At 33.1% G+C, this 144,179-nt stretch overlaps 7 protein-coding genes across 10 annotated transcripts in view; 2 read left to right on the forward strand and 5 right to left on the reverse strand.

Annotated features, from left to right (window-relative positions):
• The first annotated feature begins 15,499 nt into the window (after window positions 1-15,499).
• On the forward strand, window positions 15,500-43,501 carry LOC131844759 (V-type proton ATPase 116 kDa subunit a 1-like). Its single transcript, XM_059193720.1, has 15 exons — window positions 15,500-15,615; window positions 19,350-19,482; window positions 27,576-27,743; window positions 28,239-28,565; window positions 32,540-32,716; window positions 33,673-33,776; window positions 34,199-34,205; window positions 34,706-34,856; window positions 35,525-35,898; window positions 37,559-37,668; window positions 37,761-37,888; window positions 39,956-40,173; window positions 40,932-41,106; window positions 41,649-41,820; window positions 42,629-43,501. The coding sequence occupies exons 2-15, from the start codon at window positions 19,366-19,368 to the stop codon at window positions 42,753-42,755; spliced, it is 2,355 nt and encodes a 784-aa protein (XP_059049703.1). The 5' UTR covers window positions 15,500-15,615; window positions 19,350-19,365; the 3' UTR covers window positions 42,756-43,501.
• Window positions 43,502-46,453: 2,952 nt separating this feature from the next.
• Window positions 46,454-61,822, reverse strand: LOC131844747 (katanin p60 ATPase-containing subunit A1-like). 3 transcript variants are annotated; one of them, XM_059193707.1, is made up of 8 exons: window positions 61,611-61,822; window positions 51,317-51,528; window positions 50,054-50,532; window positions 49,187-49,366; window positions 48,618-48,760; window positions 48,263-48,372; window positions 47,477-47,603; window positions 46,454-47,020 (listed from the first exon to the last, which is right to left on the reverse strand). In XM_059193707.1, the coding sequence occupies exons 1-8, from the start codon at window positions 61,775-61,777 to the stop codon at window positions 46,822-46,824; spliced, it is 1,617 nt and encodes a 538-aa protein (XP_059049690.1). In that variant the 5' UTR covers window positions 61,778-61,822; the 3' UTR covers window positions 46,454-46,821. The 3 variants fall into 3 exon arrangements, with proteins under 3 accessions (XP_059049690.1, XP_059049689.1, XP_059049691.1); XM_059193706.1 differs by having other exon boundaries at window positions 51,293-51,528; window positions 61,611-61,821; XM_059193708.1 differs by lacking the exon at window positions 61,611-61,822 and adding an exon at window positions 52,071-52,321 and having other exon boundaries at window positions 51,293-51,528.
• A 1,621-nt stretch (window positions 61,823-63,443) lies between these two features.
• On the reverse strand, window positions 63,444-70,568 carry LOC131844761 (uncharacterized). Its single transcript, XM_059193721.1, is given in 12 exon segments — window positions 63,444-63,460; window positions 63,794-64,058; window positions 64,480-64,559; window positions 64,757-65,005; window positions 65,089-65,205; window positions 65,277-65,702; window positions 66,522-66,684; window positions 67,339-67,429; window positions 67,981-68,110; window positions 68,524-68,620; window positions 69,642-69,794; window positions 70,358-70,568. Coding segments are annotated over 12 exon segments (1,914 nt in total). The 5' UTR covers window positions 70,484-70,568.
• Window positions 70,569-73,306: 2,738 nt separating this feature from the next.
• On the reverse strand, window positions 73,307-82,541 carry LOC131844774 (sphingosine-1-phosphate lyase). The gene is made up of 11 exons (XM_059193735.1): window positions 82,230-82,541; window positions 81,469-81,606; window positions 80,124-80,339; window positions 79,283-79,491; window positions 77,204-77,437; window positions 76,133-76,342; window positions 75,860-75,980; window positions 74,922-75,039; window positions 74,463-74,609; window positions 73,966-74,086; window positions 73,307-73,529 (listed from the first exon to the last, which is right to left on the reverse strand). The coding sequence occupies exons 2-11, from the start codon at window positions 81,602-81,604 to the stop codon at window positions 73,410-73,412; spliced, it is 1,632 nt and encodes a 543-aa protein (XP_059049718.1). The 5' UTR covers window positions 81,605-81,606; window positions 82,230-82,541; the 3' UTR covers window positions 73,307-73,409.
• A 567-nt stretch (window positions 82,542-83,108) lies between these two features.
• Window positions 83,109-87,386, forward strand: LOC131844736 (ras suppressor protein 1). The gene is made up of 6 exons (XM_059193690.1): window positions 83,109-83,304; window positions 83,500-83,790; window positions 84,096-84,178; window positions 84,819-84,933; window positions 85,889-86,021; window positions 86,802-87,386. Exons 1-6 carry the CDS (start codon window positions 83,145-83,147, stop codon window positions 86,887-86,889), a joined length of 870 nt encoding a protein of 289 aa, XP_059049673.1. The 5' UTR covers window positions 83,109-83,144; the 3' UTR covers window positions 86,890-87,386.
• Window positions 87,387-89,233: 1,847 nt separating this feature from the next.
• On the reverse strand, window positions 89,234-94,779 carry LOC131844737 (nuclear envelope integral membrane protein). 2 transcript variants are annotated; one of them, XM_059193692.1, is made up of 8 exons: window positions 94,493-94,779; window positions 94,110-94,231; window positions 92,992-93,205; window positions 92,343-92,509; window positions 91,660-91,875; window positions 90,798-90,922; window positions 90,153-90,314; window positions 89,234-89,584 (listed from the first exon to the last, which is right to left on the reverse strand). In XM_059193692.1, exons 1-8 carry the CDS (start codon window positions 94,596-94,598, stop codon window positions 89,416-89,418), a joined length of 1,281 nt encoding a protein of 426 aa, XP_059049675.1. In that variant the 5' UTR covers window positions 94,599-94,779; the 3' UTR covers window positions 89,234-89,415. The 2 variants fall into 2 exon arrangements, with proteins under 2 accessions (XP_059049675.1, XP_059049674.1); XM_059193691.1 differs by having other exon boundaries at window positions 90,129-90,314.
• A 983-nt stretch (window positions 94,780-95,762) lies between these two features.
• LOC131844812 (myosin heavy chain 95F) overlaps window positions 95,763-144,179 on the reverse strand; it is a 61,630-nt gene continuing 13,213 nt past the window's right edge. Inside the window, exons 2-26 of the mRNA XM_059193780.1 lie at window positions 123,759-123,951; window positions 122,506-122,579; window positions 121,361-121,490; window positions 119,291-119,455; window positions 117,246-117,508; window positions 116,447-116,596; window positions 115,102-115,355; window positions 114,054-114,211; window positions 113,367-113,531; window positions 112,295-112,418; window positions 111,607-111,709; window positions 111,132-111,329; window positions 110,130-110,354; window positions 108,878-109,085; window positions 107,982-108,223; window positions 106,474-106,586; window positions 105,308-105,415; window positions 104,788-104,925; window positions 104,219-104,311; window positions 102,961-103,005; window positions 100,291-100,411; window positions 99,312-99,429; window positions 98,424-98,630; window positions 97,624-97,787; window positions 95,763-97,272 (exon numbers count right to left, since the gene is read on the reverse strand). Of these exons, the coding sequence (XP_059049763.1) occupies window positions 97,636-97,787; window positions 98,424-98,630; window positions 99,312-99,429; window positions 100,291-100,411; window positions 102,961-103,005; window positions 104,219-104,311; window positions 104,788-104,925; window positions 105,308-105,415; window positions 106,474-106,586; window positions 107,982-108,223; window positions 108,878-109,085; window positions 110,130-110,354; window positions 111,132-111,329; window positions 111,607-111,709; window positions 112,295-112,418; window positions 113,367-113,531; window positions 114,054-114,211; window positions 115,102-115,355; window positions 116,447-116,596; window positions 117,246-117,508; window positions 119,291-119,455; window positions 121,361-121,490; window positions 122,506-122,579; window positions 123,759-123,945 (3,741 nt within the window). The 5' untranslated portion in view covers window positions 123,946-123,951 and the 3' untranslated portion in view covers window positions 95,763-97,272; window positions 97,624-97,635. The remainder of the gene's footprint in view (window positions 97,273-97,623; window positions 97,788-98,423; window positions 98,631-99,311; window positions 99,430-100,290; window positions 100,412-102,960; window positions 103,006-104,218; window positions 104,312-104,787; window positions 104,926-105,307; window positions 105,416-106,473; window positions 106,587-107,981; window positions 108,224-108,877; window positions 109,086-110,129; window positions 110,355-111,131; window positions 111,330-111,606; window positions 111,710-112,294; window positions 112,419-113,366; window positions 113,532-114,053; window positions 114,212-115,101; window positions 115,356-116,446; window positions 116,597-117,245; window positions 117,509-119,290; window positions 119,456-121,360; window positions 121,491-122,505; window positions 122,580-123,758; window positions 123,952-144,179) is intronic.

Below are 144,179 nucleotides of genomic sequence, written 5' to 3' on the forward strand. Positions count from 1 at the left end.
AGATTAAGAGCCGATTTTCTTGTCAGTTCTTTTTAGTTCGAATGCACTACGACCTTATGTTAGGTTGAACTATATAATATTATCTGCAGTTCAACTATTTTAATAAGACTTTGTAATAGACCTACAGACCGTCATGAATAACGACATTTTGATTTGATTTCATAAAATAGAATAGAAATAATCTTCAGTCAAAATAACCGCTAACATTTAGATTTATGACTCTACTAGCCATACTACAACTTCATCCGCGTGGAATAATGATCTTGACCAAATAAAGAAAAAATATTTAAATATTATAACACAAAAAGCCAAAGAAAAAGGTTTCATCGTTCTAGCTTCAATAATGACATTTGATACAATCAATATAAACTTTCAGACAGACAGAGATTTTTTTTTGTATGATAATAACGCTGGCGGGGCATCATGGAAATGATAAGATGAATATGAATTCAGTTAGCACATCATGAATAAGCATGTTTGTTTTAAATAGATGGTTTCCAGGGGGAACCGCGTGGAGGTCAACCTGACATGGTGCATTGCTAGTACTGGGGTAATTAGTCCACATTATTATTATTATTAACAATCCCCTTTCCCTCAGACAGACAAAGTTACTTTCGTATTGATAGTATTATAAATGCGAAAATAACTTTTAGTATTGATAGATAAATAAATGATTGTACGGTGCTCAGCATAAAAAATAGAGAAAACTACAGATCTGTGTGCTTTTTTTTTATAACACAGGGGACAAACGAACATGCGGCTCACCTGATGGTAAGTGATTACCGTCGCCCATGAGCATCCGCATATAATTGTAAAATATAGGTTTAATTTGAACTGGTACGTTGTCGTGTTTTAGAATTAATTAAATGATTATTGAAGGTTTCAATATCGTATTCGGTTCGGAAATACCAGCTGGAAGGTCTTTTCCATAATCTGGTTGTTCAACTATTTTAAAAGACTTTGTAGATAGACCTACAGACCGTCATTCATCCAATGACATTTGGTATTTCAGTTTAATAAAATAGACGGTGGTGAATATCACTAGTCAAATTAATCCGAACAATTCCTCAGAACACTCCCCGTGATATATGCGGCAGAAAATGCACAAAGATGCAATATCTCTTAAATTATTAAGTGTGAGTTAAGGCTGTCTGTCAATTTAATCACTTAAGAGTGATTAAATTTATTTAAAATAGGGTGTATGCATTTATTAATCTCATGGCTATGTTATAATAGTTCGAGGTTAACGAACAAGTCATGTGATGCAAATTGCGCTCGATGCGTCTACACATGAAATGCGATAGCGTTTACAGACCTCAAAACGACCTGTTTAATAAGGATATAGTCAGTGGAGACCGTTTGCGTCACCCCACATTCGTCTCTGATTCAAATACAATAACTTGCTTTTTAGGTCGGTCATCTATTTTTTTTTATTCGGTTGTTTGGGCTTTGTCAGGTGCTCGGACCTGTACACTGCGACCTACATAGATCTTTGTGCTCGCCCTATTTCAGAGTTCCCTAGTCCCATCAGGGACAAGAATTGAGGGATATTCTCAGGAGCGATGGTTTTTATTTCTTTTGGATAGAGTGTAAACTTTCCAATGGCGATATTACGTTAATACATGAGTGGGCAACCACATAGACGTGTAGTGGTGTTTCCTCTTCAGAAACTGTCATCTACGGTCATCTATACTAACACTTATTTATTTATATAGGAATCTTGTGAGAAGCCTATATCCAATAAATTTATTGTACATAGTATAAAAATAACAGTAGGTACGTTTGTTGGACTTAACATCTTGCAGTATTTTCTACTAGTAAAATAAAGGTAGACTCTAGTCAGGTCAAAATATTAATTAACACACTTTTTTGTGTCGGTCAGATTTGAACTCACGACCTTTATTAGTTTAGTCGAAGTATAATAGTAAACTACTAGTATATGATGCTCTAGCTGTTTGAAAATGAATAGAACAAATTTATAAACAATTGAAATTAAGAAACGTACCTATACTGCTATATTTTTTTTATTTTTTTACGTAACTACTTTGGCAGTAGTAATATTCATAAATTTAAAAAAAGAATAACAAGCAAAGGAATTACATTTATAAATCATATATACGCATTCAGCCGCTGACACGGATGACCCGACCTACTTATCATCCATTCTATGTAGACCCCGACATTATATCAAAAGGCTATAATCAGAAGAGCTGTTGATATAATGTCAGGGGTCAATTTATGGTAGACAAGGTGTGTAGACAATGCGTAGGTTTGCCACTACAGATATGATCCCCCTACTCTAGTTATAAGGAAACAGGTATTCACAGTGAGGTTATAATAATACTCAGACATACAAATGCAGTATCATTTCATATTAACAGTTTGAATACATATGAAAGTATGCATGTTGCGTACCTACATAATAAAAAATCTAATTTAAAAATCTACCTAGGGAACCAACTGTACAATGCACACACATAATTCTAGTACAAAACAAATAAATAAAATGAATGTATCTGTTTGTAATTTCAAATTAACAGCTTTCCACTAAATGCATATGAAAATATACACGGTATTTACATCAAAACATTTTTTCTGTCTGTCTGTTTGTTGTTGTGAATCTCTGATACGGTTAAACCGATTTTAAAGGGACTTTCTCTCGCAAATAGCTAATGTTATAAATAGTAACTTAGGCTACGTTTATTTTAGAAATTTTATTTACATAAAAAAAATACAAATTCCACGCCTATCAATGATCGCGGGTTCGATTCCTCGCGCCATACAACATTATTATGACAATTATAGCTTAAAATAGAATTTATCGTGATTATAATTATTTATATTTTAAAAATATTAGAGCATAATAAACCGTTTTAAACCAAAATTATCCAAAACATTGTCCCTAGTTATTTTAGCGTTGAATTTCAGCTCCATTAGTTAACAAATGCCTATATATAAGTAACACTAAAAATAGCGATACTGAATATACTAAATTATGAGAAAGTACGTCTTTCATCCTTTAAAACTTACTTTTCATTAAAATCCGTCCATTAGTTTAGAAATAGAAATAATCTTTATACAAAATAAACTTAATATGAGCACTTTTGAATAGTCATATTTTTTTTAGTAGGTAGGCAAAAAATTAATTAAAATATAAAAAAATTGACGTTCATAAGCGGCTAAAATGTCCTAGGTACATGATTAATGGTTTTTGAATTTGAATTTGAATTTATTCTACCACTCATTCGGAACGCAGACTCGTCTCGATACAAAACTTTTGACGTTCATAAGCGGCTAAAATGTCGTAAATTAATAAATAATTTTGATTTGATCACATGAAGAACGAACAAGAAACTACCGTATTATTCTGTAAAAAAAATTGTGAATTACTTTTTTAACAATATTGTATGAATACAAACTGCCAAATAGCAAAGTTGACAATAATAAGTGAATTACTTGAGTAACAAAATAAATCAGTTATAGTTATCAGAGCGATCCAGTCGTTACAAGAAGCATCCATTGACGAGTATGACGAGTGAGACAGCCAATACTGCACTTTTGTTTTAGAGAGCTCAGTAACCCGTCCCACCACGCCACCGCACCATCTGTCTGGACATTTAAGTGAGCATGACTGACTCATAACCACTAGACCCCGTCACAACTAAGTTTAGTCCTGAAAAAGCAACAATCAAACAGTAATAAATATACATCTATACATATAAATAAAATTGGAGTCTATAAAATTGAAATAACCATTTTTTACTACATGCATATGAATATAAATACGGCACATACACCAAACTGACATTTTATACTTATTTTTTTCTGTCTGTTTGTTCCTGTTAATCTGAAATGCCAATTCTGACGGGACTTTTTTTAACAGGTAGCTGATGTAATAAGGAGTAACTTAGGTTACTATTATATAAAATAAAATATTTTATTTTAAAAAAATAAAGTTATATCCACGCAGATGATGTCGCGAGTGCAGATAGTTCGTACATATAATATTAGCATGGATATGTATATAATACAAAAGTATACAAATATGTGTCAAATAGAGCAATCTGGATTGGAATTAGGTTTTAGAGTAAACAGACTGAATAGCTGAGAACAATTATTTGTATACAATTAATAGAAATAAAACAATTACAAATCAATCCACTCATAATTATGTCTCGTGAATTTCTAAATAATGCAAAGACGGCTTTAGACTCCAATCTGAATTGGAATTAAATTTTAGAATAAACCGAACGAATAATTAAGAACAAATATTTATACACAGTTCTTAGAAATAAAAGAATTACTAATCAATCAATATATCCAATTATGTATCCTGGATTTTTAAATAATGCAAAGATGGTATTGGACAGTTATCTGGATTGGAATTAGATTGTAATCTGGATTGGAATTAAATTTTAGAGTAGACCGACTGAATAATTAAATAAGTTCTTAGAAATAAGAATCAAATGGATTTTTAAATAATGCAACGAGAGTTCAATCTAGATTGGAATTACCTAAGTTTTAGAGTAAACCGGCTGAATAATTAAGAACAAATATTGTATTGTTGTATTTTTGGCAATAAATGAATGAATTCCAATCCAGATAACACTCGAACTGTTATAATCAATCTGGAATAAATTTTAGAGTAGACCGACTGAATAATTAAGAACAAATATTTATACACAGTTCTTAGAAATAAAAGAATTACTAATCAATCAATATACCCACTTATGTCTCGTGGATTTTTAAATAATGCAACGAGACGACTTTTGACTCCAATCTAGATTGGAATTCCCTAAGTTTTAGAGTAGACCGGCTGAATAATTAAGAACAAATATTGTATTGTTGTATTTTTGCCAATAAATGAATGACAAATAAAACCAATATATACCCACCGTATTTTTTTAAATAATGAAAGGCGACTTTAGACATTTTTTTTCTCAATACTAACTGAGGTTTGTTAAGGTCATGACCTGTGACCTCATAATTTTTGCGTTGCTGTTGGCAACATAAACAGTAGGTAGCCACGCGACACGCACTAGGGATGGGACATTCTGTGTAAAAAATGGATTATGTTTGGTATAATAATAATCGATTTTTAATTAAAAATAAATCTTTTCATAGTCGATTATTTTCCTACAGCTCTAATTTTTGGACGACATTATATCTGGCTTCTTTGTATCTTGACTCTCTTTTTGAAGGTAACCAGTTGGGTTTTTTTAGGCCAATCGGATGAAAACATCAAAGTCCGTTCAATCAGACAGACAAACAAACACAGCTTTATAATATTACTATAGATGTCATTGATGGCCTCGGTTGTCTGGCGGTTTATCCTACCGCCTTACATACGAAGTTTGATTCCTCGGACAGTGTAAACAATTGTATTCATGAGTATAATTGTTTGTATTGTTCTAGGTGTTTCTATGCAATTACATAAAAAATGTTGTCTGAATTATCTTGAGGTATTATTTTATATATGTGTGAGAGAGTTAACGACACAAAAGAAATGTGTCGACTTGTAAAATGTAAGTTAAACTTACGTGAATTCACACAAGGTTATTAACCTTTGAACCAAACATCTGTTTGACATTTTACTAAGTAAGGGAGTGATCAATTTGTATAATAATAGATTAAAAACCGGCCAAATACAGTTCGGGTCGCGTCTCCATTAGAGTTTAGTAGCTTCAGTTCTTTCTTCATCCTATTTTATATTGCTCTATATTATTGGACAATATTAACCCACATTAACATAATATAGTAGTCTTAGGACAATTTAAAATGTTTACATAGATTTGGCCATCCAAAAGTATATTTAAATCTACAGTAGACGTAAAAGTAAGCCGGGCGAGGCTACCGCCGTCTCTCTGTTTGTTATAGGTGTTGATATTAACCGAGAAGCAGTCAGAATATTACATAATTTAACATCTATAGAATGAGATAAAGGTTTTAATTCGTATAATATTAATAACATATTAAAAACCGGTCAAGCATGTTTCGAATGCGTCTCTATCAAAATTCAGAAGTTTAATTTTTTCTTCATCACTTCAACTTCAGAAATAAACCAAATGACCTCTACGCGGTTCCCTATGGAAACTATCGTAACACATTCCTAATGAATTTGCCACATCTTACTGTGCACTGACCTAACCTAATCTTTTTACCACCTTTTTGAGTAAAAATAGGTGAATTGTTACTCAATACCACCTATATATACCACGTGTATTGTTAGTAAAGTGGGCTGTTGCAGCCACATCAGATTGCCCTCCACGCGGTTCCCTATGGAAACCATCGTGATACATTTCTAGTGAATTTGCCACAACTATGTGTGCATTGACCTAACCTCTTTTTACCACCTCTTTTCACCTATTTTAATCAGTACCACCTATACCACTGTTCTGGGTTGATTGAAGAGATCTCTTCTCCATACATAAGTCCATCTTTGCTCACATTGTCTCTAAATCAACATTTCTCAATGTGAGGGCCACGCACCACAGGAGGCAATTTGACTCTTAAGGGGATTATTTCAAAAATAGATAGAGATAGAGATAGAATATTTATTAAAATTATTAGAAATGTGAATTTAAATTGTTCATAATATGTTTTGAGAATTTACAATTACTATTTCATTAACAGTTTCCTAGTGATTTCTTCCTGAGATCTATTATTTAAGTTTCTTAAATGAAGTAACATTATTGTTGTATTATCTGTGTAATAAAGAATATTATATAGTCTACAATGTACATCAAACATGTATAGAAGGCATCGGCGGTTACCACTCACAACCAGGTGGACCGTTTGTTTTCCGTTTCAATTACATAAAAAAAATTCATTCACGTTCCAGTGCTATGAAAATACGGGAATAGATTACGAAATTACACTAATTGCACGTGTCCGTACATTTGGCACCTGCGTGCCCACTGTTTCCTGTGAATTAGTTTTTTTTTAATTTACTGGGAATTACAAATAAGCCCGCGGCCCACCTCATGAAAACTTCTAATTTTAGGTTACAAACGTTAATAGTACGGATATCTGCCGATTTTTATACTATGTGTTGTATTTTAGATGTTTTGGAACAGTGTTTTTTAATCTTTTTGATATCGCAACCCCTTTACAGATTAAAGTATTCTGGCGACCCCCTTGTGTTATAGAAAACCACGAAATAATTTAATTAAAAGCCTACATACGTTAGATAGGTAAAAATTTGTTTTTACACTATTTTATAAGACTTATTTACAAACAAAATACATATTCCGTTCCTGAAAGAGATGCTCTTCAGTTATTAGTGCTACTCGCCATTTCAAACTTGACGTTTTCTTCAATGGTGTATATTAAAACTAAAAAGAGAAATAGACTGCAATTAGAAAATAATTTGATTATTAACGTTACAAAAATATCACCGAAATTTGATAAACTTTTAAAAAAATAAACAGGCACTATCCTTCCCCCCAAAATTGTGATTTTGTTGTATATGAACCTCGACTTTTTTTCAGCCGACGACCCCTCGAGTAAGGCTTCTCGACCCCCTTAGGGTTTGCGACCTACAGATTGAAAAACACTTTTAGAGTATTTACTAAGACAATAGAAAGAAAGAAAATTCTAATAAACAGTTTGCTGAAGATTGTCACGAAAACAAGAAACAAAAATACAAAGAACAAAACCAAATAATAAAACTGTAATCCCCATTAAATAAAATATTTAATCCTTATTTATATAAAATTTATATTAAAAAGGTTGACTTGTTTTTTTTATTAAATTATATTCATAAATGTATCCTTATAATTTGTTAAATGAAATTAATATATATTGACGGCCTTAATCGTCTGGTGGTTTAATACACCGGTTTACTTCCGATGGTCGCGGGTTCGATTCCCCGCTGCAAACATTTGAATTCATGAGTATGATTATTTGTATCAGGTCTAGACTGTGTACCAAAAATAATTTAAATAATTATTAATTCTAATTAAATAACTATTAAGGTAGTTTTGGAGTGAAAGCGCGATAGACAGACAGACAGAGTTACTTTCGCGTTAATAAGAATTAATATGGCATCGCAACACTGAAATAAATAATAGGTATTGTTTTAATAATGCATTATCTTCTTGCTATTTTCTATTCTCTGTAGTAATACCGTAAAAAAATTTAATATATGTTACCTACCTACTCATTATTTAAATATATTCGAGTCAACGTGGTTTTGCATATATTGAAATAAAAATGTGTTCATCGTTTTTTTCATAAACGTTACGTTATTTTACACAATGTTATTGTTTATAACATTGTGTAAAATAATGTAACGTTTATGAAAAAATGATAAACACATTTTTCCATTCCGGTCCAGTTCGATATTTAAATACCAAATGAAGAGAATAACATTTTTTTTCTATATTTTTCAGGTCAATTCACTGAGCGCCATCTAGTCCCAAGTTAAGCTATATAACGCTTGTGTTATGGGTACTAGATAACTGATAAAAATACATAGTTATATATTTTTTTCGTAAATACATACATATTATACATAGAAAACACCCAGACCGATACAAACAATCATACTCATGAATACAAATGTTTGTGCAGTGCGAGGAATCGAACCCGCGACCATTGGAAGTAAGATGGTGTGTTAAACCACAAGACCACAGAGGGCGTCAATTATTCCTAGCTACATTTTTTAGCAAAATTTTTTGACGTTATGTTTCTCTTTCGTATCTAATTAACTTCCATTCAAAGTTTCGTTGTCTCTATCTATCAAAATAGGGGACATACGAAACGGTTATATGTATGCTACATACATAACAACTACCCAGACCTACAATAATCTCGAGAGGGAACACTACATGATAAAAGTGAGGCCGCAAAGCTAGCCTTAATATAATTAATTCAACCATGGATGCATTGTATAGAAAATCATACATATTCTGACTACTTGTCAAAATCATAATATTATTTTTATTGCGTAGCAAAATAAAAAATATATTAATATTTTTAATTATTTATAAATAAATAAAAGGGATAATATAGGCTCGATAACTTTAATTAAAAATTATGACCACTAATTTATCAACACCACACCACAATACCAGCTCCTTCCATTTGACCGCATCAGAATCGAGCAGAATCATTGGTAATCAACGTCTATGTGACAGACTCGACCCATTGACCTTGCGGCGAGATATTGCATCACTGTGTATTTTCTACCGCATATGTCACGGGGAGTGTTCTGAGGAATTGTTCGGATTAATACCAGCTGCTGAGTTTCACCACCGTACCACCGGTACTGATCATCTGGATGAATAGCGGTCCTCCACAGTGCGGTTTTCTAGAAACTTTTTGCCACACACAACCACATTGTGGAATCACCTTCCAGCATTGGTATTTCCGAACTGATACGATATTGAAACCTTCAAAAAGAGAGCTTATTCCTTTTTAAAAGGCCAACTACGTACTTGCAATTCCCCTGGTGTTGCGGGTGCTCATGGGCGGCTGTAATCGCTTACCATCAGGTGAGCCGCATGCACGTTTGTCCCCTATGTTATAAAAAAAAACTAGCGTAATTTCAATTAAATTATGACCAGTCATTTATAATTGCGAAATATGACATGTTTAATATAAAACAATCGCCTTTCTGTTTTGCAATGTTCCGTCTTGGCTATTTTGTTGCTCTCTAACTGCGTAAACTTCACTCCTAACAACCGGACAACCTGAACCAAACTGTGACGTCATGAAAGTTACGCAGAAATACATTTTGCGTAAAATTGTCTATTCGCGTAGGAAGTTCAAGTTATTTACTATGCTAAAAAAGCTATCAGAATTCAGTTGTGGCCTTGTGACTATTAGGTTACGGACCTTATAGATGGTGACTTTAAATCCGGCGGTCACAAAATTACACGTGACAGTTTATATTCCTGTTTACTCTCTGTTGATGGAAGCATTCATAACAAACCAAGTTTGTGTACACATCAATCACGTATAAGAACGTCACATTGGCGGGAAGATATTAAATGAAATGTAGGTATACAGGGTATACTTAAGCGACAAGACCGCCGTTTGTTTCGTACATTTAAATAAAGTTCCTTTTTTGTAAATATTTTTATATGCACAGTAAAGAGTCATACTATTATATTCACGATGTCGTGAATTTTACTAAATTAACAATGTCTCTAATTACCCCTTGTGAGGTAAGCGTGAAGATATAATTCTTTTTTTTTTCAACAGGCGATGATTCTATTCACTACTTTATGTTGAAAATTCGTGTTACGACACTAGTACTTGACACCCACTATCGTACATCACTATCAATTAATATCTGACTTTTGTACCGTGTGACACACAGACACCGCAATAATTCGATAACATCCTCAGTTATTTAATCATAATGTAGTTGCTAATAATTCTCGATTGTAACCGTTTACAATCAATGGATTTATGATCGAACGAATCGATAGATTATGGTTGCAGTTATAAGCTACGATTAAGTTGTACCGATTTCAATTTCAACTAGCGAAGTCAGATTCCTTTTAATCAAACCATTTTAGTAAAAAAACGCGCGATTTTTTATTCGAAAGCGAGATATATCAAAATATGTACCTTACATACCTACATTTTTTTTTACCTCTTGTCCTGCAATTTCACTGCCTAATCTGACCCTAAAACCGAAACATAGGTTATATCAAGCTTGGTGGCTGAAATAGATGAGACTAGAGTATATGCAAACTTTATATCTTTTTAATTCCTGTACCGCGATGTTTAACACCTCACCATTATAGCATTATATACATATGATGTCAGGATGTAGGTGTCAAAAACATATACAATTTAGTAAAGGGAGATTACCAAGATTAGAATAGAATAGAAAATCCTTTATAAAAATGAACTTAATTTAAGCACTTTAAATTTTTATCTCAAAATGCGTGAATTCAAACTAACAACTAGCATTCATGTATTTGTGGGGTCGGTAGTAATTATAATGTAAATAAAATAGACCCTCAGCAAATGATAAAATGTATATTAAGGAAAATTATATAAATCGATACTAGAAAATATTATTTCAATTATAGTTGTATGTAGCGAGTGACGGATGACGTGAGAATATTTTATAGGTGAAAATATGGAACGTGTCTGTCTTGTCTGTAAGCGGCCAGTTGTCATGAAAAGAGGTAATGATGTGAAATGATTATAATACAAATATATACAGTACACCTCACTCCCTTGCCGAGACCGTGTCACGATAAACTGTCCTGCCGCTGCGTGTAGTACGTGGTCTCTCAGGTGCGGGTTGTGATCGCTGTTGCGTTGACGTAGAGTGCGGACTGGAGTCGTTGTCGCTGCGTGCCATATAAGCTGGTTTCAACCGATCTATGGTGACGGTAAGGTCCTTGCCTTGAACGTCGATCTTGTACGTCTTAGCTTCTCTTGAGATAACTCTATGCGGCCCCGTATAGGGTGGTTCGAAGCTTTCTTGATAGACCTCTGCGTAAGAATACATATTCTGCACTGGAGAGATCTTTTGGAAGGCAAAATACTGTGACACGAAGTTGGTGTAAGCTTGGCCATATGTCTGCGCAAGCGAGCGACGAAATCCGTGGGATCGGATGTGGTGTTAGCAGCTGGAGTGAAGAACTTCGGAGTGTCTCGCCGTAGACAAGTTCAGCTGCTGAAGATTTCAGGTCTTCCTTCCAGGCGCTGCGGATACCCAATAAAACCAGTGGCAGTACTTCGGTCCACTGTTTATTGTGGCACATAATCGCTGCCTTGACTATTACTATGCCGTTACTGCGGATGATAAGCAGTTATACCGAGTTGTGAAATTGACTGAAACTGTTGCCCCCTGTCCGTGGTTATGGAGTGCGGTCACAAGCGGGCAATCCAGCCGGAAATGAAGGCGCTTTATGATGTCCACCAGTGGGTAAGCTTTAAACTCGATGGCGGTGCAGTACCTGTAACCAGAAGAATGTGGCAAAGGGCCAATTATGTCGAGATGAACATGAGAAAAGCGTTCGGATGGTATGGGAAATGTAGTTGAGAATGAATGACGTGTGACTTTGCTGCGTTGGCAATCTGTGCAATGATTTGCAGTCACGTCGTATACCAGGCCATACATATTTCTGTGCAATTAGTTTGGCATTGCTGCTCCGGGGTGACTTAAATTGTGCATGTTCTCGAATGCTTTCGACGGATAGTGTCAAGTATGGTCGAGGATATGCCGTTGAGTGGTCACAGTATACATTCTCATCGGTCTGTCTTAAATCTAGTGCTGATCCTTTTCTGAGAAGATCTTGCAGTTCAGGGTCTTGAGCCTGATCGCGTGCGAGATCATCATAATTTATCTCATGCCCGATTTCTTCTATGCGAGAAAGTGCATCGGCCACAACGTTGTCGCTACCAGCAATGTGACGTAAATCTGTTGTAAATTGGGATATGAAGTCTAAATATCTGAATTGACGAGGTGAGCATTTATCTCGTTTTGTTTTGAATGCAAAGGTAATGGGTTTGTGATCAGTAAATATGACGAAATTCGAGCCTCTAGCATGAATCGTGTATTTTATTCCTTCATATATGGCTAGAAGTTCACGATCGTAAGGAATGAAGATCTCTGAAAAGAATCCCAATGGAGACCATATATCGTTCTGTCTTTGCTGAAGAACGGCGCCAATAGCTTCATCAGATGCATCAGTAAATAAGGCTAATTCGGCTTGAACATCTGGATGTGACAAGAGCGTAGCCTTGGACTTACATTTGTTGAATGCGGCTTCGTAGTCTTCGGTGACATTGATAGGAGTTGAACCTTTGATGTTTCCTGCGAGTTTTGAATTGAGGTCTCCTTGTATTTGTGCTGCATTAGGAATAAATCGTCTGTAGTAATTCAGCATTCCTAGGAATCTCCTCAATTCCTTGGCGGTTTTAGGTAGTGGATAACTTTGAATTGCTGTGATCTTCTCTGGAAGTGGGCGAGTACCGTATATGGAAACGTGGTATCCTAAAAATGTTAGCTCACTAACGCCCCAGACGCACTTTCCTGTATTGATTAATACGCCGTAAGCTTTGAATCTTTCGAACAGGATTCTAAGGTGTTGAAGATGCTCTTCCTGACTTCTGGAGAAGATAAGAATGTCGTCCAAATACGAATACAAATTCGAGTCCCTGTAGCACTTCATCGATAAATCGTTGAAATGTTTGGGCTGCATTTCTTAAGCCGAAAGTCATAAACGGGAATTCGAATAACCCGAAGGGTGTGGTGATGGCGGTCTTTGGAATATCGGCTTCATTTACGGGAATTTGGTTGTAGGCTTTTATTAAGTCAATTTTTGACAGTATTTGCGAACCTGATATGTGGTAACTGAAGTCCTGGAGGTGTCTGATTGGATACCTGTCAGGTATCGTCCGTGCGTTGAGTGCTCTATAATCTCCGCAAGGACGCCAGCCATCATCTTTTTTGGGTGCAAGATGAAGAGGTGATGACCAGGAACTCTCGGATCGCCGTGCAGTTCCATTCTGTAACATATCTTCAAATTCTTTTTTAGCTATTAATCTGCGAGGCTGAGATGCAACTGGAGGTCCGGGAGTGGTTCGGATGTGATGTTGCGTGTTATGCTTCGGTTGGGTTAGTGCACCGGCAGGTCGTGTGATTTCAGGATACTGGCGCAGCAAATCGTGAAATGGTGAATCCTGTAACTGCTTTAATTGTAATTGTTTCCTGTGATGTATCTTGGCAATGAGGGGTTGAAATGGAGAGAGTGGTGAAAAGTCGATGACGGCAGTCGATTAATAAATTGTAGTGACTTAAAAATCGACTCCTATTATCGGCTTGGTAACGTCGGCCACGATGAATCTCCAATTGAAATCTCTTCTGAGGCCAAAATCAAGGTGCAGTTGGAGATAACCATATGTTGCTATGACTGTATTATTAGCTGCGAACAATTCATACCTGGTTTTAGGTCGTGGTCCTCTGGTCGCTGATTTTGGGAATAAGCATAAGTCAGAGCCTGTGTCTACTAGGAACTGGACCTTGGTTTTCCTGTCAGTGACGAAGAGGCGGCCGTTGCATACTAGGCAGTCATTTGCCGCCACTACTGGCTGCCTGTGCAGTTTTCCGATATGTGCAGGGAGTAGTACATCGTCTTGCTGCAGCTCCGAAGGTTCTATGATACCAGCATACATCGTTGGTTTGTGATTTAGATCGGGAGCGGGATCTTGAATTAGTATGTCCACCATAGTAAGGTCTGCCTCTCGATCTGGAACGAGACTGATCTTGTTGCTTTAGTACTAAGGCTTGTACTTGGCTAGTCAACTCCTCTACTCGCAGGCACATGGTGTTGAACGCGGATTCCGGTACGGTTGGCGTTACCTGTGCGATGGTAGGTGGTGCGATATCATGTACATGATCAACCAAGTCGGCGGTGGCTTCAAGTGTGCTATCCTTTTGTAAAGCGACGATAGCCTGAAGGTTAGCGGGTAAGCGACTGGACCAGATAGTACGCAAAAGATCTTCACTTACTGCTTGTCCAGCGAGACTTTTCAGGTGACGCAAGAATTGTGAAGGCTTCCTGTCTCCGAGCTCTTCGTGCATCAATAATTGCTTAATTCTACGCTCCTTTGATGTGGTAAGTCGTTTTATAAGTTCGGATTTTAGTTTTTCGTATTTATCCGTAGGTGGTGGTGAAACAATTATATCTTTCACTTCGGCTGCGTACTGGATAACTGACCAATAAAATTTTGTTGTAGCCGTGATGTTTGATAATGAATTGTCCTTCGATTGAGCGAACCATACGGCTGGTTCTTCGGGCCAGAAAGGTGGTACTTTCACGCCAATTCGAAATGTGTCGGCTCCGGAATTGTTAGTATCGTTTGGTACATACCCGATTTGTTGTTCCATTATGTTGTATTTGTTCCAGTCGGTAGGTCACCAATGTGGGGTCGGTAGTAATTATAATGTAAATAAAATAGACCCTCAGCAAATGATAAAATGTATATTAAGGAAAATTATATAAATCGATACTAGAAAATATTATTTCAATTATAGTTGTATGTAGTGAGTGACGGATGACGTGAGAATATTTTATAGGTGAAAATATGGAACGTGTCTGTCTTGTCTGTAAGCGGCCAGTTGTCATGAAAAGAGGTAATGATGTGAAATGATTATAATACAAATATATACAGTACACCATATATTCATGTATTATCAAAATATTAAAATACACAAGAAGATTCAATCAGTCGTAGTGGTTAAAGCAGACTAGTCACTACAAGCAGGACTCGTTCACGAGTATGACGGATGAGCCAGCCATCACTGCGCCCATAGTTTAGGCAATTTCAAATAAAGAATTTTGAATTTGGAACGCTACTTAATTAATTTGTTTCCTGTAGTATGTATTATGCAGATGGAATAATTGAAGTAGATTATATTAATCTATTAAAAAACAAACGGACAGTCGAATTTTATTTAAGTATATAAAAACACGCGAGTCGCGACGCCCGTGCGTGCATCGTATCGTCGCAGTGACCGCGGCGCCCCCGAGTGGCGCGCTCGCATTCTCGATTTAATTTAGTGATGCACCCATTTAAACTCGCGAACAATTCAAAAGTGAATCTTGTGTTAAATGTATCAATATCTAAATTAAACTAGTAAGTACATCGTTCCACATTTATGATATTACTTTTACATCTTTCTTTGTCATTTGTTAATTAATTCTTAATTCAAATATTTAAAATTGGAATGAAATTCAATTAAGAATAATGAACTCAACAATCGATAACCCAGTCAAATATTTACACTATGCTAACAGACAAAAATAAATCGAGATAGTTATAAAAATAAACACGGCGTCGAACCATAGTTTGATGGCATTGTAATCAATGGGATTGAAACAATATTTTTGATAACACGAAGGGTACTATTTGGATAGTTTCCAGGTATAAAAATACAATGCCTAGTATATCGTCTCGCTGCAAATCTGCCTGGGAGTCGGTCGAGCTAATTCATCCATCCGGGACACTTAAACGCATTCATACCGCACGAATTACGTGTTCGAAATTCAAATATTATAGATATATTTTATTTTTTATTCGATTATAGTCTTCGCAGTAATTGTTTAGTCTGTAATGTAATTGCTATCTATTTTGTTATTTTGAATTTAGAATATATTGGCAGTATTCTAACATTTCGTAGATTAAGAATGTAAAGAATTTATGTTTATAAACATGACTAAAAGTTGTAGGTGTTTTAAATTTAAAGATCAGCTCAATTAGCAAAGATATCGCATAACATGTTGATTCAGGGATCCTTATTTAAATCAGTCTAAAATAAAAAATACACTGACTGCTTCCAAAATAAAGATACTATAAAAACAAACCATATGTTACATCCACAATTTTTACTAATTAATACAAAATACCTAATATGGTTAAAGTATTTATACCTAGCACACACAACCAAATAATAAAACATGTTTTTACTAAAATGTTACTTCCACAAACTAGAAGTGATTAAATCAAAAACACGTCTTACTACTTCTTTCTAAGGACACTTCTGTACACATTAAAGACCATAAACAAAATAGAGAACTCGGTAACAACTTTCCACCTGGTGGGCCATCTGAGTCCAACAACCGAGGCCAACAAAGTAATATAAATATTTTAGGACAAGTTTCAAGATAAGCAGAGCTTGTGCAATGGGTAGACTATTGATGTATACATAGTTACTTTTTTTGTAGTACATACATAATATACAGAAAACATCCAGACCGACACAAACAATCTTACTCTTGAATTCAAATGTTTGTGGCGTGCGAGGAACCTTACCCGCGACCATCGCGTAAGACGGTGTATTAAACCGCTACACCACCGAGGCCGTCATCGACAAGGATTTTTATTTTTTTTATGTAATTGGAATAGCAAGCAATTCGCCTATCTGGTGGCAACCATCGCCTATAGAGCGAAGAGCGGCATGAACATCGTCGTTGTTCCCCCTGGAAACCGCGATGATTATTTCCTGGATGATTTGTCGCGATAGGCTAACTGACTTGGCCTCATGCTCATCGTATCATATCCTACATGGGTCCGCCAGCGTAAACCGTAAAGCGCAGGCGGAGCACCCTTTCATTATCATCTATTTAAAAAAATATAAGCAAGATAGTTTACAATTCAAAAATCATCATTGCCTTGCCTTTATTCCATTATTTGGGGTCGATGCAGTATCCTTTTTCCACTGATCTCTATACAATTCAAATATGCGGTCTTAAATAGTAAATTGAAATAATTTATATACTAAATTATTTAGTGGTCGACGTTCAGTAACATTGCTCAAGGTCCTGACAAATGGTGGAGCAAACATGTATGTAGATACGATTGTATGCACTGCCTTAATTTTTGATAGCAGCGGATTGTATACCTCACAACAAAAAACGGCTTACACCAATAAGGCCGCCTTATTCTAACTATACATGTGTTCTTTTATAATTTGCATGTATCTATCTAAGAAATATTCATAAATAGAATAGAATAGAAAATCATTTATTCAAATAAACTTACATTGAAGCACTTTTGAATAATCATTACATTTTTTTAATCTACCGCTCATTCGGAAAGCTGTCTCATCACAAGAAGAACGAGCAAGAAACTTGCGTGTTGCTCTTTTAAATAATGTTATTATTTCTTTACATTTTTAAGTTTAAGTGTGTGAATACAAACCACCAATTAGCACTAATTCAATTAAATACTCAAATAGAAAAAATATTTAATATATAACCAACTGGTTAAACAATTAATAAGAGGAAATCAGTCGTAGTGATTAGAGCAGACCAGTCCCCACAAGCGGCACCCGTTCACGAGTATGACGGATGAGCCAGACATCACTGCGCTCGACCATATTTTAGGGAGCCCAATGACCTGGCCCACCACGCCGCTACAAGTCTGGACATTTTAGTGAGCATGACTACAAACAATTAGGTAGTCTTTTTGTACCCTGAATTCAAATTCTTCTTAATTTTGGACTAGATGGCGTTGTGTGGTATCCAGGGTTATTTATTGCAGTGGTTCCACTTATTGTAATTTAAGATTTATTAACAAAGAAAAAAGAAACACATTTAACATTTCAATTTATTCTCACGTAGCCGCTGAAAATTTTTCGAACTAGTTAATATCACACTAAAATGCTGCCGTATAAAATCTATAGCAACATTTAACAATTCTGATCTACTGGCATGTCGTATCTCAAGTTAAAATAATAGAGCGACAGTCAGTGATAGCAAATTCAGTGTTCTCCCCCAAATTTAGGGAGTTTTTGTGGCTTTGGAAGGAAATTTGAAGGAACAAATGTGTATTTGTGAAAAGATGAAATTAAAGGTTATCAACTTCTAATTTTGGGTTTTCTGGACGCCAGATATGTCAGCCTAAAACATAAGAACACGTGCCTTCTGGCTACAACGATATAGCCTGGACCTAGGCTTCAAAGGTCTTAAAAACGTGGTCCACATTTTTAAAAGCCCATCGACATGCAGGAAAACAAGTATCAGATTCAAGGATAAAAAACAAAAACATGCAACCAGAAAAAAGAATAATCAGCATGAGGACTTCTTTTTTTGGGAATTTAAATAAAATTTTGGGGAATAGCAGACAGTCATCTGACAACACAGGTGACAGTCGTAAAAATGACAATCTACACAAGGCCAATGACGATGCGTCCGTTCCATTATGAATTTAGAGTCCTACACGGCTAATATTAGATATTATACCGCAGGATGTTTTGTCCTACTCTCAGGATATGCAATGTATTTGTTAATCTGTATACTAAATCCTTTACTTACTTAATCTGGGGTATAATTTAATAAGTCTGCAGAAAGAGTTTTAAATTTGGGCATTTTAAATTTCTTTCGAATCATCTTATGTCATCTTGTTCCATCTCATGCAAGCAGTTACAGTAACGTATACAATCGATTAATACAAATTTTCATTCATGCAAATCCGTTATGGGCATTTCTTGTGGGTAAAATCTACCGTTAGAAGAACTAAAAATAAATTTGGAGGTTACTCTTTTAAAAAAAATATTGTAAGTATTCACAATAATCTTCACGTTCATTGACGGCCTCGCTTTAGCATACAGCCTTACTTCCGATGGTTCCGGGTTCTATGCCTCGCACAAACATTTGTGTTCATAAGCATTTACAAACTGGGTATTCTCTATGTATTTACAAAAAAATATCTAATTATTGATATCAGTCGTCTAGTACCCATAACACAAGCAAAAAATATCTAACAGATTTGACATATGGTAAGAGTCTGTGATAGTCCTACATGAATAAAGATATTTTCATGCAGGTTAAAATGCGGGCACATCTAATATATGATACTTTTGTTAACAGATCACAAGCAGTCGCCATGGGGGATCTGTTCAGGAGCGAGGAGATGGTGCTATGCCAGCTGTTCGTACAATCAGAGGCCGCTTATGTGTCCATGTACGAACTGGGCGAAGCAGGAATAGCACAGTTCAGAGACGTGAGTATTTTTATAACATCTACTAATTTTGATTTTGTCTCTTAGTCTAGTCTAATTATTAGTCTGGTCTAAGTCTTAGTCTGGTCTAATTATGTTGTGTTAAGTGTTTTTTTTTGCTTATGGATGATAATGGAATGGTGCACCCACCTGCGCAAACGGTTTACGCTGGCGGGACACCAGTGAAGGATGATAAAATGAGCATGAGATCAGGTCAATTAGCTCATCGTGGTAAATTCACCATGAATTTGTCACTATGCATTCCAAGGAAGACCACGTGGTGGTCGACCTGATATGGTGATTTGCAAAAAAAATAGCATTCTGCATTCCTTTTCTATATAAACTATAAGTGTGCGAAATTTCATACTCCGCGAAATGTTAGTAAGAAGGGGTACAAAGTTTTTTGTTCAGGTTTTGAAAACCGGCGGCTCCTTGAGCTCGATGCCACACGCGACGAGCTGAAAGCCCGACCACCTTCGGCTATCAGCTATAATTATATGAGCGGTATGCTCTCATGCTCGCAATGTGCGAGGATTTTTACACACAAAATAGGCTACATAAGTTACATGCGAGCACATCAACGACAAAATCGGAATTGAAGAGTTTTTACACACAAAATAGGCTACATAACAGAGAATCATTTTCATAAATCAGTATAAGATTGAACAGTCGAAAAATAGATACACAATTGCTTCATCTCGTAGCTGATTGATATCGTTATAGTACAATATCAATAACGCAGCGGTTGGTTAAAATTGTGCCGTTATTACTTCTTTAGACTACTTCAGTTCATGCTGAATATCCTAACGATCCACTATTGATCACAGTTTGAAACAAACGATAGGTTAACTGACCTAACTTCATCCTCTATTGGTGCGAATGTACCATTAGAACAAAGGAAAATGCACAAGTCCGCGTACATACATAGAAAAAATATCTTTTGTGCAATATGTCCTCCACTCCATTCAAAATAGGAATAAAACTCTATGCTCTGTTGCCTGACCCGTATCTATGGTAATAGTAGACTTAAGTCTAGGTCTTAGTCTTGAGACCAGGGTTGCTCATTCCTATGCTCAAGGCTACATATGCCGTAGAAGAACTTTAAATAGCCCGTGCAAGCACGTAAGAAAGTATCCAATTAAAATTAAACATAACGTTTTATTCATTATTATAAGCTGCTTATTGATTTTTTTATTCATTGTTTAATAATAAAAATTACATATCATAATATTGCTTTTCTATGTTTGTTGACGACCTGACGACCTCGGTGGTCTAGCGGTGTAGCACACCGCTTTACGACCGATGGTCGCGGGTTCGATTCCTCGCACGGCACAAACATTTATATTCATGAGTATGATTGTTTGTATCAGTCTGGGTGTTTTCTATATATAATATGTATGTAGTTACAAAAAAATATCTATGTATTTGTATCAGTTATCGAGTACCCATAACACAAGCTTTAGCTAGCTTAACTTGGATCTAGATGACGCTGTGTGAATTGTTCTGAGATTATTGTTATTATTAGATTATTATTGTTATTGTTGCACGCAAATCTTAAAAGATATTACAACTAGCTGTGCCCGTGGTTTCACCCGCTTAATTTTTACGTGAAAGAGTAACATATATCCATGCATCTATCTATCCATTCATACTCACAACATTTCGCGTTTCTAATATTAGTAAAATTTGTGTCCACAAATCTTTCTTTCTAATGGTACATTTCTGTTATTTCGTCTATTAAAAAAAATTATCAGCCTTGTTCTTGACTATTTTCGAAGATGCTGCATAATTTGTAGACTAGGATCATAAGACCCATGCCCAGTAGTGGGATAACAAAGGATTGTAATGATGTTTAGATGATCTCATAACAAACAATTATAGGACAAGTTCGATATAAATATTTGTCTTCTACCCAACAGTACTGATAAGAGGCAATTGATAACAACAATAGACTTACGAGTCATGGTTATAATATTTATTGTACATGAATATTTAAGTAATAATAAGATTTATGTTTTTATTTAAGAGGAAAATCCTAACTTTATTTATAAACCTGAATCGCATTATTTATTTTATCATTTGTTTTGGTAGATGTTCTACAGTTATATCTTAACTTAACTTATACAGTTCCTGCTTTGTTAGTTGCGAAATGGTAGTGAAATTATAGAGTGTTATAGAGTGTCGCTGGGATACATAAAAAAACATATATGCAAAATTAAAACGAGCAATTGTAGTATGTTCTACGTCGATTAAATAGTAGTACATTTTATTGTTGGCATATTTATATATATATAACTGTCTAATTTGGTACAGTCTATTGATAGTACAGATTTTGTAATAATATCTTATTATTGAAATATTAATTTCATATTATTGTACTTCGTACAATACAAATAAGGTTTACGTTTACATATAAGTCAATTTATATTCAGTTTGCAGTTTTTCTATGTGTAATAAAATATTGAAAACATTTTTTGTAATTAGGTATATATAGTGGCCACCGTGACGAAATAAAATAAAATATTATGGATATTCTGATAAACTTAAAAGTACACAATTTAAACGAAAATTCACTATTATAGGTACCTATGCGTGCATTGGAAAAGGCGTACGAAACAATCCGAGGTACTCGATGCCAGGTATCCTAGAACAGGGTCCAGGAGTTAAAAATACATAGATACATTTTTTATAAATATGTAGATAGACAGATACTTGTTTTATTCATCAATTACAAACATATAGCATACGGATATATTAATTCTAAAAATTAAAAAATGGGGGTATATACTCCATATAATATACATAGAAAATACTCAGACCATTACAAACAATCATGCTCATGACTACTAATGTTTGTACCATGCGAGGAATCGAACCCGCGACCATTGAAAGTAAGGCGGTGTTAAACCACTAGACCACCGGGATTTCAAAACGAATATTAAACAAGAATTCCCGACTCATAAAATAATTGAAATGACCATAGAAACATTTTTTACTTACTATCACACAAATATTTCTTACTATCGTTTTGTTCATACAGTTCATCAGTTTAACACCAACTATGTTCTGTGACCTATTGGACCAAACATCTTCGTATCCACGACGTTTCAAAGATAAAGCCGTAACAACTGCTTATATATGAGTAAATGATATTAATAGAAAATTATTTATAGCTCACATTTCTTAATAATAACTTATGCATTATATTATATATCAACTAATTATATTTTAGAAGAACAAAATATTAAATACTAGCTTTTACCCGCGGCATCGCTCGCATAACATTACTGGCTGCTAAATAGCATTGAAGTAGCAAAATCTTGATTTTTTTTTTGTTTTTTATAAAAAGTATTTGCTTTTTTTAATAAAAATATCCTATGTTAATTCTAATATGATTTTTTTTATTATGGCTGGTGCTGTCTGAAGTGTCTATGGTTATTATTATTATTGTATGATATAATATACGTAAAAATATTTAATTATTGATATGTATAATAATAATCCACGCCATCTCAGAATCGAAATGGTGACCGTCGGAAATAAGACGGTGTGGTAAACTCTAGACCATCATTGTTATTGTTCTTTATTTTGACATTATTGTGACATTTGAATATATTTATATATAGTACTACTTTCATAGTATAGATTTCCTTTAATGCAGAACACATGGCCTCGTTAAGGGCCCTATTATTTATGCCAGGGGTAGTCACCCCTGATATCGTGTTTATCATTATGCAGGCAAGGAGTGTCCCTGGTTTCGTGACGGGCCTATCGATTGAACACCTGAACGGTAGTATTGTTGAATTCAAAAGCCCCGTAAGAATATACTGGCTAAGGTCATTCGCATACATTTTTAATTTACACGGTTAATACGTGACGTCATCGATGCGTGGATTTGTTGCGATGAATTATAGAGAACAATTTCTTATACCTATGAAATATTTATAGAAACGCTTTACAAAAGAATATACATTATATAAATCTTCTATGTATGTATATAAAATTCCCGTGTCACAGAGTTTGTTGCCGTACGACTCCGAAACGTCTTAAACGATTTTGATGAAATTTTATGTGTATATTCTGTAGGTCTAAGATTAGGTGACGGCCTCGGTGGTCTAGCGGTTTAGCACATAGTCTTATTTCCATGGTCGCGGGTACGATTCATAGCACGGTTCAAACATTTGTTTTCGTGAGTATGATTGCTTGTATCGGTCTGCGTTTTCTATGTACATTATGTATTTGTTTACAAATAAATATCTAAGTATTTATATCAGTTGTCTAGTACCCATAACACAAGCTCCGCTTTCATAAGATTAGATATACTGTGTTTAAAAAAAATAGTAGCTATTACTAACCACTCACTATTCTCTCCTATAGTGCAGCAATGAGTTCTTACATACAAATTTACATTATAGAGGTGTCTGTTTATGTTTCCAGTACGGAACCCTAGAAGTTGTAGAGCGTCCACAGACTAACAACGTGCCACCAACTTGTCAATATGTTGATGAATCGGGTTTACCATCTAAATGTTTCCACCCTATTCTTGGAAACCACTTTTAATATTTCAAGAATGTTATGTTGCTATTTGCCTATAATACAATATACCTAGTTAGAGAACCTATTGTATACCACAGTGATAACAAGCATATGATGGTAAACGGTTATCGTAACCTATAAATGCCTTAAAAGAGTGGTGTCACTTGCGCGTTGTATTGTGTTTGAGTATGAAATCCTGCACACTAATAGTTGATATAGAGTAGAAATGCAGAATGTTAATATTTTTTTCAAATAATACATTAAATAAATAAAAAAAGCATTACACACACTACCATATATTTGACACATTGAAACACATTAAGTATTGTCTTCGAAAATAGAACCTTCATATTGTGCAAACCATAGATAAGATAATACATAGTGCAAATTTATAATTTAATTTGTTATTGGTTGAATTTCGACCGTTGGTCGACTACTAGTACATATAACATGGTCTTGAAATAGCTCACGTTGTGGTCTTTAGATAAAATCTCGGTAAATAGTTACTTCCACAACCTGAGTGTGGGAGGGAGAAAACTCTCTATAACCGCATTGTCCGTTACCGTTTAAGTTTCCGTTAAGAAAACTTTCTGGTATATTAGGTCTCTATACCCCGATTTAGATCCCAAATTTGTAATAAGTATATTTTATAAATATAAGATTTTGTATTAAAAAAATAATAATGGAAAGTTAATAACGAACAAAATCGACAGATTTTTTTTGCTATCACCTAAATTCCTTTTGACAGCTTTTGTGATTTGCTTCATGGTACGAATATTTAATCGAATTAGATGTTATTTTTCGGAAGTCCATTTCACTACTTAATGGATTTATATTATTTTGTTTAATTCCTCTACAAGTAGCATGTGTGAGACCAAAAATATTAATAGGAATTTGATCGCCATTAGAGGAACTCGTAACCGGTAGTTCCCACACTGAATATTTGTGGTCTCACGCATGCTAATTGTAGCTGAATTAAACAAAATAATATAAATCCGTGGTACGAAGCTACTAGGACGTCGTGGAATTCTATATACATAGATAAAGATTATTCTAGAACGTTCTAATGAAGGCGGCTTGACCCTAACGCATCTCATATATCAGCGAGTTGAACGAAATTATTGTTTTAATTGAAACGACAATGAATCGCCTCCACAATGGTGTCGGTAATTTTTATCACGAGGTTCGTGTTAATAAAATTGTTTATGGCCGGACAGGATGGAACTATTGTTGAAAGTCAGAATATACTAGAAGTTATGCAAAATCCCAACTTTTCAAATCCTATTATTTATCCTTACATAGGTTATTAATAATAATATATGAGGACAATTCACACTAAGCTAAGCATGTGATATGGATACTTGACAACTGATATAAATCCATGGATATAATTTTTGTAAATACATACATAATGTACATAGAAAACACCCAGACCAATAGAAATAATCATACTCATGAATACAAATGTGTTTACCCTGCATGAAATCGAACTTGCAATCATCAGAAATAAGGCGGTCTACGAAACCGTTAGACCACCGTAGTAGTCGTACCGTATTAATTGTCTATACCACAGAATAAAAAAATGCTTCTCTGTTCTGAACAGAACTATGTAATATTATTTTATCACTGCCAGAGGTGGTAAATTGTAACAAATCATCTCCTTGGGACATCAGTCTCACCTACTACAGTTGCCAAGCAGCTTGGTTTATAAGATATGTTTTAGTTGTAATGTGCAATATAGGCAGTGAAAATGACTACGCGTAATAGGACGGTATGGTCGAAGCCAGGCGAGGTTAATAATTTGTAATACAATAAGCGCTATTGGAGAGAGAGAGAGAGCTAGTATCCTGTGTAGTTATCCCGGAAGATCTAGTCAAACATAGCCTTTATCGATTGTAGGTTGGTGAACACAACAATTAAAATGCCTACTTCTGCTCGGTATATTAGTCTACCGACTCTTGGGTTAATATTCTGGTTTTATGGTCGACGTTTACCGAATAGAAACAAAAATACCATCCTGATCGTCTGGATGAATGGCGATCCTCCGCCGTATGTTTTTCTAGAAACTTCTTGACACGCACAACCACATTGCGGAATCACTTTCCAGTTACGGTATTTCCGAACCGATACGATATTGAAACCTTCAAGAAAAAAGCTTATTCCTTCTTAAAAGGCAGCAACGCACTTGCAATTCCCCTGATGTTGCGGATGCTCATGGGCGGTGGTAATCACTTACCATCAGGTGAGTCGCAATTCATTTGTCCCCAGTGCTATAAAATAACTAGTAAAGGTACAGCTTCACTTAATTTTTTTTTAACTCAGAGCTTTTCGGCTTTTGTATTGAGTAAATATTGGATTAGCCAGCTTATATTGTAAATCTCTTCCATAATTAGGTCTGTTTTTTTGGGGTAAAAGAAACTCAAGCTAGTTTGTTCTCTATGCATTAAAAAAAAGATTCCGTCAGAAATATCTATATACTTACATAGAATTTTTTAGGGTCGGTCAAATTTTATATCAAGGAGATCGAGATAGTAACTAGACCACAGTGAATATACCAGTATAAGAGGACAGATATAAAAAGACGAGCATTCATAAAACAGGAGGCGTCTGTTACAACGACCAATTGTCGAGTTATTTTCGTATAAGGTGCGGCGACAATAAAACGGGTGAGGAACATCAGCGTCGTATTGGTAACGACTCCTCGTATTATCCACTTAATCATATAATTGAACTGTATCATATTTAGGACACCATTCTTAACCGGCTTAAAAAAAGAAAGAAATATATATAGATTATACTTTATTAGTAACATACAAAAAAAAAACAATGTATTAAAGGACACATGTATAATCATTTTATTATTATGAGACGCAAAAACTTTGTACCCGTTTTTACGAAAATTGCGTGGACGGACGAGCATGAAATTTCGTACACTTATAGTTTATATAGAAAAGCCGGCCAGAATGTTGTTAATTATGCAATAAAGTACATTAAATCACTAAATAAAATGAATATATTTGATATTGATTTTTCAATGAACATCAGGTAAGTTTCATAATCTTGACTAGATTCACCAGGAATTAACCACGATGGTTTTGAGGGAACACTATATGGAGGTTGACTTGATGTGGTTGCTAAGGGGGCACTAGTCCCAAAACTAATAACCCCTCTCCACCGTCCAATAGGGTACATTTATGTTTAAAGTTAATCTTGAATATGTGAAAAGAATTAGAGCAGATTTTATTATTAGTTCTTCTCACTCCAAACTATACTTCTACAGATTTGACTGATCGTAAAGATGTACCTACATTTTTTTTTTCTCTTTCTGCGATCAGCCCTTCCGGCTATAATCAGATTTTTTGAAGTTATTGGCTTTTTGAGATGAGGCCCCTCTCCAGTAAGGTGCCATCTCTAAATGAGATGGCACCTTACTGGAGATGTATTGCAAGATGTACCTACATGAATAAAAATATTTTGATTTAATTTATTTGAAAACACGGATCTCACACATGCACATACTCTCTTAAACAGATACTTATTTGTTTCTTTTTTTTAAACAGTTGAATCCCCACGTGAACGACTTCCAGCGGCGCTACGTGTCCGAAGTGAGGCGATGTAGCGAGATGGAAAGGAAACTCCGGTGGGTTGCCGGGGAGTTGCCTGAACCACCGCCCCCGCCCAAAATATCTCCCAGCAACCTTAGTCCAAGGGAGATTAATATATTAGAAGTGAGTATGATAAAACAGTCATTTATCTTAATATCAAGGAGCATAACATTAACGCAACTTATGTGAAACCAATACAGGACTTCTCAAGATGGGGGTTTGGGTCCATATGTGGAGCGTCCAATAAATGAATAAATTGTTAAAACTAATGTGTCAAAAATTATTGAATCCTCCACACATGGGGCGTGTACGAGTCTAATAATTGGCTCCTTCGCAGATGAGAGGATAAGACTCTAAAGAATTTTAAATCACAAAATCGGTACATTGAGAGATTACATATGTCCTGCATCAACACATAGCATACTTTTACAAAAATGGCAAATGGGGTACAGCTAAAATATGTAATAGAAAATCGTACTCAGTAATTAAAATAATGCCATTCAGTTCTATATTTGGCTTGGATTGATATACATTCTTTAAGTGCGTTTTTTAATACCTATAAAATACTTTTAATTGAAACAGACTTATAACATACCTGAATTAAACTATTTTTTCCAGGAAAGAATTGACTATATCGAATCAGAAATACAAGAAATCACACGAAATGCCCGCAACCTGAAGTCAGACTATCTATCTCTTTTGGAACTGAAGATTTTAATTGAGAAGACGCAAACGTTTTTCCAGGATCAAAGTGCTCACAGAAAGATCTCGGCGTCGGTCCAAATATATAATAATGAAGGTGTATTGGGGCATTTGGGTTTCATTGCTGGAGTCGTGGCGACACACAGAGTGCCTTCATTCGAGAAAATGCTATGGAGAATATCACACGGAAATATTTTCTTCAAACAAGCACATATTGAGAAACCACTGAAGGACCCTGTTACAGTAAGTAACTCATAAATCCCGAATATCTACAAAAATGCTTTTAAATATTTCACTCCATCAAAAATTTATGGTACTTAGAAACATATTATCAAAGGTTAGATGAGGGTTTTAAAGCATAAAAAATAGAAGAGGCCGACTCTAAACATCAGCAGTCGTAGTAGAATACAAAAGTACTTTCCGTGACATTCTGCCTTGGTGTACCGAGGAATACGGTGAAGTTTTTAGTGAGTGACTCTCACATATCCCACCCATTCCCCCGGACGGGTGGTATGAAGGTAATCTATGAACATTTTCTCCACGTCAAAAAAAGGATACCCTCTCAACAAATAAACAACTCTTCTATCCTGTGTTTTTAAAAAAAAAAAGTAAAAACAACAAAAAGCAATAGGTTGATGTTATCAGAGTTCAGATACATAATATACTTGGATCAAGTAGATATAATAATCTTCTATATTTCAATCATTGTCAATTTTAATCCGACTTTGATGATTATTTCCAATTGCTGTTTTCCCATGTTAATTTTATATTAATTTCACATGAAGGACATTTTGTATATAGTTGTATGCCCAATTGCCCATAGCTTTGTGATCTCTGTTTTATTATTTGTCTATAGTCTTACTGAATGCTAAATTAATTATGGTCGAATTTCGATCATTGGGCGATCACTATTGTTATTTAAAAAGAGATAAACAAAATATCAATCAGTGAACTCAAACCGATAGTGAATGTTTGTTGTACAACAATCCGGTCTATTGTAACGAGAGTAGAAGGATAGATAGCTTATCTTTGTGATAGTAAATGGGCAATGTTGACATACCTATACTACGAACGAAGTGACTGGTTAATTACTTGTGGGGGACAATAATATCCTGTCCGATATCCGATATTGTATCTACAGCCTAATCAATATATTAACTTAAATTGACTACTAACGTTATAGTAAATTTAAGTGTTAATATACTATTTTGTACTAGATGTTGCCAATGACTTCGTCTCCTTTTTTTGGGTAAAAATAACCTATGTCGGTGTTCGTACCCGTTTCATTTAGTTTTTCTTTCATTTTGACTAAAACTTATTTGATGAAAAATATTATTAGGAAATAGTTAATATATATACCTACCCTTGAACTTATATGTTCCAACTTAGTTACATTCTAAAGTAACTGTAGATTTGGCTTATTTTAAGTGACTGTACACGTACCTTCATGAATAAAAGCAGAATGACGCCGATATATGTAGATATTACTGCCTCCAAAAAAGAATTTTAATCGAAATTTATATCAATTTTTTTTAAGTTATTTCAGCGCCATTGTTCCTACAAAAATGGAAATTTATAATTAAAATAATAAAGAAATACCCAGTGACTGGACTACTGTTGAGAGACGTAATCTTTCTCATTTATAACTGACTAGCTGTGCCCGCGGTTTTACCCTGAAATTTACAATCCGTTCAGTAGTTTCTTCGTGAAAGAGTAATAAACATCCAATCATACTCACAAACATTTGCATTTATAATGTTAATGAAATTTGAACGCTAATGTCGAAACTAGGTCTCTTTGACTGCAGTATCCTACTTTAGGCTTCAATTTAATAGGCTTGTTCTTGGATTATGTATATATATGTATTATAAATTATTTTATTCATGATTGGATCATAATGTATTAGTACTATACGATACCACGTATTTTATATAACAATAGATTAACTTGTTTATTTGTGAGCCCATTGGAAATATACTATTATTTTAAAAAATAATTTAAAAATAAAAAATAAACTATTTATATTGCATAAGCGTATATACGTCTATATTCACCCCTAATTACAGGAATCAACACGATCCTGTGTTTAAAAAGAAATCAGCCCAGCAAAACCATGTTCAAACCTTAATGATATAAAACCAATTATTATAATCTGTGGTTATTATGTACATGAGAAGGAACAAGTGGACGCGGTCATTAACCTGACTTATTATTGATTTTTCTAGTCGTTAACTGGCCTACTAGCTTTTTATAACTAACCAGCTGATTTGACACACGTTGTTTTGCTCTATTCTTATTATTTGAATGTCTATATTCCATAAATTTGCCTACTTTTCAACCGATCTTAATAAAAGGAGGTTCACCATTTAATTGTATTTTTTATGTGGTTTATGTACAGATGTTAATACTTAATATACTAGTATTAACATAAGATACAGCTATGTATGACGCGTGATCCTACTGCGGCCGTGCGCCGCCGCGCCGTGCAGTATTGTGTATCTGTGGCGCATTACGTTTTGCGCGGGAAAATAAAAATACATTTTTTACAGACATACTGATTGGTTGTATCTTCATTGTTATTTCACTTTGCTATATTCTGTATAACTTATATCTTCTAATTAAATATGCTACCTTTATACAAAACAACCCTAATATAAATACTGCCCCTATTAACAGCCTGAGTACTTACTTTTACACATTTTTTTTTTATAATTTGGAAGATGTAGATTTCCGTGTTATATACAAAATTTATCAAGTTCTGACTAGTAATTTTCGAGATATCCTTAACAATGTGAATGAAGATTTTTTATGGCCTACACACGTATGTGTGTAGAGGGGGCAGGGGTTGTTCAATCCTGCAAGGTTCTTGAAATTATTGTGGTTAAATCATGGTAAATTCGTCATGATGGGCTTATTATAAGTATGTTTATTTATTTAAGTCTGTTTAATTAAAATAATAACCCTGTATAATTCACACTGCGCCATCTAGTCTCAAGCTAAGGAAAGCTTAATATGTGTAGATACTAGATAACTGATATAAATACATTTTTTAATGTAAAACATAATATAATATGCATATAAAACACAAACACAGTACAAACAATCATACTCATAAATACAAATGTTTACTGTGAGAGAAATCGTACCCGCGACCATTAGAATAAGGCGGAGTACAAAACCGCTATACCATCAAGGCAGTTATCGATTTCCTATTACCTATTGCTACTTCTAAAGAGCTGTTTATGTCTGAAACCTCAATATCGACTGCCATCGAAAGGCGAACCTATAAATTTGGTAATATAAATAGTAATCTAGTAAGTCCGCTATAATGAAGTAAACACTATGGTTTGTTATAGATATATTTATTTTTATTATTAAGTCGAAACCAAGGCGAAATTTTATATATATTTTTTATTAATAATTTATAGTAAATTGTAGTACGTATATAGATATAATAGGTATAGGTGACATTGACAAATCCGTACTAATAATATTATTTGAGTGTGTCTGTGTGTCTACCTAATTGTTGCTTTTTCACTATTAATTATTATTATTACATCATTACAACGGATTTTGAAGCGGTTTTTTTTAATAGAGTGATTCAAGAGGAAGGTTTGTATATATAATACATGTACACCCGTGCGAAGCCGGGGCAGTAGCTAGTAATAGATATGAAGATAAATTGTGGCAAAAAACGCATACGAAGTCGCAGGTGACAGCTTGTATTATGAATGCAAACTATGTCTGTCTTAATGTTCTTACCTTTTCACGACTATATATATATATGTATATATTAATCTAAAGGAAAACAATCTTAAGTTTATATATTACATAAAAAATCAGCTGCCACTCTACGAAAATCCAGAATCCAACCTTGTTGGCCTAGCGATTTACCACACATACCGGTGGTCGCGGGTTCGAATCATCTGTTTGTTTTCTATGTATATTAAATATGTATTTACAAAAAACAATCCCTCGTCTAGTCACCTAACAAAAAGTCTAGTATCCTTAACACAAGCAGCTTAGGTTGGTGGGACTACATGGCGATATGTGTGTCATCCAGAAAATTTATAATAATTAAAAAAATATATATTGATTTAAAAACAATTATTTTTTATTTTAAACTTCACACCAATATAATACACATAGTACACGTAGTACATAACTAGTAATAAATACCAATCATATCAGTTTTGTTAAAAAAAAATCTATTTCAGGGCCATGAGTTACAGAAGACGGTTTTCGTGGTGTTCTTCCATGGAGAACAGATAAAACTGCGAGTTAAAAAGGTATGCAACGGGTTCCAAGCCACGCTGTACCCCTGCCCTGCTACATACAAGGACCAGCAGGATATGCTGGCGGGGGTCGAGACCAGAATCAAGGATTTGGAGATAGTAAGTTTTTAAAACTTTAATCACATCTTAGCCGTTTTATTATAACTGACCTCTCACTAATTTCGTCTGTATTATATACATTTTAATATTTTTCATTGGTCCATGTGTATATATGTATGTATCTTATATATATGTTCCTCAATAAATATGCTATACAACACAAAACGAATGTTTTGATGTTAGCGACAGACCCCATTGCTTTTTGATATTTTGATCATTTATTTTTTGAAATATTCTTTTTTAGAATTATTTTTTTAATTAATATTTTAATACGTCACTTATTTTAAAATCTTTGTATAATTCAACCTCTTTCTCGTGTCTTATAATAACAAAAAAATCAAATACATCTTAAATGACTCATTTATCGTCTTATAATCAATTATAATGAATACATCTTCATTATTCAACAATAATTTTCATTGCAGTTCTTCGTTTAAATTAGATATATAATCGTCACAATTTTCGAAGGTTCTAGACAGCTATAACGACTCGTCCTCACGATAAATGGGCACATGGATGGCAAGACTAAAAGCAATTAAAATTAATATGTTATGGAATTTTGAAAATCTTATAGCAGAATAGTTTTACCAAGGCGGGATCTCTTTGTATTACATATCTAGACGATTCTTTTACATCTTGATTTAATAACATTCATTTTCAACGGCTTCAAAATCAGTGTTAAAAAAATCATACGTCGATTCATTACAAACATTATTATAATGGTGAAATTCTAGTATCGGTTTATATTTTTTATTATTATGTATATATAATACAAAAAAATCCGAAGTATCTATATCGTTTGTCAAACTAACACAAGCTCTGGCGAACTCTTTGGCCTATATGAACATTTCGCTGTTAATATTTTATAATATACATGGATGGTAGCAGTGGTGATCGTGTATAAACATATATATATAAACCTTCAGCTTTAATCACTCTATCTATTAAAAAATCCGCTTCAAAATATGTTCAGCATGGACATTGTGAAGAAGTGCCTTATAGCAGAATGCTGGGTACCAAGGCGGGATCTCTACATATTGCAGAAGGCATTGGATTATGGGTACTTACTAACTGATAAAAATTTATACATTTTTTATAAGTCCTCATATTCATATATTATTCAGTGAATACAAATGTTTGCATCGTGCGAGGAATCGAATCCGCGGCCATCGGAAGTAGAGCAGTGGACAAAGCACTAGATCACAGAGACCGTCAAGGTTGTTGACATTGATGTTCAATCGGAGATCGTACTATTGTACTGTGTATATATGTGACTACCATTTGATTTGGCCTCACGCCTCTTTTAGAATCGCGTAAACGCAATTAAACGCAGGGTAATTAGACGGCTGAAATAGACGGCTGAAATGAAAGGTATTTGTCCGGCTGAACCTTTGATAAGGTAGTAAAGTTACAGGATATTTTAGTCCATATATATCTATCACATGATGACGTGTATACGTGGTATTGTACTTGTGTACGCAGCTTAATTGTTCGGCTGAACCTAATAATGTGAGGCCAGATTTAGACCTTTGAGCTTTGTAAGGTGTGTTACGGTTTGTAGTAAAGTTACAGGATATTTTAGTCCATATATATCTATCACATGATGACGTGTATACGTGGTATTGTACTTGTGTACGCAGCTTAATTGTTCGGCTGAACCTAATAATGTGAGGCCAGATTTAGACTGCTTTGACGCCAAGCTTTGTAAGCTGTGTTACTGTTTGATATAGCAGTGAAGTTACAGGATATCTTAGTCCTTAGCTATCTATCACATGATGACGTGTTGTATGTAGTATACTACTTGTGCATAGGGAACTATTGCCTCTTTCTTCAAACATACATGCTTAGATGCCTTTAAGGTGCATTTAGCCAGTTTAAGCTTTTTGAAAATAAATTTTAGAACAAAGAGGCAATAATTGCCTATGCCAAGTACAATACTATCCAGGATTGTTGAACATTTTGTTCATTATGTTCAACATTTTTTTACAGAAAGCAAGCGGCAGTCCGATTCCATCGATTTTGCATTATGTCCCTACCAAAGAAATACCGCCGACGTTCAACCGAACCAACAAATTCACTAGGGGCTTCCAGAACCTCATTGATTCCTATGGAATCGCCAGTTACAGAGAAGTTAATCCAGGTTAGTACCATAGATAAGTATTTTTTAAGTTCTCATAAAAATAGGATTTTTATATCTTTTTATGTGTGAATAGGTTTTTTAAAACAGTTAAATTATTTCAACAAAATTTTGATTTTTGGCCTCTTATTTAATATAAGAGGCCAAAAATCAATGTCTTTATTTCAATAGGCCTCTCTCAAAAATGCCTAATTTTAAGAACGAAACATAAGTTGTGTAAGTCAGAAAAAAAATTGTGTCCGTAGTTTCACCAGTTTGAAATATATAGCCTAGTATTGTTCTGATTTATAGGCTATATTATTGTAAAGTTTCATTAAAATCTATTCAGTAGTTTTTTCGTGTAAAAGTAACAAACAAACATTCATCCAACCACACTCACAAAATTCCAAGTTTAGAATATTAGTAAGATATACATATAAGACGATTTATTGTATGTGTTGTCATAGATCCAATAATATACATTAAAATTAAATATAATAATTTTACAATGGAATAAATTGGAGTAAATGATATTTTTAATTAAGGAACACTTATAGAGACTGCATACATATAGAACACACACATAGAATAACATTTGAAAACCTTCTTCATTACAGCATTATATACTTAGCATTCCCTATATTAGACGTAATATAACACAGAATAACATTTAAAAACCTTCTTCATTACAGCTCTATACACGATCATTACATTCCCCTTCTTGTTTGCTGTGATGTTCGGTGACGTGGGACATGGTCTGCTGATGACTTTATTCGCTTCCATTGTTGTCTTATTCGAGAAGAAACTGGCCAAAAAGAAGACCGACAACGAAATCTGGAACATATTCTTCGGAGGACGCTACATAATTCTTCTCATGGGCATATTCTCCATATACACCGGTTTAATATACAACGATATATTCTCCAAATCGTTAAATATATTTGGAAGCAGATGGAGGAATGTGTATGACAATGAGACGCTGTTGAATAATAAAATGCTTGAATTAGATCCAGCAGAGGCATATAGTCAGACACCGTACCCTTTCGGATTGGATCCTGTTTGGGAGGTAAACATCATGATTATAATAAGATACCTAATGGTTTCAATATTTGTCACAATTATATATATTTTTTTTTCTATTAATGTCAACTTGATATAATTCAATTAAAAAATAATGATTTAAACCATTACGGCCTAAATGATCAGAATTTCTGGATCCATTGTCCTTTTTTTTACGAGGGTACTCTTTCGAATGGCGTAGGTTAGAATTGTCTAAAATAATATTTAACTATGAAAAAAAATAAAATAAGCCAAATATACGGATTTTTCATGGCTACCTTTCTTACTTCTTTATTTTTTTTATTGAAAAACATGTTTCTATAGTTACCAAACCTATTAGAAAAGTAATCCCGATACTAAAAGATTTATTAAAGATTTACCTCTTGATATCAAAACTGCTACGAATAAATTTTCTTTTAAACGTAAACTACGGGAATATTATTTGAATTTATAACTTTCTCTCTTCTCTGAATTCACTTTTTTTCCATTTAACTCTCTTTAGTTCTGTGACTGTCAGACTATTTGGTATATATTTAAGTTTATTGCATATATATGTATGTATTTATGTGTATATAGGTATCATAATTGTATATATTTATGTTATATATTATTATCTCTTAAGTATATATATTTATATTTTGTTGCATTTTGTTTATGTTTATAAGCCAACAATTATTCTCTGCACAACCTATGGTTGACTGGTAGAAAATGCCGCATGGTGTTAAGTCCGCCAAATGTACTATACTATATATTATATTGTGTGCATTAAAGTTAAATAAATAAATAAATAAATTTATTTTATTTCCAACATGGCGTTTGCAAAATGGCGGTTGAAGGAATTAGTTTTCGTTATATTCATGATTACGTATATTTATCGGTTCAATTTCTTATTTTAAAAGACAAAGTAATACTTGTGAAGGTTTTCGGGGTCACTGGTTAAATAGATGCCATATTTTTTATTTATACTCTTAATGAATAGAACTGGACACAATTAAATTCAGGATTATTCCATAAAATCACATCGAAAGAATATTTTTGATGCTAAAAATAAGCTATTACGTTTTGGCCAACTATATTTCTTAATGGTAATAAAAGATCTTTATACACTAATATATATGTATTTGGGGCGTTTGATTTCATATATACCGATTTTGTCATTCTTTATATTGTATACTAGCTGTAGCCGCGACTTCGTCCGCGTGGAATTTATATTTATTTTTCTAAAATAAAGGCCTAAGTTACTCCTTATTACATCAGCTATCTGCCAATAAAGGTCAAAATCGGTCCAGCCATTTCAGAGATTAGCCAGAACAAACAGACAGACAGACAGACAAAATTAAAAAAAAATGCTATTATGATGTATGTACCATATTTATATTAATAAGCATGTAGTAAAAAACGGTTATTTCAATATTACAAACAGACACTCCAATTTTATTTATATGTATAGATATAAAGAATAACAAAGACATAGATGTGTATCGTTATATACAGTTTAAATTTTTTGTCCTTGTCGCTTAACTGAAATATACTTAAAAAAATATTATTCAATTACATATATTTGTCTTTATTAATGTATCTCATTATTTATGATATATATTCTGAGATTGTTCTATAAATAGTCCATTATAATAACAATACACGAATTATTTCATTTATGTTTTCAGTTCGCCGCAAATAACATAATATTTTTGAACTCGTTCAAAATGAAGCTGTCCATTATATTTGGGGTGATACACATGGCGTTCGGTGTGACAATGAGTGTGGTAAACTTCAAGTAATTACTATATTCATAGAAATTAGACTTAGTGAAGTGATATCCAATTTGCACTCTACCGCGTTGATACAATGTATGTTTTCTGTTGACAGTTTCTTCAGGAGAACGGAGCTGATATATCTACAGTATATACCCCAAATTTTATTTCTGCTGCTGTTGTTTTGGTATTTATGTATACTCATGTTTATGAAATGGACCATGTATTCAGCTATATCAACAGGTTAGAGACAATTATATATATTATATAATATTTTTTAAACTGAGTATTGAGATAGACTGAAATAATTTATACTAATATTATAAAGCAAATGAAGAGTTTGTTTGTATGAATGCGCTAATCTCATGAACTACTGGTTCGAATTGAAAAAATATTTTTGTGTAAAATAATCCATTTGGCTTTAAGCTATATAACATTACGCTACGACCAATAGAAGCGAAGAATCAGCGAAAAATGTTGCAAAAACGGGAAAAATTATTCATATTTGAGGGCCTCCAGTACGTGAGCTGCGTAAACGGTTCAAGTTACCCACAAACTATATGTTTTTGATAACCACGCGAACGATGTCATGTACAGCTAGTTATAAAATAAAAACAAATCTTTCCTCTTTATAATATTAGTAAATATAGGTGATTAATTTTACTAGCTTTTGGAAGAAATGCAAAAGAGAGTTATTTGTTTATTTCATCGTTACCTATTAATTCCAATTAAGAAAGGAAAGCCTCTTCTTCGCTGTGCTGTTTATTGTCTATCATATGGTACGCTTAATTGACAATTCCTTTCAGACACTAGAGAACTATATTCAAACTCAAACTCCATAATCAAATTCAATAAAATTTTTATATTATATTTTTTTCCCTACCGTCCAGTTCAGTATGCAGATTCAATTGAGAGGAACTGGCAAGATACGCAATTGAACTATTTTGTTTTAAAGCCAGTTTATTTACAATGTATATTTATATAGGCATGCATGCATGTCAGTGCATGAACAACTATTGCCATGCACGCTCTACATACAAGTAATCGTTTAGTGTGTAGTAATAGGCTTTTGTTTAAATATGATTGAATAGACGTTTTGAATTTACTTAAGGGTAATTCCAGTATATCCTTTGATATCTTATTGTAATTTTTATACCTATTCCCATAAAATACCTATTGCCTTTTTCTAAACGATACTTGGGGACAGCACGTTTGTCTTTAAATCTAGTATTAATATATCATATATCATAATATATAGACTGACTTTTATATAAAACTTTATAAAAAACTAGTATGGTATAAAAATAGATACTATTAAAATACTTGATTATGTGATAGTGCTATTTCGACCACAAGCGTCAACTTAATTAGAATTCATAACGCTAACACTACAATAGAATGGTGTCCAGTGCTCCCCTGGGTTATAGTTATAGTAAAACGTTCATGTAAACTAAGGCCATGGTAATTATACACCATTCATTACCATCATTTCATTTCCTCGTTCCATTGAACGCTCTGAGACAATCATATGGAATTGTGTTTTTGTGTCATACATAAATTGTGTTGGAGTAGGGTTGGTACAATTTTGTAACAAGTTTGAATTTAAAAATTAATCTGTGTTATTGTAAACATGTATAATATTAATTTGAAAATAATACGACCTGAGTTTCTTGTCAGTTCTTCACATCTCGAAATCATTCTGAACTGACGGTAGATTTGGCATACAGTCTGTAATAGACCTACATGAATAAAGATATTTTTAATTTTTAATTTGAATAATGATTTGAATTCAATGCCAAAAACAAGGTCTCGCTTAAAAAAATTCTTTAACATAATAGTCTATTAAATAAGATAATAATAATCATATTACTAATATTTGAAGCGTGTAATATTTGTTCAATAAATAATAATTATAATTTACACAGCACCATCTAGTCCCAATTTAAGCATAGCTTTTGATATGGGTATCACGCAATTGTTAAAAATAATTACATTTTTTTTTAAATACATACATAGAAAGTACCCAGACCGAAATAAACAATCATATTCATGAATACAAATGTTTGGACCATGCGAGGAATCGAACCTGCGAACATCGGAAATAAAGCTAAACCGCCACTCCATCAAGCTTGTCTTTTATTAATTATATATATAAACCTTCCTCTTGAATCACTGTATCTATTAAAAAAACTGCTTCAAAATCCATTGCGTAGTTTTAAAGATTTAAGCATACATAGGGACAGACAGCGCCAGCGACTTTGTTATATAATATCTAGTGATAGTGATTGGCTAAAAAAATCTAATTTTCAGATCCAGCATACGGCACTTCTTGCGCCCCATCTGTCCTCATAATCTTCATCAACATGATGCTGCTGAAGGAGACAGAGTCCAAACCTCCGTGCAGAGCGCTCATGTATGATGGACAGGACGCCCTGCAGAAAACATTCTTGGTGATTGCGTATATTTGTGTACCGATAATGCTGTTCGGGAAACCGGTGTATCAAATGATGGCAGCTAAGAAACGGAAGGTAAATAAATATATAGGTATATACTAGCTGTGCCTGCGATTTCACCCGCATGAAATTTATGGCCTATATGTTATTCTAAAGTATAAGCTATATTACTGTAAAGTTTCATTAAAAAATGCGTGAAAGGGTAACAAACATTCATGTATAGTTCACACATTCATTTACTAACATAGTTTATAAGTTGTTTACTGATATACCTGTTATCGATTTTTTTTTAAATCAATTAACATATTAAAGCCAAAATTGTCATTTTAACATTTTTTTAAATTACGAATAGTATATATGTATATATAAAGAACACTTTTTTCATTATTTTACTAAGTTTAGTTATGTATGGTTGGTTATGTTATATAGTACTATATATAAAATTCTCGTGTCACAGTTTTCGTTCCCATACTCCTCCGAAACGGCTTGACCGATTCTCATGAAATTTTGTGAGCGTATTGAGTAAGTCTGAGAATTGGCCAACATCTATTTTTCATCCCCCTAAATGTTAGGGGTAGTCCACCCCTAAATTTATATTGTTTTTTAAGGCAAAACAACGTTTGCCGGGATAGCTAGTTTGAAACTGAGAATAGAATAGAAAATCATTTATACAATAAATTTATATTGAAACACGTTTATTCACGACATCACATTCTTCGATGTCTAGTACCTATAACATAAGCTCTTCTTAGCCAAACTAGATGGCGCTGCCTGAATTGGCCTGGATTTTTATTATTGTTATTATTTAGAATAATTTCCAATTTTCATTTAAGCAATATCGTCAAGGCGTAGAGAGCGGAGAGGTCGACGAGCATGACGACGAGCATGACGGCGGTATGGGAGAAGTGTTAATCACACAAGCCATACACACGATAGAGTACGTGCTAGGCACTGTGAGCCATACGGCATCATACTTACGACTCTGGGCACTTTCATTAGCTCATGCACGTATGTATTACTTTTTTTTAAACTCAAATAGCAAATATACTGAGGACTATAATATATAAATAGTATCACGGAGATAACGTCGTCTTGTCCGTGATTTTTTTTATTGAGGGTTTTGGCTGTAAAACTGCGACCTTCATAGATCTATTGTGCTCGCCCTTTTTCAAAGATCGCTAGGTTTGCGAAAGTATGTCCGTGGTTACAACTTGTTCTTTCTCATATTTAGGACTAAGCTGACAGGTCTTAGTATTCGTTTTGGGCTTTAAAAGGAGTGTGTCCGCGCAATAAAATTAGTTGGACGGCCTAGGTGGTCTAGCAGTTTAACATACCGCTTTTTTCCGATGGTCGCGGGTTCCATTCCTCGCGAGTTGTCTAGTGTCTGAAAGGAATTGTCAAATAAAGCGTACCATACGTTAGATTACAATTGGAGCTATAGACTGAACTTATAAAATAAAAAATTTGACGTTCATAAGTGACTAAAATGTCCTACATTAAGAAAGGATTTTTGATTTGGATTTTAGAAAAAATAAATCTGTTATCTATAGAGTTATCGGCCGTGCTGTGGCAGCGAGTGTTGCGCATTGGCCTCAGCGGTGGGTCACCAGTCAACTCTATTGCTTTGTTCGTGATATTCGCTATATGGGCGTTCTTCACTCTTGCCATACTGGTGCTCATGGAAGGACTGTCTGCCTTCTTGCACACTCTGCGATTGCATTGGTAAGTATATCTTTATATATAAAAATTACATGTCACGTTATTTGTCTGCGATGGACTCCTAAACTACTGAACCGATTGCAAATGATTTGCACATTGTGTGCAATTTGATCCAACTTGAAAGATAGGATAGCTTACATCTCAATTTATAGTGACAATAATATTTTATTCAAGAACCTAAGCCACTGCAACACGTGGCCGGGTCTGTTAGTCTAATCTTATATATAAAATTCTCGTGACACCATGATAGTTACCATACTCCTCCGAAACGGTTTGACAGATTTTTATGAAATTTTATATGCATATTCAGTAGGCCTGAGAATCGGTTACTATCTATTTTTCATACCCCTAAGTGATAAGTGTTGTCCATCCCTAACATATTTTTTTATTTTTTTGGTCAAAATCTTTTATGTATATCTTTTTATTATGTGTCATTAAAAAATACATACAACCCTAAATTTTCACCCTTCTATCAGCAACCCCTATTTTTTGTAGCGTTATTAATTTATATGGCAAAACGTTTGCCGGGACAGCTAGTATATGTATAGTAATATGATATTTCTGATATCTTCTATATTTGCATTATTTAATCTAAGTTTTTAGCAATAGATAGAGTGATTCAAGAGGAAGGTTAATGTGCGTATAACCCTTCGTCTTGAATGTTATGATATAGAACAAGCTGAGTAATTAAAAGTTTTTTAATGCATCTGTGCAAAGGTATGCGTCACTATTTTACCCCTTAAATACTAGACATTATTAAAAATATGTCTCCTATAGCATTGATAATATAAAGTAATGTTATTATAACCAGGGTGGAATTCATGAGTAAGTTCTACGAAGGTCACGGCTACGCCTTCGCGCCATTCTCATTCTCGGCAATCCTCGAGAATGATGACGAGGATCCACCGGCTCAAACCAACGGCGCCCCGCCCGAGTGATACGAGCTCACTAGTCTACAAGCTAGCAATAATTAAGCCAGTTAGGGATGTGACATTCTATGTAAAATCGATTATTTTGTAGACATTATCGATTAAATATAAATAGATTTACATTGAATAATAATCGATTATTTTTTCATATCTAAATTTTAGTGCCTTTGTTTGGCGTACTTGTTTTTTTTAATTTTGGTCAATTTGTAATATAAAAGAAGAATAAAATATTCTATTTAAAAATCTATTAATATATATTAAAATCGAAAATTTCTTTTTCTATTATCGACTATTTTTCACATCTCTATAGCCAGTATCTTCTAGGACTTTCGCAAGTCAAACTACTTCTAGAATTTAAGACTACTTCAATAATTCAATTTTTTTTTATATTACATGTAAATTTTGGTTACGATCTAGTGCCATATAAGGTACATTCCTGTTTGAATGTACCTTATATGGCACTAGAATGTAACCAAAATATTTTTTTATATAACAACAACCTGTAGGGATTCTAGACATACACAATTTCTAGAAAATTAATTTAAAAACGAATCTGAATTTTTGTAACCACCTCATTTAAAAATTAAACGAAGTTTTTTGTATGTTCTTCTTTAGCTCAAAAGCACTCCGAACTGACGGTAGATTTGACATATCATAAGGATCTGTAATAGACCTACATTAATAAAGAGCTATCATAATTATATACATATAAAAAATATGTTGTTTTAAGTGAGTACTTTTTACATGTATTTAATTTTTTTCATTTTCTTATATCATTCAAATATTGATTTTTAATGTTTTTAAAACTAAACTGAAAGTATTCCAATAAATTGAAGTAGTTTTTTAGAACAATAATAAGCTTACAATATCTAAGCTTCGAGTTTAAGTACCTATCTATAAGTAACTTACGTATACAAGTGTAAGTAAATAATATAATATGGACCTTATTTGAGTAAATAACGTTATTATATCGACTGAGTGTAATTCTATCAAATTTGTTTTACTGCCTATCAAATAAGACTAACAATTATTTACCTAATGTTAAAAAAGACATTCACTTCTTTATTTTCATCACAAAAGATAAAATAGTGAGGAATGGAATAAATGGAATCAGATATTTTGTAAATGGAATTAATTCATTCCATTAAATTTTGTTATAATTATTTCATATTTTTAATACATTTTTTAAAAATATTCGGATTATAGTTCAAATAATTGAAAATAAAATTCACGAATTATGAACTAATCATAATTTAAATAATGCTGTGCCCGCCATTTCAACCGCGTGAAATATATAACCTATATGTTATTTTGCTATATCTAGTTTAGAGTTCAAGTAAGATATCTGGCGAGCAGCACCGTGTATAGTTTTACACGAATAAGCTATATTACTGTAAAGTTTCATCAAAATCCGTTGAGTAATTTTTGCGTGAAAGAGCAACAAACATCCATCCATACTCACAAACTTTCGCGTTTATAATATTAATAAGACAACTATTTAAATCATGTTTTGTTCATAATTTATTCAACTGTGCAATAAAAGTTATAAATATTGTTTATTAAAGTTATTCAGAACGTATTTTTCAATCGTTATTACATATATAAATACCTATGTTGAGACATGTATGATTTTATTGGACTACTATAATATTAAGTCGTGTTATCGTACACCTAATTTTACGTTCCCATTTAACGTTTCTTTTTTTTAAATAAAACAACTTATTATTTTCAATAATATAAATAAACCAGTATACAAAGGGAGGGTCCCATGCGATTTATTTGCGATGGTCTGCCGATGATATATTTAATTACACCACTGGCTATATTATAATAATTACAAATTAATAATGTTTAAATTCTGTACAAGTTATAATATAAGTTAATTTTAACTATGTAACTGAACTAATATTAGATAAGTATGAATCTTTGTTATTTTCTTTTAATTCTATCGGTTTTATACCAAAGAACCATTTATATTTTATATTCTTTGTTGAACTCTCTATTTTTGTATACCTAAGTATAATATAATTATATATTTGGATCGAAAACAAATAAATTTTAACTACACCTTTTATTTCCGTTAATAAATTAATACTTTCATTTCATGCAGAAGTACTGAATAACTATTTGTGCCGTTCCACCATACGAATAAATACTATTCACATCAAAAATCGATCATGTGTACGTAAGTCTGTAAGGCGGATAATATAGATCACTATTAATTTTTGGTTCAATACTGACTTTGCTATTCAGGGGAAGCTAGAGCCTATTTTCTATATAAATTAGAAACACCGTATTATTGCCCGGTGAAGCTGTAAAGTCCAGCTGCGGTCGACAGCATTATTAATATTATGTTATCTGTGATTATAGTAATAAAAAAAGTAAACAAACTAGAGTTAATTATGAATACGAAGTTATTTTAGTTTTCTCTGAAAATACAGTATAAAGTTACATTCTTGTTGTTGTACATAGTCCGGATATACCTAAGTACCTACGCCAGGTTATACAGATATACCTACAAAGTGATTTGTTATAGCAAGTAGAGCGACATATATATATTGGAAGTATCTTTATAGTATTTTGTTACTTGTGAAAAACAAACTAAACTCTTTATTTATTAACACAAGCTAAACGCTGCACGCTGTTTAAATATTCTAGCCTTTCCTGAATAAACGACAGTAATTCTTAATGTTTTATATTAACCACTTTTACCTATTATGCCTTATTTCTTCCTCAGAGCAAATTAAGTCTATAGATAATACCAATATTAAAAAGGTAAGGTTTGTAAATATGTATGTTTCGTAATCTCCCGTACTGATTCGATTTGGAATTTTTTTATTTTTTTATAGCTCATACAGCCCGTAAGGCTAGTATCTATAACATCACGCTTATGACTAATAGGAGCAGAGCTACAGTCCAAAACGTTACAAAAGCAGGGAAAATATGAAGCAGATGAAGTCGGGTGCACCTATTACATCGTATAATATAATATAATTAAACTACACATATCAAACTCTTACTAACTTTATTGTAACTTTATCTATATATTAACTCAACAGCACAGTATGTTTACACAGAAATAATACATATAAAGAAGACAAAAATTATAATAAAAACAATACAAAACGTCATTCAATAAACGAGTTTCACCCGAATTTGAATATTATTTCTTTTGCCCTACTCTTAATTTTAATATAAAACTACATATCTACTTTAAATTTATATAATATATTTACCTATACACATACTCTGTAATAACTAAACTAAACTTGGAAAATAGTCTCAAGCCCTTTTAAGATGCATTACTTTGAAATTGTTTATAAAAGAAAATATTACAAAACAATATGGATAATATTATAAATTAATTATTATACTTTAAACACCGAAAATATTAAAAGTATAAATAAAATTACTGACGTGTCAAGTCTCACACCATGTAAATGATATATTTCAATTATAAAGAAATTATATTTATATGTATTAAGATATTTCTCCCAAATCTTTTATTAAAAACTACCATTTTCCACGGCACATTCAACCTTATAGTAATAATTTTCATAACAAATCTACTAAACTTGTAAAAAAATTATTGCGATTTTTTAAATATTAGGTACATTATAATTTCTAATAGAGTAATAATAACCTCCAATAATATATTAAATGCATACATACATAAGCAGTATAAATATAGTAAATAAATTATAAAATGTGTGTGTCCGTATTAACTTACAAATTCCATTTTATCAAATCCTGGTACTTGAGAATTGTCTTAAAACGACAATATTATAAAAATTTTGTAACGCTAATTAGTCTATGGAACTACAGATAAATCACTGGAATGTAGTGACACTACACATCGAGTCTATGGTAAGGAATATCGGTACCAACACAATGTGACTTCATTTCAACATTCGCCGTCTGTGTTGCTACAGTCTTAAAAGTCTTCGAAACTCTTGCCTGCACACTTATGGACTTAGTCATCTTTAGTTTAGGAAGTCTAACTCTTTTATCTTGGTACCGACAAGCCTCAGTTCCGCAGTCTCCGGAGAAGCGCTCGAAGCGCTTTGGCTCGCCGCTAGGAGCATCCATGCCGCTGCATCCAGCCGGTGTAGCGTGCTACATCAGCTTGCGTGACGGTGCGGCGGGTCTTGCCGACTGCTGCGTCCAAATCTTCCTTGGTCACAGGCGCTTCTAGCTCTGAACGTTTCAGCTTACGAATTTGCTCTGGACTCTTGCCGGCTATTTTGCGACGCATCGTCATCATTGCTGCATCTCTGTAAAAGGCGAAGTATTTTTATAGTTGCATACAATCTAGTTATCCACTTAATGATGTTGTAACTTATAAATACAATATACCAAATTTATTTAAATTAAAATAAATAAATGACATATTTTACTTTTATTACTGGATTTGGAACACAACACTAAAACGTCTAAAATTAATCAAAAGTATAATATCCATAGTAATATTATAAATTTAAACATGTGTCTTAAACGACCTTAATCGACGTCGGACATACTAGGCTACCTGTATCTAAAAAAACAGCGCGGGTACCAAACTATGCACTACATAAACTTTTGACCTTCTATACAGTCTTTCCAATATCTTATTATCATAATTTCACATTTTTGAATATCTATGCATACCAACTATACAAGAAATCTTTATTCGTATTTTTTTCTAGTATAATTACAAACATTATAACTTAGCATATGTACACATAATTTACCTGCATAAATTGCAGATATCTGAACCACTGAACCCGTCGAGCCTGGCTGCCAATTCTGACAAATCTACATCATCTGATAATAGCACCTCTCGAAGACATAACTTGAGCAATTTCACGCGTGTTGATTCTAGAAATGCGAAGTGTCATAAAGTATATCTACACAACAACTTTAAATATTTTATATAAATACTCATCTACTGCTCTATGATTTGTTCAGGACATTTTCCGTCTATGCTACTATTGTAAAGATTTGGTACTTTGCTTCTACTAACTAACTCCTTTTACAATATAAACAAAACAATTTTGAAACTTCCTTCACCCAGACACAAAATCTGATCAAATAGAACATTTCAGCCTCTTGTGCACGCCTTTTTTTTATAACCCTAGCGTTCAGTTCTGTTAGCTACTTCAGTTGAGAAGAACTGGCAAGAAACTCAACTGGTACAATTGTTATATGTAAGTGAAATTTATAGTTATAATTAGCTGATATCATTGGATGCATTTTGATAAAACAAATTAGCTCTCTACAATAAGAACATTGGAAGAAACACACTCTTGGAAACATTTTAAATATGACATTCTACAGGTATTTCATAAGCAGTATATAAACCTGAATGAATTCGTTAAATAAAAATATTACAAACTTCAAACAGACTAAGATTTTGAAAATTCTTACAGCAAAGGAAATAAACATAATGTTTATTTCCTTGTCCGTAAGAATTATTGCGCGGACAAAATAGTCATAAAATGCAATAGCTATGTAATAAATTGAACACCAAAGCATACCATCTGGAAGTCCTACATAAATTCTCTTTTCGAATCTTCTTCTGAATGCTTCGTCTATATCCCATGGATGATTTGTTGCTGCCAGTACCATTATAATCTTGTCGCTATTGCTAAAAAAATGCAATAAATGTAATGTAATGCAGTAATGTAGAACTCAAGTAGCCTATTATTACAAATCATCATAGCCGTATGCTTGTTTACCACCATGGTGGTGAAAAAAACGAAAGTAGGTACATTACATACATCCATATTTAAATGGGCTGTATGTCCTGCAAGACTGGAAGGACGACTATTTTAAAGACATGAATATTCTAACACAGTCGAAAAACAATTTTATAAGTAACTTATATCTCACAAAGCAGCAGCAAGGCCGTCCATTTGAATCAGTAGTTCCGCCTTGAACCTCCGCGAGGCTTCATGCTCGGAGTCGGCCCCTCGAACCGCGCATAGAGAATCCACTTCGTCCAGAAATATTGTACTTGGCGCATAGAAGGATGCCTGAAATTTATATTACAATTGACAGAGTATTTGACAACAAAAATATTTTAAAATAACAAAACCCAGAATTTTTTTAATATCAACGGAAATCGAAATAACGGCGGTCTGCGCTGAGTGTTGAAATCCTAAACATTGCCCTTAGGTCAAAGTAGTATCCGTCAAGGAGGAGTAGGCCTTCATCTGCTCCAAAATGCGAGTTTGGAGTACTCTCTGCACTCGCTCCCATTGTTGTCCGGTGGAGCTGTAAACTATTTGCAGGAGTCGTTATATTTACGACTAACAATCCCACTTGTTTTTCTAGCAACAAGCAGCTATAAACTACAGCTGCTATAGATGGAAGATATAGTAGTGAAATTATGTATTAGGTGTGCTTGATATATTACTTCAGAAACATTAAAAGTTTATAAAACAATATTCAATACAAACCATGTCAAATAACAATCTGACGAGCTTTTCGGAATCGCCTCTATACTTGGACGTTAGTGTTGCAGATGACACGTTAAAAAACGTGGTTCTGCATTCGGTCGCTACTGCACGTGCTAACAATGTCTTCCCTGTTCCCGGAGGACCTGTTAGCAGTACACCCTTCCAAGGTCTTCGGATGCCCTGCAATGACAAACAAACAGAAAATTAAAAAGACGTCATAGAGAGTTATTGTAACGAGGTAGATTTTAAACAAATTGCGCATCTTTGTTGCAGCTACATATTTCAGGCGCCAACCAGCTTGCATTGTAAGTGAAACTATTATTAAGTATTATGTATATAGACAACGTTGTTCATCAGCTTGTTTTAGATAATTTTGAATCAAACTTCTATATATAGGTAATTGGAATTTACAGGAAAAGCAATCTTAAAATAATGTTATATACTTACGAAGTTTTGGTAATCACGTCAATAATTCGTGAAGTATATTTTGTTCTATTTTCTCGAAGAAAGTAATGTCAAAAATGTGTAAGTAATTGCCAACTTGAAAGGGTAAACAAGTGAACGGCATACGATGGTATCGCTCACGCGAATGCCTAATTTAAAGTAGGTCTTACTGCGATTGGTGAGGTAATTACAAAACTAGTACGATGTCCTGAATATTAAAGCTGTGAATTGTGCCTTTTGGGATTTATAGACGGGTAAAACTGTAGCAAGAAATTATTAGTAGCCGTCGCCATGAACATCACTACAGACGACGCGTTATCAAATGACACCAGTGATACCACTCATGCATTGCCTAGAGGACTAAGATGTCATATCTCTTATCATTTAATATCATAAACAAATGGAAGAGAAAAACAAAATCACCTTAAAATAATCAGGCATAACAAGAGGCAAAACCATTGCTTCTTGTAGAACTGACTTTGCATCGTCCAAACCTATTACATCCTTCCAACGAACGTCTGGATTCTTCTGTAATATATCTCTTTCTAGAGTTTCGACAAGATGTAATTCATATCCAGCGGTGTCAAAGACTTTTTCATCTTTTTCCGGTATCGTTATATCGATGCCTTCACCGGGAATATCTTTTCGCATAGTAGGTTTGATGGGCACTAGCTGTCTTCCCCTGGATCTTGGCATTCTTTCGACTGATCTGCATTTTCTGCCACTTCCAACAGATGAAGTTGTGGAAGAAGTCTTCCGGGCAACAATTGAAGGCAATGTTGGTTGGATGTCCGGATCTCTTCTACGTAATGTACCCGCCCATTTTTCAGTTGTTGGATCTGTCTGCTTCACCTGGTCTACAGTTTGTTCTTGAAATGAGTTTGCTTGAGTTGGTCTGACCACTGTAAAATTTATATATGGAAGAATTGTAATGCAACGAATCCAAATTTTTTTGCTGTCTGTATTTAATTGCTGTCTGAATAGCCAATACTGAAAGCTTCGCGTTACTTAGGCAATATGATGGATACACGTGTGTATTTTTCTGATATATTGTTACACATTTTTTGCTCTATCGTGTAATGTTAGCACAGAGAAATTAATATTCTATTGAAAAAAACAATTGGCCACATGCCAATTGTTTTTTTTTCTGTTTTTTGTTTAAACAAATTATTTATTTAACTTTGCAAAAGGTAATAGTGCATTTGGTGGACTTAACATCATGTAATATTTTCTACTATTACTTCTCAACCATAGGCACCACCTATGTTCCTCCTCGTGTTTGATGTATTCAACATACTTGAGTTGGAGATTTAAACTACATTAATGAAAGTTGAAGTATGGAGTCTAATTAAGTAAATTTATTATATATCTACTACACGTATATAAAATTCTCGTGTCACAATGTTGGATGCCATACTTCGAAACGGCTTATTGCTTATTTTTTTTTATATTTTATGGACAAAATTTAATTTTTCTATGATGTTCCATTAAAAGTATATACAACCAAAAATTTAAACCCTTCTACCATCAATCCCTATTAAAAAACCTAATAGCAATATAAATTTATATGGCAAAACTATGTTTGTCAGATCAGTTAGTTACATATACACTAGTATTATACAATACTAATTGAAAAACACCACAAAATTCTAGTATTTAAACCTTGTGTAGGTGGATGCCGAGTACCATTAGCAGCATGAGTATCAGGCTGGGTAGGCTTCGTTCTCTCCCGTCTCACTTCGCCCCTCTCCGTCCGGAGACCATCTCGAGGGGGATCCTGACTATTTCTATTGTCTCCGTTCCTTCGAGTGGTCATCCTCGCAAAACCGAAGGGTTGAAGACTCTCTGCCATCATTCGATCCATCATACGAGCCATTTGGTGGAATCCTGATGATGGACTGTAAAAAAGTTACCCATTTTGTATTTTTATTATTTACATAATATATGTTTACATAAGTGTAAATAATCATTTTGTTCATTGTAGATCTTTACGGTAAAAGACAATTTTATACAAAATGAAGTTCTGAATGACGTTAATAAATATTGGATTACAGATTAGAGTAAATGTATACAATATCACTTTATACTCCAAGATCCATATTTACACATATTATAGATGGGACAGTCTGTCCAGTCTGTCCGACTACTAACTAAACGACTTAACGGATATTCATGATTTGTCGTAAAGATAAAATGCTTCAGAAGGAAATAGTTTATCTTTAGCCCAAATCATCTATATTTTATCTCAAAAATTTAATTTGTCAGCTTACACTGCTAGTTGTTCACTGCAAGACTTAAGAATATATTTTTTCTATATCACCCCATCACTATAATATAAAAAACGCTGCTTTGATATTTCTCTGAGTCTACTTAAAAAAATATTATTCATTTAAGCTAAATAATATGCAATAAAGATGTTCGATTTTTATATCTCACATACCCTAAAGTCGGAGAATGTTCAAAATATTGTCTCAGCCCCCCAATGTTGGGGTACAGGAAATCTCCAAATCCAAATTCCATCTTCTTTAATACGCGTCGGGCATTTATTAAAAACATAAGTATATCTATTGGTACCGATAAGGTCACTGGAGGTCACGGTGCATAATTTTTCAGCTATGGCATAAAGGAAAGTGTGTCATATGTTTTACCGGATTGAAAAATAATCGTGTGCTATTTGACAGGTTTGTTTTGAGGCGGTCGTCATGGTAACGCGTTTGCGGAAACTGACCGCTGTTTGTTGCGTATGGCGATGTCATTACGGCTTTATAAGGCTACGTTTACACGAGACAATTTCTCTTTAAGATTTTTCAATATTTTGAACATCGAATTACTATTTATATTTATTATAGATATAACATTTGAGTGTCGTAGCCTATACTTTATTGCACACAAAAGTCTAATGAAAAATTCAAATCTGACCTAAACCAAAACATAACTTTCTATGTCAATTAATATATCTGACAAACTTCTACCCGCATGATATTTGTAGCTTATATGTTATTCTGATATATAAGCTATACTACTGTAAAGTTTCATAAAAACCGTTTAGTAGTTTCTGCGTGAAAGAGTAACATAAATCCATTCATACTTAAAAACTTTCGTGTTTATAATATTAGAAAAATTGACACTCTGGTGAAGGTAACAGCGTTAACAAAACCATAAAACTATTCTGAGAGACAGCGGTAGAATCACTTTGGTGCTATGTTGGATTAAAAATATATTTAAATAAAAACGGCTGAATGTATTGGGATGAATTTTACAGAATAAGGTTGTTTTAGGTATGTGGGTCAACATATAGGTTAAATAATTATTAAAAATATACATTAAAAGGATAAGATAGCAAATTTTTCTTACTAATTTTACTACTCAATTTCCTATTGTTAATTAAATTATTGATAAAATGATAGGTGGCGACTATGGATGTATGTATAAAACCTTTATTTCGTCTTTGATTATTATAAATACCACTCTCTACAAATGTTCATTCATGGCGTGTAAAGTCGCGGGGATCGCTAGTTTAAAAAAAAAGGAGTTACTGGCTATTTTCGTCAATTGCAGATTATACAATATGCGACAATTATACGCTCGACGAAAGTCGTCTCATACTAAATCTGCTTTACCATCCACTCACAATCAAATAGCAACCCTATTACATGCCCACACTGTACAATATTAAAAAATTGTTACCGCGACTGAAAATAGCTTACGAAAGGCCCTTGACTGGTCTAGTTTTGGCCGATGTCATTAATCATATTTTTACCCAATTTTATTTTGATTTACTGATATACGGGTACCTAAATGCTTGTGCTTAATCCTTACTTATAGATATGAAAATTTGTTGTCTAAGTAAGAAACAAATTTTGAATACTACCCCATGGCTTATAACTAGTAGGTACACCTATATGATTAACACTATACTTTCATCTTAAATGGTAGGTATTATCACAGATAAGATATGGTACTATAAAGGGTAAGACGTAATATTTTGTTTGTAATAGATAAATCTGTTATGGCTGGTTAATTTTGCCATTCAAGTAATTATTTATTTAAGTTTATAAATTTTGCTCTTTGGCAGTTTGTATTCACACAAAATCTTAATATTGTAATGCTGAACAATTATTTTTAAAAGAGCAACATGCAATTTCTACTTCTTCTTCTTGTGATGCTTTCCGAATGAGTGATAGAATCGATAAGTAAATGACTATTCAACAGTGTTTATATTAAGGTTATTTGAATAAAAAATATTTCTATTTCTATTAACTTTTGGTTATTCAAACCGGGACTATATCTACCACCTTTCTATTAATCTTAGAGTTTCAGAAACCACTTTTGTCTGGAAGCAGAAAAACCACTAAAATATTTATTATTATTATTTCCTGAATTCAAATGACCTGTAAAAACTCATTACGCAGTGCGGCTGAAATATAATTACAACCTTGTGAAAACAAAGGCAGCCTTCATCGTTTCCCTTGAAAAAACACCCTGCACCTGTAAAGGTAAACGAACTCGATGTTTATCCATTGACGAAATGGGGGTAAACTTGACGGGCTCGGGGAATGTGTGTCAGAGGTGAATGACTAGACAGTAGACATATGGAAGGGTCAGTGACCCACTCATTCATTTCCAATGCAATCGATTCAATCGATGTAGAGTAATAATTAATCCGTCTAATTAACCACGTGGATTTACTGTGGCTATTTTCGTAGATACATTAAGACTTGAGATGCTGTTTTGTATTGGAAACCTTTACATTGTATTAAACGAAGTCGTTTCCGCTGTCTGTTCGCTTAGAACGTTTAAACTACGTAACGGATTTTAATGCAGTTTTTGGCTATAGATAGAGTTATTAAAGTAGAAGGTTTACCTACATGTATATCCGTCTGAAAAAGGGGCGGGTAGCTAGTATTTTATATAACGGGAATATACCATGATCATGTTTTTATAAACCCTCGATATTTCGGCTACATAATACGTACTAATTATCAAATCGTGAAAAAAAATAACTGTATCTAAGAGTAAGACTTTTGAAGTATATTTCTTGCTATGAAACTACTTATAAAAAAGTAGGATCTTAATATTTTTTGTAATTAATAAATCATGTCATAATTGTTTTAATTATAATATTATAATAATGTAATTTTATACAAAAATAGACCATTCGAATTTTAAGAATATGTTATTACATATACAAATATATATTTCCAATAGTATATGAATACTTTGGAAGTTCTCTATTTTTCTTCGAAATGTTTCTGACCTAATTATATATTGTGGTGTATTGAGAACCCCGCTATAGATAGGTAAAACAATATACTTCAAGTTACCATTGCAACCTTATAAAATACATTTTATTACAGTCTAAGCTCATTCTTTTGGTTTCTTCTGTTAAATCTGCATTCCGACTGGTTTGTAGAATAATAAAATAATACTGGTCAGAAGTAAGTACATATTTAGAATTTAGTTTATTTATATAAAGATTACTTTCATTATTTAATAGTCCGATGACTTATAGAATATTAAATTCATTTGCTACATTCTGTAATGCTATATTCCTTCCTACTTAATTTTAAAAAAATCTACCACAATAAAAATGGCAGCCCACAATTAAATTCCCGCTGAAAACGATATGAAAATGACTGGTAATTGCATGGTACCGAGTAGCTACATTTTACAAGCGAGAATACTTGCTTATGCTTTAGAAGCAGAACCGACAGACCTTGTCCTGTCATAATATGAAAATTGAATTCGCAATTAACGTATCCAATGTCCCGAAAAAATTTTTAAATTTTTTTGAAAGATCCTGCTCCTGAGAGTAGAAGAGTACTGTTATATAGGCTGATGACTCCATAGTTAGCAAAGTACCATGTCAGTTGATCTACACGCGATTACCCCTGGAAACCAACGTAATAAATTCCTGGTGAATTTGTCACGATGAGCCAAGTGACCTGACCTCTCATCTTATCATCCTCCACTGGTGCCAAGCCAGTGTAAACCGTTAGCGCAGTTCGGTGAACCATTTCATTATCATGCATTAAAAAACCTCCTGATAATAACAAACAACAAGAAAGAAAAAATAAAGGAAAAAATAAATTCATTTTTATGTATAGGTTGTTAGGTGCCTTTCAAATTGGTGACACGTCTATTCTTCATAATTATCATTGGCTCACCAGATAGAAAGTTATAACCTTTGCCTATATACATGCACAGAATCGCAGACGATACAATTTACATTTAAAGCCTTAAAGACTAATTCATTTTTATATATCCACCGATCTTTACCGGTAAATTTTTCATAAAGTGTTTGGTGACTGCCGGATTAGAACACAAGACTTTTGAACATAGATCAGAGTAGCAACTTTAGCCTCCCAGGACTAGCCTATAAAATAACTGCTTTTTCTTTTCTCTTAAGCTGATTATTTTCTAATTCACTAGTTCAGTACAGTAATATGTTGATAAAAATTTCAATTTTCTAGGTAATTGCAATGAAAAACATGCTAACGTCCAAATATGGTAACTGTCACCTATAGATATACCTACATGAATAGCATCATGGACATCACGTTATCATAACACCCGTGATACCGCTAACCAAATCTGCAACCTACCAAAACACAGCTTACACAGCATGCTGCAAGCGGTTGAAATACGAGTCAGTCTTGGTGAATGCTTGCGTATCCCATGGCCAGCGATTATGTCGAGGAGGAACAGTCGTCAGGTTTTTAGCAGGTAGGAGTCCGGCAGTATCCATAAGGGAATGGTTCTCCATGATGGATTTTCCTGACGTGAAAAAAAAAAAAAAAAAAAAAAAAAAAAAAAAAAAAAAAAAAAAAAAAAAAAAAAAACACATGCAGACTTTTTGCAGACTTTTTAGAGTCTAATTTGATAATAAGAAGGTATAATTCGTTATTTATATTTGTAACAATCATCTGTTCCAAATAATAATGAAGTCATCAACTAAGAATTGCCTATCTCTTTCTGAAAATAATCCTTTATCCAGTTTATTAATTAATGTGTAATTTTATCATTACATACAGGATATGACATCTTTACGTTATAAAAGTGTCAATTCTATTTCAAGATCAATTGGATAATGAGGTGCGTAAATGAAAATGAACTCTGAGTAGTACGCCCACTGTTCAATTTGTTTTATTAAGATGGATAAATCGGGTAGGGTTGACAACCATACATACATATCAACCATACATCCCTTGTAATATTTGAACAGCGACTGTATGTATGTTCTATTTTCACGTCTAAATAGATAATTTTTTGTTTCGAGGCAGATTAGATATTAGCAAGGAACATATGTCGTGAAAATAAAACTTGTAAAGGTGAAACAATCATGGATTTCTCTAGTAAATTAGTAGACTAGGATAAAGCTATACTTTTGCCATCTAGAACAGCTTATAGGAAGGTTGTTGCATAATTTTATTACATTAATGATAATAACCGTTGATATTTCACAAAGACCATCTAGTCCGAAGCTAAACAGTTCTTGTCTTATAGACAACTAGATGTACTAGAATACTGATAAAAATACTTAAATACATATTTTAAATAGATACATACATAACATACAACAAAACATATAGACCAATACAAACAATAATATAATGCAAATGTTTGTGCAGTTAAACGTTTATAAAGCAGCGATTCTGCGACAATTGGACGTCAGGCGGTGAGTTAAACCGTTAGATCATCGAAGGCGTCCCATATGTAACTGAAATGGCAAACAACTTGAAGGTAAATGGCAGCCTTCTCCTATACAGAAAAACAGCACCACGGACATCACGTTTTGTGACATCCGTGACTAAGCCTTGTCAAGTGACATGCCACTATGCCCTGTAATTTTACTATTATGCTACAGCTTACAAAGCAACTTGGAATGTAAGTTTTTCGTCACCACATTACCCTGTCCTGGACATTGTCGTTAGAAGTCTTGCACTCCATCATGTTTCTTTCAACTACATTCCCTTAGTCTCCATTTCCCTTTTCGACCACGGAAAAATGTAGATGGTGATGGTACGGATACTAAACTAAGACCATCTGACGAAGTTAGGCAATTTTGCGCTCCGGCATAGTGGAGATTTCTTAATCAATCGATATCTATATATTATTATGTGATGCAAAAATTTTGTACTCCTTTTTATGAAAATCATGCGGACTGAGGACCTAAACGACGAATTTTAGCTCACTTAAACGTTACATAGTGCAAGTGTAATATGCGAATATTTTTTTAATTATTCATAAAAAATACATTAAACCAATAAGAAAAAACATTATATACTCTACCATGAATTTGACACACACACTTATATACTCTTTTGTTTATTGTTAAAGTCTATGGTCAAATTGAAAATAGACTAATATAATTTGTCTATAGTCTTACTGTGTTTGTCTTTTACAATAGAACATTAATAAATTTATAATTTAAATTAATTATGGTCGAATTTCAACAACCGATGACCATTAGTTACAATAAACCTAAACATTCGAGACCAAATCATACAATATGATCAATAGAAACCTATTTTGTCAGAACACTAAACGGGGGAGGGGGTCCCACATAACCGCAATAGATTCTGATGACGCATGTTCTGAACACCCCAACGTGCCCCATTAGATACAATTAGTCTGAATATATAACAAAGGCATTAGGCATTCTCTGTCTAATACAAACACTAGAACTTCAATTACTACAGCATATATTAATATACCTATACTAAAACATAAATCTGAAGATATCTTGTACGTTTGTTTGAACTGGTTAATCTATGGAAATATTGGTAGGATTCGAATAAAACCTTTCGCCATATGACAATCCAATTCTTGAGGAAGCTTATCTGGCTATTAAACAACCCGTTACGACTTACAGAGGCTGAGTGGTTACTCGGCAAATAAAAATGCACGATAAGGGAAGAACGCAGAAGAAACACGGAATGCTATGCGAAATGAAATTGTTGATGATTTCTTTTAAACGCCGACTGAAATAACTTTGCTTTAATATATAATAAATATCATTTTATAAATATTACATGTATTGCCTTAAAACTCTATATTGTTACTACTAATGGATGCTTGCAATGCGATATAATTTTCATTACATAGACACAGTTATATATCAAGACCGCGATGAATTAAATCCTCATGCTTTCAGTCCAGTTATATTGTTCTTGTATTAGACAGGTAGATAATGGGATCACCGTTCTCACATCATCCATAAAATAATACGGAGTAGTACTACTTGAGTACTACGGAGGTTTATTTGTATAAAATCATTTGCATAGATACTTACGTCTTATTTTTACTACCTAGCAGCTTGTTGTGTAAAGCTTTTACACTAAGAATACTTAATTGTAACAGATTAAAAATGATGATACATTTGAGAGATTGAGCCGTACGACTACCAATTGCAGCTGTGAAAGTAGAAGAAGTCTATAAATAATACAGAAGTATGGCATCTTAGTACTAGTAGATTATGAAGCCATATGGAAGCGGATGATAGACGATTATTTTGAAGTTGAAATATGTAAAGTTTTTGTCACGTTTGTAAGCGGCCAGTCATTATAAAGAGAGGAGAGACTTTTACTATGCAATTTACCTACTTAATAGGAAAAGAGGTGTTGATGAAATTATTATTGTATATATTATACATATGACACCATATATGAATATATAATAGTATCCTGTACACATGTAATTCTTTTCTTTCCACTTCATTTCAAGTTTTAGTGTATTGTTGTCACCTTGTATCGATTTAAGATATAGGTACTTTATGGTTCTATAAGGGCATTTCATAATCTTGGCAATTTCACTTTTATTTTTGCCTTTTTCATGCAACAACTCTCTCTCTGTCGTCTATTATGATGTATATAATATGTATTAGTAAGTTTATTTATTTATGCTTATAAAATGTATGTAAGTGTTAATCAATATAGTGTCTAGTGCGCACCGTACCTTCTCTCTCTATATAATCTGTCAACACCACGATGTCTGTAAGTGATTGCTAATAGCAATAAGATCGCCTTTTGTAAATCATTTTTTTATTGTACTGTACTTATTGTTCTTTGTATATGTGTGTGCAATAAAAAGTTATTATTATAATTATTAACTACTAGATTTTTAATACTAATTCACAGCGCTTATGCATTTTTCTAGGTTTTTATAAACTGCCTCACGTAAAACAACAACCTACCATAATTTGTCGACAGTTCTTCACACATGATGAATCGTAGTAAACTATAAAATTGCCTATAAATACTCTTTTTTACTTTGAAGCATATGTATATATACACATGAATATATATAAACAAACGCACTTGTTACTAAGAAATGGTTCTGTTCATTGTCGCGAAACCTTGCGTGTGGCCTACAAAGCAGGTCACACTGAATTACACAGTAATTTTATATACCCACTACAATTACCGTTCACATCTCGCTCAAGGATCTTATAAAGTTGAACAATAAAAAAGGATTGGTTGCGATTATTTATATCACTTTCATAAATGATATAACCGAATATCCCGTCTGTGTCAATCTTTGTCTCTACATACAGGTTCTGATGACTATTAAAACGAGTAAAAGATGGAAATTGAGAAAGATGGGAAAGAAACAAAATGTAACATCTAATAATTATGTAAATATATAATATATATTAACTATAAAAAGTTAGCTACTTGTACAACGTTGTTGTATCTTTGACTCTTCACAGATATAGCGTGAAGTGTCAAAAGTGCGAAGTACGTTAAAATTCCTGAAATTTTCCAAATTCCTGAGGAATTTTCTTCTTCATTTTATGTTCCGTGAAAAATGTCTACACAGGCTTTTTACTAGAAAACAATAAAAAAAATGGACGTAATCGATTTCTGAAGTTATGGCATGTTTAAAGAGAACAGGAATTTATTTTTTATAAAAGCCCCAACTCAGGTCTACACCTAAGAAGTTATGAGATCAAATGATCAAATATTAAAAAAAATCTCTCGATTATAATTCAATTAATCAAATGATTAAATACGAAAAACTTTATCTTGATTATAATATCAGAAAAAAATAATTAATTGGAGATACGGCGGAAAAATTAATTAAAATAATATTACTCAGAATGTTAACAATACCTAACCAATAATTAAAAAATATACTAACAATTAAAATAATTTAATGTAATAAATTTAATTACATTAAGATATAATAGTATTCAAGAGATTACGTGTATTGTAAATTACACGCAATTGTAAATTCTGTTGGCCACTTATTAATGAATGGTATTTATTGTAAAAACCCTTCCATGTTCGTGTCGGATACCCATTAAAGGGGTTCCATATCTCTATAAGTTAATCAATGTAAAATGTACTAAACAATCTTGCGTTTCATTTACTGAGAGCCGCCATTGTTTGACTGAAATTTAAAATTGGCCAAAGGCGTCTTAAACTTGCTACTTGTGTACGTATGGTACGTAGATTAGAGAGTGTAGAGTTATTGAGAAACTCCTTTAATATTAGCAGATTTGTTTGCTTTTCTGTTCCGTAATTAAAAATATAATTCTATATATATATATCAACTTGCTGTTAACATTCAATATTTATACAAATGAATTGTCTCTCAACATATTCATACAATAGATTTTGACTTATTGTTACCTCTTTTACTTTATGAAGAACGATAGTTGTTGCTTGCGACTTTCTCTGCTTTTTTTGTGATAAAGGATATCCTATGTCTGTCCTCTTGATACTATCAATCTTTCTATCTGTCATTAAGATACGTTCAGACATTTAGTCATGAAAAGGTAAGAATAACAGACAGACAATAATTCGTTTTTATAATACCAGTTTAGATTTAATTTAAAATATAAAAATATATTATATAAATATTTTTTAACAAATATTTAATAATTAGTATACAGACAGACATAGACAGTATACAGAAACCCATTTCATTATATTGCTAATAAACAAATCATGCAATTACTCTTAAAACTTCTTACCATCCGAGGTCCCAAGCTGAATGGAAAGCAGGATGTGCAGCCATGGCTCCTAAAGGCACTCCAAACCCGAACTCTATCTTTACAGCATCATCCGATCTCCTTGGCCAGGATCCGTGAACGTTTTCCCTAGGTTCACTTCCGTTTCCAGTCTTTGTGTCGTTCGTCATATTAAATATTAAAATTCTAAAGTTTAATATTATTTATTACACTTCGCTTCACTATAAATTATAAAAAAAAAAATAATGAAATTATTTAATATAAATTTACATTTATTAAAACTTTTTTTTGTTACTAAACATGTAAAGTTATAAACAAGGACATGTGTAGGACGTGTGTGAGGTGAAGTAACAAAACGTGGCGTTGAAACGAGTCTACGTAGCTACGCCGCGCTACGACCGTCCAAGGCGACTGCCCGGCCACTACCATACAATATTACAGTCCGCGGCCGCTACCACGGTCCTGTCTCACCGTCCACCATTCAGTTGTGACGGCCGATGACCGTCTCAATGCCGGCACCCCTTCATTAGCATTTTATAATGTCCTAAATCTAGTTGTAAACGAATAGTTTTGATGTTATAATGTAGAGCGAGGCATACTGATGTTCTATTACTGGCTATAATGAATTTTAAGTAATATTATAAGTACAAAAGTGAGTTTATATATTATATATTTCAGACCTTAACGGCTTATATTAATTATAATTTGTTTTTATGATTTACAGATGTTAAACAAGATTTGTTTTCAAATATAGGTTATTTAAAAATATATATATTAGTAATGTAATGAATAATTGGTATAAAATGTAAACTTTTAATATATATGTCATTTATTTTTATGACATAATATAAAATAATATTTTATACTTACTAATATAATTTATTAGTATTGTGAATATAATTCATGTAATTTTATGAATAAATAGAGTAGTTTGTGTCCCAGAACATTAAATTAATAACTTAATAAAGGGATTAATATTGTATTAGATAAATATTTCATACAATAAGAGTATACAATAAATATTAACACTCTTTTTTAGAAATGTTCCTTTGATTGACATCTCATCTTTTAATTATTTTCATATTATAATTAATTATCAGTCTTGAAAACTCAACCCGGATAAAACTTCTCGAGTAGGTTGAATGACCCATGAAACATATTTACTATATTAATTTTAATATAATTATAGACATTTATATGAATGTGGACATTTGACCGTCTCGATGATAATTGGACTAAATAATTGTTTAATTACGCTTTAGAGATACCACCCAAATTTATAGAGTACAGACGCATGAATTAATTATATGACATAGTTATACCAAGTAGGTTAGGTTGGTATGACAGTTAAGTTTCTTAGTTTTAAATATAGTTACCTAATTTTCCACGAAATTGTGTTACTTTAGAAACATTAATAACAACTAGATTTTTATGACATTTCAATTTTCTTTAGACATATAAAATATAAATAAATTTTTAACCTCATTCCTCCGGTGGTTTTTATATAAAACTTTAACACACAAACAGTCACTTTTCACCTCGTTACGATTTTACGATGTTACTCTAAATAAAAAATTAAAGAACATAAAAAATATAAAAAAGAACCAAGTACTAGAAAGAAGGATTTACTTGTTGATCTTTAGACAATAAACGTTAACAAATAAATACTTCTTTCTTTCTTTTCTATAACTTCATGTTTAAAATTCATTCTTGAATAATTTGTTTAAGAACTCATTAGAATCTGGGGCACTAATTCCTCGATGATTTATTATTCATAAACCTTATACAGTCATGGTGTTACTCATAAATCGATTGTGTGTCATCAGTCTTAGGTACTTATCCTAAACATATAACTGCTGACAGCAAAACAACAAAAAATTCTAAGCAATATAATGTAACATGCAATATTATTTCTATTCGTCATAAAAGGCATTAATGAATATTTTCATTATTTTATTTTATTATTTCATTTAAATTGTCATTCATTTTATATTATAATGAAAATATAATAAATTCTAAAACTTTGAAGAACGCTGAAAATAAATATGTAAATGAAGAAATAAATGTAAAATATATTTTTTTATATAATAGATTTTTAATAGAAATACAAACAGTTACAAATAACTAATATTATTAACAAATACATAAAACTACCAAAATGTATTTAAAAATTATAACAAATATACTGTAAAAATTACAACACTTAAAGTGTATTACATTAGCTCCTGATGTTACACTTTCCAAAATATTGTGTTCATAAGGTTTCAAATATGGCATATAACGTAACACCATGTTCAACATTGGTGCTTTCTCTACTGCTGATTTATTACTATCAATTTCTTGAAGTGGTGGAGCGAGTCTTTTTTTAACTGGATCAGGATACGCGTCACGAATAATTTGATCATTGTTTGCATCTACTTGGCCTGGTGACTCTCTTAGCTCACGCCTAACCTATAAATTGTCAGGTTAATTTAACCACAGATAACATAATACTAAATATCTTATTAATTATGATCTAATTTGTTTCATTACTTCTGTAGATCTAGATACATCAATACGCTAACTGTATCAGATTTTAAAAAAATAATATAAATTCATTAAGTAGTGATTCTTTATGGTAACAGTTATTGACTTGGATTTTATACTCTTTTTACACAGAATCCACACCATATGCTCCAAAAATAAAAATAGGTAGTGTTAAAGGTATATGTAGTGTAATAGGTAGTGGTAAAGTTTAAAAATAAGGGAAAATCTACCATTTAATACTCTAATAACCAGTTCTGTAAAGCATATTCTTTACATTTAAAATCAATGTTCTTAGTAGATTCATTTAATATTTTAAATGTTTGATAAAAGAAAAACATACAATTACCTTACTAGATGTAACCGTAGACGTTTCCAATGATTGCTCCATACGGTCTAACGCCTCTTGTAGTTCACTCACGGTTTCAGCTGTGGATATAATTTTTAATTTATATCATTAATGTACCAAATCTTGTTTTATTTGTCATCTTGTCACGCACTATTAATGAACTCAGGTTCAATATAAAATATTAATATTTCTTAATATGAGAACACTCCCTAAATTCTAAAACTAAGAAACAATTATACGATCACCATTCGTAATGTCAATTGCACTAATTACTTACAATCCGAAACATAGTCTTCATCTTTTTTATGCACTAGCAAAGATACGTTAGTACTATTCATTAGTGATAACTCTGGTATTTGTAAAGATTTATTCGTATCTACAGATTCATAATACATTTTACTTATATCTGCATTATCTTTAACACTGTTGATTGATGTATATGACGAATCATTTATCTCTCTATTAGCAGTGGCAACTATAATGTTTTCTACTGTTTCTAATTCATTTTTCATATTATCTGAAATTGATATAATACATTTTTTTAATTTGTGGTCCGATATTATTTTCTATTCATTAAATGGCTTATGATATTACTATTTAATGTTATTATCTTAGTGGTAGCTTCATCTCCAATCGATTGGTTGTCTTGATTGTCTCCATATTCATAATCTCCGTATAAGTTACTTTCAACCAAAGACACACTTTTATCCGGACCGTCAAGATGATCTGTAACATATGATGAAATTTATTCTTGCGCAGGTAAATTATTTTTATTTTTACATGGTAATTTGACTTACTTTCTGTAATTATAGAATCACCAATTTCATTTCATTCTTCAATATTGTATGATTTGGGTCGTCCTATTAAATTAACCATCTTGGCCTTAAAAATATTAGTTACAGGTTCTATAAATGTTGACATATTCATAGTTGCATTTGATTTCTCATGTAAGATATTATTCGGAATGATATTGTTTAAATTTGTCGTCTCATTTCGTATTATTTTCTCCATTATATCTCTCTTATGCATTGAATTGTAATATGACAACGTGGTTAAGGAATTCTCCATTGTTGCTATAGCTATTTTAGTTAAGTACAACTCGTCTATGCTACCCAAGTAGTTTAATACTTCATTAGTTTCTACTTCAAGTAATGTATTCAAAAGCGCGTGTTCTTCCAGTGACATTGTGTTATCAATATCGTTAGATTCATCTAAATTGTACACTAAAACAAATTATATGACCAAATCAGTACAAGTAATTTCATTTTCAATGAAAATGAACAATATACATAAGTCTTAGTTTAAACGACATAAGATACAACTGTGACTCTTATGTTATACATGTATATGTATAACATAAGAGTCACAGTATTTAATACATACAGTACACTCGTATTAGTATTTTTTTACCATAACTCTGTTTATATTTTCTTATTGAATTTCCTATTTAGCATCCGTAATGGTCCATGGTCTTGATTTGTAAGTTGCTATCTTATCAATAGATTGTAGATATCATGGAATAACTTTTATATATAAACACGTATTCTATAATTGACTATATATTTTATTTTAATAAATTATAGATAATTAAATTGATGAATCTTTAAATCTTCAGATGTGTATAATTCCTTTACGCTTCCATAACTAATCAAACTTGAATATTTGTTATCTTATTTTTTCACGTTCTAGACTAGTATATAGATGTGTTATCATAATTCTTAGCATTAATGCCGTTTCTGTTTTGCCGTCGCCTATGAACAGCACTACAGACATCACGTTATCATGTGCCACTCGTGACACCACGTGTGTTGCCATTTTAGAGGACTATAGAATATATCATATATGTATTTTATTAAGTTTAGGGCTCATCTGAGTCACGCCTGAAACACAAGGGGTGTCACGTGCGCGCTGCCTTCCCTTAAGAAACCTTAATATACCCTTCTTGAAAAACCTTATGCTGTAGTTTCTCCAGAAAACTCTCGTAATGTATCATATCTGCTATCCTGTAATTTTTAAATAAGGACTCAAAAGAAGATACTAACGATAATTGCAAAGTCCAGGCATCACAATATCAGGCAAAGATCTTGGAGGGCAAGCAGTGGCGGGGACCGTCGGTATCCACAAGGCTTGTCCAGCTGTTGGACCACGGGGCGCGAAGTTGCATACCAGTCTTTCCACACTTCGAAGTCGACCATTCCGTGGAACCTGATTATACAATTCAATTAGAATTGTAGTAAGTATATATGTTATAAAACAATCATCATCATTGCCTTGTCTTTATCGTATTACTTGGGATCGGCGCAGTATGTCATTCTCTTCCACTCTGTTCTCTCTCTTCTACACATCTCTATCAGCCGTCATATCTGAGCGTACTCTCCTTTTATTCATATCATCTTTCACACAATCCGTGTTTTAACATCATATTAAAAATTTCTTTAAAACTAAAAATTGAAATAAAATAGTCTTGGACATTTTAATCACATTATCGATGAATAATAACTGTTTGCGTCATTCCCAGTTTTATGACTTCAAATAATTGTTTATTTCACTTCTTCTTTGTTTATTCGACTTCAGATATTTTGTTAGTCCTTACGATTGTAAAAATGAAAAAGACAAAAAGATAGTTCCCAATTTAACAGGAATATTTATATTTTGTTTAGTGATATAAGTTTTGAACGGATTTCAATGTTTTTTTTTGTATCGCTAGGATTTTTACCGTCTTTGCTACATTAAATATGTTGGAAAGCATCTTTTGTATACATACTTGTTAATTAAAAGATACTTATATACTATTTTTAGGTATAATTGTCTCATAAGAAAGTATTTTACTTATATATGAGTTAAAATTCAAAGACTAACCATAAACCTACTTCTTCCACATCCCACCATATACGTATGTGCCCACGTAATTTGAGCAAAATCACCGTAGTAACTAGAGTTGGTGGTAGGGCTGTAACAATTAAACACCATTTAAAAAACCAATTGCTTTTGAATCGTTTAAATTACTTATCGGATAGCATATCAATGAAAGAATGTCCTTTCGAATTTGATTTAGGTACATACCAGTAACTATGTACCTAGTTCCAATAAGTTTTCTGTCTTCATTAGTTCTGTCGTCGTCCAGATATTAAATAATTACATTAGAGTTTCAATAATAACGACTGTATACGAAAGACACTTAATATTTTTTATCCTGTTACTAATTTATTATTCATTATTATTTTTTCCAACTATCTACTCTACTCTTATTGAAGAAATAATTTACGACAAAAATCAAAATGTACATCAACCTAGTTCTAAATATCAAAGTTTGAGAACTGAAACTGGCAAGAACTTTTTTCCTATATAATTGCATTCAGTTTGTTTCGAATATATGAGGTGCTACAAATTATTGTATATCCTGCTACAGATCATATTGTTAAATGTACCTATATATAACATATGTAATTATTTAATTTCGTGGCACTAATGTCTTTATTTTTGTTACAAAAAAATACTTACGCGACATATGAGGTGGCGTTGCCCTTGTACAGTATACTCTGCATGTACCAAATGTCGATCATGGATTCCACGCGAAGTCCTGGCGCTTCGCCCACCACAGATGCCACGCACTGGCCCACCGACGTAGAATCTGAATAATATATTACTTGACTGCCCGCTTTCGTGACCATGTTTTTTTTTATTTTAACACGATCGGCCTAATTGGTTGATTAACACAACACGATTGGTTGACTAACACGATTGGCCATACTGACAAACTTCCGGTGGTCGCGGGTTCAATTCCTCGCACAGTGCAAACTTTTATACTCATGAGTATGTTTGTTTGAATCGGTTTAAAAACACCCAGAGAGATTCAAGAGAAAAGAAATATCAATGTATTTAGATCAGTTGTTTAGTACCCATAACACAAGCTCTGCTTAGCTTAGGACTATGTGAGAGTTTACGACGACTGTGAAAGTTGACCTGAAATATTTTAAAACGTATAATGATTTCTGTTTATTTTTAATAATAGTGTAATTCATCTTGCTCCAGTCATATACTTACATAGATCTCTGCATGCATCCCGTTCGTCCGGTGCACTTGGCGGTCGACACTGGTCAGCCCACCGCTGGGCTTCGCGAGACAACTCCTCCACCCAACGCTAAAAGAAATGCCGCTCCAAGATTTCATTATTAATCTTTCCTAATGGTCTTAATTAGGACACATTCTTTCACACGCGATCAGGAGCGCGTGCGATTTAGGGCGGGAAAACCAACACGCGCAGACGTCAGAAATTACATTCTACTTTTTTTTGTAGCTTTATTTTTTGGCGCGTATAATTCGTGTCATCTCACTTTTATTTATTTCAGATTTTACGTTTAAGATTTATAAAATATCAATAAATTATGTTTATGTTCCATAGTCATCTATAGGTACAATGCTAATAATATTAATTGCGATTTTGTCCTCACGAATATTTTTTTGTTATCAACAGAGATCTTTTTTAGAACAAATTACACTGTGCCATCTAGTCTTTGGGACTAGACTAGACTAAGCAGAGCTTGTGTTGTGGGTACCTACTGGACAACTGATATAAATATTAACTACATTTTTTTTGTAAATACATACATAATATACATAGAAAACATGCAGAACAAAAAACAGTCATATTAACGAATACAAATACAAATACAAAAAAAATCTGTTTTGTGCGAGAAATAGAACCCGCAACGTTCAGAAGTAAGGCGGTGTGCTAAACTGCTAAACCAACTAGGCCGTCATAGAACAAAATGTGTATACGACATTTACATAAATACCTATTAGAGTTATTACTCACACTTGAAACAGTATCCACATATTGGATTGGGGGATTGTTAGTAATGTGGTCTAATAACTCCAATGCAAGCAATGTACCATGTCAGTGTACCTCACCGTGGTTCGCCCTGGAAACCATCGTGATAAATTCATGATGAATGCACCACGATGGGCCCACTCACCTAACCTCCTGCTCATCTTATCCTCTCCATCTCATGCTCTCCACTGGTGCCCCGCTAGCGTAAACCGTTAGCATCGCTGCACCCTTTCATTATCATACATAAGAATATCCACATATTAAGTAATTTGAGCCTAATTAACTGGGTATTATCATTGAATATCACCAAAACATTGTACATATTAGGTACCAATTTAAGCATATTTCCAGCGGGCGGCAACCGCCGCAGCTGGCCCCAAGCAACCTCATTCCGTCTTCGGTTAAGTCGCGCCATGATCCGTAGCTTCTCCTCAGCCAATAAATGTGCATCCATGTAACCTGTGCATCTTGGACTGGGACCCAACTGTACAATGCACACACACACAGAAGTTTATAATTTAATAGGTGATAATTAAATGGTGCTGTGCTGTAATACTAAGACATTATTATTTATATACTGTTAGAGTACTAGGTAATGAGATATCATCAGTAGATTTTTTAATGGATAAAAATGGAATGGTGCACCCGCCTGCGCTAATGGTTTACGCTGGCGGGATGCTAGTGAAGGATGATAAGATGAACATGAGGTCAATAATTAATTATCGATACCTAAAGTTGCGTTTACGTTACAATGCTATAGTTGACAGCATCAAATGGCGCCAATTGAATCGCATTGACAGATGACCTCATTTTCACACGTTACATACGAAAATTGTTGCAATCAAAGTTAGATAATTAGCCCACTGGTCAGCCTATCGTGACAAAAATTACCAGGAATTTATAATGATGGTTTCCGATGGCTAGGCAGAACGGGTGCATCATTCCATTATCATCCATTAACAAAAAACCATGTCAACCTTCCATGCGATCCATCGTGGTAAATTCTATTGATAATTGAATAGATTGAATAGAAGTACCTACACTTACAGGATACTGACAAAATGTATGTGAATTTGTATGGCCGCACATTTTAGATCCACAGTAATTGACTGCCCGACAGATGCACAGGTTTACAAATACAAACAACAGGATAAACGCTAATGTGCATCGCATTTTATAATCAACTATTAATTTTGTATAACATTTTTAGTTCTCTGTCGGTTTCTTTGAAATTTTGATTATCACTGACAATTTGAATAACTTGTATATGACAGAGGATTGACATTTGTTCTTAAATTGGCGCCTTTTTATTATATATATAGATATATATCGCTGGCAGACAAAGAGTCAGTCTTGGCAAAAAAGCTCCTCGCCTTCTCCCGCCGTCGTTTGCGACGGAGTCAAAGGAGCCCGTAAGAGCCCTAGCATCTTAATACATGAAACAAAAACTTTGTACAGAGGACAGAGGATTATGATTTTATATAAAATTATGGATACAAATACAACAAAAAAACATTACATAGATATACTTGATGGAGATATTCAGTGGATTACTTATATAGCAGTAAATATAATTTACTTTCGTACCGATCACAGTTGCACGTTACATACAAACTGTTACTTAGCAACATTCCTTATTTTAAATGTGATGGATTATACATTTTCTTCTTATATAGACTTATATAGGTATATAAGTCTATATATAAGGTTAAGGTAAGTATATATGTATATATATAGTCCGAATTATAATTCACGCCAATATAGTTGTATAAATAATATTAAGTTGCCTGAAGTAAATAAAAAAACCATAAGTTAAATGAAATAATCTTTATTAAACATATTTTAAACTAAATTTAATGTTTGGTATTTATCTCTAAATCCGACCTTTTTTTAATCAAAAATAAATTTGAAGCCATTGGTTTGGAGCTTACGATTTTAGCAAATGCGAACTTTTTATAAATAACACCGAATATATCTAAATATAAAACAGTCATTAATTCCTTTTAAAATATCCATATATACACATAATTCACATTCTAGTCTTTACAAAATAATTATTTTGATACACGTAATATATTCGTTGATTAAAACGCTTCCTTCAAAGTTAAGATTTATATACATTTTTTAATTACAAAGAATATACCAAGCCACTTTGTATAAGATAAAAGCGGTAAACAAAAATTAAATTTTCAATTGAGGCAGATTATGTTTGTAATATTTTCTTATTCTAAATAGATCGGGCAATAAACCATTTAACAGTTGTAATTGATAAACATACAACTTCTAACCATACGCTTAGTGGTCCGCTAGCCAGGAAGCTATCTGTCAGACACCAGATCGGCCGAGAGGAAATGATTGACAAAATTTGGCTCTGGCTCGGGACCACTTTTAATAATATATTTTAGTTATTATATTCTATTTAAAAAAAAAAAAAAAAAATATATACATATACTATTGTAACTGCCATCAAATAATACGACTTTTATTAAATAATTCTATTGAGAAAACGTTCAATTTCAATCTGTCTGAAATAAAAATATCACACATAGTTTAAATGAAATTTAGGCATTAAAATTTTATTAAATTTTTTTTTTGTATTTAAGAGAGAACTTGTTTGAAAACTAAATATATAAAACCTTTTGGACATTGTATCTCATAAATAAAGAACGCACCGGAAATGTCTATTTACAAATTCTGTGCGTTCACTACTTATTATTAAATGTAAAATATATGTAATTACGAAATAATTCCAACAATTTGGTGTTATGGTGTCACCATCGAACACATCCACGTGCTACATTGAGATAAACACAAACATTACTGGCTGTATTGCTTGATAGACGTACATATATATATTGACTGACCCCATGTATAACATACATATACGTATATATACATCAAAATATTCACCTTATATTACAAATATGCTACTTCTAGGAGATAAGATACAAAAATTACAAGTAATTACATACCGACAGATGAGTTTAATACACATTTTATCTTAAAAAATATGTTTCGTCTCGTATAACCCGTTGAATATAAGAGGCATCTCGTGTTGAGAGCGTAATATAAACAGATCATTGACATTTTGTCAGCTAGTTATAGAAAATGACTCAAATATTCATTATATATCAGTTAAGAACGATCACTCATTAGGTTCCGTGGAATGATTATGTTACATGACTCTATTCTGAGTTCATTCCAAAGAGAGTGGTCTGTAGCAACCAAATCACCAATCAAACGGAATTCGAATAGGACATCTAACACGTACGCATGTAACCCTTTACACGTACGCTCTTTAATGCGAGAATTGGCTTTCCCATAAGAAATAATTTGCATGTAAATGTAGACAAAGAGAACGAGAAAGACCGCGCGCGCCCACAGCTTGCCGTGTTACCGTATCCTTCGTGCATGCTTTAGCGGCTTTTTGCAATAATTAATTATCATTGCAAAATGGAGGACATCTGACTATGGAACTTTAAATCTTAATCGAAGTTTTTGAGAAATACAATCTGTTTATTACAAAAAAACTTTCCGCGCTAAATTGCACGCGTGAAAGAACTCGTCGAATAAAGGCAGTTAATCATTCGAGTGAACCTTATGTGTGAGCATATTATCAGATTTTTATATCTTTTATTATCAGAAACGTTGAATAAGTCAGGTCTTTTTATTAAATCAAAACTCAATACTATTAACACATACATGGCACTTAATTACATTATAAAAAAGCATGTATATACACAGCACCATCTAGTCCCAGACTAAGCAGAGCTTGTACTATGGGTAAATACGTAATTATTGTACATCCATAATATATATATATATATATATGCGACCAAATTGCACAACAATATATCTAGATTCATTCTAGATGAATATATCATGTACAAAATCGAGGTTCCGGAGATCAGGTGCATTGTGAACTGAATTAATGAATATATATATATCAACCCTTGGATCAATGTACTAAACAATAATAAATATATATTCATATATATATATATTATTTTTATTTCCAAGTTAACATATTACTTCTCTTTAATTGTATGAAAACATCAAAATCGTAGTTACTTTAAACTAAAACTGATCTTTGGATTTATTAATCTCTTGCATTCTCGTCAGATGTCGGTAGGTAGTACATGGAGTCTATGAAATATTTCGTAATGTCTGACACTAGACTTCTATCGGGCAATTCTTGTGCTACACCGTATATTGCCATCTGAAAATAATGTAATATATTAATAAATAATAATATCCCAGGACAATTCACACAGCGTGCTACAAGTTCCAAGCACACCTTATGTTATGGGTACTAAACAACTGATCGATATACTTAGATACATTTTTTACATAATATAAATACGTAGAAAAAAACCATTCGAAACATATCGAAAGTAAAGCGTGTGCTAAACCGCTAGACCACCGAGGTCGTCAATAAATCAATTTGTAATGTTGAAATACATATATTGCTACATGGTGCTCTTAAAGGTAAATGAACCGATATTTTTTAGGTAGATACATATGCACCTTTATTTTTGTATCTGTACACTAAAGCTTTAATAAATAAATATATATATGACTGCATTAGGTAAAGACTTATTAAAATAGTTGTAAATATGTATATAAACACATAAATGTATTGTATATATCCGTACCTTCCCCTCGACGGGTTCCCCGGCGTGTTGTCTGCAGTAGGTGGCCGCCTCCCGAACGTCGCGCACGAATCGCTCCGCAACTCCCGGCGCTGTGTGCGCGTGCGTGATGCAAATATGCACTCTGTACACAAAAAATATACTACTTATATATACACTAGATAATAATGACAGTCCTGGAGAAAGAAAAAGGATTAAAAAAAGAAATGAAACATTGTATCTAATATTAAATATACTAATTGATATTTAGTATTTATTTAGTTTGTAAAAATCTGCTTTTAAATTACCCTAAAGGGGCGAAATAAAATAGGGGAAGAAAGTTTGTATGGAATTTCGTAATATTTGAAACTAGAACGATGAAACTCTTTTCTTTGGGTTTTTTGGGTCAGTTTTTCTTTATTTGGTCACTATAACACGCGGACAAAGTCGCGGGTCTAACAATATCCGATCTCAAATTCTATAGTCCAGATTTAGCTTTTAAGACACATTCTTATACATACCCAGACGGAAACTGCAATGCATTCAAACTCCATCCCTTTTTGTGCAAGTAGTCAGCCAGTTTGAATATATCGAACTCTTTGGAACCGAATGCTATCACAGTTGTTGCAGGCTTCCCAAATATGAAGATACCATCCACCTTACGGAGTCTAGAAAGAATATGACACATAATTTAGTTAGATACTAAACGAGCTTACAATTTTCTAATATGGGCCATACGTAGAAAGATGACCTATATTATTAATATTATAAACGCGAAAGTTTGTGAGTATGGATGGATGTTTGTTACTCTTTCACGCAAATTCTACTGAACTTTATTGAAGCTATATTACTGCAGTAATATAGCTTATATATCAAATTCAAAAATCATTTACCCTGCATTCCTACAGTCCTACATTAAGGACATTTTAGCTGCTTATGGACGTCAAATTAAAATATAATAATTTTAAAGTAATACTAACTCTGCCTCCACAAATTTGGTGGTTGTGAGTATTTGGTCGGCCATGGTCACGTACCGCTGCCGGCCTACGAATACCATGGTGGCCCAACAAGCGGCGATCAGTCCGCCAGCACGGCTTCCTGCACAAAGTATACACATTCGAAACTAAACCACTCAATTTATTAGTTTTTAAGTAGCAATTGTATTACTTTTATTTGAGACATATAAAGATTATTATTATTATTATCGTTGTTGTCTCGTTAACTTTTGCTGGTTTTTTACGCTTTATGGAGTACCACATTTATTATCATTATTTTTGCATTAAAGTGAGAAGTTTTGGTTTTCTCTCTATGCTTCCGCGTTTGCGCCTACGGTATACGCTTCTGCAGAGAATGTTGGGGTTTTATTTTTTTTATGAAGTGGGTTTCTTTTTATTAACATAATAAAAAAAACCACTAATTGAGAAGATTTGAATTTTTTAAATTCAGGTTGAATTGTGAGTTTGGTGAAGAATATGATTTACCTTTACTTTAACTGTTGTGGATTTTCATAAGTGAAATATATAATATAATAAGAAGTCGGAACAAAACAAAATAAAACAACGAAGATAGCAAACAAAACGATAGGAAAAAAATAAAGAAAACTCAAAACAATATACGAAACATAACAAAACTAGACAAAACGAAATGAAAATAAGAACAAACAAACAACGAAGAACTTAAACAATATTAACGATGATCTTGGTGTTGGTGATGATGATGATGGTTTTGAGGATATAAACCATTCAATTACATAACCTTAAACATATATATTATCAAAAAAGTATTAAAGTAACATATTGTTTAAAATATGTTATCGTTAGGCCTCAAGCCTATAAGATATTTTGCCTATAGTAGAGTCTAAATTACAAACTATTTAAATTTATATTAATTATTTAATTAATAGTGCTTTGGTACATACCATTGACGGTAGGTGATCCATAGACGCCACCAGGCCACTCCGTAGTGACCGTATACTGATGATGTCTGTACTCCGACTTACGATATAGTACCACCGAAGTGCCTTTAGGAGCAAATCCATACTGAAAGTCAATCAAAATATCTTTATTCACGTAAATTTGTCTATTACAGACTCTTATGATATGTCAAATCTGACTAGATTTTAAACTTTCGCGTTTATTATATTACCAAGATTTATTTGTATAAATAATATTTTTATTATACTAGGACAAACCTTATGCGTATCTGCCGACATACTGGCAACACCGGGCAGTCTGAAGTCAAACACTGGTACGCTGTGGCCAGCGTCAGGCATGAAGGCGGCCACGAAACCTCCCAGACAAGCGTCCACGTGTAATGGTATATCATATTCCAGGGCAATGTCTGATAGCGCATTAATATCATCCATAGTGCCGTACGGGAAGTTTGGTGCTGAACCCACTATCTGTGGATCAATTAAGAAGAAAAATGTTCATGTTAAAGGAGATTCATGAGTAATAAATTTAAATTTCATAAAAAATGTATGTAATGTATATTTTCAGGACTAATATCTTAGATGGGGTAATCAGAGCATTGTAATATAATATCTCAGGTCAATTGACACAGCGCCATCTAGTTCCAAGCTTAGCTAAGCTTATGTTACGGGTACTAAGATAACTGATATACATATAATGTAATGTATTTGGACTCTATTATCCGCATTTATCCTCTCATCTGGGCCGTTATGATTACTTATTACTTACTTCCAATAGTCGCGAGTTCCTCGCATGGTACAAACAAATGTATTTATGAGAGTTCTTGTTGTATTGGTCTGGATGCCATGTTTTACAGTGTACCGTCTGCATACTCATGAATACATTTGCTAGTATCGTACTAGGAATCGAACCCGCGACCATCAGAAATAAGGCAGTAAGACGGTGTGCTTAACCACTAGACCACCAACGCCGTTGTGGTGAACGCAATCATATTTGTTATGTATGTATTAACAAAAAAATACTTAAGTCGTCATACCACTGGCCATATCAAGCTCAGCTTAGCTTAGGTGAGGCTTTGTTAATTGTCTAACATTATTATTATTATTTTTTTATATATAATACGATGGTGGCAAACAAGCATATGACCCATCTGATGGTAAATGGATACCGTAGCCTATGGACGCCTGAGACACCAGGAGTGTCACGTGCGCGTTGCCGACCCTTATGAGATTAAGGGTATATTAATCTTAAAAAACCTCATGCTGTAGTCTCGTGAGAAAACCTCGGTAGGAAATTCATTCATTAATTATAATTTCTCCACTAAGACATACCAAACAGGTCCTCCTGCCAATCGCTTTCTTCACCGCGCCAATCTTGACCGTCATTGTATCAGGGTCCACTGGTACGGTCTTAACTGAGAGGCCGAGGTACTGAGCCGCTTTGTCGAACGCCGAATGTACAGTGGAAGGGACCACTATCTGGGGATTCTTTATGCCTTTACTATACGCGAGATCTCTGAATGCTTTGCAGGCCATTATTATTGACTCTGTACCGCCGGTTGTCACCTGTCAATGAAGAAAGTGTTACATTAAATTAGGGACATTTACAAAATTTACAATATTAGGTTCCAATGGAAGATAATACAAAATTCATAATACTGTATTATTAGTGCATGATGGTAGTGTGGAGATTAAAAAGAATAATAAGAATTTATTTTTTTGCCACACGCAAGTTGCTCTTTATCTTCTGATGAGTTCCAAATGAGTGGTACATTAAAGTAATATGACTATTCTAAGTGCTTTTAATAAGTTTATATGAATAAAGATTATTTTTAATTCTCTTTTTGCTGCAGGGAACTTAATATTGTAATATATTTTACCCATATTTTATATGGTACCGTGAAGACTAACATATATGTATACAAAAAATATATAAAATAACATCAATTTTGTGTCTGTTCTCACGTCACTTTTGGTGGGAATCTGCTACCATAACGTCGATACAGCACTCCCATTGCTCAATAGGCAAAGGGCGCAAAGGGGTTCGCCGTTACCCCTCTAGGGAGTGCGGCTAACCTGTGTCAGCACCGTAATGTTGGAGACCCGAATCACAAACGCCTTACAATTAGCTTATAATTTTAACTCGACCCCAGGCGACACCCTCAATGTCAGATTATTTTCGGTCAGAATGTAGTCAATAATGTCCTATTATTAATAATTAAGTCAATCAGGTCAGTTAGACCATGATGACGTGTTAGCTGGAATTCGGTTGTCGTCGTCGTCGGTACTATGGTTTAAGGAGGGAACAGCATGTAAGTATATGTTAAATGGCCAGAAAATATTTCATCCATATTACGATTTATTGCCCTTTGCCTACAATAATTTAGTGTAAATTTTCATTATATTTCATTATCGACAGCCTATTAAAGGTAAGCCTTAGAATAGGTAAATGTTCAGATTTCATAATTATGACTAAAAAAAATGTTACAAGGATGTAGATATGGACATTATCAACGTACAATCAATGTAACATTGCATACTAGTAACATTACAATGTACCTAACGTAGTATTTACAAAACACATTAATGCTAATTATCTGCCTCCTCCGAGCGAAGTAATTAGCCTTGAAGCGACTGATAAACGTTTCTTGGCCAAATATTGAATTTATGCTGTTGTTATGCTCTAACATGTAAATTATTTATTTTTTGCTGACCAAATTTTACAAAAAAAAATTCAATGTACTATTTATAACTACTATGTGTATATCTCTACATAGTATAAAACAAAGTCGCCGCTGCTGTCTGTAATTACTAAATTACATAATGTATTTTTTCAGCAATAGATGGAGTTCTTCAAGAGAAAGATTTATATGTATAATACATGCGTGTTATAGCATAGAGCAAGCCGTAAAATTCAATGATTTGTAATGCATTAGTGTGAAGTCGGAATGGGTCGCTAATAATACCATATAATTTATTTTACTATTATGACGTACTTTTTTCTAATAATAGCTGAATCCGCGACTTCATACCCGTTATATATACAGTAAAAACTATTTTAGTTGTATATCGATTGGTATAAAATAAATACAATATTTTAAGTGACGCTTATCACAATATATTAGTGAAAACCACGCCCAAATCAGTTTAGCAGTTTATGCTAATGAAATAAAAAAAGTCAAAAACTGTAACAGTTATTCGAATGACCATGCATGATTGGTATAGCGGGTGTCAAATGATAACGTGATGACTGTGGTACTGTTCATGTATAGGCGGCGGTTACCGTTACATAAAAAAAAAACAAACAAATGGGATAAGGAAGAACTGATGATGATGATGATGACAATGATTAAATTTGTTTAGATTTCCAAGCATTAAAATTGTATGTGTTGAAATCATGTTGAAACTCACCGTACCGCAGCAATCGCTGTCGCCGTGGAACAAGTTGATGGCCATTCTCACAATCTCCGCCTCCATTTTGTTGATGCCTGGAAACACGTCTGAGTGCAGAGGATTGGTGTATGCTGTGAGTGCATACGCGTCGCAGGCCACCTTCACAATCTCCTCGTTTACATGGTATATTGCCCCAGATACATTACCGTTCTTCCAGTCGTATGCACCTGTGAATGCAGAAATTACTTACATTTTCTAATATATTTACCTAAATAAATAATTTCATTGTTTGTTACAAATAACACAAATTTCACTTTTATTTATCTATACAACAAACAAATGTTTGTATTTTTAACATTTAATTCTAGAATAAAACAAGACACCAAATGATCCTAAAACATAATAGAATTTGAGTTTTTAATATTTATAATTTCAATTAATATAATGATAACATAATGAATTAATAAACTTATATGACTCATGAAAATATGTACTTCTAAAATAAAGGATGCAAAGCATTAATTTGTAAATTATTTATTATATTAGATTAAAGATATTATATGATAATGTAACATTGTTTAGAACAGGAGTACCAAAACAAAAACTTTATAACCAAAACAGTAAATTGCTGGACATAATCCCCACTACTATCCCCATTTTTATTAATGGCTGTTAATGGAATGGTGCACCCACCTGCGCTACAGATTTATGCTAATGTGCCTCCTAGTTTTGTCACCATGGTCAAATCTGCCTGACCTCATGCTCATCTCATCATCCTCCACTGGTGCCCTGCTAGTGTATAAAGTAGCACAAGTGGATGCACTATACTATTAATATACACTAAAAAAACACCACTCACCCAAGCTTAGATGATCCCTAACCTCCTCTGCTATCTGTTCAGATGTTAGACCTTTCTCTGGCAGCTCTCTTCTGACTGTCATACCAGCTAATCTCTTTGACACGTCTTTCCGGAATCCATCATTAATATCAGATATTTTCTCATCAATCTTCCTTCTAACTATCGGTATTTGTCGGAGCCATCTGAAAAACTCCCTGCGTAGTCTTGTTTTGACACCTATAATACAAATACACAAATTTGTAAACTCCTTTAGGGGTGATCCAAAAATTCAGTTATATGAATTTCACGATTCTTGACTTTACCCTTGTTCTTGTTAAAGCTGGTTAGTCATTTGTGAAACTCCAGTTTCCGTCCCTAATATGATGTGACATATTTTACAATTTTACATGATAAAATAACAGATTCGAAATTAGTTTTATTAAATTCAATTAAATTAACATATTTTTTATTATAATGTAGATTTTGGCATGAAACACCATGCAAGTCTGACTCCTCCCAAACCTTTTCACATTTTTTTGATATTTTCTCTCTTGAATCCATAATTTATGGATGACACTTATAGAGGATATAATTGACTGGTAGAAAATGCATGACTGCATTGTGTGTTAAATTTGCCAAATGTACTGTACATGATACCTTTTGTATTCTGTGCAGAATTAATTAAATAAATAAATAACACATTTGAAATGAATGTGAATATTATTGTTTTGACAGTTTCCAATCTCCCATTTTATGACCATTATAGATAAGAGGGTCAAATAGCAATTATTTTTAAACATCTGTTTACATTTATTTTGTTGTATTTACATAAATATACTAAGTAGGAGACGAAAATGTCAAAATAACTGGTAATAATAACAGCATTGTTCCTCTCTACTTCTTTATCCACTTTTAGGCACATCAGTCCCACTTTCAGGTTTTTTCCCCCATTTTCCCCAGAGCAAAAATATCCTATTAAGTATCTAATACAAAGGATCTTTGCTTACTTTTTTATGTAACTGGTAATGGAAAACAAACTAATGGCCCACCTAATGATAAGTCATAACTATTGCCAATGTATATAAACAGTACTATAAACAATACATTTTCAAGTGATACCCACAATCTGGTATCATATTTATCACATAATTGTTCACACATAGTCATTCCAGAGGACTAAGATGTCATGACTCTTATCATGTAATGTCACTGCCTTACCTTACCCTTCAACTTTCTTTTCTCTATCTGCCATCAGCCTTAAGTATATTTTACAAGGCAACCTGCTTGGCTGCTGAAATAGGTAAGACTGAGGTACTCCAGATGATATTTACTATTTAACTAATTTAAATTTCCTAGGATTACTTACTATCTTTTGCATTGTACAAACTGTGTGCCCACACTACTGCAAGCACTGAGGATGCAGTCATGGTAACTATTTGCCATGGTTCCCTGCCCTCAAACAGCTTATTTATGGCCTTGAATGGTTGCCGCTGCTCACTCATTTCTATGAAAAAATATTTAGAATATTTTAACCAAAAATGAAAAGTTAATAATTGCTGCCATTAAACTAGACAAGCATAGACAGTGAAATATAAAAGTGAACTGTATTTATAGTTAAGTATTGAAGTTGAAAGTAAGTTGTGTCACTATAAGACAGACACTGAGACAGATTTGACATAAGAGTCTGTAATAGCCCTACATGAATAAAGATATTTTGATTTTGACAGGATCAAGAAATTTCCATATGCAAATTGAACAACATAATGATAAAAATAGGTACCAAATTTTAAGTCATCTTATTTATTGTATCTGCTTGATCATTCAGATAGATAGAATTTCATATTTTTGTACAGAGAGGCATATTTTTCTGCTTAATATTCCTAACAATGACTATAGACAGCCTGATAATACAATTTTATTACAGTTAAAAGATTTACAATGCTTTGTTTACTCTGTATAAACATTGTGCTTACAGTCTTTCTGTGAGGCCAGAAATGCTTATTGTGATGAGGTATAGCATATTAATATTGATTATTAATAACTAGCTGGTTTCACAAACACTTGGGAGTTGTAGTTAGATTAAAAATATGTAAATAAACAACTTCAAACTTCTTGCATGCAACTTACCTAATACGGTTACTTGAAATTCACAATTGAACAAATTTTATTCCAAATTTAATTGTAACCACAAATCGGCAAATTCTAATCAATTACAATTTTATATATACTGAAAACACTAGTACACGACTATATATATGATAATGATTAATAAAATCTACGTTACTAAAATATTGTAAGTTATTTATTGGATCACACTCAGAATGACTATCAAAAGTTAGAGTATCCGACTAAATTAACGTAATTATGAAATTTGCACTGACGACTAATTATTATCTGTTATCTAAATTACAAGATTAGAAATTTGAATTTATAATTCACGTTCACAATAACAAAAGAAAAAAACAATTAGACATTTTTTTTATTATGTTATACGGCTCTGAATACAAGTCCTTTTGATTTTTTTTATTAATATGTTTTACGACTCTGGGTACAAGTCCTTTTAGCCCAACTTAAACTTATACAATAATATAAATTACAAATATAAATTATAAATACAATATAAATTACAAAAATTAAAGTTAAATTCTCGGAGATGATTGTTCTTCAAATTTCGCTCAGTTTCTATCCAAAGCTCAGCTACATCAATAACTAAAGAAATTCTCGACTACCAGCATGTCGTTACAAAACAAAAATAATTTCTATCTAAAAATTATATCATTTAAACCTCGAGAATATATTATAACAGAAACCGTGTCCTAAGATTTTTTTAATCTAAATGTGAATGAATATGTTAATCTCAATATATTTAAAAGATATAGTTTAAAAGATATAAAAGTGATAAATATTTATAAAAAATATCTAAGCACAGATAAATAATATAGGGTGTAAGTTCCATAGAGTCCGGGCAAAATAACATACTGTCATAGAGTTTCAAATACTAAAAAAAAATATCTATGGAAAATCGTAATCTAAACAGCTGTTATGAGTCATCAACCTCCAGTTTCCTGTATACCAAACACAACATTCGGACCAAAAATGTCGAAAGCAAAAAAAGTAATCGAAGAAGCGAGGGAAATCAATAATCCCGAAATCGATTTGGTTGATAAAGGCATATCTAACCTCGAAGAAGTACCAGGATTGTGTAAGTTGTTGTACAAACAGGTTTTTACTCTTTAAATGGAACAAGTTTTTCAATTGGTATTTTTCAGTTGCCTATACATTTTACTTCTTTTTCATCGCATTTGAAACTATTAAATTTATTTAAAAAATGAAGGTAAAGCTTTTTAATTTGTTTACTGCCATTTGTTTCATATATATTTCTTTTATTTTATTTCAGTTAATCTTGCAAATATAACTCGATTGTCTCTAAGTCACAACAAAATACAGACTGTCCCAGCCGCCTTGGCTCATTTGATGAATCTCGAAATACTAAATTTCGCTAACAATCACATAGAGGAGTTGCCAGTGAGCCTATCTTCACTGCCCAAACTTCGTATTCTGAATGTTTCACTGAACAGGTTGAATGGACTGCCTCGAGGTTTTGGCGCTTTCCCTGTGTTGGAAATACTTGATTTGACATATAATAATCTCAGTGAAAAAACATTGCCAGGGAATTTCTGTATGATGGGTAAGTTCATCTATATTTTTTGTTCAATGTATATAATATATATGGAATGGTCTGTCTGGCTAAAGGATGACTGAATGAGCCTGAAGTCATGACAGTTACATAGTTTACAGTGCCCTGTGAGAAAGTCAATCTGAAAAACATCTTTGCTAGCAATAGGGTTACTACTACTATTATGTTAATGTTTGTTGCTCTACTTAGAAATTGTCAAAATTATCACTGCATTAATATGTTGAAATTAGATAGTTGTAATATTTTGATCGCTGCTTTCTTTATAAAATCAATGAAGAGGGATAATGTCATTACAGAAAGTCTCCGAGCCTTGTATTTGGGAGACAATGATTTGGAATACCTGCCACTGGAAATTGGAAATTTGAAGAATTTGCAAATTGTAAGTATAATCTAGTTTATATTAAGTAATAATTTTTTTAACATTTTTAAATGTTTCCTAAGATGTGTAATATTGAGATATAATGAGAAATACTAGTATAAGGAATAATGTGCAAAGTGACTGTATGGATATTTTTAGCACATTGAGGAAAATGTACCAGTAAATTAAAATAGGTATTACATTACATAGTAATGCGTAATATAAAAAACAATGTTTTTAATAACACTAGGTGTAGTTACAATATGCATTAACTGAAGAAAACCACACAGTAACCAAGCACCACAATCTACAAAAAGTGATAAATAATGCATGGAGGACCCAACAAACTTTTAGGCAAAATTCGGACTTGCCCCAGAGTCTGATGCGGGGCCAGATATGCTCATGATTAGGAACTTATTTATTCAAAACTTTATAAGTATATCTAATATATTCAAGTATTAAAGTTGAAATAATATATGAGTATTTCAATCTGGTAGGTGAAATATAACTGATATTAATTTGTCTTCAAAGCTAGGAATGCCTATATGTGTTCTGTGATTCTAATAAACACATACATAGTCGGTTACTATTTATAATTAGAGAAAATAAATTCACACTTCAAATAAATTATAACTCATAATATTATACTTTCAAATTTCAGCTGTCGCTAAGGGAGAATGATCTTATAGAAGTGCCCCGTGAGTTGGGACAATTGTCACGTTTGAGGGAACTGCATTTACAAGCCAATCGTCTGATTGTGTTGCCCCCGGAAATTGGTTGGTAACATTAAAAATAACTAGAATTTATTGTTAAACTAAGTATAAAATAGCTATTTTTAATATGCAAACTGGGGAACTTGGTAGTAATAGTGATTGGTGACTCCATTGCTGGCAATGTACCATAACAGGTTTACTTCTGTAAACCATGCTGTTAATTCCTAATTAACTCGCCATGATGGGTTAACTAGTCGTATTTTTATTATTTTGGTTGCCGTTAACAGTTAACACTAGGCTGCCAAGCTATATCGGCACTCTAATAGCTTATTTTCCTGATGATGCCTCATTTAGTGGTGAAACACATATCGCAAATTATTAATATTATAAATGCGAAAGTTTGTAAGTATGGATGTTTGTTACTCTTTCACGCAAAAACTAATGAATGGATTTCGATGAAACTTTACAGTAATATAGCTTATGCATCAGAAAAACACAGGTTATATTTTTGATTGAAATTTGACGCGGGTGAATCCGCGGGCACAGCTAGTATAATATATAATATCGCATTAGGTGTAAACCTAATGACGGTCGAAGTAATCATTACAGGGGAAGGTCAGAACACTTCCAGTAGCAAAGGTCGGATTTGGATTCATACATTTTAATTAAATCAGAATTAATTATAACAATGGGCTAACTGTCACGACGTCTTTCCTGATAGACCCTCCAACATTTGTGTACAAGGGTACAATCATCAATATAGAAAAACTGGTGGATTACTCTCCTACAGACCGGTTTAATAAAAAAGCTTACCCATTTATCCATTTCTTTTGCTAATATTTTTCAATTAATCATGTATATTAAATAGTAAAATAGTCCCTTGACTTTATATATTCATATAGTTTAGACCACCGAGGCAGTCTAAATTGATTGAATTGAAATACATTGCCATTTCTTACTTTATTTTAAATGCCATTATATTCCTTTTCCAATTAATGTGCTATTATTTTTTCCACAGGTTCATTGGATCTGGCCAGTAATAAATCAGTATTAAGATTAGAAGGAAATGCTTGGATACCACCGATTGAAGATCAGATCAACTTGGGACCTTCCCATGTGTTGGACTATCTACGTTCAGAAACCTACAGAGTGTGAGTATAGGAAAATTATATATTCTTAAATTAGTTTTTTTTATATTTAAAACATTTATGGTATTACTGTTTTGGAGATAACATTCTATGAAAGACGAATAGAATTTACTAGAAATAACATTTTTTGTCTGTTTGTTTGTTCCGGCTAATCTCTGAAATGGCTGAACCGATTTTGATGGGACTTTTTTGGCAGGTAGCCGATATAATAAGGAGTAACTTAGGCTACTTTTATTTTTGAAACATTCTTTTATGTTAGAAAATTAAAGGTAAATTCCATGCGGACGAAGTCGCGGGAACAATTAGTAGTAAGTATAATTGAGTAACCAACAAGGTCAAAGGTATAATTGCATATTAAAATTATGGTTCAAACCTTTTTCACTTATATTCAATTATTGGATTATAATAGTTGTTTACTATTATATATATCTTGTAACAACTATAGTTGAACAAAACCTAAGATTATGCATCTTTAAAAATATACTTTAATTCACTAATCATAATTTAACTATTGCTTAAATGCATATAATTCATAAAACATAAAACAATTTGCACCAAGATATCATATTCCTAAACACTCATGTCTATTTCTTATTAGAAAATAAGATATAAATCATTCCCCTTTAGCCTTACAAAGGTTTTCTAGGTAAGGGTCGGCAACGCAATAACACCCCAGATGTGTCAGACATCCATAAGCCATGGTAACTGTTTACCATCAGATGGGCTTTATTTACCACCATCATAGTAAAAAAAAAGGTATAATAATAATAACTATGTTTGCAGTTTGTACAGCCGACACATGTCAGCAAAGCCACCGCCGCAGCCGCTGACGGTGGACAAGAGCAAGAAGGCCAGCCGTGCCCGCTCCTAATTCATTATATAATAACATATAATGTGCCATAATTACTAACCACTTAATATATACTATAGGTACAAACCTTACTAGTGAACTACTACTTTAATGTGATGGAAGTGAAGCTATATATCTGTCTCAGGTTATTGACAATTTAACTTATAAGAACTCACGTGACTCAGTTACACATGCTTGCCAGCCAACTGGTATTCTTGTATGAACGAGAAATGAACAGGCGAAACGACATATACACAGATAGCTTATCCTTTACTTGTTAGTATTTTTTTAATGGATGATAATGAAATATTGCACCAGCCTGAGCTGACGGTGTATGCTGGCGGAGCAGCGGTGAACGATGACAAGACGAGTATGAAGTCAGATCAGTTAGCCTATCATGATCAATTCACTAATTAACCACGATGGTTTCTAGGAACACTGATTAGAGATGGTATACTGCTAGCAATGGAGCCTTGATCTTCATTACTAACGATTGACTTCTCCTTACATGCTAGTTTTCTGATACTACATACAGTACAAGTTAACACTACCGTCTTTTAAACGAATCAAATCAGCAATCAAAGGGTTAAGAATCACGCGAAAGTAATCAGGGATTAAAAAAAATTATAACACCTTACAAAGCAGGTAATCATAAGTCGAAGCGTGAATTTTGAGTGGTACTTCGATATTGTGGAGAAAGGAGAAAATGGTATCTTCTGTCTGTGAAAATTGTAAGCCTCATTTGTGAATGTCTAGATTAAAAAATCTGAATCTGTGTCAAATTGTGTTGTCCTAATTTATTGTAATAAATTTGTAAAGCATTTTAGTGTATGATAAAATAAAAGCAAGTAGGTAAAAAAATATTTTAATGCATCACACAATCGTACGTTATGTACATGGAAAAAAACAAAAATATTCAACATGTTAACACTATTACACTATTAAATAATTAATATTCTTTAATTATAATAAGTGCACTTATATACATTTTGTAATTATACTGAATTGTTTAAATTGAGCACTGTTGTAGTTCTTAGAAAAAACCGAAACAGAAATATATGTAATGATAAAATATTAACTAAATAATTTAGATTACAGGTGCTATATGATGTCTAATTAAATAATTAATTGTTAAACTAATACTATTTTTGATAATTCTGAATTTTAATTATTCATTTAACAAATAATGCGTATTAATGTTGTGATGTTATTTTACAAAATATGAATAAAACTAGTACTAACAAAACTGTCTTGTTATTTATACCATAATATGTCATACGTGATGTTGCATAGAAATTGAAAAAAAAAAGATATAATTATACATGTAAGTACTATGTCAGATATTTTCTTATAATAATTTAACATAAAAAACCTGGAGAATTTACAATCAAATAAAAAACATTCATCAAAAGCCGCTAGTTCATACCTAACTGCTAAAAATATTGTTAGAAATAATGTTTAATCTGTTAATGTAAAGTTTCTAGTAAATATTAATAGAAATTACCTATGTTGAAACTTGAAACATCAAGATAATTAAAAAAATATAAATTCCCGTACCAGTGGAATTCGATATAACTATTAGTTACGTAACTTATATCGAGACAACCCACTATATAAAAATACACAAATATATATTTATGTTAAGCATTAAAACTATGTTAGGAACCAGGAATGACACAATTTTTATCGTAAAATCATTATTAGGAGAAGATGGCACAAAATATTCCCCTCTGATCAATCGTCCAATTCAAACGAGGATCGAATTACAACGGCTTCAGACGAGATTTTATCGGTGCCCTAGACTAAAATCGTATCGGTCAGGCGGGAGTTGGCCTTCAGCCGCTCCGTAATTCCTCTTGGTTTGGAGTGCACTCGCGCCCTATCGCCCAGTGAAATTGTAAAGGCCTGCTGCTGCTAACAGCAATAGTCCAAACAAAAATTCAAGATGAAATTGGACCTTTAAATGCTTTACTACTTGATATTTATAATAGAGTAAGCACTAAGACTGATTTACACATATCTTGTTTAATCTATTCCCCGACCTCTTACGGAAAATAACTCCTCCCTCATATGTTACTAAATCAATATGGACTAGTTATAATTATAATAAATTAAAATACTAAGCAAAAATGTCTATCTACATGCTACATGATCTGTACGAGATATTATTTAGTTCTGTATTAAATTAAGCACTTAATGAATGTCCTAACATGCAATTGAAAATCAAATTAAAAATAATTATGAAATATTTGAGATCTGCAAAGATGCAATAATTTGAACAATGAATTAAAAATATATATATATACTTTACAACATAAACTTTTATTAATCAATGTCACTTAAGAATTAAAGAACTGAATAAGCTTGCATAAAATAGTCTACTACTGTAAGCAAAGCCGCATGTTATAACTAGTGATCACATAAATTACACTGCCGTTTGACTTCACACCAGCAAACATAAGTTTAACTTTGCTTTATGCTAGATTTTATTATAGAAAAAATATTAGTACATATAATATTAATTCTGTAGTTTATGCATGGTAGAATTTAGATCTCTTCATACTCAGATGAATCGTCATCTGATATATCGACGTTCCGGGTGGAGTTGGCGACTGGTGTCGGCTTCCTGCATCTGTCCAGTGAGAACGCGTACGATTCGTAGTCTAGTATTTCCTCATCGCTCAAATGAGAATTTCCCTCCACAAAACTGGCGAATCTGAAATGTATACACATGAGTTTTCCTAACAGGCGTTTTTCTTAGTCGTTTTCCACCTTCTCTGTATATGTTTACAAGAAATTATGATTTATATTACTAGTAGTTGAATTACAGGAAGAAAAAGATACTTCAAAATTACAGGATAAGTGGCATGACATCTTAGTCTTCCCGAATGGTGTTCATGTATATATAGTTCATGTGTTCATGATTAGTTACCACTTACCATCACATGGACAGTCAGCTTGGTTGTCATTTTTATTAGATTTCAGGATTTAATTAAAAGAAAAGTTCAAACATTAAAATTTGACTACAGATAAATCACCTGTGGAGCACCGAGCATTTACCGTATTTACCGTTAAACACACATCCTAAAAAGTATGAATCTCCCTGAAATATTCTCTAAGGCCGCATTGTTGTATTTATGTATATAAACACAATATGTTTAGTTTACTAATAAATTGTACACATCTTCTATCACTGTATAATGCAAATTGCATATTCTATCTATCTACAACGTAGTTTCAACTTGCGGCCCTACCCTGACCTGCGAGGCACTATAGATCCTGACCTTCTTGAGTCATTAAGCTTCAGCATGATGTTCCACTGTGCGCAGTCTGGACTGGAGCAGTATTTTCTCAAATTCTCCAAGGCCTGCTTTGTTTCCCTCGCCCCTTCTTCGTAGTACTCCTCGCTGGTTAGCAGACGAGCTTTTGGAGGGAATTTCCTTCGCCTATAAAATATACATTAATTAGTACTTAGAGATTAAGGCCGCCCATCGTATTTAATGCTTCTAGTCATTATTTATCATTCTTATTTATAAAATTAATAATAAACTCTAAAAATATTTTCATATGTTCAAAGCAAAGTATGGTGATCCGTTCCAATTTTGTAGGGACAGTATCATCACATTTTTGGGTACCTACATTACGAGAAATGCAGTCAGGTTGATTTGTCATACAAGAAGTTAATTTAAGTAACAGAAGTGGATCCGCTCAGTACCAACTTGACATAAGCACTTTTGGCTAGTTACAATATTTTTATATTCTACAACTCATTTGGAAAGCCTACTCATCACAAGAAAGTAAGAAACTTTCGTGTTGCTCTTTCAAATTAATGTTATTAAGCAACACATATTTAGGATTTTGTGTGAATCGCCAAGAGACTAAGTACCATCCTGAATAAATTTTATAATTAATAATTTATTTATACATACCAATAAGCTTGTATCTTACGAAGTAGTGACTCTGGAAAGTATTTAATGACTAGTGAAATAATAATCACGGCGGCAGAGGCCTCCTGATACTCGCTACTGAAGAATATCAGTAACACACCAACAAGCTGAAACATACAGGATAAGGTTACATGGTACAGAGAAAAACGAGCAATGCATGGTTAGTGAGGTATCGAGGACGTCAAATGGCACCGTGACATCCGTAGTCTTATTCATGTATGTAGGTAATGACTATTATTTACCATCATTTCACATTAAATAGATAATTACGACCTTCATTGCAACATGAAACGAAAACGAACAGTTCTCAGAAAACACCATCCATCTATAAAATTCTGTTCAAAGATTCAAGATAGTTACTCTGTCTGGTGGCGTACTGTAACACCATTTGACATGATGACACCATTATACATCATATAATGAATTGGCTGACCCGGCAAAACTTATTTTACCATTAAACATTAATTTCGTGGCGGTGGTGAAAGGTTTAAATTTAGGATCATATGTAATTTTTAATTGCGAATTATTTAAAAAAAAGGTCCGCCCAATGTTTCGGGCTGGACCGCTCTTATCGCTTAGGGGTATAAAAAATTGTTCTCAGACCTATTGAATAGGTCTAGTGGTTTAGCATATCGTTTTACTTCCGATGGTCGCGGGTTCGAATCCTCGCAAAAATATTTATTATATCAGTTGTCTAGTACCCATAACACAAACTCTGCTTACCGTGGGTCTAAATGGTGATGTGTTAATTGTCCAGGGTTATTATTTATTTATTTATATTAGACAATATAATTATCAAATTCAAACTACACATAATAAAAAAAATATGTTTTACAATACATACCTGTAAAGTCCACATAACAAGGTTCTTGCTCCTCTGGTTTTTAGGTGGCCCAATTTTGTAGCATACAATGAAACTAATGAAGCTGACCACCAATGTATACCAGAACATATATGTCTGGTAAGACAGCACTAGGCTGCGGATGTTCTCCCATACTTGCTGGAATATGTACACGCCAACTGTCCACCCGCCTATCAGAATGCCGTATGTTAAAGTTTTCTGTAAGAGAATTTTTATTTATTGATCAATACAATCCTTACTAATATTATAAATGCAAAAGTAACTCTGTCTGTATATACATTTTATTTCCAGTCCGTGCCTCTCATACATGACGCTGGCATAAATTGTCGTAAAAATAACAACCAATTGCCATAGAAGAAAATAGAAGAACTCTGTCTGTCTCGCTTTCACGCTAAAACTACTGAACTGATTTAAATGAAATTTGGTACACCCTGTACCCTGAGAAAGGACATAGGCTATTTTTAATGCGAAAAAAGAGTTCCATCATCATTTTTAAAGCTAGTAGCTTGAAAATAATTTTAAGGCTTTTGATTAATAACTTGCTCACTTTATCTCATTTTTCAATCAAAACTGTGATAGAAGGAATTGAGGTACTCATATAGATGAATTTTTATAAAGTATACCTTGTTAAGTCAAGATAAAAAATAAACAATATATATGCTCACCTTAGGTAATAACTTGCTCACATAATATACAAGCACCATGAAGGACGCAAATACTCCAACAAATATACCACAGAGGTAGAAAAACACAGGGTTACCACTTAGTGCTTTTGATGAAAATATTAAACTTATACCAAGGAACATGAGTATAATCCTCCAAATGTCCACTCCTGAAAGTATAATAAAAGAAATTACAAATAAAAAATTAATACACTTATATATAAATTAAAAGTTAAAAATATTTTCATAAATAATTCATAGTTAATAAAAAATACTTAAGAATAAAGCATAAAAAACCAGCGAAAACTATGAAAATAGTGCATATAACAATAATAATAATCTTCTTTATTTGTCTCAAATAATGAAGTATTACAATTGCTGCTTACAATAAAATTTAGAAGGGGGAGCGAGTCCACTCTCTCTGCTATTCTGTTATAGGCTTTATTAGTAAATTAACGCTAAAAAAATCAACGAAATCAAAACTGTCCTATACTAACAATGTAAACATAAAAATTGACAATAAGGTAACAAAATTACAAAAAATAATTACTCATTAAAAATAAAAGTTCGAAAATAACAAAATTAAACAATATAGTAAAACAATTTTAATTAAAAGTTTTTTTAATTAAAATTGCTTAAAATTAGTACTCACTTATTATTTGTAGTTCAATACTATGTCTCTGTTTAGTATTGATTGCCATACATGTAGGTGTAAATAGGTTCAAAGACATTGTCTTCTGGGTCCTTTTCTGGAATGGATTAACCACAGACCATCCATAGCTGTCTTCTGTATACTCCTTGTACACCTCCTCAGGACTACTGCCCACATACTGCCTGAACTCATCATTTTTTATCCTCAAATGAAACTGTAAGGTAATTGTAATTGATGTCATTAAAAAATTGCTTCATTGATGGCCCCTATTCTCTAGCAGTGTAGAATATTGCCTTTCAATTGTCATAGAGTTGATTCCTTGCACAGTACAAATGTTTGTTTTCATAAGTATGAATTAGTCTGGATGTTTTCTATATATATTATGTATGTATTTAGAAAAAAAGCATATTTAAATATTTGTATCAGTTATCCATACATATGAGTTACTATTGGTGAAGATCATTAATTGGCATAGGACAATTCAATTTGTTCAGTAACATGTAAAATTACACTGTTAATCTTCCCAAATTAAATATATAAATAACACAAGATCTGCTTAGCTTGGGACTAAATGACACTGTGTCAAGAGTTCTAGCTATATCTCTGCGCTGTCTACATAACATATAGCATGTTGTAGTATTATAGAATCTTTATTTATAATCAAACTGTAATTATTCCCTATCATTTATTTTACTGGGAATGGTGGCCCCTTCCCTGCCTCACTCACCATACCTTTAACATTAAGAATAAGAATGTGCTTTGTACTTTTGTTTTATATCTTTTCTGTATTTTCTATCATATTAAATGTCTATTACCTGTTTCTAACATGATAAATGCTACTCACCGATAATGCAGCTTTTTATTAATTAAAGTATTTCGAAATAGGTCTTTTTTGAGTCTATCCAATATAAATACTTACAAAAACATTCTTCTTTATAGAATTAGCTGAATTATATTAGGCAAAAGGAAATTATACATTGTTTATGTATAAATTTGGTTATATTAAAAGAACCCAAGGTTGCATTTTTTATGTAGAAATTTCGTTATATTAAAAGAACTCAAGGTTGTTAACATAATCATTGATTATGAATTGTCAAAATTAAACTAAATTATATTACCTTAACAGTTTGCCAGAGAGAAAACAAATTTTTTGAAGTACCAGGATAGCAGTATATATCAACAGTTTGTTTTGAAGTTGGTGCATCCCGCTCAATAACTGTAGCACCTCCAAGCCAATGTACTGAAAATTCGTGTATACATATTTTCACACAACTATTACACAAGAATTTCTTTCTCTTATTCAGTTAGTTGTAGATTTTAGAAGCGAAATAACATTTACTTCACAATAAAACTTTTAGTAATAGAGTAGAGTCAAGGGTAATATATGAATTATTTGATGAAAATGCTGAAGTCAATTTTACTATTCGCTTGGGTATTAAACTAAAATTTATAAAAAATATTATATATATATTAATTATGTAGACAATGAATTAGGTCTTACCGTCATAAGCTAACGAATTGGCGGCAACATATAATGAGGAATATAATAATAATAAAGCCCAAATTATGAAATGCCCGTAAACATCCATAGTAGTCACAGTGACCATTTAGATAATACTATAAAATAAATATCTCGTGTTGCATGTGAGCGTGGTTAATACGCTGAAACATAGTTTTACTTAATAATTTCTTAAGAAGTTTAGTTCTTTCGACACAAAATTAGAGAAAATACACCAAACTACCATAAATGAAGTCAAGCAACAAAATATTATGATATTTTGGATTTGACGTTTTGTGAGAACGTGAGCAAGTGACATTGACATTAACGATCGTTTATAAAGGGAAAGATATAATATCCACACAGCCTAGTCTTCACCAATATACTGTTAATATTTAATAAGAGTTTATTATATATATTAAGTAATATTTAATGTAATAATGAGTAATCGATAATTACAAATAAGTATCATTAAATTAGAATCTTTTATTAGAATTTGGCATGTAATTTTCTATGTTGCTATAAACTTTTATGATTTGTTCATTTTATTCTGTATCATATTGATTACATTAGAGTATTTTTATTAAAAGTGGCATTATTGAAATTTGTTAGAATTTTTAGCATTAAATGGTACTTTAATTCAATGATATAACAATAGAAATAAATAATGATGAAAATAAAATATTACTTTTCATGGTTATTGTAAAGCTACAGTACACCTACGGTATACGGTAATGGAAAAAGATCAATAAAAGTCATCATATATATATTCTCATTTTTTATTTGGTTAAGCATAAACATACGCAAATACAATGTTCATGTACGTAGACTGCTTCAAACAATAAGGCACTTACTCACTACACTATGTACAATAAAGTCTTTCGTCTGTTTAATATAATACTAATAGAATTTTAGTATTGAATGATATTAAGACAAGGCACAAATTCTCTTCTATATTACAAAGTAATTTAATTTTTTGATACGTTATAATGATGTCAATAACTTCATACAAAAAAGGAATGTACATAAAAATTGTTCATTTATGTGTAATTACTTTGCGCAAATTAACTTAATTCTCATATCTATCACAATATTATTTCCAGCACTAGTGTGCTACAAAGTGGCAATGATGTTCTTCGGTTTTAGAATGTCCTTATTGCCAATTATGAAATAATTCAAAATTGAAAAATATATATAATATTGAATACACAGTAACTAAATATAACATAATAAATTTTAGTATTTATTATGTGCCATCTCACATCAGTGAACACTAGTTTTGTTTTATTTAGTTGCTGTAAATAAGACATGAAATACACTATGTTTATTTTAAATATATATGTCGTAAGGTTAATAAAAAAATTACACTACATGGGAAGTTCACTTCAAATAGAATACCAAAATATATATTTTATTAAATTGTTTTAATATTAAAAAAAAAGTGTACTTCATTTAATGTAAATAACTTTGTATAAATCTACTGTCACCACTTGTAAACGTGTTTTTTCATAATTATTTTTTTTAAATACATAAGGCATCGACGAAAGACTTATGGTGCTGTACAACACTTGTACTTAATTATATGGATGGCTTGTATATTACATAGTAGAATATAAAAATATATCGAAAAATGGAAACATAATATAGGAATGTTCGCTGTCCAATACTGTCAAGTAATCATTATACTTAGTGAAAGAGTCAGTGGAAAAGAGTGTTATTATCCAGTCTCGATAATTACGAAAGGAATGCTCAAATAAATACTTTTAAAAGTACATTTTTTATCTGTCTATTTTATGTACTTTTACATCACAGTTTTTTTTCCACCAAAAATATAGTTCATATAACTAGCCTTATCTAAGACATATAATATGTGTATAAAAACAAAATATTTAACATAATTATTTTATATACTATTAGATTTATTATATATTTAATGCATCCAGCACCCAACCTGATATTGTACTTCTCTTTTCGGGTATCACTAATATACTTCATAAGAACTTAAAAATCATATATAAAATTTTCTAAAAAACCATCGCGAGTTACATTAGAATTTTCTAGTAAGCTGCCTACAAAAGTATATTTTTAATACAATTGACATTTTATTGCAAATAAGCTTTAGTATTTTCTATAAAACAACAATAAAGTGTAAAACATGCTTATTTGCTTACTCAACATGCGTACATCGTTTTTTTATTATATTATAATACGAAAGGCACAATCCGAACTTACACAACGTTCAAATTTTTATCACACCATTCTATTACGGTACAGAAATGTTTAAAATTACACATAAATCTATTCAGTAATATATTAGAATTTTTAATAATGAAACCTTTTTCCTAATAGTTAATAATTTAGACATTTCAAAAGAAAATTTACCATAAATAAACAAAAAAATAATAAATGCCAATTCAGGTCATTGTTTACAGAGTAATGATAGTTTGAAAATTAACTTCTGTATTTGGCGCACTTTCGTTTAGAATTTATTTTTATATTATCTGTGGATTATCTTCTATGTTGTTTAGCTATTTGTTGATTACTATATATATATATATTGCACTAATTCGCCTAGGAACTTGTGAAAGGCACATTGAAAGCACTAGTTCCCTATTAATAATTATTATTTTATAAATAAAATGTGTTATTTAATTCCTAAGTTTCCATAAGTCAAGTCGACAAAGAGTTACATCAAACTGTTTATCGACGAATACTGACCGTACCACGATACATTCAGTTTGTTTATATCACGCATCTTCTTTATTTTCAGGAATGTTAGGTACCTGTGGACAGATAAAATTTTTATAAATGCCATCATATGTTGCTATTTGTAAAAATTAACATTTTTAAATAGCCTGTATTAATAAATGCTGATTATATCTTTTAAGTAGAGAGAATCTTCGACTCCCCGATTCCAGTCTGAGTTATGTGGCCAGATCATTTCTATGTATATTTATTCTAGACTGGTAGCTTCTTCTGTAGGATTCTATTTTCTGTTCCTTTTTTAATAGGTGAAAATGGAATGAAATGTCATTTTTAAATATGAATATGGAATGGTGCTCCGTTATCATCCATAAAATAAAATATTTTTGTTAATGTGAGGAATCAAATGAATGAGGAATTAAGAATTTTACCAGCGAGGCCGGCTAACGTTTCCGTAAATCCGGCGGCAGGTAGGTGGCTCCGCCGTGCCGCGACCACTCCCTCTCGAACTCGTGCTCGAGGATCTCCGCGCCGCGCTTCCTCGTGAGGCCCGTCTCCTCTAGGCTCAGCTCGCACATCTGCATGTCGTCCACGCCTGCACAGTAACAATAATTTCAGTTACTGCTGTTACAGTAACTGTAGGAGAAGGAAGGAGAACTTAATGTGAAGGTCTACTTCAAACATTCTAAAATTTGGCTTATCCCGTTGTTATAACTAGGCATATTTCGAAGATTATAAAATTTAATTGGGTTGACATTAAAATCTTACGCGTAACATGGTGGTCCGTACTGTTATAAGTAAAATAAAATGAGGGATAGAAATTAACGTGATCTAATCTGTGCTAATATATATCAACAAGAAACATTTTACAAAATTGATATATATGCTAACTTTATACTAACTAATAATATCTATGATTAGGTTTTAAGTTATGGATGTACTCTATCTGTGCCCGCGGTTTCACTCTTAAATTTATAGCCTAGTTTATTCTGATGTATAAGCTATATTACTATAAAGTTTCAAGGTCAAAATCCGTTCAGTAGAATTTGCGTGAAAGAGTACCAAACATCCATATTAACAAACTTTCGCGTTTATAATATTATTAAGATATGATTTCCTTGTGGATGATAATGGTTTTGGTTTTAATGTGGTAATCAGTGCTTATTTCAAAGAGTATAGGGTTTATTTCAGGTAATCATTGAAGCATGCGCGTGGGTGGTAGTGTACGTACCGGCCTGCAGCAGCACTGGCGTCTTGTCGGGGTGCAGCTCCATCTGGCGCGCGACGTACTGTCCGTCGAAGTGCGCGTACCACCAGCCGCGGCGGTCGGCCTCCACGGGGTCGCCGCCGCCGGCGGGCCGCACGAACGGGATGCGGAAGTAGCGGTGCCGCGCGCCCAGGATCTCGCCCTTCTGCGTCACGCGAGGCGTCTTGGCGGCTAAATAAAAAAAAATTGATGTAAGCTGTACGCACATTTAATTAACAATAGCTAGCGGGGCTTCTTAACGACTATATAAAAAACAAAAAATATTGGTTGTGATCTGTATGTACGATTAACAATCGTTTCACGCAGCAAATAATGTGCATATAAACAAAGAGAACGAAAAAGACCGCACGGTCAGTCAGTGAGCGCATTCCCATGTTCTACAATCGTGCGTGTTTTAACGCCTTTTAATAATTATTAATTATTATTACAAAACGGAGAACATCTAACTATAGAAATACAAATACATAATTATAAAGTTATTGATAATATATAAATTTCAATCGTACCTTTGTATAAAACATTAAAGTTTGCTTCTTAACTAAAATATAGTTTTGTCAAATAATAATAATAATAAGGGGAAAGGATTGCAACTAGCAATGTGGACTGTTGACCCCAATTGCTAGCAATGTACCATATCCGGTTGATATCCACGGGGTTCCCCCTGGAAATTACCTCATAATAAATTCCTGGCGAATTTATCACGATTGACTAACTGACATGACCTCACGTTCATTATGTAATCCTCCACTGGAGTCCCGCCAGCGTTATACCATTAGCATAGGCGAGTTCATCATTCCATACTCATAATAAAAACATCATGTGAATTTTATGTTAATTTCAAAGAACACGTACCAGCTTCCATGATGGACTGTGGCGCCCTCTCTTGTTCAGCCATTGTAGTTTTGCGGGCGTTCTTTGCCTTCCACGCATGATATACCTTCAGACGACGATGGAACTCATGGCGGCATGCCTGAATTGTATCAGTTGATTATTTAACATTAGCTAAAGGCACTACAATAAACACCATTAGCATTATATTAGCATTAATCTTGATTTCAATAAATTTTATTTTATACAAATTATAATGTTGTATGTTGGATAAACATTCATAAGATTATAGTTATAGGCCTATAGTTCGTTAATAAATCCGTCATTTCCGAGGCGTGCAACCACCAGATAGCCTTTGTTAATTGACAGACTACTAATACGAAAAATTTTTTTAAATAATTTTGCTGTTATGTTTTTAAATTCAAATAACTACAAAAACAGTATCTAACAAAATTATTAAAACAGTTAAATATTTATATTGGTGTATACTGTTTATATATGTAATATGTTATGTTATTCATTATTATTAATTTGTCATTATTATTATGTTTTTTTTTCTCTTCTATTCTAGTGCCACCTCCCACCTATTGTCTTTTCTCCTCTATCTAAAGGTTGCCTGGAAGAGATTGCATAAGCGATAAGGCCGCCTTTTGTACCCTTTAATTTTAATTACTCTATTAATGTAATTTTCCTGGTGCAATAAAGAGTATATAAATAAAAATAAATATTTACAAAGATTTAAACATGGCCAAATGTCAAGTGCGTTCATCACGACGTTTGTGACAGTTGGTCAATATTTTAAGATATTCAAGGGCGTTTTGAGCAGCTGAAGATTGAACAGGTTTGACAAAGCCTTTGACTATCCCATCTAAGATAACAGCATTTCAGTCAGTTACATTTAACAATGCTCACTATTATTTCTATACCTTAGTACTTCATCAAAGACCTAGCGTGAAGTTAACTATAAAGAAATTGCAATAAAAAAAAAACATATTTATCTCACCTCCAAAAGTTCGATGTCGCACGAAGTGTTAATAGTGTCACGTAACTCTGAATATTTCCATTTCGATAGGTCGTACTTCTGCTTGCCTTGTATGGCCTGCTGCATTCTGACTCTCTCTGACCTGATATACATTAGCTATAGTCAGTAATCGTAGACTTTTATTATTATTTTAATAACACAAGTGAACAGAACCTATTACTGTTATTATTGCATGCTAACGCACGAATAACATTTACTGTGCTGACAACTATGTAATTTTAACAAATCAGGATGATAATGGTATGGTGCACCTGCCTGCGCTGGGGATATACGGTGGCGGGGCATCAGTAAAGTATGATAAGATGAGGGTGAAGTTAGGTTAGTTAATCCATTAGTTATTTAGACGGCAACTGACTTCATGCTCATCCCATTATCCTTGACCGGTGTTCCCCAGCGCTAACCGTATTTAATATAGGTACGGTTAGCGCATGCGGGTGCCCATACATTTATCATCCACTAAGAAATTGACAAATGCTTTTATACTATTCTCTGTGCCCATTTCATTATCGCCATTTTCACTTAAGAACTAAGTTTTAAAGTTTTGTAAAGATCATAAAGTTACGTCCCATTTTTTGGAATTGAATACAACCTGTCTTTCTTTCTTTCTTTCTTTCTTAATTCCCATCAATTGTCGTAACTAAGCTAATTCTCCTTTTATGCATGTAACTTACATAAAATATATAGTTATATTTATTTATTTAAAAACTTTAATATCCTAATAAACGTGGTAATAAAAGAAGGTTTAATATTAAAAGCTACTATTAAATATGTTATAGGACTCTATTAAAATGGCAACAAATCAATTAGGCACACAAAATGAAGAGTTGTATGGGACAGACAGTCAGGAAATTGACAAAATTAACAAATGTCACTCGTGCGTGCTAGTACTACATAATTATAAAATATTATTGAGGTTAAAAACACAAATTAACACATATATAAATAATATGAAAGTGCAAAATTTATTGTAATTCTATATTTACGATAAATTATAGACTGTCTGTAATAATAATCAGTTGATTTGTAATTGATAGAACACATTTATTTGCGGTCTCATCATGCACGTATATTCTTATTTCTTTTCTTTTTCTTCTTTTACCTAAATATACTATGCAAATCATTATAATAATATACTATATATTTCACATAGAATTAATATATTAATTGTAAATAAATTAATCATAAAATACTTCTGAAATAATGATATAATAGTATATTACAATATAAGTGCGATATATAATATAACACACAAGACATAATTTCAGCCCCAGACGAAGGCAAGGGTGTAATTGAGTCGAATGTGTTCAATACGCACACGCACGTCTATCGTATGACATTTTTCAACACAATTTTAAATAAATTCAACCGTAAAATTGTGATGCAAACTGTTGCTTTCCCGCCGTTTTGCTTTTTTTAAACCAGAGCGCTGCTTACTGGATGGCAGCACGCGGAGGTCGATTGGAAATTTTATATAAAAAAATAGCAAAAAGCGGTTATGGAATATATCTTCACTACTTACGTTATAAACATAACGCACACGTGCTTTATATCGAAATCGGTGAAATCTACTTTACGAACAAGTGTGTTGAAAAACATATTATTTACTGAGAAAATCAAATACCTTATTATTAATATTAGGCCAGATTAAATAGATTAATAACTATTTTACACGCATAAAGAAAGTTTTCAATGGTGACCTTTTTCAATATTTGTGATATCATGTAAAAAGACGACAACTAGTTATTTTGTTATTTTCCTAGCTAAAAATATAACAGTTTATGAATATATTAATAAATTAGAGTAACAAAACACAATATTACGAGACCAACTACACAAATCCGTGCAAAAGAAGTAAGCCCAGCATCAGTGTTAGCAGTTAGCACATTAGTAGGTATTAAATCCTCTATCAATAACTTATAAGGTAGGGACGAATACATGTTTATTCATATACAAACAAATTTAGTTCAACATTGAAACTAGGAGACATAAAATTATTGTTTTAAGCGCTTTATAGCATGGTATGGACGATACAGACGAAACATAGCGATATCATATTAATCAATATTATTATTAGTGATAGCTGACTCAACAATGACTTATGGAAATGTCAAAATGACTGTAAAAAGTCCTTAACAATATTACATTGTATAAAGCCTATTGAACCGCAGAGCGGTTGCTTTGTTGCTGTATTTCGGTTGTAGGGTGCGAGGTAGTAATGAAATTTGAGGATACGTACGTAATAGAGGTAAATCTTATTCCTGAATGGCAACATAAATGATAGGATCGCAAAATAAAAAAATAATGATGACTTAAAAATTTTGAATTTATCGTGACATTGTATTTCCATATAGGAGTAATTTTATTTCTTTCTCTCGTGGACAAAGAAAATTCAGAGTTTCGTGATATTTATATAATAAAATAATTTAATTTAACGGAATAATAATTATTATAAAACTGAGCTACAGTGTACAGTATAAGTTACTTGTTTTTTATTAATATAAAATACTAGTTAGTCAAAAAATATATATAACTATATTTTCTTAACGCTACATTATTCGTTATTGAAAGAGGTTATAGTATAAAAAAAGGCAGTGCGCGAAAGAGAAAACGTTAGTCTATCTCACTGGGTACCTGTTCAATTTATTCTCTCCGTTCATTGAGTCCATTGTGGGGAAACTGTGCAAACATACCACAATATTACTCAACGCAGCTATCACAAGCTATGTACAGGAAGGTATTCGCAGACCCGAGGTGCGAAGACTTGTTTTACAGTGATATTCTTTTTGTAGAAATAATAATCAAATAATATAGAACGAGATCTTGGTATGTGAAACCAAATTTTACTAAAGAAACCTGAATACAACTTCAATTTGAAAGCTTTTCATTCAAGGTAAGATGTATGAAACTTTAGAAGTAAATACTTTAATTTACCATAAAATTGTTCGTGTTAAAACGCGTTTAAACATATTAAAACTATTAATAAGATTTAGCTTTACATACCAAGAGCTTGATTTTGTTTCATTGTGCAAATAGACTGGGAAATTCATAATATACAAACTGATTCGGTAGAGACGGGAGCACAGACATAGATTTGATATAAACACCGTAACTGGAATTATTTTGCCAAAAGTAAGCAATAAGTAAATAAATTTTATCCTGTCTTTGGATTGAAGTTTGGACTTGGAAGTTATTACATGAAATAAGCTTAGCGACAGTAACAATTACAAATGAAGTGTTGGTTATAACTTTTAGAATAGATTAAAAGTAGTTCTTTATTGCAAATATTTTAATAGTCCTATTCTATTGTCTGAAATACCAATGAGATCAATATGATCTCATTGGTATCATCATATATGTAAAATTGTTATACTAACATTCTATAAATTTATTACATTCATTCATCATTTTATTACATTATATTTTTTACCACTTACCTAGGAATTACGTCAAAAAAAGGTGTGACATCAGAATCACATGCCAGATACCGTGCAGGTGTTTTTACAAGGAATTTAAAATTTATATTGGAAATATATTCTTCCTTTCGACATTAGCCTAAATAATAAGATATTTTTTATAGATAATTAGCTTATGTGAAATGAAAGTTTAAAGGAAATATATGGAATGTTTAGTTTTCATTCACATTATTTAGTGTTTATCTCCATCAATGTCTGTGACTATTTTTTTTATTATATTATCGTTTTGATAATTACGACATCTTTGATTAAAGAAATATATACATAAATATATGTAACGACCGGCTAGAACAGTCCATTTTTGTGCTTTAGGCTCTTTGGAATAAGAATTATTATTGATAATTGGCGTTTTCAGTTTATGGTATAATAGTGATTTAAGCATAGAAATGTATTTAATGAAACTGTAAAAAACATACCTTCTTAATTGTGGTGGGGACCCCTCAACGTGTCCATTTGTTTCTTTTGCAAGTCTGACGGCCATCTCGTGGTCTCTCCTTTCTTGTTCTAACCTGTTAATAATATATATTTATCCTCTTGCTGACAAAAATGTCAAATATTGCCTTATCCTTATTTTACAATTATATACATATATTTGACGGCCTTTGCCTTGGCGGTGATCTAGTGGTTTAACACCACTGATCGCGGGTTCGATTCCTCGCACGTTACAAATATTTGTATTCACAAGTATGATCGTATATATTGGCATGGGTATAAATTATAATATTTTGACAGCAAATGCCCTGTATATCCATTTCAGATAATGAACTGTTATTGAACTTTTCTTTCAAACTACCTTCATTAATAAAACAAGTGATACCTCTCATTATTAAATTTGTGTTAGTATTCTATGAATAAGGTTCATTTAAATATAAATTATAATGCTTAATTTATATAATATGTATGAATATGTATCTATACATATATATATATATATGTATATTCTTTTCTTTATTGAAATGTTTTATCCATCCATCTTCGCCCTTACCTCTCTCGGTCCTCCTGCTCCGCGCGGGCAGCTTCCTCTAGCTGCTTTTGCATCTTCTGTGCGGAGAGCCTGTCCTGCTCCTCTTGACGTAGACGCTCCAACTCCTCAGCTTTTCTGCGCGTCTCCATTTCTACTTTACTGTAATCAAATACATATATGATGCTGATAATTAAGGGCGGGTTTATATGAAACACTTTTTATTGTTTTAAACTAAACTTTTTATTAAACAAAAAAGCCGAATCGGGCGCGAATGAGCTTACGTGTAGGTGCGTTCTTTCTATCTCGTCTATTATATTTTGTCACACGACTTACTCATATACTTTTAAGTTGTAAAAACAAATTACTAGTTTAGTTTAAACATGTATTTGTAAATATATACATAGAAATATACCCATAACCATATATGAATCATTTGTTGGCAATAAAATCGCGATTATTGAAAAATAAAACGTGACGTAAATTGCTAACGGCGTCTAACTATTACTATATACTGTGTACTTATGTATTTAGTAAGACTTACAGTCTGCGATTCTCCTCTTCCTGTTTGATTTTCTCCAGCTCTTGGCGCTTCTGTTCTTCAGCTGCTCGAATCTCCGCTTCAATTTTGCGCAATCTTTCCTGTTCCTCTCTGTAATATAGATTATTTATTTAATTAATCAAATTATTAATACAAAGTATTATCTCATTCATATATTTTACAGAGATAGACTGTAGAAATTCTATTTATTCTACAGCTATTTCAGTCAGTGTTAAGCAACTTGCTTTGTAATTTGTTTTGGTTGTAGGGTGAGATTAGGCAATAAAATTACAGAACAGGAGCTATGATATCTTATTACTCCGGAATGGCAACTGAATGGTATACCGGGTGCTGTTTATGTATATTGGCGATGGTTACCAGTTATGATATATTTGCCATTCCAATAATATATAAGGCGGTGCTAAACTGATACATGTACGTATACAAAGCTGTCTAAATAGATGCAATACAACGAAATATAGTTCAATGATCACTCTATATTGACATTGATTTTTACTGTTAATAGTCATTAAATAATTATATAAGGTTTTTGATAAAATATTAAGTTATTTTAATGACGAGAGAGAATTTAGAAAAAAATATGAGAAAAAATATATGACATGCACTCGTAAGTGATTCCCGTACATTTTGGGGCGGAGCGCGAAGCACCGACTCTTAGCAATTATAACTATATTTATACTCTTTGTATACTCCTCCGAAACGGCTTGATAGATCGAGAACAAAATTACATCGAAGACCGACCCTAGAGCCTCCATTGTTTACCACTAAAAAAAAAATCCGATCGGCTAACGTTGTGTTTTTAAGAATAAACAACTTTACAATTACTCCGTTCAACATTACATGGTGTGTAAACAACACACCGGTACAAACCTAGTAAATTGGGGGGAAGGGGATTGGTAGTAATGTGGACTCATGACCCCATTACTAGCAATGTACCATGTCAGGTTGACATCCACGCGGTTCCCCCTGGAAACTGGAATCGTGATGAATTCCTGGTGAATTTGTCACGACGGGTCAACTGACCTGACCTCATGCTCATCCTATCATCCTCTACTGGTGCCCCGCTAGCGTAAACCGTTAGCGCAGGGGTGCATCATTCCAATGTCCACTAAAAAAACCTAGTAAATTATGGAAATAACTAATATTACCTGTTCTTCTGATCAACCATGGCTTTTTGCAGAGCCGCCATTTGCGCTTCAACATCTTTGGTCAACTTTGTGTATATCTGGTCCACTTCACTACGCGATATTTTTTCATTACTCTGTAAATAAAACGTATATTAATGTTTATGATTACTAATATCTAGTTTAGTATGCAGAACGTTAGAAACGGCAACTCCAGATGAAGTAATTACATATGAAAACTAATACAGGTTTAATTTTTATCAATGCAATAATGTTCTGAACCTCCGATGGATTCCCCGTCCAATTCAACGGGGATCGATGTTAAGACGGCTTGAGTCGAGGTTCGAACCCCTAGTGGTTCCCTCAGATAATAAATGTGGCGAAATATAGTAATGCATGTCAACTAAGTGTAATGCAGATGAAGTTGCGCTGTCCCTTCCGATCGATCCCCCATCCAATTCAAACGGGGATAGAAATTACGACGGCCTGAGCCGAGGTTCGAACCCCTAGTGGTGCCCTCAGACTAAAGTCGTATCCGTCAGGCAGGAATTGGCCTTCAGCCGCTCCATAAGTCCTACCTTTGGTTTGAAGTGCCATCTGCACTCGCCACCTATCGTCCGGTGAAGCTGTAAAGGCCAGCTTAACCTTGCGGCCAACAGCATTAGAGTACTCCGAAAATAAAGTAGGTTTTATTTTATTGTTTCATATATTTTCATTTGGCATTTACACAGATTAATAAATAATTAAATTCGACTATATGTCATGAAGTAATTTAATGTATGTATTACATTTTTAAAGTATTTACGAATATCGCAATGAACATACATAGTGTTTTTGATGTTCGTAATCTATACATATAACAAATATGTACATTTATTTCTGTACATTGATATTATAATACGAGAAAAGCTATTATTCACTTCTTAACATAATGAAGTCATAACAATGATTGTTAGATTATTTGTCCATGTGTTTGTAGCTCACACAAAATGTCAGATATTTATTATTAAATAATATAATCTCAGAAACAGGTTTTCTGATTTAGATGAGAATTTTACAATTACATTGTGGAAAGTTTCATTAAAAATTTAATAGAATAGAATAGAATAAAAATAATAGAAAATAATTTATTCAAATAAAATTACATTGCTTCAATGACTTTTGAATAGTCATTACATTTTTTTAATCTCCCGCTCATTCGGAAAGCTGTCTCATCACAAGAAGAACAAGCAAGAAACTTGCGTGTTGCTCTTTTAAATAATTTTATTATTACTTTACATTTTTAAGTTTGTGTGAATACAAAACACCAATTAGCACTAATTCAATTAAATACTAAATAGAAAAATATTTAAAATATAACCAACTGGTTAAACAATTAATAAGAGGAAATCAGTCATAGTGATTAATAATTTTTTTATTGCAGGATTACATATAAAAAAGTGATATACTATTATTATTAATATTAAATATCGCAGCATTAGAGTGAGTAGTTGCAAATTCAGCTAGTAAATAAATAAATGTAACAAACTCACCTTAATGGTAACACATGCACTGTTTATAGCAGTCCTCAAATTCTCTATATTTTTCTGCGCGCTTTCTTTCTCTTTCTTCAGTTGTGCTGTGGTCGTCTCCATGTCCTTTAGGTTGGCATTGAGCGCCTTTATCTTCATGATGGCCTGGTACCGAGGTCTGTGCTGCTTACGGACTAAATGTCCTCGAATCGTCTTCTGGATCGTGATGAGGCACTGGCGGCGGTACAGTATCTTGTTCTTCACTGGAATATACAAAAAGATTTGTAAAATAATAATAAAAACAATACTCTTTATCGTGCACAGAAAACAAATACAAAGAAAATAAACAGTAACTAGGAAAATACGTAACAAAAGGACAGATTTTTTATTTTTTTTATTGGGTTGTTTAGGCTATTGTCAGATGTTTGTAGCACCTGTAGCACTGCGACCTACATAGATCTATTGTGCTCGCCCTTTTTCAAAGTTCGCTACCTAGACCCGCCAGGGACAAGAATTGAAGGATATTCTTAGGAGCGATGATTTTTATCGTTAAAGGACAGTTAGATCTAAAAGCGATCTTTTACAGACAAAATGTATATATATATATAGATTAAGGCGAGCAATTTAGCCCGGGAAAGCCAACACGCATATTCGCGAGTGATTACCGTTTTTTGTGTTCACTGTTTTGCACAAATGTTTCATGTATTTTATTTTCTAAAGACACGTTTAATATTGATAAATTATCAATAATTGTACCATTCTGTTATTGCTCCATAGTCAGATGGCCGCCATTTTGCAATGATAATTCATTATTTAATAAAGGCGCATTATTGAAAAACGTGGGAATGCGTTCTCGGTTTCGGGGTCTTGTTTGCTACTAGAGTTCAATAGAAATAATTAGACTGTTAGATACTTACGCTTGATAATAGACAATACGGCGAATATAGAACGCCGCCATCTCGACTTTATGATCCACTTCAGAACCCTCTCTACTATTTTCTTCAAGTTTTCAGGTTCAGATCTCATGATGGTGTCAAACTCTGAGTATTTCCCAGGTCGGAAGAACACGCGCGTTATTCCAAACTTGTAGTCTTTATCAGAGAGGCCTAAACTGTGTACGATCGCCTGTTTGGATGTAATAATATGGTGAATTAATGAACCCAAGACCAATAATCAAAGACAATTCACACAATGACATCTAGACACTATAGATACTAAAGAACTGATAACCTCGAAACATAGAATGAAAGTAGAGAATAAGAGGCATGGCATCTTAGTTTTTTGGAATAGCAAAGCATGAGTGGTACACCATAACGATGTCTATAGTGCTGTCCATGTACCTATATAGGTGACAGCTACCACTTGTCATTCATTCACCGTTTCGATTGCATAGTAATAATCTAAAATCATTTGAACAGCGTGCTGTGATTGTACTACTGGTAATAAACAATTGACAGAATTTTTTTTTTATAAATTCTTATATAATATATGCAGAAAATACGTGGACTAATACAAATAGTTTTACACATGAATATAAGCACTTGTATTGTGCGAGGAATCGAAACCGTGATCACTAGAATGAAGGTGGCATGTTATACCGCTTAACCACTAATGTTTAATTAGTTCGTTCTTTATTGTCCTCCTTATGATTAGAGCTTCTTGTAATTTGTCTCCATCTATCGGAGGCTAAAAATTTAAAGAAAATAGTATAGAGGGTATTGAGTAGCTCTTCTCGATGATGATGTATTTCAGTACCCCCTACTATTTTCTTCACGTTTTCAAGCTTCGATGTAATGATGGTAGTACGAATTTTCGCTTTACAATGAACTGCTGTGAAGTCGTTATGATGTTAGTTTTTTAGGTATTTTAGTTTTTTTTTTAATTATAATATTAATATAATAACCTTAGAACAGTTCATACAGCGCTATCTAGACCCTAGCTAAAGCTTGTAATATGCGTACTAGACGACTGATACAAATACATAGATATTTTTTTATAAATACATACATATTGTAGAGAGAAACCATCCAGATCGATACATGAATACAAATGTTCTTCGTGCCGTGCGAGGAATCGAACCCGCGACCGTCCGACGTAAAGGCATGCTAGCCCGCTAGACCGGCGAAGTCGTAAAAAATATGTTCAGTACGCAGAGCAAAAGCGCGTCACCTCGCTGAAGAGCTTGGGCTGCAGCGCGGCGAGGCGCGGCGGCAGGTGCGGCGCGTACACGCGGTGCAGGTGCGCGAACGGCGCGCGCGACGGGTACCCGTGCTCCATCAGCAGCAGCACCGCCGCCGTGCCCGAGCACTGCAGCTGCGCCAGCACCAGCGCGCCCTCCGCCGCGCGACGGCACATCGCTGAGTTCGGCTTGATGCACCGCACGAAGTTCGTGCCCTGCCACACCACCACCACGCCCTGTCACTACTGCTCACACAAACCACCGCCCGAGCCGAGAATCGAAACATAGGGGTCGCCCTAGGTGGTGCCTCCTCAAAAACTGTGCCGTGCTATGGCCCGGCGGGCAGACTACTGATGAATACATGTATGTTGGCCCTGACTCTTGTCGAAGCACAAGGCTCGGTGCCTTTAGCACCGCTTGCGCCCGGCGAGAAGGCGATACACAATCGTGGCTTTTATGTGGGAGATGAAAGGTGTACTCTTCACCCGAAGCCCCCTTTTAGACACTCAGAATTAAGAACTTAGAAACATCCTAAGCTCCTGAAGGAGATTATTGTATGGAGTTTGACCGCGAAGTAATACACTTGAGATACACCTTCATTATACACTTTCATTAGACAGCAGCAAATAATGGCAATTTGTGAGGAATATTATCCCAACTAGAAAGAAGCTAAAGTAATCTTACTCCACAAAATACGAGCACCCTACAAGTTCACTACGGCATTCCACCCAATCGTACTGTTGGACGAGATCAACCAGCTCCTAAAAAGACTCGTCCAACATCTGTCCGAAGTTGGTCCTGATGTCAACCCGCTTCCAGATACCGGAAGAGGAGGTCCACAACCAATGCAATATCACATGTGCGCCCTTTTCTGTGACGACATTTCGAGAAAGGGAACACTAGCGTTTTTATTGTCTGTAGACAATAAAAACGCTTACTAAATCTAATCCATACGAAATAAATCAAATTTTTCTTAAAAATTATTAACTTACGTTCTGTTTAAGCTTCTCCATAAGCTGCGACAATTGACTTTGGAACTTCGCACCAACAGATATAAAGTTCAATTTGCCTTTAGCGTTGTTGTTGTCTACATTCTGGAACAACTGTTTCACTAGCGGAGAATTCGATTCTTGTATCAGGAACTCGAGCGATGCATGAAGTGCGTCGTTATTTTTCTCTATAAATTGATTCTGAAATTCAAATAAAATGGAATATATTAATACTAATAGAGCTTGCTTGCTTTAAATGATAAGGTCACCTTTTTGAAGTACATTTACCAAATATTCTTTTTATAAATATTTATGCAGTGAACAATAATTTTTAAAAAATATTGTTTTGGAGATACTATTTGAAAACCAAAGCGGCTGTTGACAGTCCTTCAATAATAGTTTCTTTCATATTACTTTAACGAACAGAGAGCGACAGTTTACATTTTTATTATATGTACATATAAGCGAGTGTAATTACCGTGTTATAACAGACGGCGCCTGCGAAGTGCCTGAGCAGGAATCCTTCGTCATCACGCAACGTGCGGTGGGCCTTAAGCCTGGATGAGCGCGGCAATTGCAGTCTGACAAGAATCATATTAATTAAATAAAATAAAATTGTAAATTTAATATAATAATTAACTTAGAAATTATAATTAATTAATATTGTATAACTGGCCTTAAATCTTATTAATATGGATGGATGTTTGTTTTGTTGGTTTCATCCGCGTAAAATTTATAGCCTATATATATATATATATTCTGATGTATAAGCTATATAAAGTAGCTAAGTAAAGTTTAATTAAAATCCGTGTAGTAGTTTTTGCGTGAAAGAGTAACAAACATCCATTGATACTCACAAACTTACGCGTTTATAATATTAGTGGGATGTATTTATAAAAAATCTATTTTAATGTTTGTATCAGTCCTATAGTAAACAAGTTTCTGGTTCATTCTTATTGTGATGGGAATGCGTTCCGAATGAGTTTATTTTAATAAACAGTTACACTATTTGTGTTTTTAAAGCACGCGTGTTTTCTGAGCATTTTTTTATACTGCAATGCCGGCAAACTGCTTTATATATTGAAACCAGTGAAATTAGATCCACTTAACGAGCATGTGTGTTTAAAAAAATATAATAGGCATGTATCATTTGATTATATAATTACCTGGGATTGTTGGTGCCCAATTCTTTATGGACAGAGTGCGTGAAATGTCCAAACTCTGGCTTCGGTAATTTAGATTCCTCATCCAATAGATGGAATATACCATGGTTCTTACTCTCGATCAAATCTGTAGACAATGTTTTAATATATAATCATATCTGTTAAGGTTTATTATTACGGATGATATCTGAATAACAATATGGATGAGACAGAGGTAACTGTTGCGGGTGAGTGATACTATATTGTCGGTGGAGTCGATGTATATTTCAGATGATAATAAACTGACAATATGTACATAGAAATATTGATCTTATATACTAAATAACAATAGGAAAATGTAAGGTGGGGTGACACAGTTTAGACACAGCAGTGCATAGACAATATTGAATTTGTCTTACTAGGCATTATTTATTTATTTATTTATTTAATTTTAATTCGGATTACATCCATATTGTGTTAGTAAAAACTTATAAAACTATGTTAGTAACTTATAATATACATATACGTAGATATATTTAATTCATATATCTGTGTCCACGTCCAGAAGCACTGGGTCCACAATGCAACGTTATCCAGTGCCTCTGGAGCGGACAATCAGGTATATTCGCAACAGTTTTTAGGATGCTGTTTGAACTTCCTAAAAACTTATTAAATGCAATTATTATTTTGATGTATCTAGGTGACTGTGTCCCATAGTACCCATACATACAAGATCGTATTAAGTTTTATTCTGGCAGCTGTTAGGTGCCATATTTTTATTTCATAGTGTGTCGATGGTCTAGCAGTTGAGCACGCTGCTTTACACTATTTTGTTGTAGTATTATTTTTATATGTATATAGATAAATAGAAAATAAAATAAAAATACAAGAAATTCAGATATTTTAAAATGTGAATTGAATTGTGTTAATTGTCAAGAAGTTGAAGTATAAACATCTCGATATTCCTAGTATAACACAACCTCTGCTTAGCTTGGAACTAGATGGCGCTGTGGGAATTATCCTCCGTTATTGTTATTATCATCAGATGGGTCAATGGCTAATCAAAGATAATTGGTAGTACTAAAATTCTTCCCACCTATACAATCTTGGTTGTCCACAAATCTGATCTCGGGCACGTTGAGTCCTTCTTTCTTGTACAACTCTTGTTCATTCTTCAGAATGCGCTCGTTAAAGAACTGCTGGAGTTTCTCGTTACAATAATTAATGCAGAACTGCTCGAAACTGTTCATTTGGAAGTACTCTGAAAATTTAAAAATATAGGTATCTAGCCATTACATTACACTTGACATTCATCACTATATTTCGCCAAACTTATATATCTTTTTAAAGTTTCATCAATCATCGAATCAGTAATTTTTATATGAAAATTTTTTGCCCTTTTTGAACAAAATAAAATTCAGATTAAATTTTGAATTGCCGTCAAAATAAGAGAAAAAGCCTAGAATTAAATGTTATTCTCCAATTAAAAAAAAAACGAGCTATGGATGGTATTTTAAAATGTTTTCAATTAGGCGTCCAAGCGGCCAGTAATCAAAAATAAACTCCTACATGTGCAAGACTCACTTGTAATTAAAAGTAAGATATGTTTTATATTATATGCATTTAATGAGTTTTTTATTTGAGTGGCTATATATATTGTTGCATGATTATTAATTATTGAATATATATATTTTTACGAACATTTGTATGTAAGTAATACTTTCTTTATTCACAAGAAGTGTTTCTAATTATATGACCATCACTGTATATAAGCCTTACTTACCGAAGCCGGCGATATCAAGCACGCCGATATAGTAGGCGGAAGCCTGGAATGGTATGCTGAGATTGATACGGTTGACGATATAGTCGAACAGGCGGCTGTACACCGACTTCGCAAGTGCGTCACGAGCGTTTGTTGCTTCATACGTCTTCAGTGGGACCCTGCAAACACAAACATTATAATATATTATTATTTTGTATTCACATATTTCAACTTCATTACTAATTAATTATTTAATTGAGCAACAGCCGTTACTTGATCGTTATTCTTGTGATGACACAGATTTCCGAATGAGCGGTAGATTAAAAAAAGTGATGACTATTTAAAAGTGCTTCAATGTAAGTTTATTTTAATGAAATATTTTCTATTAAACCAGTACACAATATAAGAAAGCTTTTAATTTTATATGTTGAAAATGCATAATTGATTTCAATTTGCAGACGTTCTAGGAATGTTTATATTCACGTACTTAAATAAATTACGGTATTATTAAAGTAGTATTTAATGATCTAATACACAACCTTTAGAGAAATAATTTGGATGATTCAAGTTGACTATAGTAAAAAGAAAAAAAAAACAAGTATCGACGGCGTGATTTCAAGGAGGAGATAGGAAGAGAAAGATATTGACATGATGGCGGTGCCCTTGTTGCCGCGCGCGCTCTGCAGCAGGCGCGCGACGAGTGCGCGGCGCAGCTCGGCGGCGTCGACCGCGAGGAGGTCGGCGGCGGCCTGCAGGCTGGGAGACAGGAGGAGGAGACGAGAGAACACGGCGCGGTACTGACATGATGGCGGTGCCCTTGTTGCCGCGCGCGCTCTGCAGCAGGCGCGCGACGAGTGCGCGGCGCAGCTCGGCGGCGTCGACCGCGAGGAGGTCGGCGGCGGCCTGCAGGCTGGGAGACAGGAGGAGGAGACGAGAGAACACGGCGCGGTACTGACATGATGGCGGTGCCCTTGTTGCCGCGCGCGCTCTGCAGCAGGCGCGCGACGAGTGCGCGGCGCAGCTCGGCGGCGTCGACCGCGACCAGGAGGAGGAGACGAGAGCGCGTGACATGATGGCGGTGCCCTTGTTGCCGCGCGCGCTCTGCAGCAGGCGCGCGACGAGTGCGCGGCGCAGCTCGGCGGCGTCGACCGCGAGGAGGTCGGCGGCGGCCTGCAGGCTGGGCAGGCAGCGGTCGCGCGGCACGCAGCCGCCGCGGGACCCGTCGTCGTCCTCGAACTCCACGTTCCCGAGGTGCAGCACGCCCGCCACCACGCGGTACACGCCCGCCTTCTCCTCCTCCGACAGCCCCACGCGCGACAGCGCCTGCGCACGGGGGTCTCACTGATAATGGAACGATGCACCGGTCTGCGCTAACGGTTTACGCTGGATGGCCACCAGTAAAGGATCATAGGACGACCATGAGGTCCGGGCCAGGTAACCTATCGTAGTAAATTCACTCACACGTGGAGATCAACCTGGCATAGTACATTGTTAGCAATGGGGTTATTAGTCCGCATTACTAATAATTCCCTTCTCCCAAACGTATAGCGTTATCGCAGGCGAGTGTACCATTCCATTATCATGCATAAAAGAAAAACCCATTGCTAACAATGTAGTATGTCAAGTTGACGCAGCCCCACACGCGACAGCGCCTGTACTCGGAGGTAGTTAGTAATTATGGAACGGTGCACCCGTCTGCACTAACGATATACACAGAAGTACATGAGCTCAGATTAGTTGACCACAATTAATTTTGTGACATAAGTTGATTCACATTTAACAAAAAAAATTGTGAAAAAAAAATGTCATAATTACCCTTTTTAAGTTAGACAACACTCAAACACGCGAAGTGTTTAAGTGTTGTCTAACTTTTTTCACAATTTTTTTAACTTCCTCACAATTTTATTATTTCATTATACGTAAAGAAAATAATACAGATTATCCAACATTATTTATTTTTATATATTGGCGCTCGTTTAACTAATAGTAGCTCGTTACGTTGGTATTAAGTATAGGTATTATATATATGACTGGCTTTTGCCCGCGGCTTTGCTCGTGTTAATTTATCCCCTTAAGGGTGGAATTTATCAAAATCCTTTTTTAGAGGATGCCTACGTCATAGTAGCTTTATGCATGCAAAGTCTCAGCCCGATCGGTTTAAAATTGACAAAGTTTCATACAAACTTTCATCCCCTATTTTATCCCCTTGGGGCTAGAATTAATCAAAATGCTTTCTTAGCGGATGCCTACCTCATAACATCTACCAGCATGTCAAATTTCAGCCAGATCCGTCCAGTGGTTTGGGCTGTGCGTTGATAGATCATTATGTCAGTCACCTTTGAGTTATATATATATAGATTTATAAAAAAAATCGGGAAAAAAACAACCTCGAACAAGCACAAACTCTTACATACCTGATGTAATCTTTGGAAATCCTCAACGTCATCTAAAATGGGGTCCCGTAGCCCTCCCTTCGCCTGCTGCTGTTTGCTTTTCTGAGACGAGTTCAACTTTTTCTCCGACGCAGGTGTAGTGAAATATTGTGTGCATCCATTCTTCAAGTACTGTCAACGACCAACAGTTAAACTATACAACCATTTCATATATATAAACAACTATGTTGTTGTTTATCACGTTGAAGATCGCATTGAAAAATCTTATTCTCACATACGCACCGGCAATATTATTTAACCCCTAGATTTATTTCAATTAAAGTGTGCACGGGTGATCACCGGGGCCCAACGTGTAAATTTACTTTCGCTGCGGAGTGATCCACCGATGGGCATATCTTTAACGTGCTATAGGTATATAATTAATATAATAATAATTTGTATTAATATCCAATTCTAAACCATTAATAAACATTATTTTAATATATTAATAATATAGCATGACATTTTACTCCTCAGGAAGTCACAATTTATATTATAAAATCTATTTAAATAATATATATTGTTTACATATATGGTATATTTTCCAACAGCTGGTTGGTAGTTTGGTATTCGAGAATAAATAATATCATGTCCAGACACAACAACGACGTCAATCGTATTATTAAAGAATTTAAAACAATCAGATTTTGATTGGTACTTTAGAGAAGCAAATAAAAAAGGAATAATCAAACAATAAATGAGGTAACACATGAAAAAAATACAGTCTAATATAAAATCTCCATTTCTTGTAGTTAGTTAAAAAAATATACTATTTACTTACAGCATAATCATCGGGCTTGGTGAGCTTCAGCTGAGCTCTCAGCTCTGGCGGTGCTCCGGCGCAGAGCAAGTAGAACACGTGATAATTACGTTCTTCGGCACTCTGCGTGCATATTCTTGACTTTTCTAGAAGGTAGTGCGATATGTAGCCTCCTACCACTTGGTATTTGTTATTGAAGTGAACTTCCATAAACTTGCCGAAACGGGAGCTGTTGTTGTTTCGAGTTGTTTTTGCGTTACCAAACGCTTCTAATATTGGATTTGCTGAAAAAGAGATAAAGGAAATTAAGCAAAACATACTCAAATAAAATTTTAATTAACGATACCGACTACACCTCATCTTATATATAAAATTCTCGTGTCACAATGTTAGTTACCATACTCCTCTGAAACGGCTTGACAGATTTTTATGAAATTTTATATGCATATTCAGTAGGTCTGAGAATCGACTATTATCTATTTTTCATACCCGCAAGTGATAAGGGTATTTAACATTATTTTTTTATTTATTGGGCAAAATTTTTTAATTTATTTTTATTATTATTTTATTTAATTTTCACCCTTCTATCACCAACCCCTATTTTTTTATAGCGTTATTAATTTATATGGCAAAACAACGTTTGCCGGGACAGCTAGTATAGATATAATTTGAAGAGCACAAATAAAAGAAAAAGGAGTATATCTTAAGGTACACTTTGTATTTTCTTATTTCAAAAGAAAAATCATTTTTTTTTGTATATATGCCACTAAATTATAAAATGAAACACAATTAAGTATTTTTGTGTACTAGTGTTACGTTATAAGATTATTTCTTAGTAAAATTGAAGTCTAGTGACCGCTACTGTTTCGTGAACGTTTAGATCACGATTTACGCCCCAGTTACCACAGATACAAATGTTCGACGGACCTCTTACTTTTTAATTTTATAGAAGTACACAATTTAAATTTATACCTTACATAAAAGTTGCTCGCTTGAGGCAGCTTTCTGAGTAAGCGGTAGATTGAAAAAAAATGTAATGACTATTCGTAAGAGCTTCAATGTAATTACATTTATTATATTTAAATAAATATTTTTCTATTCTATTGACTAAAATATACGTATAATTAGTAAATCACGGGATCTTACCACTTTTTTTATATAAATAATGACCGCGTTAAATTGTAAAACAGTATATAATCATATATAACTAAAACTATAAATATATATATCAGTAAGTAGGTATGTTAATTACAGTCTACATTGTTGTGTTTACAATAATATAATGATGGACGGTCTGGCATGTGAATTAATATTAATGAATTCAAATTAGTGCCTACAAATTAGGTTAGATTGCATAAGTTGTATATTCGTTCACATAATGGTTATATTATCGAATATTAAGTATACTAAAATCATACAACCAATATATAATTTGCAAATCCGGTACAAGGATATACATCAAGCTGTATGCATACGACTATGTATGTATGTTTATATATGTATATATTTTTTTGATTTATATTTTACGTAGATGACAAATTTTAGGATTAAATATTGAAATATATTGATATATATAGTAACTTGATCTAACTGCGGGAAGGGAATTGTCAGTACTGTAAAGTAACGTCAGATGGACCTCCATGCGGTTCCCATAGCGGTGGAAATTGGGATAAAATTCTTAGTGAAATTGTCACGATAGGCTGACTGACATATTTTCATATTTACTGTTCATATTTACGTTAAAAGACAAACTTGATCCAACTCAAAGTCAACGATGGCATGCATGGAATCAATATCTAGCGTTATGCTGAATTGTGACATAATTTGATTTTTATTAACATCTCTATTTTTTATAATTCTAGATTTTATTAGGTAAATAAACCGTGTGATAATAACTGTGTTAATATTTTCATACACACATATATATAAATTTATGTATAAGAATTTCAGGTATCCATAGACTATGGTTTACAGATGGGCTGTACGCAGGATTTCCCGCCATTTTGTTATAAAAAAAAGAAGTAGGTGCCACAATAGTAATCAGTATTAGTTCATTTTGCACTTACCATCTAAAATCTTTTGTTCCACGGGCCCTGCTCCCTTCGCCCACAGATCGCAGAGGTACTTCAATATGTACTTAGTGGACTCAGTCTTGCCGGCACCGGATTCACCCGACACTATTATTGACTGCGATTGCTTCAGTGACTTCATGTCGCGGAACGCTTTGTCGGCTGAAAACATGATACAGTAATAAATTCAAGTATAACGTATACAAATAAGTAATAATAATCTTTATTCATAAATATACAGTTTGCCCTGGCTTTCGATATAGGTGAACATGTGCCATGAAAGCCAAAATGAAATGAAAGTGTCTGTTTGTAATTTCAAATTCACACCTATTCACTAGATTCATATGAAGGTGTATACTAGGTACTTACATCAAAAAATTAATTAAAAATAAATTAATTAGCAAGAACAAACAGATAGACAAAGAACAATTATTATCTATCTTTCTGTCTATTCGTTCTTGTTAATCTCTGAAACGGCTGAACCAATTTTGTCGGGACTTTCACTTGCAGATAGTTATAAGGAGTAACTTAGGCTTTGTAAACGAAAGTCAGCCTTATAACAAACAGACTGATTTTAGTTTACTTTGGGAGTAATGAAAAGACTATGTCTTTCTATGCTTGTATTGTGACGACTAATTTGAAATATACTTAAGATAACCGGCCGGTACTCAAGGCCGGTTATCTTAAGTATATTTCAAATTATAATTATCCCATAATAAACTAACCTGGCTTTTTAGAGTAATTTAGGAGATATTTTCAAAATCAGTAACTAATATATTTATCCATGTAGATCTATTACAGACTCTTATGATATGTCAAATCTACTGTCAGTTCGGAATGATTTCGAGATGAGAAGAACTGACTAGAAACTCACCTCGTATTCTTTACAAATACGGTTGTACATGTTTACAATAATACAGATTCATTTTTAAATCAAATTTGGGAGAATAGAGTGACCACCAGCATACACAATTTGTCAAAAGCAAATAGTCTAATCAGTGTTCGTAACCCGAACTTTTATATATTAGATTACGAAACGCAGACGATGTTTACACTCTTTTTGCAATATTTTTCATGCAGCTCCGCTCATATTGATCGTAGCGTAATATTATATAGCTTAAAGCCTTCCTCGACAAATGGACTATCCAACACAAAGAGAACTTTTCAATTAGAACCGGTAGTTCCTGAGATTAGCGTGTTCAAACTAAGAAACAAACTCTTCAGCTTTATAATATTAGTAAAGATTTAAATAAGTTAAATAAAAGCTTATAAAAATCACTAGACCAAGTCTAAGAGCGACGTCTGCGATTGATAATAATGATTGATATTCCGACTTCAAGGATATAGAGACGGCATTGGCGACCACTCGCTCGTGAAATCAGAGTTAAAAGTTGCTTAAATACCGTTACGATTTAGTCGCCGAGCCCCATTCGTCTCAGTACAATGACGGTCGTGAGTTCGTGACCAAAATATTTCTAATTATGTATATTAATATTTCTAATAGTAGGCACTGATGCTAATAATAATATCCCAGGACAATACACACAACGCCATCTAGTCCCAAGGTAAGCAAAGCTTGTGTTATGGTTACTAGACAACTAATATAAATACTTACACCATGTACTTTGTACCATGCGTGAATTCGAACTCACGCCGCTTTATTTCTGATGATCATGGATTCGATTTCTCGCACGGTACAATAATTTGCATTCATGAATACGATTGCATCCGTCTGGGCGTTTTCTATATATATCATGTATTTAGAAAAAATATCTCATTCAGTTGTCTAGTATAACATAAACTCTGTTCTGCTTGGGACTAGATGGCGCTGTGTGAATTGTATAAAATATATAATGATTTTAGTTTACTACGAGTGGCATATTTAGTAAGCAATATTTCCACGTATTTTTACGGACATTAGTATTTATGTAAGTGGCAATAGCATCTGTTCATGCAATTATGCAAGTTGCATGTGTGATTTGTCCAGATATATTATTATCAAATATACTAATGTTTACTAAATAGATTATCTAAATAAAGTAATATTAAACAAGGAATATAACGTACCTATAGCAAACACATGGGGTGGCAGCTCACCCAGGGAGCGACCCTGGTAATTCTTGATGGTACTCGACGAGTACAAGTCGCGTATATCTTCATAAGGGTTCACGGCAAGCAGAATATTTGCTACGTATGTCTAGAAACAGATATTGTCATTGGTACATTTATGTTGTCTTACAGAGAACATAAATTTACACAGATAAAATAAACTATTTAAGTAATACACACTACTAGATGTACTAATATTTATAATACGGAAATTCGTTAGGATGGATGGATTTTCGTGAACTTACAAGAAACTTTAATAATGTTCAAACACAAAAAACTATCAATCGAGAATAAAATCTGGTACAGTTCTATTAACATATCACTGGCAGCATCGTGTCGTACAGCTAATTAGTACTAAAACTGTATTACATTCAAATACATATTATACAAATAAAAGAAATTTCATACAGGCAATAAAATCATAATCATTTATTTGTTATATAGTAATAATAATACAATGTAACAAACAGGTTTTACAATGTTCAATATTATGTCCTTGTTTGCCACCCACGTAGTTTAAAAAAAAGTCATATGTATTTAGCCAGTATATAAGTTAGAAAATAATTACTTATGTACTGGCCATAAACGAAAGATATAGAGGGAGATAATACCAAATTTAGATGATCTATAATATGGAAATATAAAATTTCTTTCTCCTACACGATTCTATGTGGTTTTTTAAGTTATCTATTCCGCGGAACTACAAAAGGTTTCTTATCACAATCGTGCATTGATGCAGCAAGGAAACTTGAGCAGTAATCAATACAGATCGATACATAACACCTACATAATTGTACCTACGCTAACACAGTTGCGATGACAAATTACGTTCAAGGCAAGAATATACCTATCTACTATTTACGTAGGTACTACATACAAGGTGGCTATATGATTCATAGACAACTTACACTTCAAATTTTATGCTAATAAGTTGAAGTAGAGTCTATTTAATTCTGTTGTACTGACAAATTAATACAAGAATTCGTTACCAGTTAATAGTGTGTAACTTTGTGATTCCGAAACTCAATATTTCATACCTTTCATGCCTCACTTGCAAGTTCACTAAATAGCCTTCCATCACAGTTAAACCAAAAATTACTTACGTAGATTTTATTTTTTGAATACCGCGTCAATATGTTGTTGAGTAGTGTCGCCTCATTCAGGAACATTAGTTCACCTGAAAACAAAATTTAGTTTTTTATTTATTTGTTTTATTGTTATTTTCACATCCTTTAATTAATAAATAATATATAATTAGTGCCTAAATATAAATACAGGAATGTTCTTTCATGTACTCATTGATTTCGCCCGCCCTGTAAGTTAATTGTGGACATAGTTCTGTTACAATGGGGTGAAGGGTATGCATGCCAGCGGGTAAAATATAAACGAAGAAGTAATATATTCTGAAGAACTATTATTCGGAATTATTGAAATCAAATGAAATTGTTTATTGCAATGAATGTGGTAATTACATATGGAGATGTACTTGATGGTTGGCCTGACATTCATTCTATTGGTACATTAAATTAGCTGGAATATAACCTATATGTGTATACTGAAAAGTTGGACAGATTGTTAACTTGTTTTTAAGGTTTATGTAATACATAATACATCACATGTATATGATTGTGAATGTCTGTAGTGCTGACGTAATTGTTACACTAGAGACAATAGCAAAACGATTAACTGGTCGTACAATATAAGTTAGCTAGCCATCACCTCTACTTAGTTCGTGCTAAGCCTACATATACTAAGCTAGCTACACCAGTGTATATAGTGTTTATGATAGAAGGTCGTAACTACATATATTATATATATCTGCGTAAAGTAATATATTATTTTCTTTCTAAGACATTTTGTACAAAGTTATCTCCATAGATACTTCTGTATCACTAATTGCTACAGACCACCGTTATACTTTTAAGTGTTGTTGCCATCAAGACAGCTTGTTTTGACAGTACAACATTAAAAAATCTATAATTATGTTACATGATTTTTTTGTTATTACTGTTATGTTACTTTTACTTAATCTAATCAGAAAATCTGTAGCCTATAAACAGTTTCCAGAGAGTAAAAATATTTGATTAGCATAAAAATTTGTTGTATGCTCTTTTAATTTAATGCATTTATTCTTAAATAAAATTACAAACGAAAAAATTAATACAGAAACTTATATAAAACTGAAGAAACATGAACGTAATAATATTTCAAAACACACTGAGTAACGCATTATAAAACACAGAAATATTCTATAGCTATGCCATTATAGAGATACCACAGATTAAAAATGAGTGACACAAATTTTAATAAACAATAGCCAATAGTAACATAAACATATATCAAATTTAACACTTACAGTTATCATTGACATCCTTATTGGGCTCTCCAGCCGGGAAGATATCCTCGAAGCTGCAGACTCGCCTCTGGTGCTTGTTGTCTATGGGTATGATGTCTGCCTCCTCGCCCATCAGCTCGTGCAGGCGCGCCAGCACGAACCCTTCGTTGGGGTCTCGGACCCATACCAGCTGTTTGTCTATCGTCATCCTTCACTGTAACAAACAGAACATAAGTTAGTAGAGTTAAATAATATCTTGAACTAGATTACCTGTGATTTTGTCCGCGTGAAGTTAAGAGAAGTATATATTTTTTTTAAAATAAAAACAGCCGTTATGTCAGTAAATGGGTAAATTTCTACAAAAAGTAAAGTAGAAAATTTAAAAGCAATTTTACAATCTCGCAACCTTTAGTTTTTTTTGTAATTAATAATAAGTTTTAATATAAAAATAAGATTTCTAAAAAAAGCATAATCCCGACTAAATCGGTCCAGAATCCAGGTCTTTTCAAGATTAGCAAGAAGAATCAGACAGACAACAATCCTATATTTAAATTATTTTTATGTAAGTAGCGTATATACTTTCATATGTATTTAGCGTAAAACTGTTAATTTGAAATTACATACACTGCTTTGTATAAATTTAGAATAATCTAATATGATGACTCCAGTGACATTGGATTGTTTTGATTTGTCTTGAACCGATACACATCTTTACTTTTGTTATTTTTGACGTCGTGTTATATTGTTAACCGTCAGGAGAGGTAAATACCGTTATTTCCCATAAAATTATTCGCGTTAAGACCCGGTTAACAATGTAAATAACTATACACATCCTAAGTAAAGCTACCTGGCGTACCCTATCATTTCTCTGTGTTCTCTCAATAAGACAGAGAAATTACAGGATGTGTCTTATCTCAATAAGATGAGAAATTACAGTGTACAGAGGCATGACTTTTTAGTTCTCGGGTATTGTCATAACGCTTAAGGGAAAAATTTACAAGACCATGATCCGGCCTGCTGTCTTGTATGGATCAGAGTGCTGGCCCGTAAAGCCGACGGATAAATGACGACTGCATGCAACTGAAATGCGAATATTGAGGTGGATGTGTGGTGTAACAAGAATGGATAAGATAAAGAATGAATACATTAGAGGAAGTATGAAAGTGGTGCCGGTGTCAGAGAGGTTGAAGAGTAATCGTCTATCATGGTATGGACATGTAATGCGTAGGAATGAGGATAATATTTTAAGAAAGCTGTTACTACTTATATCTGATGGTTATACAAATTGTTTGCTATTTCAATAAATAAGATAAATTGTGAAAATTATACAACAATGTAGATAACCGCATTCGTTCATTGTGGTTTACAAGTTTATTGTGGTCATTTAGATAGACATACCGACGCCACTACATTTTGTACAGAATAAGTAGTATGACGATGTCTGATCTTGCATGTATGAATGTGGATGGTATGTACGAATGTACGTACTTCAAGGATAACTATAGCACCGAGTGTAGTCAGTTATGATAAGGAAGAAGTAAGGACAAGGCTTTTTCTTTTAAGTTTTCAGTAATTTCCATACATGAAATAGCGCTACATAAGCTGTAATCTACATTAGTACAGTATTGTGATCTTATTATTGTAGCACAAATATACAATTCTAGACAGCATTATTACTGTCCTTTATTATTATGAGTAAATTTTACGGAAAGCAGGAACAATTCGTAATAATAATGAAAACTAATTGTCTAGACTCATGAAAATTCTGTATGCATGTAATATAAAAATCCAATATTCTTGCTAACCGGAAATATCATAAATCATGTCATTTCCACACAACAGAGCACCAATCTTTGTTAGAACTTACAAATGTATTACCAACAAAAATTACAAGTCATGCATAATTCATACAACATCCATAAAATTAATCATCAATCAGATATTCGATAACTAAGATGATATTACGAATACAGAGAGAATAGGAAGAGCGAGCGCATAAAATCAGCAACAGTAATAACAGGTTACATAATTCACGATTAAACAATATTTAGATAATTATCGTAACACTGAAAATGTAAATGGGTAATATAATTAACTTACTTTCGTGTTGGCTGCCCATATAATACACTTTCGTTGGACATTGCGTAATAGGCTGAATTTATAAAAACTACTCATATACGGTTCGTTCCGGTACACGCGGCCGGAAGCAACTACAGTGAACATACACTATGCTTATTACAACGGCATAAAGCTCAATTAATAAAAAAAATATTGTGTCAGTCACAATGCATACATACTAATGTACAACGTGACACGGATTTTTTTAAATATTGTGTTAGAGACCGAAAACAAAATATATGGCAGACTGAGTGTCGATCGATGTCTTCTAATGGAAGATGATGGTATAATTTAATTGTAACCCAAGACAATTCACACAGCGCCATCTAGTCCCTAAGCTAAGCCGAGCTTGTGTTATGGGTATCAGATCCCTGATATTAATACTTAGATATTTTTTTTAAATACATACATAATATACGTAGAAAATACTGAGACCGATACAAACAATCATACTCATGAATAAAAATGTTATTACCCTGCGAGGAATCGAAACCGCGACCGTCGGAAAAAAGCCATCAATGGAATGGTGTTCCTATATAGCCGTATGCCGTGTGTACACGTATAATCATCTTCCGATGATGATATGAGAAAGAAGTCAGTAATATTAGTTAGAACGCAGTAATGAACTAGGAGGTACGAGTTACATAGGGCTACTAGTACCCATTAATAACAATTATAAACCTCGATTTGACAGATATAAGTACAATCACTGCCTTAAAATTTAAATGACTCAACATTCAAACTAGTGCTGTTAGGCGTAGAACTTTGCAGCTTAAGAAAATAGGGGCGAGTGCAGAAGACACTCTCTCGAAGTCGCGGAAGTACTTATGGAGCAGAAAACCTCATGAAAACCAACTTCCGCCTAATGAATAAATATCTGTGGTCGATAACATTTGATAAAATATTTCTACTAAACTATTTTTAAATTTTTACTGGCCTTTACAGTCACTTCATTACTTATATATTCTTCATTACTTATCATATATATGTTTATTATAGTAATAATATATAAATATATAAAAAAAATAGTTTACATGATGACAAATATATATATAATGAGTTCCGTTATTGTAATCAGTTGAAACTTGTAGCTACATAGTACAGTAAGAAAGCTTGTAATTGTTTTCAGTCAAGAATTTACGAGAGCACTTAAAACAAGTAGGCAACATCGTAAGTTGAATTATATAAAATAACAAATAGAAAACGCGGCTGTTGTAACTCCCATAACGGGTGAAAGTTGAAAATATCCATAAAAAGCACTTATCAAGTGTCGCAATAGATAATTTATCCGACAAAACTATTGTCACGTAGCGTAACGTCGTTTTTACAGCACCACCAGTTTTTACTGTCGTAACTGTCCGGTAAGTTCAGTTTTATCTATTACGCATGCGAATACAAACTTTAATGGTTGAAGAAGAGACTTTATTAGCCATTAGTTATTACATAGATGCAGCGAGAACTGACCTTTATATACAATTACAGAAGTGAGAGATTTAAGTAATAGTTTAAGCAAAAACATGATTACGTTTATGTAAGCATGTAGTTTTCGATGACATGGTATTTTTGTAAAATTAGTACTGGTACATCTTTTGCAGATTTTCATTAATATTTACATTAACTTTTGGTCTAAAAACGAAACGATATGATTCGTGTGTAAACTAAGAGACAGTGCTTATATGACGTCCAAAAACTAAGTTACGTAAATTACATATGAAATTTTTTAACAAAACACAAATCTTATTTAATTAAATACTAAATTAGTATAAATACATAATTCACAGTTTTAAAGATGTAGACATGCATAAAACTACATAGTATCTTATTATTTTCATACAAACTTGTCATTTCATGGTTTGTAATGTATTGTCAATTATTGTAGTGTAAGATGATATTGATTAATAAAAAAAAGTGTCTGTTTTATATACATATCAAATTATAGACAAAAAATATATATGTACGCTACAAAATGTGTCATCAATAAAAAGAAAAAAGTAAATATTATATTGTTGATAAATAACGGAAAAAGATTTCCAAGACCAACATTTAAATTATTCAGAAAGCGCAATCGTATGAATAAGCACAATACTACTGGCGTAAATAAACGGACAGTAGATTATTCGAGCCAACGAGAGGAAACAAGGAAAGCGAATGAAAGCGTAATTTTGACGAAATTACCATGAACGCCTAAATAATGTAACCTACTTACCCGTCTGTCATCTTGAATAGGTAATCCATACAAATAGGAGGACGGCGGACAATCTAGCGAAATTATGGCACCACTGACACAATGGTCAACTTACGTCAATTGTAAATAACTACTATTCTCATAGTTGAATCATGTGTGAAATAATAAACTTCGTTTCTAACTAGTTATTTTTTTTTATGAATGATAATGGAAAATTGCAGCCCCCTCTACTAACGATTCAAGACCAAGGGCAGGTATAACAATTATGAACTAGGTGTGGTATAGATTACGGAATAGATTTTTTTGGTTGTAAACCGAATTGCAATAGGACGAGTTTATAGAAGCTTGTTATTTATACTTAAAGAAAGAAATATACGAGAGTCCTTTGATCGATTGAATTTGAACAAATGTATAATTTTAGGGCTGTATGATGTATAGATATATACACCATTGCAATTTTCAACAGCGCCTGATAGCCATTAATTCAGTTCACGTCGTGCCCTATAAAAAGGTTATGAACCTGTTGTTCTCTTAGAGACTATGCCCGGATAAGACTGACAAATCTATTGTTTTAAATCTCTATTAGATTGTAATGTATTCGATTGATTTGAACTGTGATCGTGTGTTTACTTAAATTTTTGCATTTTTTTACAAAACACGTTTCGATAATTTTTCTGCCATTAATACCTACAGATTATTATCGTTTAGTACCTCCTATTATACATATTCTGATCGGATTGGTAGCTACTTTGTTTTTCTTATTAAACATATATTTATTAATTGTCTATGTACTTTTACAGCATTCTTTCAGGAAGAGAGTACTATTTCTAATCGAGTATTTGGGTACAAACTATGACGATTTAAAACCTCTTGTAAACAAGTCTATTTGAATTATGATAATTCCATTCTATATGCAAAGAACGTTATACGTTTCAGAATTAATTCTTTGCCTCATTAGAATAAACAAAACGATTGTATATGTCTTCAAATTTTACCTTCTTAAAGGTTTTCAATTGGACGATTCTTTTTCTTAGTTTACAATACTTTTATATTCTGTTACCATTGAAATAGTTAATCTTATTAGGTTATTACTTATATTACTAATCTATACAAGAGAAGAGGACTGAAATGTAATATAGGCTTCGGGCCTAGTTCGGTTCAATCACAAAATTGTTTATAAAAATGATTTAAGACCTGTAGGATTGAGGCCTAACAATAAAATTTAATATTATAATATAAATAAAATGTAAGTAAGGATTTTTTCAGTAATTGATAGGAAATGTCTTTACTATAAATAGCAACCAGGAACCATTCAATTTTAGGTGAATGTCTCTGACTGACATAATACTTATACTACCATTTCCTAGATTGCCTCGACAGTGCATACCATTAGCAAAGGCGAGAGCACCAATGCATAATCACCCATTAATAGAAATATGAAGGAAGTTTGCATTCAAGTAGATACTAGACAGAGCATTCACCTTTCCTAAAATGCAAAGTAAGTGTACATGAACTGAATTAGCAATTATAATCCTATCTATTGATACTTATTGCTTTATTCCACTGCATTGACTAAGCGTCTAAATTCATTAACACGTCTATGCAAGATACATTTACATTCCAGTCAGATTACAATTGTTAGTTTCTAAATAGACATTAGCTAGATAATGTTATAAGTAAAGAAAATATATTGTAAGTAGCCTAGTATTTAAAGAAAACTGTAATATTTAAATTGAAAAAATAACAGGGGTTTCCAGTACTTATAGTTGAAAATATAATTTAAATTTTATCATTGTTTAATATACTATGTACTATACTTATGTTATATGAAGTAAAATTATGTTGGAACATAATTTTACTTCATCAGTAAAATTATGTTGGAACATAATTTTACTTCATATAACATAAGTAAACATTATATATAATTTGTTTAACTAATTATATAAAAACCTCTTGATTATCTTGTGAATATCCACTCAATTAAAATCATTAGCATTTCTGCAGTAAAGTGTGAAAATCTGGCCATTCATACTATGCAACAATGACCCAATTCTTATGAGTTTTAGGTTTTTAACTTTATCAGATATTGCGTGAGTTATAAACGTACGTAGGTACGAGTATATCTTTCACAGTGATCACAATTAGCGGACTAAGCGAATACAAGTGGAGGACAATGGATTAATTACAAGTAAGGGCGTCTGTTCACGAACGTTTCACAGCAAAATGTATAAAATTATTTCTCACTTGGCGGGGTTTTTCTAGTGGTCAGGGAAAGCCATAATGTTAGCGTCTGGGTAACGTGTTTTACATAACATAGAATAATTATTGTTCCATTTAAAATAATCACAGCGGTCATGTCATATTTATACAAATGCAAAGTTTGTATACCACGTGATTTTTTATCTTGATTTAATACTTATATGTAGAAAATTGGTATAATCGAACTGTCCGTAGTACAAGCTCTTAGTTTGCGTGAATTGTTCTGGGTTCATATCGTTATTTTTGTATATAAAAATATCACAAGTGTTCCTACAGAAATAAACGTCGGTAATAACGTTTTTGAGACAGTTAATTTGACTTAAACGTATGCTTATGTATTTTTCGATTTCTAGACTCTATATAAAGTCGTCTGCGCGGATTGTTCAGTCTCACCTGAGCAGCCAGATGGCTTGAAGCTTGCTTTGTAAGACGTGTTTCGGTTGAAACGTGAGATAAGGGAGTAAAATCTTAATCTTCACGCAAAGCATGGGCTTCGCGGGCGTCACATAACTTGATTCATGCATATAGCCGACTGTTTCGACTTACCATCAGGTGATACAACAGCTTGTTTACTATTCTAATTACATAAAAGATTTTATGGCAACTACACTACCTATTATGAGTAACCAAATTGATTACTTTAAAACGTAATCAATTGATGTTGAAATTATTGTCAGCATAACTCGTTATCGTCCATTGTTGAACACGGATCTGCCTTTATAAGACACGGATTTAGTCTAACACATCCGTGCCGGTCAATCGTCTTACAGCGGTTTTCCTTTCGAGTCCATTTTATCTCAATAAGCCTCTTTGTGTCTGATTGAGCACGATGCACTTATTTTAAATTTATACTTCGCATGAAGATTGGTTGATATCATTCATTGTTGACGACCTTCGTTTGAACATTGCTTTACCGATAGTCTCGCATTCGATACCCGCTTAATACAAATATTTTTATCCAAGAATACATGACAATTTACATCAACACTTTTTATGTAAATTATCTGTGAATTTCCAAAAACTATATGTTTAAGTATTTAAATTAGTTACATAGTACACGCTCTACTTAGTTTTGGAGTAGTTGACTTACCATTGTGTCGTAATATAAAACCCAACTTACTCATCGAAACAATAAAACAAGACCAGCAAAGTATCTACAAAATTATGTCAGTTGATTCATATAACACAAAAACACGGTAAGATATTTTTATATTTTACGAGATAAGTTACCTTATCTCGACTATAGATAAAGTCGAGTCAAAGTACTCATTTGTGGAGCAATTTCTAAAACCAAGAGCTCAATCGGTCATGGCAATGACCTATGGCATTCGACCGTACATCAATGCTTGGTCTAACCACGCAAGAACTCAACTTGTCTGTTGCGGCAATTTCGACCTAAATACCCCACCTTAAGGATTTTTAGTAGACGTCGCAGCCTCAATCTGTGTATTAGAATGACCTCCAACTGTGCCATTTTCAGCAAATGGATGGAAGCGACCGCGCCCTTACTTTCCCATGTCAACGTTTATGGATAGTGTCCATCATAAAGCTATTCTTGGGCCGTTTTTATGGTGATGTACAGGAATCTATGTTAATGGAGTGTAATAAACTAACGTTTTGATAATGATACAAAACTATTATAAATGAGTCATTGTTTGTTTATGCAATCATGCTTGAACAACTTAACTAATACCTTAGAACATGTCTATGTATGTATATACGCTATTTTAGTAAAAGACTCTGAACATAAAAGTGGATAGATTAGAATTGGAAAATCATTATTCACTCTGAAACTAATGATAAGTAAAAACTTATAGGTGATAGTTAAATATCCAAATAATAATATAGGAATAGTTAATAATTTCGCCTCTAACCAGTATTATGCTAGAACCGTGAATACGTTACGGACTTTAACAGTAATGGTTTAACAATAATGGTTTACAACCATAAAATTAGACTTAAGTATAAAAAACTACCAATTAACTTTAGCTATGAGTATTAAAATATAAGGAAAGAATTAGAAAAATAAATTTCGAAATTATATGTTTTGGCGACGCGACGCTATCATATAAGTGATTGACGTAGCATAAAAACGACGTGTTGAGAACCTTCTCTTTTTGGTTGAAGAGCGGTAACGTTATCAAAAGTTAAATGCACTGAGCACTATAATCTTACTAAAGATGTACATATAAAACTAACGATATTTTAACAAGTATCCATTGTTTAAACAGAACGTATGCCAGCCGACTTTTTGCAATGTTACGCTCCACACTTACACACTGGTGTGGTGCTATCAAATAAGCTATATTACTCACAATGTAAACAGTCTTGTAAAATGTTTCGAGGCATTTCGAATATTTAAATTAATTACATTCCATTCTAAATCTGTCGCAATTTAAATATTTTTTTAAGAATGGTATTTTAAAATTATTTGTTTAGGCCTCTCGGAAATGAAAACATAGTTTATTTTTTTTATATAATTATAATGTATTGTAGGCCAGTAATAAATTCAAAATTAGAAGAGAATTAAATGAGAATGGGCCGATGAATGTACTTATACTGCGCAACATATAAAAAACATAATTAACAATCTATACTTGTTTTAATTATTCGGTACTTATGGTACTATTATGTATTACATACCTAGTACCTACAGTATTATCTTATCTGTAACTACACCAATAGTAATTTATCAAATCGTAGTGTACTTATAGTATTATACTTCCATAGTAAAAACATAAGATTTAACACAATAATTACTGTAATTCAATGAAGTTTTATTGACATTATTTTATACGATAGCAACAGAAGGAATTTACTTCTCAGTGACACACTTGTGTTATTACTTATTATGTTTTCACTGTTAAATATTAATTTCTAAACATATTTATATAGAACACATTATACTGTTGAAATAATTTCGTTGATAGATTTAATTGAGAAGCGTAAAGATGTATTTAGAAATGTCATATTGTTTATATTATACCTAATTGCAAGATTTTTAATATGTTAAAGATATTATCTTAATATTTCTAACTTAAATTAATTAATTCAGACTCTGAGTGTATGTTGGCAAATAAATTGACGTACCTACCTATAATATATGGACTTGTTTAAGAAACAGATGTTTCTTACTGTGCACATTATAAATAATGTGTATGACTAATGGTATTTAATCTCACAACACTGTTCTGTTTTAATGTCTAATAACAGTGAGACATTATTTTTATTATCTTCATTCCGAATTTAAAATAATTGGGGCTTTGGAAACAAGTTTGTTTTCCACTTAAAATCAGTACTAAGCAATTGCCTAATTAGTACAAATGTATTTCAATTAATTATAAATTAATAATAACCAAGATATGTGATTGTTTTTTATAGGATTAATGAATACAATTTGTTATTATTCCTTTTAATTTCATAAACAAAAATAGGAAAAATAGGATTAAGGTAATCTACACTATACACTCCATATTTAAACCTAAAACTAGATTATACTATTTTAATGTGGGATGTTATTTTATGTTAAGTTGTGGATTTTAATGTGAATAGTGGGACGTGGTGTTTAATATTCAGGTTAGGGCTTAGTTCGGGCTCCAGATCATCCATAATTTTTTTATTTACAATTTATATCATTCATTTTATCATAAACTGAAATCATGTGATTTCTACCTACATATAAGCAACGCTAACGGATGCATATTCATGTCTATTACAAACTCTTATGTCAAATCTACCGTCAGTTCGGAGTGCTTTTCTGAGAAATACTGACAATAATCTGTGTTCGTATTCTTTTCAAATAAGGTTGTATATGTTTAAAAATATATTACAAACTTGGTCCATTGTTATGTCAATACCTACCAAAGGATGCCCTCAAGGAGGCGTTTTATCGCCACTGCTGTGGCTACTAACGGTAGACCAGCTCTTAGATGTTATGACCAAAAACCAATTTGAGGTACAAGGCTACGCAGACGATTTAGTAGTCATGGTCAGAGGGTTCTGTGCAACAACAATATCAGACCGCATCCAAAGAGCACTAAACATCATAGTTAAATGGTGTAAGGAAAATGAATTATCAGTAAATCCTGATAAAACAGTAATTGTTCCGTTTACAAAAAGGAAGAAACTTGACAAACTTGTCATGCCTAAAGTAAATGGAAGAATATTAGAGTGCTCCAAAGAAGTCAAGTACCTGGGCGTAACCTTCGACCAAAAACTGACATGGAACACACACATAGACAACATAACTCAAAAGGCGAAAACATCCCTAGGTATAAGCCGACGGGTAGCGGGACCCAGATGGGGAATCAACCCCAAAATTGCCCTATGGCTTTACACAGCAGTGGTGAGACCGCTTACCACCTATGCCTGCGCTATCTGGTGGAGGAAAACCCTCCAATCCACAGCCGCCACCAAGCTAAACAGCCTACAGAGAATTGCTTGTCTGATTATTACAGGAGCCATGAGCACCACGCCGGGAGCAGCTCTAGACGCATTATTGGACTTGACGCCCCTTCCTTTATTCATACAGGAAAAGGCGAAAGCCAATATGCTCAGAATAAGTTCCCAAAGGAGGATATCTTGGCATTCCCTGGCCATAAAAACTATACAAGACTCGATTATGAGTGATCCTATTCTGGGAATGCCTGAAGACAACATGGCACCAGAGTGTAACTTTGTACAATATTACAAAATCGAAATATCTGGAAGAGACGAATGGCAAAATAACCATACACCGTCTCACTCAGAGCATGACCTAGTCTGGTTTACAGACGGGTCCAAAATAGGAGATGATGTAGGATGTGGAATATGTGGTGTAAAACCCAAAATCTGCAACTATATAGGCTTAGGAAAATACGCCTCAATCTTTCAGGCAGAGACTTACGCCTTAATTAGATGTCTGGAAGTAATCCTAAGCCTCAACTACATCAATCAGAACATATACATTTATTCGGACAGTCAAGCTGCTCTACTAGCACTTAACTCGTACGAAATCCGTTCTAAACTTATTAGAAACTGTATCCTGCTACTAAATGAAGTAGGAAGCAGAAATAATATTATTCTGAGATGGGTCCCCGGGCATTCAAATATTGAAGGCAATGAGAATGCCGACCATCTGGCAAAGTTAGGGGCAAAAACCGTCCAACTGGGATGAACCCTTCTGTGGTGTGCCTCGTTGCCTAAAACTGGGACATCTCAAATTAATAACCAAACGAGAAGCACTGAATCACTGGCAAGAAATGCCAGGATTAATACATTCAAAAGACCTTATATCGGGCTTCTCGACCAAATACTCCAATCGATTACTGCTATTGAGTAAAAACAACATATGCATGATGACTAGGGCCCTCACAGGACACTGCAAATTGAACAAGCATATGGCTAAGCTAGGCCTATGCACGACTAGTATCTGCAGATTCTGCCAAACTGAAGAGGAAACGCCGCTTCACATCCTATGTGGTTGTAGCCCACTCATGCATAAACGAAATATCTCCTTTGGAAAGTTTACACTCTTTCCCGAGGAGATAAAAACGATCGCTCCTAAGAATATCCTTCAATTCTTGACCCTGACGGGTCTAGGTAGCGAACTCTGAAAAGGGCGAGCACAATAGATCTATGTAGGTCGCAGTGCTACAGGTGCTACACATCTGACAATAGCCCAAACAACCCAATAAAAAAAAAAAAAAAAAATATGTCAATATGTTAGTAAATAACCAGAGTGATTTCCATATGGACAGTGTAGAAATGAATCTGCAGAATATCTTAATTTTATTGATATTATAAATGCGAAACTTTATGAGAATGGATGGATGTTTGTTACTCTTTCATGTAGAAACTACTGAACGAACTTTGTTGAAACTTTACAGTGATATAGCTTATACAGCAGAATAACACATAGGCTGTAACTTTCAAGTGTGTCAAACCGCAATCACAGCTAGTAACATTATAAACGCGAAAGTTTGTGAGTATCGATGGATGTTTGTTACTCTTTCACGTAGAAACTACTGAACGAACTTTGTTGAAACTTTACAGTGATATAGCTTATACAGCAGAATAACACATAGGCTGTAACTTTCACGTGTGACAAACCGCAATCACAGCTAGTAACATTATAAACGCGAAAGTTTGTGAGTATCGATGGATGTTTGTTACTCTTTCACGTAGAAACTACTGAACGAACTTTGTTGAAACTTTACAGTGATATAGCTTATACATCAGAATAACACATAGGCTGTAACTTTCACGTGTGTCAAACCGCAATCACAGCTAGTAACATTATAAACGCGAAAGTTTGTGAGTATGGATGGATGTGTATTACTCTTTCACGTAGAAACTTTACAGTAATATAGCTTATACAGCAGAGTAACACATAGGCTATAATTTTAAATAAAGATAAAGATTTTATGTAAATTAATGTAATTTAATTGTGATGCAGACGAAGTTATGCGGGTCAGCTAGTATTATATATAGTGGCCCTGGATTATTTGTAAATAGTAAACCAACACGATAAAAATAACTAATGCAAAGCTATTTCTACTATTACGTATTCTTCGTAAGGCTCACATTTTTGACAAACCAGTTTATCTGAGACCGTTGTTTCCTGTTATTATATGATCTATAGATCGTTTTAATATGTCTACATTTTTACAAACCAGTCTAGAAGCGATGTTTTTGATATGTGTAGTTTTTATCATTTCCGCTATAAATCTGTTCATTAGAAAGTTAGGATGTATTATTTGTATATAGATCATTATGTCATAGTTTATCAAAACATTTATATAAGCATAATTTATGTAACAACAACTGAATCTATTTTTTTATTTATTTGGTGTATCTTCAGTGTTATTATGAATACATGTTATATAGTTTACAATAAATTAGATTAAAAAGCCAAATACAGAAAAAAGAAAAATCTAGAATCTATATAACTACAACTTCATTCTTTATTTGCTATAATATTATTCGTGTTAAGACCCGGTTAATAATATAAATAAGTACAGCTTCAATTCGATTATGTATAAAGTTTTACAAGTAAATTAAAATATTAATATCTAAGTCATTACATAGTACCTATAAAATAAAGTCGCTGTCACTGTCTGTCCGTCTGAAAACTTTAATGTCCTGATAGACCTCTAAGTTCGTCACCGGTATATATAGATAAAGGTAAAAAATATACAAAAAAAAAACTATAATCAACAATTTAGTCTAAACAAATAAATATCACATTGATTAAACTGAAATTATTCATACGAAAGACAGCTTAATCTCTTTCATCACATTGGTTATAATTTATACATATAAATAAAATTGGAGTCTCTTTTTGTAATATTGAAATAACCAATTTTTACTAACTAATATACATACACCAAAATATAATTTTTTACAATTTTTGTCTGTCTGTCTGTCGGTCTGTTTGTTCCGGGTAATCTCTGAAATGTCTGGACCGACTTTGACAGGACCTTTTTTGGCAGGTAGCTGATGTAATAAGGAGTAACTTAGGCTACTTTTAATTTAAGAAAATTCTTTTATTTTAGAAAAATAAAGTTGAATTCCACGCGGACGAAGTCGCGAGTACAGCTAGTCAATAATATATCTGAGAGAAATACATCCTACCACATTAATTCAGAACTGAACATATACAACAAAATACAGCGTAATATCCTTTATCACATTGGAATTAATAAGAGAAAATTAACGAGTAAATGAGGAAAGAGCTGATATCAATTCTACACAATCAACGGAGATAAAATCCCGATAAGTGGGCCTGAGAGCGGATGATTCAACATACTCTACATTGGATTTATAATTCTTTGATAGTGGCGATAGGTATAAGAAATATTACCTACTAATATTATTATGGTAGAAGTTTGTAACTGTGTATGGATGTATGTTTGTTACTTTTTCATGCAAAAACTACTGAATGCACACTTTACACTAATATAGCTATCAAAATAACACAAAGGTTATACATATATATATATATATTATAGCGGGTATTTACAAAAATGCGTACCTACTGCGGAAGGTTTGATGGTAAATAAAAGAACCATGCATTGATCCTACTTAATATTATAAACGCGAAAGTTAGTAAGTATGGCTGGATGAATGGATGTATGTTACGCTTTTACGCAAAAACTACTGAATCTATTTTAATGAACGTTTACAATAATATAGCTTATACGTCAGAATAACACAGAGGTTATAATTTAAAAAGATATTATGTAAACTGGGGGAAATATAACGATAAAAGTCAAATAATGTGATGTAGATGAAGTAGCGCGGATCAGTTGGTATTTTTACATATATCTAGCTGTCCCGGCAAACGTTGTTTTGCCATATAAATTAATAACGCTAGAAAAATAGGGATTGATGATAGAAGGGTGAAAATTTAGGATTGTATGTATTTTTGTATGTTGTATCATAAAAAAATAGAAACTAAAAATTTAGTCTAAAAAGTAAAAAAAAAATTTAGGGGTGGACTACCCCTAACATTTAGGGGGATGAAAAATAGATGTTGGCCGATTCTCAGACCTACTCAATACGCTCACAAAATTTCATGAGAATCGATCAAGCCGTTTCGGAGGAGTATGGGAACGAAAACTGTGACACGAGAATTGTATATATAAGATAAGTGTACATATGTATCTAAATATATTATACATCTAAATAGCTGCAAGTGTATCTCCATCTGTGTTTGCGGACGACACTGAAACGTGTTCCATAACAGTAAGTACTATTATATTCTGTTACAGTAGGAGCAGTAAGCAGAGACATGCATTTGGCCATGTGACCATATTAATGACTTGTATGACTCACAATATGAGCTAAATTGGCATTAACTGACCTCCGGGGTCGGATTGCGATTTGCGCATCATTTTAAAGTATTAAAACAACTGCAGTCAGGTGACGCAGATCGCGACAAATTTTTTTAAAGGAACCAAATATGTATTATCATTTCTTTTAAATCGATATTTGACATATGGTTTGTAATTTGATCTAAGATATATTTATATATTAATTAAGTCATTTATAATACACTAGCTGTTCCCGCAGTTTCACTCGCATTAAATTTATAGCCAATGTACCGTTCTGATGTGTAAGATATGTGACTGTAAAGATTCAACAAAAATCCGTTCAGTAGTTTTTGAGTGAAGTAATTTTTCAAAAACTTACAAAAACAACTACAGGATAATGCTTCTAATTACCCAATAGTTGACATTCTATAAGTAGCTCATGCATTCATTACATCATCCTATAAGTAATTGATTACAGAAATAAAGTATCACAAAAGAATCTGCCATTAGCTGTACTTACATTTATCTTATCTCGCGATACAAAGAAATTTTTTTACAGATTATAATTTTCTTGACGCGAGTAATTTTTATGACTTAATGAGATACGAAAATATGTCTTATGCCTACTCATTAGAATTAAAATTAGATACTGATATTTACATAATCCTGAATAACGTATTAGCGTCATCTAGTTCCAGACTAAGCTTTTACTATATTTGTTAGAACACTATTCATATACTTATATACTTAACACTCTTATTTGTGAACAAAAAGGCATAAGGGGAAGGGGGACAGTAAAGTGAACTGATGACCCCATTGTCAACAATGTACCATGTCAGTTTGAACTCCACGCAGTGCCCTCCGGAAACCATCATTATAATAATTAATTCCTGGTGAATTTGTCATCGGCAACTGACCTGACATGTTCGTCTTATCATCTTCCTACGGCTTTAGTCTGAGACCACCGCTAGGGGTTCCAACCTCGGCTCGGGCCGTTGTAATTTCGATCCCCATTTGAATCGGACGGCCGATGGATCGGAGGGGACTCGCCTAAGTTGGAAAACACTAGACTACTGAGGACGTTACGATTGCGACTAAGAAGTTCTCACTTGTCTAGTGAACTCTTATGGGCTCGGAATATTTTACAACAAAGACTAATATGTTTATGTAAAGATATTTACACTTGTTTACGATTACTCATTGTAAATTGTGTAGGTGGTAGGTGTCAGCGACACCTGCATATTATCATAGTGCGGGCGGCATACTTGAACCATTAGCCTTGAAATACAAGTCCGCCATATCGAGATGGGGTATGTTATACTCTTTACATAATATGTAGTAGTATAAATAGCAACGGATTTTTATGTAAATGGAATCGACTGATATGACAACCGACCTGATAGTAAAGTGATAGCATACAGTAGCCGTTGTACACACAGTACCACGGACATCACGTCATCATGTCATCATGTAACGCCCGTGATACATTTTAAGCAACGCCATTCCGAAGGACTAAGATGTTATGCCTTTATCCCGTGCATTTATCACTACACTATCTTATCCTTCAACCTTTTTAGGCGAGACTAAAGTACATTATTGAGAATATCTTTTTTTAAATATCCGGTGTTCGTATATATAACCTGCTGAAATCCGTCGGCGTGGAATAAAAATAAATAAAAGATGCAAAATAAAACTATTTAAGGTACCCCTTATAACATTAGCCACCTGCGATTGAAAGTCCCGTCAAAATGGGTCCAGCCATTTTAGAGATTAACAAGAACAACAAGATATACAGACAATTTTATAAAATTATATTTTTGATGTAAGAACTCTATATACTTTCATATGCATTCAGCATATAATGTATCTATACACTCTAACTATACTAAAGTTTAAAACTCTACTAAGCTCTATACCTTTTATAGTATTTCACTAGGAAAACTGTAGAATAGAATAGAATAGAAAATCATTTATTCAAATAAACTTAATTTAAGCACTTTTGAATAGTCAACAATTTTTTTTTATATAATCTGTAAATTTGAAATTAGAAGCAGACACTTCAATTTATTTTGTATAGATTAAAAATATGATATTTTTAACCTGTCGTCAAGATAGATAAAATAAATCATTTTTAACTTTCTCCATCATCCGTGCAACTTTGCACACCGGTAGTAACCCAATTTCAACACAGTTGCAAAACTATTAATTAACCGAAAATGTCCAAGACTTGACGCAACAAAGCACCGTCAAATCTTACCATTTACCGAGTAGGTAATCGTTCGGATATTACGTTTTACCTGAAGCAATAAACACGCGAGATTGGTACCATTTAAGAATTTGTTCCACAAAAAGATTTCGACCATTACAAAATCAGTGTTCAACGAACATACGGATAAATATTAATGATTGCAAAAAATGTCATCGAAAAAATTTTTAGTACACCAAAATCGGATTATTGTGTAAAGTTATACGAGGGTATCCTACTAGACGGCGTCGATTTGAATGTATCGTCAATGGCAGGCCTAATAAAGTCACGATCACGACATCGCGAGATCACGAGTCAAGTATGACTAAGCCTACGACTTAATATATTTTTTCTTTTAGTTACAATACTGGTCTGGTATTGGTCATCCAATTATAATAATTTTGTCTTTGCTTTACGTATATAATTTGACATCACATAGAGGAAAAATGTCTGTATTAGTCATCGTGTTCCCCCATTGCCAAGGTTGAGAGCAAGTTCGGTACTTAAACTGGTTCCGGAGATGTCGGTCACAGCCGACCCGACCGGCCAACGGTTTGCAACCGTAAACAAACCGCTAGACTAAAGTACGAGTAGCAAGCAGCTGGGTCAATTGGACGCACTACTGTGATCGTGTAACTCTTTTTAACGCGCTATTTTTTTTTCTATTACGACGTTGGCAAACTAGCATATGACCCATCTGATGGTAAAGGGTTACCGTAACCCATGGACACCTGAAACACCAGAGGCGTTTGATAGATTCTGATTAAGTCCGAAGTCAACAGTTGGAATGAGATTAATAATCAGTTTATTCGGTTTGTAATATAATAAATTCTAAATACTAAAAATGTTAATAACTGAAATAAAATTTCATGTTTTAAACATTAATTTCAAAATAAAACGCCACGCATGTGCTTACAGGCTACAATAAAATGGTAGTCGTTATATTTCGAGCGGCTGGATAAATATGGATGTTTGGGATGGGCATTTTAGTACCACATGTCGGACATACTGTCACAAATTGTGAGTACAACTAATTTTGTATGTGAGTCATAAGGTATATTTTCTGAATTTCTAAATATTGCTAATTTAATACATACAGTTGTGCTTTAGACTAAGAAGCAGTACATTTTTACTTCTTTAATTTTAATGACGAAATTACACTCTTGTATTAATAAGATAGTTAGAACAACATATGCACAACATATATTTTATTAGTCTTTAAAAATAAAGCTACCATCATCATAAGCTTACAAGCAAAGCAAACATTCATTTCCTAAAAGTCTAAGACGTCCTATATATAGAAATATAATACTACAACAACCAAATTCCAAATGAAAGATACAATAACGAAATCAGCAGATGTTCACCGTAACTATTCAAATGCAAATCATGGCACTGTCCATTCATTTATTCATAAGAAACCATATAGACTGACATAACCAGTGACATTTCTGACCTCTTAAAGCATAAGGATACTGGCAATACCGAGAGAGATGAGCGTAGGTAACTCAATCTCAAATTCTACACAACCAAGCAGCTTGATTTTTAAGCTGTTTTTCGGTTGAAGAGTGAGATTTGAGAATAACAGGCATGACATCTTAGTCCTCTGAAACGGAAACGCATGAATTGTATCACAGGCTAATATCTCCTTTGGAAAGTATACACTCTATCCTGAGGAGATAAAAACCATAGGAAGTGGACGGGTCTAGGAAGGGAACTCTGAAAAAGGGCGAACATAATAGATCTATGTAAGTCGCAGTGTTACGGGTCCAAGCATCAGACAATAGCCCAAACCCCCAATAAAAAAAATACTATGATAACATGATTTCAATACGTTGAACAACGGTTACCACTTACCATCAGGTGGTCAGTCCCACCTGATAGTGTGTAGAATTGCTTGCCTTCGTCCCCTTGCAATTCCAAATACAATAATTTTTTTTATAAATATCAAGTACTTGGATTACGCAAATAGTAAATTACACCATTTATAGAAATCATTGCATCTTCCGAGAAAGCGGTAGCTATTGTTATAGTATAGTAGGTATGATAATATAAAAACACGCATAATTACTAGTGATGTAAGAGATATGATACAAATACAACGCGGTCGCCCAACGACTAGGAACGCTTTAAATGTTTCCGCAAACAGTATCAAAGGCCTACTTTGAACAAAGACGTATGGTTACTTGTCTCACCTACATTCTGCTGAAATCTACCTGCTTGCTAACAGTACTATACAGTAGACTGTCTTAAAGGAACAGTTTCTCAAATGGTCTGTGTTTTATTTGAGTAACTTCAAAACTGTGCGGGTTTTTTATACTTTGTAAACAATTGATAGGCTTCAATATTGGGCAGATACAAAAATTTCAATGCTCCTTTCACCTACATTTATACTAATATTACAAAGAGGGATTTTTTGTGTGTTTGTAATAGATAATCCCAGAAAATAGCTGAACTATTTTAAAATTATGTCACCATTTAAAATGTATATTATTATAGAGTTAGCTAGCTCCTATTCTACGAGAATTTCTGAGAGAATTAGAATATATAATATGTTAGAAAATAAATTATGAAAGTCTCCAGTTAGAATGGTTTAATCTGTGCATTTGTCTATTAATAGATAAGCAAGCCAATCACTTTATGGATAGAGTTAATAAATATAAAACTACTCTCCATAACTCTTGTCAATATCAATAATTGTATAATCTATTGTGCATCAAAGACAATTGGCAATTACATATGCTACTGATAAGGTCAAGCTGTATCAATACCGTCAGGGTTAACGAATAAATCATCACGGGAGCACACACAGGGGCATATCAATTTATGTTCAGGTCCCC

Source organism: Achroia grisella, unplaced genomic scaffold (genome assembly GCF_030625045.1).
Source record: "Achroia grisella isolate CSIRO2021 unplaced genomic scaffold, CSIRO_AGI_Agris_v1 utg413, whole genome shotgun sequence".
NCBI lineage: Eukaryota > Metazoa > Arthropoda > Insecta > Lepidoptera > Pyralidae > Achroia > Achroia grisella.

Excerpts from the sequence above, each read along its gene's own strand:
- LOC131844736 (XM_059193690.1), top strand. The coding sequence starts at position 83,145 with ATGAGTCATCAACCTCCAGTTTCCTGTATACCAAACACAACATTCGGA. Across the intron at positions 83,791-84,095 it reads AGGGAATTTCTGTATGATGG|AAAGTCTCCGAGCCTTGTAT; the intron begins GTAAGTTCATCT and ends ATGTCATTACAG. Across the intron at positions 84,934-85,888 it reads TGTGTTGCCCCCGGAAATTG|GTTCATTGGATCTGGCCAGT; the intron begins GTTGGTAACATT and ends TTTTTTCCACAG.
- LOC131844737 (XM_059193691.1), bottom strand. The coding sequence starts at position 94,598 with ATGGTCACTGTGACTACTATGGATGTTTACGGGCATTTCATAATTTGG. Across the intron at positions 94,232-94,492 it reads CAATTCGTTAGCTTATGACG|TACATTGGCTTGGAGGTGCT; the intron begins GTAAGACCTAAT and ends ACGAATTTTCAG. Across the intron at positions 89,585-90,128 it reads GGATCTATAGTGCCTCGCAG|ATTCGCCAGTTTTGTGGAGG; the intron begins GTCAGGGTAGGG and ends TATACATTTCAG.
- LOC131844747 (XM_059193706.1), bottom strand. The coding sequence starts at position 61,777 with ATGACGAACGACACAAAGACTGGAAACGGAAGTGAACCTAGGGAAAAC. Across the intron at positions 50,533-51,292 it reads TCGGCATCCACCTACACAAG|TGGTCAGACCAACTCAAGCA; the intron begins GTTTAAATACTA and ends TAAATTTTACAG. Across the intron at positions 47,604-48,262 it reads TTATGTAGGACTTCCAGATG|AATCAACACGCGTGAAATTG; the intron begins GTATGCTTTGGT and ends TCGCATTTCTAG.
- LOC131844774 (XM_059193735.1), bottom strand. The coding sequence starts at position 81,604 with ATGAGTGAGCAGCGGCAACCATTCAAGGCCATAAATAAGCTGTTTGAG. Across the intron at positions 80,340-81,468 it reads TTTGTACAATGCAAAAGATA|GTGTCAAAACAAGACTACGC; the intron begins GTAAGTAATCCT and ends TTTGTATTATAG. Across the intron at positions 75,981-76,132 it reads TGTCGGCAGATACGCATAAG|TATGGATTTGCTCCTAAAGG; the intron begins GTTTGTCCTAGT and ends ATTGACTTTCAG.
- LOC131844759 (XM_059193720.1), top strand. The coding sequence starts at position 19,366 with ATGGGGGATCTGTTCAGGAGCGAGGAGATGGTGCTATGCCAGCTGTTC. Across the intron at positions 35,899-37,558 it reads GATTGGATCCTGTTTGGGAG|TTCGCCGCAAATAACATAAT; the intron begins GTAAACATCATG and ends TTATGTTTTCAG. Across the intron at positions 41,821-42,628 it reads CACACTCTGCGATTGCATTG|GGTGGAATTCATGAGTAAGT; the intron begins GTAAGTATATCT and ends TATTATAACCAG.